This window comes from Tasmannia lanceolata, unplaced genomic scaffold (genome assembly GCF_043159265.1).
Source record: "Tasmannia lanceolata isolate RefF3 unplaced genomic scaffold, GAP_Taslan_0.1 ptg000024l, whole genome shotgun sequence".
Lineage (NCBI taxonomy): Eukaryota > Viridiplantae > Streptophyta > Magnoliopsida > Canellales > Winteraceae > Tasmannia > Tasmannia lanceolata.
Window position 1 is genome coordinate 3,591,326 of NW_027518701.1, and position 144,179 is coordinate 3,735,504.

General features: G+C 38.9%; 4 protein-coding genes and 1 non-coding gene across 10 annotated transcripts in view; 2 read left to right on the forward strand and 3 right to left on the reverse strand.

Annotated features, from left to right (window-relative positions):
* Positions 1-14,317: 14,317 nt before the first annotated feature.
* On the reverse strand, positions 14,318-15,445 carry LOC143857447 (putative F-box protein At4g22165). Its single transcript, XM_077367872.1, has 2 exons — positions 14,803-15,445; positions 14,318-14,607 (listed from the first exon to the last, which is right to left on the reverse strand). The coding sequence occupies exons 1-2, from the start codon at positions 15,443-15,445 to the stop codon at positions 14,318-14,320; spliced, it is 933 nt and encodes a 310-aa protein (XP_077223987.1).
* A 3,299-nt stretch (positions 15,446-18,744) lies between these two features.
* LOC143857295 (structural maintenance of chromosomes protein 2-1-like) lies at positions 18,745-75,053 on the reverse strand. Of its 2 annotated transcripts, XM_077367714.1 has the most exons (21): positions 74,517-75,053; positions 73,019-73,699; positions 72,716-72,859; positions 72,007-72,297; positions 71,568-71,753; positions 71,273-71,437; positions 69,899-69,958; positions 60,894-60,956; positions 54,878-54,969; positions 48,887-48,983; positions 45,477-45,593; positions 45,166-45,384; positions 41,042-41,185; positions 40,627-40,794; positions 40,341-40,525; positions 40,121-40,214; positions 39,937-40,025; positions 39,600-39,825; positions 37,583-37,657; positions 26,363-26,522; positions 18,745-19,272 (listed from the first exon to the last, which is right to left on the reverse strand). In XM_077367714.1, exons 1-20 carry the CDS (start codon positions 74,832-74,834, stop codon positions 26,406-26,408), a joined length of 3,531 nt encoding a protein of 1,176 aa, XP_077223829.1. In that variant the 5' UTR covers positions 74,835-75,053; the 3' UTR covers positions 18,745-19,272; positions 26,363-26,405. The 2 variants fall into 2 exon arrangements, with proteins under 2 accessions (XP_077223829.1, XP_077223831.1); XM_077367716.1 differs by lacking the exon at positions 60,894-60,956.
* LOC143857463 (5S ribosomal RNA) lies at positions 48,445-48,562 on the reverse strand. Its single transcript, XR_013238661.1, has one exon. It is a non-coding gene; the product is annotated as a 5S ribosomal RNA (ribosomal RNA).
* A 3,163-nt stretch (positions 75,054-78,216) lies between the features above and the next one.
* LOC143857301 (putative DEAD-box ATP-dependent RNA helicase 48) lies at positions 78,217-112,076 on the forward strand. 2 transcript variants are annotated; one of them, XR_013238585.1, is made up of 11 exons: positions 78,217-79,297; positions 81,308-81,414; positions 91,926-91,981; positions 92,067-92,291; positions 92,475-92,681; positions 92,799-92,885; positions 109,269-109,364; positions 109,441-109,656; positions 110,182-110,364; positions 111,015-111,424; positions 111,728-112,076. XR_013238585.1 is itself a non-coding variant. In XM_077367724.1 (10 exons), the coding sequence occupies exons 1-10, from the start codon at positions 78,360-78,362 to the stop codon at positions 111,243-111,245; spliced, it is 2,346 nt and encodes a 781-aa protein (XP_077223839.1). In that variant the 5' UTR covers positions 78,217-78,359; the 3' UTR covers positions 111,246-111,600. The 2 variants fall into 2 exon arrangements, 1 of the variants encoding a protein (XP_077223839.1); XM_077367724.1 differs by lacking the exon at positions 111,728-112,076 and having other exon boundaries at positions 111,015-111,600.
* Positions 112,077-131,284: 19,208 nt separating this feature from the next.
* The window catches only part of LOC143857373 (F-box/LRR-repeat protein At3g48880-like), a 15,926-nt gene continuing 3,031 nt past the window's right edge, over positions 131,285-144,179 (forward strand). The window contains exons 1-4 of one of the 4 annotated variants that reach the window (XM_077367802.1): positions 131,335-131,424; positions 131,685-131,731; positions 132,442-132,485; positions 141,280-141,351. Coding sequence is in view for 1 of the 4 variants with exons in the window: in XM_077367800.1 (XP_077223915.1) it covers positions 131,403-131,424; positions 131,685-131,731 (69 nt within the window). In the remaining 3 variants the exon portion in view is untranslated. Of the gene's footprint in view, positions 131,425-131,684; positions 131,732-132,441; positions 132,486-141,279; positions 141,352-144,179 lie in introns of all 4 variants that reach the window. The other 3 variants (XM_077367801.1, XM_077367803.1, XM_077367800.1) reach the window with 3 other exon arrangements.

A 144,179-nucleotide genomic window follows, 5' to 3' on the forward strand; every position in this document is an offset into this window, starting at 1 on the left:
TGCCACTTTTAATGGTAGCATAAACAACGGTCCAGAAAGATGTGTTATTCAAATGCCCCAATGTGAGATGCAATAGCTGAATTTCCACTTATATAGGGCCACACTCATTCAATTTTTTCACAAAGCATTAATAATACTCTCTTGCATCTTCATCATTCTCCACTAGTTACCAATATACCATCTGCCCGTAGTAACAACATTGCAATAACCAAAATTTTCCACCTCTGTACACTAAATCAGGTTTAGGCTATGGTTAATTTGTGAAGACCATTAACTATGGGATAAAATCAACATACAGCTATAAGGATTTCGGCACAAAAATAGACAAAATAGCAAAGTATTCCAGCTCGCAGATATGGCAATTTTAAGGCCAAAACCAATTCCAGTATCATCAAATTTCAACAACCAAGGGACCCAAATATGAAAGTGGTTCTAATGATGGTAGCATCTCATGTCAAAGGAAATAGCAAGGTACCATTTAAAAATAAAACATTGAAGTCGATTTTACCAAAGCAGAGTGAAACCGTGAACATAAAGATTTCATGCTTTTGTTGGGTGCTCTTTCTCAAATCCCTTGCAACTCTTCCCAACTACTTACCTAACCGAGATAGGTAGCCTTGAAATCTCCACTTAGAGAGAAGAAATTCATGCAGAGATTTTGTTATTTCCAGCAACAATCACATATCAGAGCATCAAATGAAATATCTTCAATGGACTTTGATTATTTCTCAAACAAAAGATTGGTGGACCAAGGAGTTCAAATAAAACTATTAAAACTAAGCTCCATTTTCTTCCTGGAGTTGCAAGAATTTTGGAATTCTCGCAGCTGGGTCTGATACCAATTTGTTGTAGAGCTTGATTGGTGGAAGCGTTCTTCATTCTTCGATTCAAATTTCAGAGGCGTAATAATTTTCAGATATGCTGAAACTAGAACTATAATTTTTTATTTGAATTTTTTTGTAGGGGACAAGAAGCTTGGACTTACCACAAGCGAGGGGACGCACAAGGTCGAATCAAGCTTGGGATCAGCGAATTGATAATTTTGCATTCAACAACCATAGATGGGAGAAATGGAAGAAAAGCTACATTCAATAGCTTGCTACTCCATTACCTTAAGGATGAAGATGAAGATACAAGAGGAGCCAAGCTCTCTCTCAAAAGAGAAGAATCTCTACCAAAATTCAAATCATAAAACACTACAAAATGAAAGACTAAGAGGCTTTATATAGACTAGCCCTTTACAATATGAATGACTAAACTACTCCTAAGAAGCAAAATGACCATTGAAAACATATGAAACTACATAATGACTAAAATAGGTATCAAATGAGCATGTGACCAATGAGAAAAGATAACAATATTAAGGAGCCATATATTTAGAGTCTGCTGTGAATCTAGGGGATGCTCCTGCATCACTATCTTCACACATTCATGTGAAACAACTGGAGGTTTGGGTTCCCTCGAAGCAGCCCTACCTATACTGTCTCCCTTTCTGTCATTGCATTTTCTGCAAACATCAAGATAGTTAAAGAGAAAGGGTATTACAAGCAGCCAATCTGTACCATAGTGTAGCTCATACATAGTCTTTTTTAAGTTTCTTTTACTTAATTCAAAAAATTTATCTTCTGCACTTAATATTTAAATTTTTTGCATCAAATAATTTTTATTTAATCAAATTATTCTCTATACATATTTATCATGATAAAATTGCAAATCACTTTCATGAGCTTCAAAACATGTAAATTTTTTATCACAACAAAGTAAGATATCACATTAATTACTATTCTACAAGCAAAGTAAGAACACATTAGAAAAATCAACTACAACAATGGATTTAAATTTCGGTTTCGGTTTTGCCCTTGGCTGAAAACCAAATTTTGGCCGAAATTTGGTAATAAAAAATTATTATTTTAGTAATTCAAAATTTTCAGTATAATAAAAAAAATCAATTTTCCGAAATTTCAGATTTCGCCAAAATTTTGATTTCGGTCCCAACCAACCGAAATTTCGGATTCGGACGAAATTTAAAGCCATGACTATAACAATGATCTAGACCTATCACGCTAATAAATTAAGTAAAAATAATTCAAAAACCACTCATCAGAAAAAATAACTCAGATATGCAACTTTCATCTTAAAGTTAAGAAACCTGTCAGCGATTTTTATTTCCTTTGCAAAAAAAAAAACAGGAAAAAAGAATACAATCGTTTAGAATGAGTTTGATTCTTTTTCAAACTATAGACACGTACAAAGAAGATAGAGGTTCTATAATCGAGAGTTGTTGAAGAAAAAATTAGAGTCTCATCCTAATTACAAATCAGCACTCGAACTCTTTCGTAAGAAAGTCGGACCCCTTTGAGCATAGCAAAAAAAGGAAGACAAGCTCAATTTGAATCCAGAATCTAACTCAAAAGATTAAAAAACACACATAAAATGAAGATAGAGCTTCTACAATTGAGAGTTGTTGCAGAGAAATACGAGTCGCGTAATCAGAAATCAGCAATCAAAAAATCTTTTGTCAACAATTTAAATACAAAATATTACTCAAAAGATTAAAAAAACACACATACAAAGAAGATAGAAGTTTTACAATTGAGAGTTGGTGCAACAAAATTAGTCACAGCCTAATCAGAAATCAGCAATCAAAAACTCTTTCCTGAGGAAGTATTGAAGTAGACCCTTTGAGCAAAGCAAAAAATGAATATGACAAGCTCAATTTAAATCCTAAATCACAAAAAATTAAGAAAACACATATACAAATAAGATAGAGATTCTAAATTTGAGAGTTATTGCGCCAGAATTAGAGTCTTATCCTAATCATAAGTAAGCAATCAAAAATCATTCCTGAGAAAGTCGCCCCTTTGAGCACAGAAAAAAAAAAGAATACACTAAATTTAAACCCTAAATCTTACTCAAAAGATAGAAAAAAAAAAACCAAAAGACAAGGTCAGAGTCATTACCGATTTTCCTATGGATGTAGTGCAACCAAAATGTTTGTACATATTAGCTGAGACGGATATGGATAGCTTCTAATATGTCGCTCGATCTTGTTCTTCTCTAAGTAAAACATCCGTGAAACACCATCCCAACTATCCTCGTGAATTAAACAAATGCATTTCCCTCCGAACCTCAACATGGAGCAACGCTCCCTCAAGAACAATACGGAGTCACTTACGCTTTCCATCAAAACCCACTTCGGAACACTCCAATATAGTTTGTAAACATGGTAGGTTTTAATAGCATATGTTAATGGAAAACAATATCCTAAAATCACCAACAATTCTCCACATGATTCTATCAAATAGATAGAAAAGCATTGTCGCATTAAGCTACAGTCTTTCTGTTTGATTGGCTGCATTAGTTCTGGTGGTAACTGTGACACAACACTGGCTCCCAGATTAGAAGTCTGAAGACTCTGAAGTTCCCCACTTAGAGTTATGGCATAAAAAGTTCCCTCATAGAATATGAAATCTGCATACTCACAGCCTGGTTTTCCAATGGAAGTCCATCTTTCATCTCCAATTCGAAATGAGAATAATTTTCCACCAAAACAAAGGGCCACAACTACAAATTTCTCCATGGTTTTATGATTAGAAAACGTGGGTGAAGGAAATATCATAGCCTTCATGATGGTACATGGGTTGAATTCAAATCCATGTAATGAAACCTTGCGTGGAAGCTGGATTTTGGTTCTTGAAAATGGGTTCAATAGAAAATAGCCTCTAACCTGATGCCTCATTATCATCCACTGACCAGAAGATCTATAGCATTGGAGTCCGCGAGCCTCTGGCAACTTTAGTTTGTAAACTTTACTGTCGTATGGGCTGAAAAAACTCCGAGTGTCGATATTAAGATTATCGTAGAGGAGAACCCATGGTAGTTGAGATGATGGGTGAGGATTCTCTCTTGTTACAGTTCTCCACCACATACAGACAGCACTAAAACGAATGTGATCTTTGAGGGATAGCCCATCTAGAATTAAAACCATGATGTCCATGGAAAGTTCAGACCACCCATTCTCTACAGTACCCATTCTCTACACTATCCAAAAACCTAACAACAAAAAACCCTTAAAATTACCATTGAATAGAAAGAGAGAGAAGATAGTTCGTCAAATTTTAAAAAAAAAAAAAAAAGTAGCGGCATAATCTTGTTGAAAAACATTATTGACATTAGCCTTTCACGATCATCGAAAATAGCGGTCGTGATCATTCGGAAGCCGCCTTCAAGATCTGATGCGATCCACGTTGGAAAGAAATAAGATTTTTCAATGTTGTCGGCCGAAAAAGATTTGGGATCCTGGTGGAATACATTATTTTTTCAAAATAATCCAACCTTGAGGACAAGGTTGATTTCAAGAGGGGAGGAATGTTACGTGCTTATCTGGAGGGAGAGAGAGTTACCGAACTAAGATTGCGAAAACCTGTTTTCAAGGGAGAGTACTTATTAGAAGAAAAAACTTGATTGGAAGAGGAAACTTGATTAGAAAGCAAGCTCTCTTTTTTTTTCTCCAAATCAAAGCAAAAGTTTCCTCAAGGCAAGGGATTTTGTCTTTAAGGCTCCCTTTCTTTCAACGTAAAAATGGGCGTAAAATTTGTTTTATGTTGTAAAAATGTAGATAAAACAAATTTTACGTCTATTTTTACATCGAAAGAAACGGAGCCTGACGGAAGTACCTATTTATGGAAACATAAAAAGTTCAGGAAATAAAAAAATAAGGGATTTGCTAGCATCCATTGCAGAAGGCATTTCGCAGATGGTCTGTTGCATGTTAGAGCAGCCACCTCATGAATGAAGACAAAATCTGCTGAAAAGTGAGCCTTGGTGGCAGCTCTGATATGCAACAGACCAACCGTGAAATGTCTTATGCGATGGACGCTAGCAAATCCCAAAAAATGATATTCACACTCTACGTTGTTTTGGTAACGAGTTGCGACCGGCCCTGAGTTGCGACCGACCCTGTTCGTTTAAGATTATGTGAACCGATTGCGAGTCCCAAACATATTATTGGACTCAAATTTGTACATAATTTTGAATCCAATAATCTGTTTGGGACTAACAACTATTTTTTTTCTATCCATGCTTTTGTGGGAAATGATACGATTATATTTAATTTAGAGGAATGACATTGCAATTTGAAGGTCCATCTAAATAAACTTTGCAAATTGATGGTGGATCCGAACATAAACATTGCAAATTGAAGGTACATCTAATCTAATCTGATCTGACCAGATGATGTACGGACTTAGGGTCAATGGTTAGAGAAGAGAAGAAGGTGACTAAAGAATTGAGAGATGAATGAAAAAAATACTAAAAGTAGGAATTGTTCAAAAAATGCATATAGCTTATTTTTACTAAAATACTCCTGAAATGATAATTAAAGTTAGAAGAAATTAGAGGATATTTTTGCAAAATAGTATAATAGTATCGGATTTAGGACTCTCTTACGGGCCTTTGTAAGTTGTCTGGATTCAATCGGAAATAATTTTGGATCCTATGATAGGGTTCTGAAATGTGTACATGGATCCTAGTAATGTGTAGATCTGGTCCATTTAAGTTCGGATTTGGATGGTCCTTCAGACCGTCGGCTCCATTGACACCCCCTACTGTTGATGGACCTTGTGGTTAGGGGTGTAAACGGATCGAATTCGGAGCGGATATGGCTATATCCGAATTCGATTACAGTATACACTATCCGAATTCGGATTCGGATTCGACGGATATTTAATATCTATTACCGAATTCGTATCCGTCGGATATTGTTCGAATTCGGATATTATCCGTATCCGTTTATCCGGTAAATTCGGACATTTTATTGCAGCACTTTATCTTTTTTCTCCTACTTACTCGAATGAATTTTTCAAACCCTAAAACTAGACCTCTACATTCTCTTCACAAAATTAACTTTTAAACCCTAAAATATATGAGATCCTCTTCTTCCTTTTAAAACAAAGGCAGAGAGAGAGAGAGAGAGAGAGAGAGAGAGAGAGAGAGAGGGAGGCGATGGGATGGGGATGGATGATAGTGTTGGTAGTGTGGTCTTTGGGTTTTTCCTTTTTTTTTGGTATATGATGGAATGGGTTTGGGCTATTTTTGTTTTTATTTTTATTTTTATAAAAAGAATATTCACTTTTCTTATAGAAACAAAAGATAGTGTGTCATTACTAAAAATAAATATTAATGATATTATTAATAATAAATAAAAAGGATTTACTTCTCGGATTCGGATGTTAAACGGATCGGATATACCATTTACCAGATTCGCATCCGCTAAGAGCCGGATATCTCATAAACGGATTCGGATAATATCCGCTTGAAACGGATTCGGATAATATTCGCTTTAAACGGATTCGGATGCGGACGGTAATCGAATTTCCGAATATCCATTTACACCCCTACTTGTGGTTCCATAACACTCCTACTGCATGCCTCCCATTTGTTTAAAAAGTGGAAATTAGCTGATTTGGATGACATCAGCTATGCCTGTAACAATCGATTTTGAGTCCAAAACCGATTATTGGACACAAAACCACATTTAGACCCGTTCGTTTTAGGCACTGTTTGTTTAAGATTATGCCAACCAATTATGAGGGTCAAATTGTACCCAAATTTAAATGTAAATTTAAGTCCAATAATCGGTTTTGCTCTCACAATTGGTTGGCATAATCTTAAACAAACAGGGCCTTAGAATCCGACAATCGGCTGTGGGCCACAAAGCGATTCATAGTTTTGAGTCTAATAATGGGTTTTGAAATCAGCACAATCGGTTTTCAAAAACTAAAACGAACAGGACCTTATCACCAAGCCTCAAAAAAACAGGTAAGAATCTGATTCTCCAATGCTCTTTTGACAGGATTTGGAGAATCAGGCTGTGCGGGTCATGTTTGGCGAACATAATCTTTTCGTTTTCTTGATTCCCCCACCATATAAAAAACGAAAAAATTACGGCAAAGAATGGTTGCCAAACACCTTATTGGATTTCCCGTCAAATTTGTCTCTCACCATGTAGTTTTGAGGAGAATTTATATGATGGGTGGCGTGAAAACACGTGAAGTCTAAAAAAGTAGGTACGGCCCACTCCATATGATGATCCAAACCGTTCATCTGTTGGGACACAACGTAAATAGGTTGTGCCCCAAAAATCATTTTCATAGGATGTTCCTAACCCTCCGATCTGTAGAAGATTCCATAAATGATTTTTGGGGCACTCCATATTCAGATCAGTTCAGATCAGAGAGTTAGGATCATCCTATAGAAATGATTTTTGGGGCACAACCAATTTACGTTGTGCCCAAACAGATGAACGGTTTGGATCATCATATGGAGTGGGCCGTACCTACTTTTTTAGACTTCACGGGTTTCACGGCCACCCATCATATAAATTCTCAGTTTTGTGAAATTTTGATAGAGACTTGGTTGTATGCACTATTGTTGTTATACAGAACTATTTCAGCAAGATTTTATATGGGGTGTGGGGGCGTAAAGTCCAGTGTTTTTCAAAAAGTACAGTAGGGGATAAGATTATCCAAACCGCTCATTTGTTGAGCCACGATGTAAATAGTACGTACCACGTAAATCATCTCTATTGGATGATTCTAAACTTCCGATCTGGAGGTTTCCATAATGTGCAGTCTCTATAAATCCAAGGGTTAGGATCATTCTATGGTAATTATTTTAGAAGTACAAGCTAGTTACGTCGTGGCCCAACCGAAGAACAATTCGGATTCTGAAATTCTTGATCTGAGTCCCGCATAGTAACACCTCTGCCTATGCCCAAAGATGTGCCCATATCAAATTTTCAAAACTGCAATTTTCTCACCCGGACCTGGTGTTTCAGGGCTGCCCCTACAATTTCTCAAGCCAGGACATAACCAAACAAACAATCACAAAAGGGGAATGAATTTTTTGTTCCTTCGAATGTTATTTTATCCAAGTTGTAGGAAAGGGACAATGAGGGTGGAATAATAGTTGGGGGCCCGGCAAACTGAAATGTCTTTCAGTTTTGGAGAATGATTTCAGCCCAGAAATTTAGATCAAAACTGAACTAAGTATTATTTCTTCCATATAGGTTTTGATTCAGGATCATCAGAATTGTGCAGAACTAAATCACATTTGATGGAGCTTGTAAATGTGGGGGTCGTAGGTAAAATGGCAATCCAGAACTCAAGTCAGGCAAATTTAGGAAGGGAATTTGTGGCTGAAAATGCACAGATAAGATGACAAGTCTGAACAGAAGTAATGTGGAAGTTGTGCTCCCACAGAAAGCAAGTATGAGCAGCAGAGATTAAAGACAAGCAGATAAAAAGCATATATGCGGATTCAATAGAAGGTATTTACAAAGGCTTCATTTAATGCATCATTCAGCAATAAAGAGATGCAAATGGCATTTTGTACCCAAGGTGAGCTATCTGAGCAACATGCAACAACCTCAAGTCAGTGACATTATTCGCGGGCAGTGGCCTTGTTTGGTTTCTCAAGGACTCGGCATTCATTGGAATGTCAAATGCCAATGAACTTCCAATGTTCCCTCCGCTGATCTTCTAACCAAATGCTACCAAAATGGTGTTTGTTGGGTAGAAGAAGAGTGAAAAAGGTCTTGTCTAATTCTCTTTCTTTCTCTTGCTTATCTCCCTCAACCAAACTCAATATTGGTAATGACACCCCTACTTTTTCCACTACTATCCGAGAGGATTGCTACGCAACCAAACACTACTTACCACTCTTCCACTATTCTTTTTTTTTTTTAATTGACATTTGTATTCATACCATGGAATATACTCGGGGACCGGGAGTCCCACTATATATTACACAATATGATGGTCCAGGAGCATACTCCTAGAACCCAAAAGGAAAAAAATTTAAACGATTACATGGTAACTTCTTTCAGCGGAAGCATATAAGCTTTCTCCAAAACATACAATTCAAGGACTCCTTCCACAACCAAAGGTCCTTGTATTCCTCAATCTGACAGAACTAATAATCAAGCAACCTCCAAATACACCCCTGATAATTTTCTCTCCCAACCTCCTAAGGGCAAGAATAGCCTCTGAGGAAGGATATCACCCAAAGCGAATGACCTTAAAGTCTCATAAGCCAAGAGGAATCAACTTCCAAGCAAATGTTCCACTACTTCCATTTAAAGCTTAAGGCCTAGAGCGGCCACATGTATTGAAACATAGAGAAGATCTTCATCATGTTCTTCGCTACTTTGCAACCTCCAAAATAGTAAGATTCACCTACTTTAGAAACTAACCACCTTATGAACTGTCCAACCATCTTCCTTTAGACCACTTCAAATATTATCACTTTATACAACCTCATCCTGAAACTACCACCACTTTGAGTCTATTTTTTATAAAAAAACCTAAAAGCGAAAGTTCTACTGCCACCTTCCAAAAGACTGCACCAAATTTCTATTTCCCAGCAATATCAATAACCTGAAAGATCACAAAAAGCCAGAGACTAATCACCAAAAAATAGCAAACCTAAAAGCTAACTATCTACAAGATGGGGCCGGATGATTTTCCTTTAGGGTTTACTACCCCCGGCCCCTAAATTTCAACCTGCTTTCCAGGCTCCTGTTCAGTACGGATCTCCCTTTTTTTCCTTCAAATCTATTTTCACCATTGTTATAAACATTTTTTTTATAGCTTCATGGTCATCATCATAGCCTATCCCAAAGACATCTCCTATAGCCAGCATTTCATCAAATTCCTCAAAATAGTAACCATTGTTCTCTACCCCTTCTGAGTATTCCTCTATCATTTTGCCTTTATCTTGACCATCTTCTTCCTTCCCCATCCGTTTCCGAATTTCCTGACTTACTTTCCTGTCTAACGAATCCCGAGATTCTTTGGATTCCTCTACAGAAAGACTGCCACCAGCTTTTCTAACCTTTCTATCTCAGCTGCTTTCTCCTCCTCCCACCGCCTCCTATGAATCCTCATTTCCTCTTCTAAAGCTTCCTTGAAATGAGGGAGCTGATAGATCTGAACGTATACACGTCATCCCTGGTTTGTTTTTTTTTTTTTTGAGTTCCTCCCTACTCTCCCTTGCGTCATTTTTAAATTGCTTCCACTGTTTTTCCAAATCCCCATCGAGATTTCTCTCGGAGTGGGAAATTCCTCTGAAACCATCTTCTCATTGTACTCCAACTCTTTAAGAAGTTTGAGATCCTCAACAACAAAGGAGGTGGCCTTCCTTTTCCCGATATTGGATCCTTCTTCATTCGACATGTTGGGGGAGGGCGGTTTATCAAAATCTTTCAAGAGTGTAACTTTGGAGACTAAGTCTTTCTTACTAATTTCTTCTTTCTTAAGACGACCCAGGAGTCTCCTTTTAAAGAGGGAGAGACCGCCCTTAGTGGCCAATAAATATGATTCAATCCGCGAGCCTCGTCCAGCTGGACCTACTTTTCCAACACCGTGAGGGTTACTTATCCGAGGGGTATTGACACAAATCCCTTTGTCCTAACATTTATAAGATTTCAAACCCCTTGACCTTCCTTTGTTCTTTTTATTCCCATTGAAAAAAATGATTTTTAAATTTAATAGTCTTTCCATCTACCACCGACTGCATATTAAAGTTGTCAGCAATATCTTTTTTGATGGCTTTTTCCATATGGCCACGTGTCCCAGCCTTTAAGGATTTCTGAATCGCTACTTTCCCATGACCGTCTCCCTTCCCTTTCAATGATGATTTCTTATTTTTTAATTCTAGACATACCACTCTTCCACTATTCTCTGAGTGGAAATTCTAGACATACCACTCTTCCACTATTCTTCAAGCGGAAATTCTAGACATCTTCCATACTTGTCTACTCCCTTTTGACTTCTTATTCCAGTACTCTCCAAGCAACCCCCACACAACCAAACAGATCCGTGAACTATGAACTCAACCTCACCAAGTTTTCCAAATTGAATGGTTTGGGAACTCCATTACTACCAATCCCTTCAGTGAGTTAAAAGCACGCACATGCAGAGCTACCTAAGCACACTTCGACCTTACAAGGCTACTACTTCAATCATGAATTGCTAAAGACACATAATATTTGCATTTCCAACCAGTGTTCTGTTCAAGACTCCTTTTAATGTCACATTTCTTGACCCAATGATGCCACCACAAGGCTATTACTACACTGGTCTTTGTTCCTTCCAATCGGGAAACTAGAAGATCCCACTCACTACTCGCTAGATCCTAATGGATTGTTGGACAATCCGGGTTTCGGATTAGATCGTACGTGTAGAATCAGTTGGACCCACTGTATGTGATATAGGGAGGAGGCACACCATACATAGGGTGCATACACATGTATAAAGAGGAGATACACCACAATAAAGTGGGGCACTTGTTTTAATTTATACTTAAATCATATTGGCTAGACTTAAGTGAATTAATTGTGGATGTGCTTAGTTCCTATTAGATAGGAGTTAAATGAAATCCTTTGGTTGATAATTCCTCAATTTTTATTGGTTGGTGTTAACTTACCAACTTCTCCAAAAGCTTAAGCTGTTGGAGAAAGGTGTTATTTATCTTTTATACTATAACACTCCCCTGCACGTGTGGCCCACTTGGCAAACACGTGGCACATGTGGTCCCACTTTGGGCTGACCATCGCATGTGGATTTTTTCTATCCGAGAGGTTTGAACTCGAGACCTTTGGCTTTGATACCATGTTAACTAACCAACTTCTCCAAAAGCTTAAGCTGTTGGAGAAAGGCATTATTTATCTTTTATACTGTAACAGTTGGAATTATCTTATATCCTATTGGTGGAAACTGAAAAAAGAAAGAAAGAGAATTTGAATGGGACAAGGTTGCTACTTTGGGTTTCCTTTTGAGTTTTGGAAACAATGTAAAAAAAAAAATTTATATTAATGCCAAGTTTCCAAACTTAAGAGGTCTGCTAGTAGGAAACATTTTTTAGCTTGGATCTTTATTTAAGGTGAAGAGGGCTCGACGAATTTAGTTGTTGAAATCTTTGGAAGTTCCAAAACCCAAAATCTGTCCTCCCTCCCCAAGAGAATTCTTTTCTCCCATCTATTTTCTATTTCTCTCTCGTCTAGTTCCCTTTGCTTCTAGTTCTTGTCTTGGGAGCCGTATGGAGGTTTTTGCTGGGATTTGGTCCTAGCAAAAGTATCTCTTCTTCCTCCTTCAATCTACGCGATGAGATAAGCCACTATTTTGACTTCAGGTGTGGCTTGGTTTGAGTAACGTCGAGCATCTAGCGGGGAGTAGATCAAACAGAGATTGGCGGCATTGGTCAATCAACTTGTATTGGTAAAGTTTTATTTACTCATGTATTTCAATTCATTTCTATGATTCAATCTAGTAACTAGGATCTTAGTTCGGTTGGTGGAATTGAAATTTTTTGTTTGTAATGCAATCTTGCTTCCATCACACGTACTGATTCCTACCACCGACTTTCAAATAGTCCCACATTGGAAACTCAAAAAGTTGGAGAGGGGTATACAAAGCTTTACCTACCTCTCTCTTGCTTTGTTGCACAATGATTTTTGAATTAGTAGACCAGCGGGATGCTGCAACGCACCGTCCGCACACACGCAGCGTGCGCAGTGGGCTATAGGGCACTGGTGGCACTTTTTGGCGCACTTTGCACGACACCATGAGCTCTATAATTATCGCATAAAGCACCAATTTACAGCAAGATATGAAATTCCACTTTGAGAATTCCACATTCCACTTGGGGAATTCAAAATTGAGAGAATCAAAAGTCATTTTCACTCTGTTAAAACCTTTCAAAATTCTTTCTTTATATTTTAGAAGTTTTCTATGTAGTGTTCTATTGTTCTCGAGAAACAAACACCAGTATCTTACGTACTTGTTTTTTCAAAAGATGATTCGGGGTTTGTTTCCGCTTAGTGCAAAGCGTCAACAAACAATTGGTGTAGAAAACACCTGGCTTCATAGCATCTTGGAGTCGAATTCGTGGTTCACCTTGCACATTAATCTGTCAGGGGCGTATAACTTCGTAAGGAAAGCGACAGCGCGCCTTGGAACATTTCCATTTCATTACCACCATCTCCACCGTCAATTTTCTCCAACACAGAGTACCAATCAAGCTTCTCTTTGCTCTTAAAAATTGTGGCTACTTATGAAAGCCCTACTTCTCCTTCTATAAAACTCAGGCTTTGGATTAACAAGGCCTGAGCTACAAAAATAAATCACAGCTTTCCCTCTCTCAAAAGTCAGCCAGTTGTTTAAATTACTTTTACTCGTGGCTCGAAGTTCGAAACCCCAAGACAACCTTTTCCATGAACAATGAGAACTTATGATGAAATCCCACTCCTCTTTCTAAACTTCACATCATTCTGGTACTTGGGCGCACAAAAAAGTCTCTTTCCTTCCCTAATATTGATAGAGCTTGATTCATCCCCATCATCTGTTTATTCCAAGAGAACCCGAACACCCATATGGTAAACACCCTAACTAGAACAAGTGGCTTGATAAAATCCGATTAAGTCTGCTAATACTATGTTCCTGCCTAGAGATCAAATGCTTTTCTCAGGCCTTTAATAAATGAAGGTTTGTTTGAAAGGGAGGTAAATTCTCTCGCGAGAATAGCGCAGTCAGGGCTAAGGAACAAAGGTCAGACAACATGGAAAATCCAAGTATTTCTGGATAGGTTATTGAGAGAGAGAGAGAGAGAGAGAGAGGTTGCTTCAGCCCGTAACTACTTGCGTCTGCCATTAATATTCTTTACTTTTCCGTTAAAAGAGGTGAATATGGGACTGGTTGGGAGCGAATTTATCAGCACCCTTTAAAAATTGTGCACATCTCAATTTGCACTTCTCATATTTTTTATACAAGCAAAATAAGAACCCATTAGAAAAATCACATGTTTAATAAACCGGTAGGGTCCTCGCCAAACCCAGCTTACCTAACAAAAAAAAAGTACCCATTAGAAAAATCAACTATAACAATAATCTTTCATCCTAATCAATTAAATAAAAACAATTAATAAGAGTCATCAGAAAAATATAACTCTAATAACCATCTTTCTTCCTATAAAGTTAAGAGATTTTTATTTCCTTTGCAAAAAAATATATATAACCATGTAGGATGAGTTTGATTCTTTCCCAAACAAAGCACACATACAAAGAGGATAGTGCTTCTGTAATCGAGAGTTATTGCAAAATTAGAGTTTCATCTTAGTCATAAATTACAATCGAAAAAAATTTCATGAGAAAGTTGAATCCCTTTGAGCACAGCAGAACAAGAAAACCAGCTCAATTTAACTCCTGAATCTTACTAAAAAGATAAAAAAATCCTAAAGACAAGCTCAGAGTCCTGAGTCGTTACTGTTGTTCATATGGATGTGTTGTAACCCAAAGATTTGTACAGGTAATCCATAAATCTTTAAGATGAAAACAAGATTCTAAGCTTTGAAGATCACCTAGAAAATATAGCTTGATCTCGTTATTCTCTCTGCAAAACATCTGAAAATTATCGTTGTGAATGAAAGAAACGCAATTCTCTCTGAACCCCAACAAGCCAGAAGCTTCAAGAGATATGGAGCAACTCTCCCCCACGAACAGTGCCGAATCACCCACGCTTTCCATCAAAACCCACTTCCGAACACTCCAATCTAGTTTGAAAACATGGGAGGTTTAAGTATCACAATAATATTTTCTTCCGGGAAAACAATATCCTAAAACCAACAACAACTCGCCACATGATTCTATCAAATAGGTAGAAAACCATTGGGAAAGCCTTAAGCGACTATATATGTTCCAACAAGGTGTGGGAGGTAACTGTGAGACAACACTGATCCAATTTCTACCTTTGGCTCCCAAATTGGAAGCCTCAAGTGTTCCACTTGTTGTCATGGCATACAAATTTCCTTTATAGAATATGAAATCCTCATACTCACAGCCTTCTTTCCCAATGGAAGTCCAAGATTTATCACCAACTCGACATGAATATATTCCTCTATTACGACAAAGGGCCACAACTACACAGTTCTCTATGGTTTTATGATCATCAGAAAAAGTGGGTGGAGAAAATACCATTGCCTTCTTGATGTTAAAGAGCTTGAATTCAACTCTTTGTAAAGGAACCTTATATGGAAGTTGGATTTTAATTCTCGAAAATGGGTGTAACAAAAAATAGCGTTTAACCTGATCTGTCATTATCATCCACTGACCAGAAGATCCGCAGCATTGAAATCCATGAGCCTCTGGCAAGTTTAGATTGTAAACTTTGCCTTCGTATGGGCTTAAAAATCTACGAGTTTCGCTATTTTGATTCTCCGAGAGAAGTACCAATGGTTGTTGAGATGATGGGTGAGGATTCTCTGATATTATTTTTCTCCACCAGATGCATACACCAGCACAACTGACTTGATCTTTGAGGGATAGCCAATGTAGAATTAAAATCATGATGTCCATGGGAAGTTCAGACCACCTATGCTCTACCTTACCCATTGATTTTTCTTCCACTTGGAGAAAGAAAGAAAGCTAATTTTGGTTGAGAGTATCCAAAACCTCAAGGAAAGAAAATCGGATCTCCTGCTGACCGGCGATCTACTAATGGCTATTGTACATTCATATGTGGAAATCTAGTATCTTGGAAAAGTAAGAAGCAGGACGTTGTGTCACGATCCAGTGCAGAAGCAGAATACGGGGCCATGGCTTACGCAAGCTGTGAATTAATTTGGCTACGATCGTTCATGTCAGAGATTGGATTCTCATACTCCTCACTTGCGTCCCTCTACTCAGGGGCGATGCCAGAAATTTTGCACAATGGGGGCAAATATTATAGTAATTTTTTTTCTCCAAACAGAAGAAAGCACTATTATAGTTTCCAAAAAAAACCCTCATATGTTCATTGTTATATCCCTTTTATATCCCTAAAAGGGGGCTTATTTTTTTAAAAGGGGAAAACCCTCACTTGGGAAGAGAAAAAGATATTTTTTAGAAGGAAGGGAAATAAAAATGGTAAAATTAAAGTTTTAAACTTATTTCGTACTCAGGATTCTATTGGCCATCATACTCTTTGCTGGTTTGCCCTTCTCAAACTACGATTAATACATCGGCAAAAAAAATCGGTCAAAATAGTCGGCCATGCTCCATTCTTTAATGAGCCTTTCTCATTATAGTGTTATTCTTGACGGGCATTGACTGAGTAAATATAGTTACTTGAGACTTCTATGTTATCACGTGTCAACTTGTTGGGGTTTATTTGAGTCAACAAAAACAAAAAAAACCCTCTCTCTAACGAGATTATATATGGTGGCCGCCCCACATCGTTTGGCTGATCCAAACCATTAATTTTTGGGCCTTATGTAGATGTAGATAGGGTGTATCCCAAAAAAATTTCTCCATACTATTCATCCGAACCCTCACCCTCTGTTATGTGCCAATTTCTATATTGTACCGTCAATTTTAAACCTCCATAAATAGGTGGTTAGGATCATCCAATGGAGAAGATATTTTGGGGCACTTCTTATATACATTAGGGCCCAACAAATGAACGGTTTGGATCACCAAAATAATGTGGGCCTGGGCTGAACCCTCATACATGACCGGCCATCATATAATCTCCCTCTCTGAAAGATGTCTCTCAAGGGATCTGAGACCTTTCAATTAAATGGAGTGCAAATATCAGATTCTACATGTGTCCTATTAGTACACTTTGATTTAGGAATCACAGGTGAAAAAATCATCTCCGTAGGATGATCCTAACCCTCTAATATGTAGATAAATTACATTTAGAAATATCTATAGATTGAAGAGTTAGGATCATCCAATGGAGATGATTTTATGGGCAAGGGCGCAACAAATCAACGGTTTGGATTGTGAGGGAAATGCTGACTATTTAGGATTCTATTGATGGTATTTAAGAGAAGGATTTATTTCAAAATCAATGCCAGCCTGTCAGTTTTAGCATCAAGAGGAGATGGGCGATTTTTTTGCCGATGTATTAATTGTACTTTTAGAAGGGAAAGCCAGCAAGGCACATTATGGCCAATAGAGTTCCGAATAGCTTCATATTGTCCCCCTTCCATATTGGTCAATAGAGTCCCGAAACGCTATACTTCCTCTTCTTCTTTTTTCCCAAAAAATTAAGGGGGGCAATTGTCCCCCTTCCCTTTCATGTGCCATCGCCCTTGCCTCTACTGTCACAACAAGTCAGCCATTCACATAGTTATGAATCCAATATTTCACAAACGAACTAAGCATATAGAAGTGAATTGTCACTTTATTCCTCACAAGATTCAGACAGGCCAAATTCAAACCGAGTTCACTCGAACGAATGATAAGATTGCAGACATGTTTACCAAGCCGTTGAATGGAGTTCGATTGAGTGATTTATGTAACAAGCTGGGCATGTATGACATTCATAAATCATACTCCAGCTTGAGGGGGAGTGTTAGACTAAGCTTATGTAGCCTAAGGGCATTATAGTCTTTTCATATTCTTTTCATATTAAATATATATGTGTGTTAGGGCAGAATGGCCAACACATAACATTTCATTCTCTAATATCTCTATTAACAGTTTTAAATTTCGAACGAAATTTTGAGACCGAAACGAAATTGCACCGAAACCAAAATTTCCAAAATGTACCAAATTTCAGTCGAAATTTCAGAAATTTCAGCAAAATAATAGATAAATTAATATTATTTTAATCGTTTACCAAATTTCGACTGAAATTTCTGTAATCTCAGTTTAAAAAAAGATATTTCAAGGGCTTTTACCCAATTTCAGAAAGAAAGAAAAAAATTCGGTTCCAAGAAGGACCAAAATTTTGCCCAAAACCGAAATTTAAAACCTTGTTCTAAACTAATTTAAAATGTGCTCCGTAATGAAGTTGATGACGTCGTGTGTTGTTCCATCTGCTTCAAAGGAATAGCTTCTACCCACTTTGTGAAATAATCAAACTCAGACAATCACAACCCCATGTAGCATAGATGATACAAGATTGATCATGCCAATAAGGTCCATGGTCAATCACTGAAAGGCCATGTTTTGATGTCGTGTCTAGGACGTGTTGCATGGGGGTAGTGCTATTAGCAACCTTGCCAACCTGTAGCAATACCAAGCAATCCACCCCAACGGTTGGGCAGATATAGTCATGCCTCTTTACCAGCCACCATATCATCTGTCTGGGCTGATGGGCCCCACAAATTACTTCGCATACTTCGATCACAACTTTAGGAGCCGTTTGGGATACGCTGATTTTAGAATCCGGGATTTCTCCAATATTGTAGATGGGAGACGAGAAGAAGCGGACCAGCCATCATTTTCTGATTTCTCGCCCTTCTTTCCATCAGTGAGAGAGTAACAGATCATCCCATGTTTGTAGGTTTTAGAAATTAGAAAGTCAGGATCATTTTCTGATTTCTCGCCCTTCTTTCCATCAGTGAGAGTAACAGATCATCTCATGTTTGTAGGTTTTAGAAATTAGAAACTCGGGATGTGGGAGAGATTTCTAAAACCTAGATTTCTTACTTCAAATCCATGAAACGTTGTCAAGACAGCATACAACAGCTTGATCATGAACCCTCTTTTACACTGTTTACCAAACTAAAACCAGGATTCTAAAATCCGCGTATGCAAACGGACCCTTAATAGTCTATGTGTTCAGGTGATTACAGACAGAAAATTAATAAACCAATGCTCAATTTGACTCGGACTTTGGTTTTGATAAAATCATTCTTGGTGCAAAAACCAATGAGGTTCCCCCCCAAATAAAAATTGTGCCTTCTCTACTTCTCATAAGAAGCACCATAAAACAAAGATAACATACCATCATAATATCAAGCTAAATAGTTTCAAAAGAATCAAGTAAATAGCAGGATGTAAATATAGCCTACGAAAGACAAAACTCTCGTAACATAGAAACACATGCCTAACAATCATACAATTGTAACCCAAGTTCTTTAATTAACAAAAGTGGGGGAAAAAAGCTCTGTCACCTCCTTCCTTGCGTGCTCCCCACGGTCACTGGGAATAAGTAGTGCCATTATCAAACAAAGGAAGTCCAGATATCACCTCCCTTTCAGTTTGATAACTATCACAGCATAGCATTCTATTTTCTTAGGTCATGGCGTTTAGCACCATACAGGAGTTTATAAGAAGAAAAACCAATTAAGTGAGTCAAAAGTCCAACAAGTACAACACGTTATATGCAACATTTTACAAAAGGACCATGTTAGGAATGCATACAGTTTTTGTGATCAAAGTACTCTCTATTCGAATTCTGTTCCTTAATCAATAGAGGTTAGAAAGCTCCCCAGCCAAACCTCCTGCAAGCAACAAGAAAAAGTTAGTGATGTTAATGTAAATCAAAAGTAAAGCTTCCTAATATCCAGTTCAACATTACTTGCTACACACACACCTATAGATGATATATTCGTCCCTTCTCGTGTAAAAAAAGTAGTCATAAATACACTAGAGGCGGCTGTTGCAAGTAAAAAGAAGGGTGAATATACATCACTTCACGATAACATCAATACCTTGAACGACATTTTTTCACTTTTTGTCTTTTTAGTGGGATTTTTCTTAGTTACAGTTGTATAGCTTAAATCAACATCGATAAACTAGATTCAACACACAAAACAACATTTAAAGACCAATTTAAACTGTTAAAGCCGGATTCACAAAATTTATGCTTTTTCTGTTTGAGAAAAAAATCCTATTTCTTCTCATTTTTTATGGACTAGTTATAACATAAAAAACATGCATGATTCATTAAGTTATGCCAACTCTAGGGTTTTTTCATTTCATTATTTATTTCATTGAATTTTACTATTTTTTTTTTTAACCATTTTTGCTACCACTTATGCAGTATGTTGGTGTTGCACCTATTTTTATTGCTTATTTGATCATTCCTTTTATTAAAATAATTGGTTGTGCACTTTTATTTCAACCGGCAACAAAGGGAACTTGCTAGACAAGCAAACAAACTATGGCCTATACAATATATACAGATCTAACAAATTCCATTGAAATTATCAAATTGCAGTTATCAATTCAAGTAAATATGCCAAATCATTAAAGATAAAATAAACACAAAATCACAGTCAAAACATCATATCACAATACATAAGATTTCGTTCCCTAGCAAATACAACCAACCAATAGTGATAGTTTGAACCATTATCTCAAGTAAATTCAAAATAGCTAACAAAGCCTTGAAAATAAGAAATTATAAAAAAAGAAGGAACACAAAAAATTAAGAGATCAAAGAAAACAGAAGTTTCAAATAAGATAATAAAAACAGAAAATAGATTTCTGCATATAAATCTCTAATGTGCAATTTTTTTCCCAATTAGCCATTTATTATTTTGAAACAGCCAAAAGAATTTAACCTTTTGAAGATATTTCCAAAATACCCAAAAATTCTTCAATCAACTTTTTTGACGAAAATAACACCGACCACTTATAAACTCATGATTTTTTCCCTAAAAGATTAGCCTTAGCATTCTCATTTTAAAAATAAACACAACTTTAGAGGGATACAAAATCAAAAAAATGTGGGCAAAAATCTTTTTAGAATTACTCAAAGGGATGTATGTAAACATAAAGTAGCACTTAGGGAAATATTAGAAATATTTTTTAAATAAGTTTTTGGATAAATCATGATTCTTGATGATTAATCAATATTATATTTAACGGATTAGGGATTTATAGGTGTTGAGAGAGAGTTTGAGAGAAATGAATGAGTGGAGAGGATCTACCCCTCACTAGTATATTTATATTAAAGAGCCACAGGTACAAAGTCTATTATGCCCTTAGGCATATTACATACTCTAACACTCCCCCTCAAGCTGGAATGTATATATCATACATTCCTAGCTTGTTACAAATATCACTCAATTTAGCCTTGTTTAACGACTTTGTAAACATATCAGACAACTAATCCACTGAACGAGTAAACATAGTCCTTATTTCCCCTTTATGAACTCTTTGGCAAATAAAACAACAATCCACCTCAATGTGTTTGGTGCGCTCATGGAAAACTAAATTGGTAGCAATGTGTATCGCAGCCTAGTTATCACAATACAATTGCGAAGGAGAAGAACCTCAAAACCAATCTCAGATAGCAGTGAACGCAGCCAAATGAGTTCAGTGCTTGTATGTGCCATTGCTCTGTACTCTGCTTCTGCACTAGACTTGGCTATGACATCTTGCTTCTTGCTTCTCCACGACACCAAGTTACCTCCTACAAAGGTACAATACACAATGGTTGACCTCCTATATGCAGGAGATCGAGCTCAATCTACATCAGAGAAACCCTCAATGTTCATATGACCATGCCTTTTAAACAACAGACCTCTTTCCTAGAGCCCCTTTCAGGTACATAAGAATTTGGACTATTACAGCCCAGTGAGAGGTACGTGGAGAGCTCATGTATTGACTGACTACCCCTATAGCATATATGGTATGTCTGGCCGAATAACTATAAGATATATGAGCTTACCCACCAATCTTCTATATCTACCAGGGTCCTCCAACAAGTCACCTTCTTCTGGAACAAGTTTCGCATTAGGATCCATGGGTACATACGCTGGCTTGACCCCAAGGTTGCATGTCTCTTCCAGTAAATCCAAAACATACTTCCTTTGGGATAGAGAGAGCCCTTTAGAAGAGCATGCTACCTCTATTCCAAGGAAGTACCTGAGACAACCCAGATCCTTAGTAGAAAATTCTTTCTGTAAGAAGGTTTTCAATTGATGTATCCCTCCTGAATTACTACCTGTGATGATGATGTCATCGACATACACGATCAGCAAAATGCAACAAGTTGAGTGATGACTGAACACTGAGTGGTCCACTGTACATTGCTTCATGCCAAAGCGCATGACTGCCTCACTGAACCTCCCAAACCATGCGCACGGAGACTGTTTGAGTCTATAAAGAGATTTCCGCGGGCGACACACAGAGGAGGACATCTTCCCCTGAACAACATACCCTGGATGTTGGTCCATATACACCTCCTCAGTGAGAGTGCCATGAAGAAAGGCATTCTTCACATCCAACTGATGTAGGGCCCAACCACCTGCTAGAGAAAGAAGTACTCGGACAGATGGAATCTTGGCAACTTGAGAGAACCTCTCAGTGTAGTCAACACCAACGGTCAGAGTATACCATTTCGCAACCAGGTGCGCCTTCAAGCGCTCAACAGTGCCATCTGGCAAGTATTTAATGGAGAACACCCATCTACAACTAACAGGGTGAGTACCAGATGGTAAAGGAACTAGATCCCAAGTCTCATTGGTGTGAAGAGCACCCATTTCCAGGTCCATAGCCTCACGCCAGCCAGGATGTGTTAGAGCCTCAGCCACAAACTGTTGTAAAAAGACAGAACACAAAGAAAACACAAAGCTTTTGAAAGTAGGTGGAGAGATTATCACATAAAACAAAATTAGAGATAGGGTGTGCAATAGAGTGAGAACGAGTGCGGGAAGCAATAGGAGAATCAGAAACAGCAATGGAGGACGGCTAAGTGGATACCTGAGAAGAAGAAGCGGGGATCATCGCCCGAGATGACAGATCGAGAGAAGGTGGCATGGGATCGTTCTTGTGTCGGCGTCGTTGATGCTGCTCCGAAGTGGTTGGAGGAGCTGGTGGCGCCACAGGAGTTGGCGAAGGAGCCACAAATAGGGGAGCCACAGGAGCTGGCGAAGAGATAGATGGGATCACAACTAAATCCGACAGGACCAAGAGGGGAAGGGAGACCTCTAAGTCTGGAAGAGAAGTACGAGACTCAGATCCTTGAGTGAAGAAGGGCTCTGACTCAAAAACGTAATGTCGACAAACACAAACCAGTGACAAAAACGAGGACTGTAGCAATGATATCCCTTCTGCGTACGCGAGTACCCCATGAAAACACAGCGCTCGAAACTGAGGATCCAGTTTATCACAACCCGGTCCTAGGTGACGTACAAAACAAACACAGTCAAATACGCGAGGGGTGAGAGGAAATGGACCCTTGTCAGGTGTAAAACCATGAATGGTGACTCACCACGAAGAACGGACGAGGGGAGGCGATTAGCCAAGAAAGCGGCAGTAAGAATGGCATCACTCCAATACTGCTTAGGCACTTGCATTTGAAAAGTAGGGTGTGGGTTACCTCAAGTAAGTAAGGGAGCTTCCTCTCAACAACACCGTTCTGTTGAGAGGTGTAAGCACAAGAGGACTGATGAAGGATGTCATGGGTGGACAGGTAGTCCTGAAAGCCATGTGAACCAGAGAAAAATTCCCTAAAATTATCAGTGCGCAGACATTGAATATCGCAATTATATTGATTTTGAATTTCAGCATGGAATGTGCAGACACGACCCTAGAGAGGGACCCCATTTATCTTTATTATCTTTATTGTCTTTTTTAGATAGTAAAGATAAAATGTATGGGGTCCCCTCGTCGAGATATCCTAAAAAAGACAATAAAGATAAAATGAGACAAAGCAATGAAGGCTTTTACTAATCTGACTAATAGATAGTAAACTAAAAGGAGATCAAAGTACACACAGTGTTGAAGATGAAGTGAGGCTTGGGTGAGGTAAAACAGTACCAACACCGGTGATGGGAGTAGTAGACCCATCGACAAGTGAGATGGACTGAGAACCAAAGGGAATAGACCTAAACAATGACAGGTGCGAGGCGTTACTGGGCGTGTGGTTTGAGACGAATCAATGATCCATAACCCAGAGCTCGAAAGAAGAGTCGTGGGTAGGCTACCTGGCTGAGCAAACCCTGTTGTAGGCGGACGGGCACTAAGACGAAGGCACTGAAACTCCACACAGTCAGCACGAGATGGGGTGTATGAATCATCAGCGGGTACAGGGGCAGTAGTAGAGGGTTGTGGTAGCTCAGAGCCCGACGAAGCTCGAGGTGAAGAGTGTAACAAATATCAATATGGTGGTCCTCTCTCTGGCAATGAGTAATAATAATCGGCCACGTCCACCACCAGCACAGCCACCTCCTCGGCCTCCACGGCCACGAACAAAAGATGCACCACCACGATTCTGATGAGAACCACTATCATAGGCAGCTAGAGTCGAGCCATCAACAGCGACAAATGTCGAAGAATCACTGGGAGAACACTGCTGAACACAGGAATATACCTCTGTGAGTGACAGAATGGATCCAGAGCCGATAATTTGTTGACAGAGATGAGTGTACTCCGGACCCAAACTCTCAAGATAGTGGACAACTCACATCTTGTCCCTCTAGCGAGCAGCAACAGTAAGGTCAGATGTGAGAGACATAAAGACCCGAGGCTGCTGCAGAGAGCAACAAACTAGTTGTAGCGAGAGGCAACGAAGAGATCCCCACGTAGAAATCGTATCCATTCAGAGTAAGTAGAGCAGATACAACTGATGTTGGCTACACCAGAATAAAGGAGGATAATCTGATCCCAGATTTGCTTGGCGGTAGGGAGCAGCATCAGGGGGCCAGCAATATGAGGCGCCATGCTCTCCCAAAGTAAAGTGCGAACTAGAGCATCCTCCTGTACCCACCGATCATAGGTGGAGTCCGTTTTAGGAGAGGGGGGGGGGGGGGGGGGTGTCACAACGGATGACATGGGCCTTACCACGAGGAATGAGATAGGTCTCTACTGCGGCCTTCCAAGTAACGTAGTTTGCCTCATCTAACTTGACAGTAGTCATCTGTGCGAATGAACCATCCACAGAGGTATAAGAAGAAGAAGGAGCCAAAGAGGGTGTCACACTAACGACAGGTACCACATCAGTATATGGATTCTCAATAACGGGATTCATAATGACAAAGAAAAAGAGGTAAAAGACAACCCTGAGGGCATGAGGCTCAAAAAACAAGTAGAAGCGAGAAGGGCAAACTAAGGCAAATGAGGGCGCTACATTCGGCTTCAATGAGGGCATAAATCAAAGTCACAATGCCAGATGGAATCCATGAATGACAGAGGTGGTGTCATGAAGAAGAGAAAAGAATAATCTCAAAGTAAGAGTCTAGTGCATTATGGCACTAGGATTAAGGTTAGGGTTAGGGCTAGGGTTAGGGTTAGTTTAGGGTTAGGAGGGGGGTGAGTGTTGCGAGAGGGAGGGGGGGGAAAGGGCGCGGCCGGGAGCGAGGAGCGAAGGGGTGCGAGGGGGGGGGGGGGTCAAGGGTTGAGAAGGGGGCGAGAGGGAGGGGCAGGGAGGAGGGGGTTGGGGGGTGGAGGCGGCGGCGGCGGCGAGAGAGGGGGGTGCAAGAGAGTGGAGGGGGGAAAGTGGGCCGAGAGGGAGGGAAGAGGCGAGAGGGGGGCGGAGAGAGAGAGAGAGAGTTTAGGGCATGGAGGCAAGTGGCAGCAAGGTTTAGGGCATGGAGGAGAGGAGAAGGAAAAGACAAGAGGTCTTCAATGGAGGTCCCTAGGACACCCTAACCCTAGGGCTCTAATACCATGTTGAGAGAAATGAATGAGCTGAGAGGATCTCCCCCCCCCCCAACCCCCACTCGTATATTTATATTAAAGAGCCACAAAGTCTATTACATACTCTAACAATAGGTAAAAATTCAAACATAAAAAGCAGTTAAAGGAAACAATAGGTTTTGATAATGAAAGAAAAAACTCCATTAAAAAAGAAACAGCTTTGATTAAAAAGGATAAACTTATGCCAACAAAAAATATATAAAAACAGATATCAAAATGCTTTGATATAAGGACAATGATATGAGGACGTGCAAGGAGGGTGCCATGGCTGGGACAGCCATTCCCTGCGCACTGCATGTTTAGTTAGAGTGTTAATCGAGCACATAGCACGCAGAGAGTTTTCATCTCTGCCCCGATGTCTCCCTCGGCAACCTCTTAGAACTACTGTGGATAAAAATACCATCTTTATATTCAAAAGTATAGATGAAATACCTGTCTTTAATTTTTTTTCTGTTTTCTTAATTTTTTTTGTTAGTTGGTTTTTCTAGTGTTAATACTTCAATGAAATGGAGAAGGAAAGATAAGCTCCATATCCCCACCGAACCATAGGAGGCTTAATATCAACATATCTCTCATACTAGTGTGTCTCTATGATAGTTCTACGGTTGAATGAAATATTTCCCATATTCTAGCAACGATAACAATAAAAGAAAAAATTTTACACAGCCCTCTTCTAAAACAACATGCAAATACAAAAATCCATTTTTCGATGGCGATGGCGATGGCAAAAGTGAAAACAGAGACTTCCTATCACAAAAAGAGCATTTTTGCAACAAACTTACAATTATGAACGTAAAGGGCCAAATCACCTAAACACATTGTTAAAATACATAATTTAAGGGAAAAACAACTAAATCTGTTTCCTTTTGCAAATTCTGATAACAATACCACGAGAAGTCATTAATGAGCAAATGGATGAATTGGATGTGTTGTGCTTCTTACCATTCATAGAACTTCTGTTCATATTGGAGAAACCATTAGACAATCACTTGTTTTTTGACGCGACTGTTCTCTGAACTGTGGAAACTCCATCAACAAATTTAGTCCGGAAGATGACGTTGGCATTGTTGAACATCCCTTCTTTCAACGAAACCACAATAAACTGGGCAAAAGAAAGTTTTGAGAAAGAATATACGTAAGGATTGGTAGTGGCAAGTTTTGCAAGCCAAAATTAGAAATAAAAGATATAAGAAAATGAAAGGAACTAAAAAATGCCAGAAGTAGTTGCAAGTGAGAAGTGGGAGAAAAACGCAAATATCCTTGAAGTTAAGAATATTAAATGACTACTACACAGAAAAATAAAAGATAAAAGCTAGGCACAACTTTAACTAATGGGAGTCAATATACCATTGGAAAAGCTAAGAATATGCAGACATCCAAAATATGCATATATAACAGCTGCATCTATACTATCATATAAATTGCTAACAGAACACTCCTAAAAGAACGAGGTTTAATATAAAAAATGATTCCTACACATCTTAAAAAACAAAGCTTTATTTTTTTAAAAATCATATGTACATTCATCATTAACTGACCGCTACATAGCATAGGCATAGCTCCCTCCTTCCCTCCCTTATATCTCTCCATCTTAAAATGGTGACGTATAAATGTCTTATCTTTTTCTCCCAAATGTCGAAGGTAACTCCTTAAACTACCTACTAATGGTAAGCCTCTCAATTCAATATCTAAAAACCTCTAGAATTCTTTCTAGAATTATGAAAGGAAATTTCCATTATCTGGTTCGGAACTTAATGATCCGGTGTTTCTTATTCCTCTTAGAGTGTTCTGACTCCAGATGCACCTACTTTGTCATGATGATTATTCTCATAGGGATAAAGTAGATAAAATATCTGTGCAAGTGTATATTTGATGAGGAAATGAAGGGAGAAACACAACAGTTGAGGAAATGAAGGGAGAAACACAACAGTTGAGGAAATCAATGCTCATGAAAAAAATGTACCAAGGAACTCTTTACAAAGGGTAAGCGAGTAGTAGGACGTGTCATTTTGGACTTGAAGTTCAGGCACAATATGACTATTGAATGGAATAAAACACGTTTAGTTCAAAGAAACATGTGGTGCCACTGCTAACTACATGAAAATATTTGATCCGACAACAAAACTATTTTATTCACTCAATCTTGTTGATTACTGCCAAGCAAAAGCAGTCTCTATGTCAACTCCATGCTAATAATATATTACTTCATGGAGAGCTTCAAGAAGAAGTTTATATGGAAATGCCAGCAAGTGTTTCAGCTCTAGAAACAGATAACGAACTGTGTAAATTGAGGAAAGGTAAATATGGGTCAAAAGTGTCTAGAGCTTAGTTTGAAAACTCAAGGGGTGTTATTTTGAAGTTGGATTTATAATAACTCTAACGGTCTCTCTTTAAACAGATGGAGAGAATGTATCATTGTATTTTTAGTATTTGTATTTGTATTTTTTGACTCGGTAATCAAAACTTCAATAAAACAGAACTCAACTCAACCCAACTAAGCCTTTGTCCCAAACTAGTTGGGGTCAGCTAATGAATCCTTTAGAAAATATTCATGAAGAGGGTGAAAGAATCTACCCGGCTCAAATTGACTAAGTCTAATCCTGACACTAGTTGGGTTCGTCTACTTGGATCATTTTCCTAACACTAGTTGTTGAATAAAACAGAACAAGGAAAAAAATATATGATAATCGAGTTGTGGAACCGATTTACTACTAGCAAACCTTCCATGAGAAATTGAGAATGCAAAGCAAATAGTAATGGACTTCAATTATGTTCAAGAAAAGACTCTTAATAAGGAAACGACAACTCTGTGTGTCAAGTCAAAATTTAATCTCACTAACAAGTTCACAATTGTAGAAGATAAAGAACTGTAATTGGCATGCCAGGAATGTCTGATATGTATGCTTTAGAAAGAGGGATGCAAAGTATTTCTTCCTTTGTTTATCTTTTTACATCATGTAATTCACCTTTGTTACCGCCATGGATTTAAATTTGGATTTAAATTTCTACCAAAACCTACAGTGAGGGACCGAAATGTTTCCATCTCCATTCCCACAAATAAGCGTACAACTCGAGTCAGGTTCAACCCAAAAAAAAGTCAGGTTGGGTCGGGTTGGGGTTGGATTTTCCTAACCCGGGTTGACTTCGGGTCAGGTTCGGGTTGAGGGCTTGGGCAACCCGACCCGAGTGAAACTTGAAATTTTTCTATCATTTTTGTTTTTGTTTTTAGTAAGCTTAAAAACTCGGGTATGGTCTGGTTGGAACTTGGGTCGGGTTGGATTTGGGTTGGAAAAAAGGGTTCCTCGGGTTGGGTTGGGTTGAACCTCATCAGGATGGAACTTGGGTCACGTTCGGATTTAGGAAATGTTTCCTCGGGTTGGGTTCGGGTTGGCCTCAACCTGACCCGAGTTGCACCCCTACCCACAAAAATGCGTACCGAAATCGAAATGCATACCGAAGTGCATCAGTGGTATATTATCTGAGTATATGTTACATAATTATAATTTTATAAATTGCATGTGAAATGTAGTGTATGTATTGTGTATAAATATTTATATGAATTATGTGTGAACTGTGGTACATATTGAAATACCAGACATGCACAACAGCACATGTTGCAAGCTATTCGATGTTGTTAAACCATCATTGATGGTTTTGTCTTTCTTATGTGATGGTTTCTAAGTGTATTTGTGCTTATTCTAGCATTTCTTGAAGTTTAATCTTAAAATTCTATCATTTGCAAATGTTTACATATGTTTTCGTGATTTTTTACATGATTTCAAACGTGATTCCCAACATCAACCGTGATGTTTTCATTTCTGTGGAAGCTAAATAGAAATTTAAAACCATAGCTACAGCTGACTCGTTAATTTATTAGGTGTGGTCTCGTAATCATACGACTTTAGTCACAAGTTTCAAAGTGTGTGAGGATATCAATCAACCACTCATTGCCTGTTCATTATTCCTTGCTCGTCAACACATCTAAAAAAAAAAAATTGTCCCTATCAATTGATCTAATTTAGTCCACTTGGCTGTTGCTGATATCAACTAAGCCAAATGACAGAAACAATTCGAAGAGGATGTTTGTCGGAATTGTGGAAGAGGATGACAAAGATAGGATTGGTGGGTTTTTGCCTTTTAGTGTGAGTGTTTGTGTGTGTGTGTGTGTGTGTGTTTTTTTTGTTGGGGGAGGGGGGTGTTGTTGTTGTTGTCATGGATTTGAATTTCCATAAAAATTTAGACAGAACGACCGAAAGTTTTGGTTTTCATCCCCACAGAAAAACATACCGAAATTGAAATGAGTAGAAATTGTAAGTGCATATATTACATTATATTGGACAAAAGTTGGAAACATATCGGTTTTGGTTGGAAATTTAGGTGAAAACGGTATTGTTAAGAGTGGACGTATGGTACCCACATAAGTGGGAGGGCATTTTGGTCTTTTCTGTGTAACCTAACTCCACATATACATACATATATATATATATATATATATATATATATATATATATATCAATTTAGTTTGGGAGAGAACAACTTTTCTCTCCTTCACTTTTCTCCTCTCGCCTCTCTCTCTACTCTTTCAAATGTGGACGTCTGGTACCCACATAAGTGGGACGTATGCGCTCTTGTTCAACTAAGCACCCTATTTCAAATGTGGCTTCTTATGATCGAATGTCACCTACTTTTTCTTCCTTTTTGTTATCTATCTCCTCTATTATCTCTCGTTCCGTCGCAGATGCTTTAGTTCACCCAGGTTGGCGAGCAGCGATGGATGCAGAGATGGGTGCTTTATACACTAATAATACGTGGCATTTGGTTACTCTTCCTCCTGGAGCTAAAGCTATTGGATGTAAGTGGGGGTTCACAGTTAAATATTTACCAGATGGTACAGCCGAAAGACTGAAGGCGAGACTGGTAGCCAAAGGATACACACAGACCTATGGCATTGATTAATCAGACACGTTTTCTCCTGTGGCTAAGATCCCTTCAGTTCGAGTACTGCTATCACTTGTTGTTGTTAGAATAAGCCTATATGCCAATAGGCATTTTAGTCATTGTAGTGATTGTACAGCTTTTATTATATTAATAAAAGGGTGAGGGGGGGATACCCAACTCACACACTTTCTCTCTAATCTGTTTTGCAACATGGTATCAGAGCCCTAGGGTTTTTGATCCCTAGGGATCATCCGTAGCCTCCATCTTCTTCGCCTCAAACCCTAACCCTAACCATCATCTTGTCCCTCCCTTTCATTGTCAGTCTTGTGAACTCGAGAAGCATCATAGAGTGTCTTTCCCTTCCCGAGTTCTCACTAGAGTAGATAGTTTATTTCAGCTAGTTCATTGTGATGTATGGGGACCTTCTAGGGTCGCGTCGAATAATGGATTTCAGTATTTTGCTGTTTTTATTAATGATTACTCTCGAGTGACTTGGTTGTATCTATTGAAAGACCGCTCACAGGTCTTCTCTGCATTTCAAAATTTTCATAATGAAATAAAAAACCAGTTTAGTTGTAGTCTTAAATGCCTGTGTACTGATAATGCACGTGAGCTTTTTTTCTGGTACTGGTGGCTTTCAGGATTATCTCTCCTCTCATGGCATTATCCATCAATCCTCTTGTGCATACACCTCGCAGCAAAATGGTATCGCCGAAAGGAAACTGCACTATCTACTTGAGGTGGCTCGCACTCTCCTCTTCCAGATGCATGTTCCTAAAACCTAATGGTCTGACGCCGTTCTCACTGCTTGTTTCCTCTCCAATCGTCTTCCATCTTCGGTGCTTCATGGGGATTCTCCATTTCACATAGTTTATCCACATCAGGATCCATTCCCTCTTACGCCTCGTGTCTTTGGCTGCGTTTGTTTTGTCCATCATTTGGGACCTGGCCGCGACAAGCTTGACCCTCAGTCAAAACGATGTGTTTTTCTGGGTTACTCTCGCACCCAGAAAGGATATCGTTGCTACAGTCCGCGTCTGCGCCGTTGGTATGTATCAGTTGATGTGACCTTTTTTTAATCAGAATCATTCTTTGGCTCTACCCCCATTCCTCATGTTGTCAGCACGGAACCTGATGTGACCATTTCTCTTCCCCCTCTTCCTCCTACCTCCTTAGCACCTCCTACTGCTTGCCCCACTGGACAAGTCGATTCGTGTGCTCCAAGGGTGGATCGTCCCCCTACTAAAGTCCAACATCAACGTCGTCAACAACAGGCACGGCTTTCTCACACCGACAACTCGTCTTCACAGGCAGAGATCTCTTTACCCTCTCCTCAAGTACCTTCATCTCCTGTAGTTGTTTCTGACTCTCCTATTGCTTCACGTACTCGTTCTCATTCTACTGTTCACCCAATTTCTAATTTCGTCTCTTATGATCGTCATATGACTCTTTTTATTGATTAGTTGGTTCTGCCTATCTTTCTCTCCTTTCTATTTGTTGTTGCCGTTGGTAGTGGTTTCTTTGTGCGTCTATATTCGTTGTCGTTATGGATCTTCCCGTCATTGTTGATCCCTCCATTGGCATGACCACTGACGTCAGTTCCTCTACCACAACCTCGGCCCCTTCTTCTTCTTCTTCTTCTCACTTGGCACCTGTGGAAAATTCTTACCCACAGTTGAATATTGCCAAGTTTGATGGAACCAACTATTTACCGTGGAAGGTTGCTTTTGAGACTTACCTACTTGGGCGAGGCAAAGTCTGTTTCCTTCGTGAGGATCCTACGTATACTCGCTGGGAGCAGGAAGATCCATTGATACGGAGTCTTCTACGGCAGAGTATGACTCTTGATATTTATTCTACTCTGATTCTTCTTCTGATTGTGAAGGAAATCTGGGATCATACTGCAATGACGTATTTGGGGTTGAGAACCTCACACGTATATGTTCCACTTACTCTGAGTGGATACAGCTCCGTCGTGGCGACATGTCTCTTGAGACTCGTTACGGGAAGTTCATCTCTTTATGTCAGCAGCTTGATGTCTTCCTGCCACTCACTTCTGATATTAATGTTCTCCGGCGTCAACAGGAACAGATTCGAGTGGTGCACTATCTTGAGTGCCTAGGCCCAGAGTTTACCCATCTGCGCCATCAGATTCTTGGTTCTGGGAACATTCCTTCGTTGCGCGAGACCTACTTCCGCGCTCAGCAGTGCGTTAGCGAGACTTCCTCCCGTCGTACTTCTGATAGTTTGGCTCTTGCAGCATATGATGGTGGTGGTGGTACTCGTCCTTCTCGGGGTGATGGTTCTTTTTCACGAGCTCGTGGCCGAGGTGGCCATGGTGGTGGTCGTGTTGGGAGTGGGCGTGGCCGTCCTTATTGAACCCACTGCCAGCGCAATGGCCATGTCATTGAGACTTGTTACACATTGCACCCCGAGCTCAGGCCGCCTCGATCAGCTCACCTTAGCACTTCTGTCCCATCTGACACAGTCGTCTCTGCCCCTGCCTTGCCACCTGCTGATGACTCATTCTCCTTTACGCGGGCAGACTATGAGGAGTTCCAGCGCCATAGACAGAGTGCTTCACAAGCCACTGCGGGCTTTGCCCAGCCACGGAGTTCACATACTACATTACTTTCTTGCTCCAGAACCTGGATCATTGACTCAGGAGCCTCGAACCATATGACTGGTAACTCATCACATCACTCTTCTTTTCGCACTTTTCCATCTGCTTTTCAGTCTATTACTTTAGCTGATGGTTCCACTACACATATCACTGGTATTGGTACCACATGTCCTTCACCTAATCTTCCTCTATCCTCAGTATTGTGTGTACCTAAATCTCCTTTTAGTTTATTATATGTTAGCCAAATTACGAAAAATCTTTCTTGCTCTATCTCATTCTTTCCATCTTACTGTCTTTTTCCGGATCTTTCGACTGGGAGGACAATTGGATCGAGTCGTGAGGTGGATGGCCTGTACTGTCTTGACTGCAACCCCTCTTCGTCAACCTTACACAGTTCAGTGGATGCCTTTCAGTGGCACTGTCGACTGGGTCACCCATCACTTCAGCGCCTCCGGGAGTCATCCTTAGTTCCCTCGTCTAGCTCTCCCTTTCAAAAGCTTTGTCTTGTCTGTGTCTTCTGCTGTGTTACCCCAGTCTCTGGATGGGGCTCTTCATCACCGAGGATGGTGAGCTGCTATGGATCTTGAAATGGGAGCTCTGCATTTTAATCACACATGGGATTCTATTTTTTTTACCTGTTGGTGCTCATCCTATAGGATGCCGTTGGGTGTTCTCCATTAAATATCTACCCGATGGCACCGTTGATCGACTGAAGGCTCGTCTGGTGGCAAAGGGCTACACTCAGACATTCGGTGTCGACTATCATGAGACGTTTTCCCCAGTGGCGAAGATTCCTTTCGTTCTGGTTCTCCTCTCCCTTGCAGTAAATAATGGATGGCATCTTCACCAGTTAGATGTGAAAAATGCTTTTCTGCATGGCGACCTCCTTAAAGAGTTGCTCAGGGGGAGTTGTCCTCAACAGTCTGTCGCCTCAGGAAATCAATTTATGGGTTGAAGCAATCGCCACGTGCATAGTTTGGCAGATTTAGCGAGGCAGTTATGAGGTTTGGCCTCAAGCAATGTAGTGTGGATCACTCAGTATTCGGTCATCAGTCCTTAGCTGGATGCATTATGTTGATTGTATATGTCGATGACATCATTTTTACAGGGAGTGACTCAGGGGGAATTCGGAAACTGAAAGCCTTCTTACAAAAAGAGTTCGCGACAAAGGACTTGGGACGTCTCAGATATTTTCTTGGGATAGAGGTTGCATATTCTTCTAGTGGTTTGTCTCTATCACAAAGGAAGTACGTTCTGGATTTGTCATAAGAGACAGGAAATCTTGGTGTGAAACATGTAGCTGCACCCATGGATCCAAATGTGAAGCTGGTTCCAGAAGAGGGTAAGTTGTTGAAGGATCCTAGTAGGTATAGAAGACTTGTGGGCAAACTTATATACCTTACGGTTACTCGCCCTGATATATCCTATGCTGTTGGGGTGGTTAACCAGTACATTACCTCTCCTCGTACTTCGCATTGGAATGGAGTGGTTCAAATACTCAAATATCTGAAAGGCGCACCAGGAAATGGATTATTATTCAAACGACATGGTCATACACGAATTGAGGGGTTCTCAGATGCTGATTGGGCTGGATCCCCTGCGGATAGGAGATCGACTACCGAGTATTATACCTTTGTTGGAGGTAACCTGGTTTCATGGAAAAGTAAGAAACAAGATGTCATTGCAAAATCAAGTGCAGAGGCAGAATACAGAGCCATGGCGCATACTACGACTGAGATTATTTGGTTGAGATCACTCCTAGCTGAGATTGGTATTATGTTTCCTTCGCCATCACAGTTGTATTGCGACGAATCCAGTATTCCATGAGAGAACAAATCATATTGAAGTTGACTGTCATTTCATTCGTCAGAGAATCCAGAAAGGGGAGATATGCGCTATATTTACTCGTTCTGCAGAACAGTTGGCTGACATGTTTACCAAACCATTAAATAAATCAAAACTGAGTGACATATGTAACAAGCTAGGAATGTACAATTTATACATTCCAGCTTGAGGGGGGGTGTTAGAATAAGCCTACATGCCTATGGGCATTTTAGTCATTGTAGTGATTGTACAGCTTTAATTAGATTAATAAAAGGGTGAGGGGGAGCTACCCAACTCACACACTTTCTCTCTAATCTCTTTTGCAACAGCTGTTAATATGTCCTAGCCGCTTTACCGATTGGATGTCAAAAATGCCTTCTTGCACGGTGATCTGCAGGAAGAAGTTTATATGGAGCAACCTCCTGGGTATCGTGCTCATGGGGAGATGAAGCATGTCGTTTGCAAGTTGAACAAGGCACAGTTTCCCCTGACTCAGTGTGCCGTGGACCACTCCGTGTTCAGTTCTAAGTCGAAGGATGGTCGGATTTTCCTAGTTGTCTATGTAGATGACATCATCATTACTACCAGCAATAAAGCAGGCATACAAAGGCTGAAGGATTTCCTTTAGTAAGAGTTCAGTACCAAAGATCTGGGTAGACTCAGAACTTCTTAAGGATAGAAGTAGCATACTCACGTGAAGCGTTATCTCTATCACAACGGAAATATGCTATGGATATACTGAAAGAGATAGGTCTTTTGGGTGAAAAGCAGGATGAGACACCAATGGATCCCAATCTCAAGCTTTCTCCTGATGAAGAGGAACTTTCATAGGACCCAGGTAGATACCGACGCTTGGTTAGGAAGTTAATTTATCTCACGATCACACGCTCAGATATCTCCTATGTAGTTGGAGTAGCCAGATAGTTTATGAGTGCACCACGGACATCGCACCGGTTAGCAATTGCTCAGATAGTGAGATACCTGAAGAAAGCTCCTCGTAAAGGATTGTTCATAATGAAACACAGGCATATTGGGATCGAGGGGTATTCAGATGCAAATTGTCAGGTGCAAATTGGACAGGAACCCTTGCAGATAGGAGATAAACTACATGTTACTGCACCCTTGTTGGTGGCAATCTAATTTGTTGGAAAAGTGAGAAACAGGATGTTGTTTCTAGGTCTAAAGCAGAAGCAGAATATAGGGCCATGCCCTATACAGGGTGTGAGCTGATCTAGTTGAGGTCAATTATGTCAGAGATTGGTCTCCCCTACAAATTTCCTGCATCACTGCGATTGGTTTCCACTGCGATAACAAGTCTGCCATTCATATTTATATGAGGCGCATGTCAAATGTATTGTGTGGGTGTGTCTATGTATTATATATAAGGGATTTGTTGGCGTCCATCGCAAAAGGCATTTCACAGGTGGTCTGTCGCAAGTCAAAGCAGCCACGAAGGCTCACTTTTAAGCAGATTTTGTCATCATTCACTCTGTGGCAGCTCTAACATGCGACAGACCATCTGCGAAATGCCTTCTGTGATGGACGCTAGCAAATCCCTTACATATAAACATTTATATTAATTTCATATGAAATGTGTGGCATTTACTAAATTATCGGACATGTGTCGCATATTCCTAAGTGTTCGATACTGTTAAACCATTATCGGTTGATTTTTGCTTATGCTAATTTTTTGGTTGTGTATTTATGCTTATTCTGGCATTCTAGAGGTTTCATCTTAAATGATCGTCATTTGCATATGTTAGGTTTTCGAGACTTTACGACCAACCGAAACCAATATGTTTCCATTTCTGTCATGACCAAACACAGCGAAATTGGAAACTAAAACTGGGGTTGGGGGGGAGAGAGAGGGAGAGAGAGAGAGAGAGAGAGAGAGAGAGAGAGAGAGAGGGAGAGAGAGAGAGAGGGGGCGGGGGTAGGGAAGCAAAAGCAGCTCGAAATGTAGGCAATGAAAGATGTTCAAGTTAAGAGAGAGAGAGAGAGAAGGTAGGGGGCAATGAAAGATGTTCAAGTTAACAAACTCGCTCAGAGTACCATCCCACATATTCTTCCATTCGTATATGCAGAAACCTCAATCAAATACTTGACAATCACCCATGTCTTCTTTATTAGAATATTACTTTGATTGTTCTTTTCCTTCCACTGTATAGCTCTTGGATAACTTGGGTTTGGTTTGCACTAAACAATTCTGTCATACGTTAGATAGTAGAAAACACAAATTATCAGCCATAGAACACCACTGAAACATAGGATTTGATAAGTTATGGGAGATTATACGTCAATTAGAAGATCACTTATTAAAGGGTCAAATATATGCCTGAATAAGAATTTCACAATGCATATACATCCATTAATAGATAAGTAAGATGCATGTTTACAAATGAGCAGGCATACAAACAAGCAAATATACGCATCATAATGGTAAAAGCTCACATATGAACCCCATACATTTGTTAAATCGTGGCTGTTAACAAAGAAAAATCATGTAAAACTCCTCACACATCTATGTGAAACTTAAATAACAAAAGGAAAAAAAATCTAAATCATTTTAGAAGAGCGAAGACATTTTTTCAAACATTTTAGGCTAAACTTCCAAATGCCACTATTATCCCATCTAGCTCCAGTAGTAAGCATATTTTAATATTTACATGTAAAAATACCATCCAATAAAGCCCAATGCAAAGAAGAAGAAAAAAACAAAATATATGTTTCAAAGAACCAAGGCTCTGGTCTAGCAACTGCATACAGAATGGACAAACCTGGGAATGTGGAAAATGAGTTTTGATCATTCTTCCAATGTTCTGTGTATGACTCAAATCAAGAGCGGCATCTACCTGGATTAATCAATACTAAACACAGATTAACCATAGAAGTGAAGGCAATTTCACTTCTTCAGATAAGAGCAGCACAAATGTATTTAAATGTTTAACAAGATGCGGCCTATCCAACCATCATGAAAGAACCTTTTATGAATCACAACATCAAATAACTATGACAGTATTATAAGGTATGCACTGTTAATAATACAGTAGCACCTTTAGAATTTGGAAAGGAATGTTGTGTATTTTGGAATTTTCCATTACATCAAAGTTGATCCCTTACAGCTACTCCCATATTCCCATTAAAATGCTCTGTTTTAATCAATTTCACATGAATACTTTAGTATAACATGCGCAGCCATGTCAAGCATGCCCCTCGTAAAGGAAAGGTAACAAACAATTTGGTATATTTGCACATATATTCTGAAGAAACTGGTAACGTGGACATGAGTCTGAATTGTCTGAAACCAACAACCCCTGTTACAAAATAATGTCAATACGGGAAGGCATACTTTTCGATATTCACACACGTACGCTGAAGAAACTGGTAACATGCACGAGTCTGAATTGTCTGAAACCAACAACTCCTTTTACAAAATAATTTCCATGCAAAAAAACATACACAAGCATATTACTCCCCTTAAGGAGTGTACAGCCTTGTCTCTTTGGAGGCATCAGGTAATATTGGACTAATAGGAGGAGTATACAGCCTTCCACCTGTATTTCAAGCATCTTTATACACGGTGCTCCTCTTATAGCTTAATTTTGCAGAACTGGCCAACACAAATTCTCTATGTCCATGTTTTACGCAGTACCCCTAACAAAGATTTCAAATGTTTATCAAATCATTTCAATCTCTTTAAGAGTAACAAAGAAATTTATCAATTGTTTGTTATAAGAGTCTAGAAAGCTGCAAAATTCTAGAGATTGTATGGTCGAACAGGTCAAGTTGGGTATATGAGAAGGAAATAATTACAACAAAACTTTTGAACTAGAAGAAAAAGCTCCAAACTAAGCAGTTCAATATGGCTAGATTCTTTTGCTTCCAAATTCGGCTGCCTCGCGTTTTCTCAAAAGCATTGCTGACCCATTTAAATAGAGGATAAAGATAGACTGGAAGGATGACACAATCCAATACAAAGCCAACTAACTATACTGAATTCATAAAAATGGCAGATTCACTCAGCAACTATGATGCATCAGTACGGATACGAGTGTCGGGATCCGACACGGGTATCGAGTGTCAGATTCGGCAAACCTCGAAAAGAAATATTCGTGGATTTGCCAAAATATTTTAACCAATTCTCAAATTTTATTTTTTATATAATAATATGCTTATAAGAGGGCGAGCCTTGGCGCAACGGTAAGGTTGGTCCATTGTGACCTGGTTGTCACGGGTTCAATTCACGGAAACAGCCTCTCTGCAAAGCAGGGTAAGGCTGCATATAAAACTAGCCCTCCCCAGATCCCGCAATGGCAGGAGCCTCGTGCACTGGACGCCCTTTTTTATATAATAATATGCTTATAATAAGTAATATATTGAAAAGGTTAAGTAGATATAAATCTTTATTTCAATTTAAGAAACTTACTATTAGGATGGGTAAAACTCAAAAGGCGTGGTAATTGTAAAGTTGTGGTCGTGATATTCAGAAAAAGCATATAAAAGAGATTCCGCGGTGTCTTAGGGGATCCTGAAGTATTGGAATCCGAGGTGTGTCGGACACGGATTCTCTTCCCATTTAGAAGAATCCATTTAACATAGGTCAGCAACCTTCCACACACATAATGCCACAATAAAATGCTGAGTTGAATATTGATTTTGCAGGTAAACATGACATGAAGGGGAGAACAGATCAGGAATTCTAAAATCACCGGATAACCCACAAAAACAATGGATAGAAAATTGAACATGAAACACATTAAAATATTTATGTACAGAAAGAAATAATTCTAATACCTCATCTAGTATATATAGAGGAGCTGGTTTGAAGAGAAGCAGTGCCAAGATAAGCGAAAGTGCAAGAAGAGATCGCTGACCGCCACTAAGTTCTGATAATGACTGCTTCCATACACCTCCAAATGCAACACGAACCTCAAGACCATCTAAGAAAGTGCATCCCTCGTGAGGTTCAAGCTTAGCCATCGTGCCCGGTAATAGGGTAGAAAAGATAGATCCAAAATCACTGTAAAGAAGATTTGAATAGAAAATCAAATTGAAATATGAATTACCAAACACATAAAAGTAAAATAAATAATTACATTAAAAATCGCTTGCTTTAGATCTGAGAACTCACTTGTTCACTTTAACCCACGTAACTTTTAACGTTTCCTTTTTCTTTTCATCTAGCTCTTCAATCACATTCTTGATTTTTGACTTGTCATTCTATGAAAGACGAGTTGCAATAAATAACAAACAGTATCTGACAAGAACAATTAGATAAGAAGATACTCTTTCAAGTGGTGTCGACAGAAATGTACCTCGATGATATTTTTCTTTGATATTAAGTTGTTGTATTCATCTTCCGCTTTCTCAAACATTGCCATAACTTTTTTGTTGACCCTCTTCTCAAGGCTTCAAGAAAAAAAGAAAATGACCAAAAATCATATACCTTATGAGGAAAAAGAACACATGAAAAGAGCAAAAACTCTATATACATCAAATGAATAGTGCAAGAAGCAAAATAAGAAAATCACATACCCAGATTGTTCAACTTGTAGCTTTTCCAATTCTTCCCTAAGTTTATGAGGGTCGCGAGAAGAGAAATCATAATCTGTCCCACTTTTTCCAAATAATTGTTTCTCAGTTCCAATCCAGCTATGTTTCTCAAGTAGTTTATCTACTTTGGAAGAGCAGTCTTTCTGTTCCATCTCCACCCGTTTCACCTATTAAAAAATGTGAAAAAAAATACATCTACAGATAAGAAATCATGACTTCTAGGCCAAGCATTTTACATAGAATTCCTAGGAATAACTACTCTTAGTACCTCATTTTCCAGTTTCTTCCTCCCCACATTAGCGTCACTAAGTTTATGTTGGAGCTTCTGCTGGTCCTTAACCATGCAGCTAATCTGGGAATCACATTCTTTCATCTTTGAACGACTCAAATTAAGCTCAGACTGAGCCTGATCATATTCCTTCTTTATGGAACTAACCTGGAAAAAGAAGAGTTAAAAACAGGTATGTTTTTGAACCATTGTTATAAATCTCGGTTGGGTCCGAAATCATTTAAATTTCGGATTTCGGTTACAATTTCGGCCGAAACTAGGTCATTTTGACCAAAATTGTAATAATTTCAGCCAAAATGACCGAAATTTGCAAAAAAAAAAAAATTCAGTCCGTTTTGGTAGAAACCGAAATTCAAATCAATGTTTTGAACACAGCAAAAGATATGTTGCATACCTTGCTTGTGTGGCTCTCTACATCTACAGTGAGACTGTTAATCTGTGCCTGTAAAGAGGCCAACTGGCTCCCCAAGGACGTGTTCTCTTCAATTAATGCATCTTTTTCCATAATAAGCTTTTCTCTTTCATTCTCATGTCCCCACTATCATGCCAAAACAAGTCATAATGATGTGAATAAGCATGGAATAGTCATTAAAATCATACAACCAGCATGAAATCAGTTTGTTTCTTGTCTATGAAACATTACTTCACAAAAGAAATTTAAGCCAGAAAAAAATTTGATTGAATGATGATGCAGTTCAGCGGTTGTATTCAGTTTCAATGCATGCAAGAGCTCTAGTGGTTTAGGAAATATGAAGCAGACTGTTTTAGCTAAGTGAGCAATGTTAATTGTAGCTCAACCATGTGCAAGCTCAAAGAATTGAGAAATAGAATGGGAGAAGATAGGATGGCCATTTAATTTATTAATTAAAGTAACTTAAGTGACTAATACAAGTAGCAACTATCAATTACATGTGCTTTCTTATAATTTGCGATGTTACACGAGTAATTTTTTTTCCTTGCATCAAAGTAAATTCTGTTCCTGGGGGACGGGGGGAGTTGAATTAAACGTGAACTTAAATTTGATTGATGTAGTGCCAAAAGGGGATGAAGTGATGCACTCTTTGGGTCGAATGAAATATAGATAATTGAACATTGGAAAATAAACATGTCGATTATGATCCAATATGGGGTTAAAAATAGACCAGAAATAAGAATTTCAATATAATAAATGAAGGTGATTGGACTAAAATTCGAATTCACGTGAAGATTAAAGATAGCCCATGTTCAAATAAGGTGAATAGATCTAGAGATTTAAAATGTATCGCGGAAGATAACATAAATGACTGAGAATTGTATGAAGATCCTAATGACCATGAAAATGAATGGTCCAAGGAAAATCAAGGCTTTACAAGGGACTATGACAAGCATGGGAATGAGGACAGCTTTGAATGATTTGTGGTTGAATGTGGAACAAAAGATGAGTATTATACGGATAAAGGAGTTGAGACTATAAAATGCATGATACCGGCCAGTTATAATAACTTTATTTGAAGAAGCATGTTCAAAACAATGCATGGCTGAAGGATACTATGACGGTAGACTGAGACAGAGAGAGAGGGGGCGTGGGGGTGGGGGTCGTCTACGAAATCAGAACATAAAATATTCAGCAAAATTTCACGACGGATGGAGGCAACCTCAGCACAAACTAGAAGTCGAGTGGCCTCCAACTTAAAGGATTAATCATCCATGTGCAACACCTGCCCTAGGGGGGTTTTGAAGATGGAGTGAAGATTTGAAGATCTCAACCAAGTCAGGCATCGAACGGAGCTCATTGAAGATCATGTTCAAGAGAAGACTCAAGAGGTGTAAAATCCGATTATAGGTTGTATCTCTAACACTCTTGATGTTTTCTCTATCAATGCACACGCTCTTGGACCCCTAAAATTGATGTTTTTAATGTCCACGAGAGAACCCAAAAGGATTGCAAAAGAAACCCTAAAAAATACTTGAAAAACTCAATTTTTGGAATCGACGATCGACCGACCATACGACCCTGATCGACCGACCCTACGACCCCGATCACAATGAAAATAGAAGAAGTTTCTTCTTCTTGGTTCTCTCTTCTTCTTCTTCTTCTTCCTAATATTAACATGTAAAGTCATTTAAGTAAATGTCTTTACTATTTACATGTAAAGTCTTCTTCTTCCTAATATTTATTGTCCATTTACTAAAGATTTATATGTAATTAAAGGAATACCCCCATTTGGATCTATTAAAAATAGTTTCAAGACCCAAATCTAAAAGGATAAAAAGTCAACTTTCCAATTCTAGTACAAAATTCAAAAAAAAAGGGTCGGGTCAAAATCCTAACTTCCAAACGATGGGGTATTTTTCTAATTTTAAAAATTCATAAAATCTATCATGTCCAAACATTATTAAATCCCAAAAGTCCGCCAAAAAGTCTCATAATTAGGTCTCTAAAAAAATTTCATCTTGTCAAGCACTGGTCAACGCACTGGTCAACACTGGTCAACATGCTGGTCAACATAGGCATTTTAGCTGATAGTGATTTTTTTAAAGTAAATGTTGGATCTTCTACATATTTTGTTCAATTAGTTGTTTCTTCCATTTTTCTCACAATTTCTAATTTTTATTTATTTATTTTTTCATATTTTTAACTATTAACAAAAGTTTCCCTCGTCGTAGCGGGACGAAAAGTTTAGAACGAAACGGACGAAACACCGAAACGCTTCATTCCGGTAGCCAAAACGAAACGGCGAACAAAACGGAATTTATAACTTAGATAGTAGGCTTAGGCTATGGATCTCTAAAACGGTTTCCGGGCTTGAGAAGGGTACGAACATGCAATAGTTTTTTCTAGTTTTATGGTTCAAGAACAAAGAAAATAGAAAATCTAGTTTACTAACCTTGTTTCATGGTTTTAAATTTCGGCCGAAACGTTTTGTTTCGGCCGAAATATTTCGGTTTCGGTGGAAAACGAAACGAAATTCACATTGAGTTGGAAAAATACCAAACTTCGCTGAAACGTTTTGGAAGCACTTTGGTGAAGTACAAATTTTCACCCGAAATTTCGAAAATTTCGGAAATTTCACTGAAATTTTGGTGAAATTTTTACAAGATTTCGTACCGAAACCGAGACATTTCGGTTTCACTGATAACCGAAACCGAGATTTAAAACCTTGCCTTGTTTGTGCTGATTTAATTGAAGAAATAGAAGAGAATAGATGAGAGAAGATGGGTCCAAACCACAAGAAGAAGAAGAAGAAAGCCCAAATTTCTGGCTTCAAGCAAAACGTCAATTCTATTCAATATTCAAAAAGTCCCTTACATTGCTTTCATAAGATGCATTTATAAGAAAAGAAACCCTAGAAGATAACTTTAAAAACTAATCTCAACCATTCATCTAATCCAAAATAAACTAAATAAAGTTAAAAACTAACCTAAAATTGTAATCCCGTAATAGACGTATATTATTTCCTAAAAACACTCATAACTTGTTCACATCACATCCAAATCATGTGATCTTGGGCTCATTAGATAGGCAGTTGAAAAGCCTTTCTAATAATACCAAAAACACGCCAAACGGATGAAATTTGATGCTTAAAAGTAGGGTACACATAAAATGACGAAAATAGAAAATAAATAATATAAAAAAGACACCCATGTCTGAGGCCCATGCTAAAGTCTCCACCATCAGTCTCTCCCACGTCAACGCTTGTAAACCTTGAATCCACGCCCATTGTTGATGTCCCCATCATGTTTTTCTTTATCGCTACCTCAGTTTCTTCACCTTTGAAAATATTGTTCTTATTTCTTATTTTCTTGGGTATTTATGGCTGAATTTTATTGTGAGGAGCCAAAAACCTTGTACAAAAAGGTATTGGCTTAAAGTTTTGTGATTTTATATTCCTAGAGTTGTTTCTAAATCGCTTTGTTACAAAATGTTGTATGACCGGTCATACAAAAATAGAAATTGGTAATATGTCAACAAAAAAAAAATAATGGTGCTTCCATACCATCAGATACATAGCAGTTTTAAGACCCATTAGTCACCATCCATAGTGCAAGAGCATTCACTAGGATGATCCCAATGCTGAAGATATGAAGGGGCGATTTATAACAGATTGCAGAACAGTTTTTAAAGGACCAAGATCAAAAGATGAGTGGATAAAAACTTCAAATGAGATAAGTTCTGATCAAGCCGTCAGATCAGGGCTTAAGAGTCTCATTGAAATCAGCGTGGATCAAGCCGTGAGATTGGGGTTTAAGAATCTCATTGAAATCAGCTCAATGAGCATTGCAACACGCCGAACTTGGTGAAGATGGGCTATAAAAAATTTATACTTCGGGAATTTCAACAAAATTAAATAATGGTCTTAATCATCTTCCAAATGTGGATACAGAAACCTTACTAGATGAGAAGAATGACCAGTCAATAGATTAAAAAAAAGGATGGATAGCTGAAGAATAAGCATGCTTCAAAAATAAAAAGAAATAAGCACATCTCTTAATAAAAGTTTTTTTGTACACGACCAATTTAAAAAATATATATCCTACCTTGAGATCCTTCGAAGCTGATTGCATCTGAGCTTTTACTGTTTTAATCTTTTTATCCAAGTCTTTCAGCCTGCCTTCTCGATTATTACCTTGTTCTTTGATTGATTTTTCAAGCGATGACACAGTAGATCCATAGTTTTCATACACAAGTTGCTTTTCTTTTGCTTCCAGGTTTGCTTCATCAAGCTCCTCCTCTATCTTTCTTACAAATTCAGCAAGCTACGATGCAAATGAAAAAGTAATATCTTAGTAAAAAATAGCCAGCATGAATATCCAACTCTACGAAATGAACTTTTAGTTGATGCACTAACCTTATGATGCTCATTTTGCTCAGCTCTGCTTTCAAAGAGAGAAAGTTCATAAGCTTTAAGTTCCAACTGTGATTTAAGGTTCATGAACTTTTTCTGAAGCGGCAGAAGCTGCATAATCTGCAACAAAAAAAATCAAAACCAAACACTACATTTGAAATAGAAATGGGAGTACTGATTATAGGATGTATACAGTACATAGACCTCAATACCAGAACTAAGAGAAGACTAATGTGCAAAAATAGAAAACAAAAGTACAAATAAAAGTTTATGGCAGTTGGAATCTTGACACTAATGACAAAACTGATATGTTGATAAAATGTGTACAGCTCCATCTAGGTCTCGAAAATCCATTAGCCACTATACTGCTAAAAAAAGACTACTTATCTTACGATCGAAATTCTGCCCTTATTCATTTGAAAGAACGTTTCAATTGACAAACCTTGGGGAAAAACATAAAACTTGTTCGGTAAATCTTGATAGATTTCATCGCTCTATTTTAAACTACAGGATTTTCTTGTTTTTTGTTTTCACATGATTCATCCTATACATTCAATTTGTCAAATTGATAGATATTTTTCTAGAGCTGTCTCTTTATTGAATTCCACTACTCATTTGAGTCGTTATGTGATCCTGTTGTTCTCACCCAGTTTTATCATCAGGATTGGAGAACATGGAAAAATGAGAGTTTGCAAATGAAGAGACCTAAGTCGTGGGGGTGGGCAATGGAAGCGATTCATTTGGAGGAGATGACGAGCCACGTCAATCTCTCATGTTTTAATTTCTTAGTTTTCATATAGTAGATGGAACTTTAAGTTTTTGCACTCTTTATTTCCATCCTTTGAATATGGAACTCATGTAAATGGATTATCTTAAAACTTTGGAATAAGATTCATGTGGACATGTTAGTAGTTAGCATTAAAAACATAGTGATCTCTAACAAGTTTTGTTGCTCGTAGCGACCCGTCAGATTTGGGTCGTTACATAGCCATATTTATGATGGAATGAATGACAATTAGATCATTGTAGGCATGATTGACCCTCTCTTCTTAGTGATGCTAGGAACTATTAAAGGGGCAATGCCTTGCAGATTTATAGTGTGATGTGATTTCATTGAAGATCAAAGGAGTGATTCTTTAGAAAGAAGTGCGATACTTCATATCCTCTCTAAATTTTAGCTAAGAATCAAAAAAAAAAACCCAAAATCTTCTCTCTACTATCCTTACTCCATCCCTGTTCTTTCATCCTAATTTTCTTTTTCATTATCTTCCCAATTTTCATTGGGTTTTGTACCATAAATCCAGTCCCTTTTGGTTTTCGAAATCCAAGGGTCAATGAAGTGATTCCTAGATACTCAAATTTTAAATTCTAACCGTAGACCCTTAGAAAAAATACCCTAGATATGTATCACACCAAAACCCAGTTTTCTAAAAATTTCAAAACTCAATGAAAACTTTGATTGGGCAGATCTATTTGATCGACGATCAGATCTGGTTGATTTCTAGATATAATATCTTTCACCGTCCTCTATCTCATATCCAATTTAAAGAGTCAACCAAAGATCGGATCTCTCCCTATTACCAGGGCCACTTGCTACTCTTGCAAGTTTTTCTTAATCCAAAAATTAATTTTTAGATCCTTCGACTATCATTGTTTCCTTGACCCTACTCATTTCTTCTTCTTTTTTTAATTGACATTTATTATTCCAAAGCGTGCCAAATAAGGGACAAGTCCCCTAACAGCCTACAACATTACCACCCCCTACATACAGTAGGATTAGCTTACATAATCGTTATATGCTACCCATCCCCATTCCCCATTACATTACCCAAAAGCCTAAATTGTAACGAATCCAAACAAAAAGTGCCAAAAATTGCCAAATTTGTGGGCCCCACCAAGCAAGATCCATGTCTGCCAAACCACATAGACTTATCCACCACATTCCAGCTGGCGAATTCGGTTTTCAAAAATCCCGCTCGAAGACCTAGAGCTATCGTGCGCCCTAACCGTGCAGATAGCCACCAACCCATCTTCACCACCCGATCTCCGGCGGCCTCCACCTTGCACCACCACCAAGCTCCGGCAAACCCCCATTAAATCTGGCAATATAGCTGTTTCTACCACCATCCCCTCCATTTCCTACTTCCACTAACCCCAAAAAGTCAAAACCCGGCAACCTCCATTACCGTTGGCCACCAAGCCCAACTTCAGACTCCCTCATGGTACTGAGTCCGGAACCCACAGCCTCCTACAATCAGATCCGGCAACCCATTGCCAAATTTGAAAACCCACGGGCCTTCCACAACCACCCACGGCCTTCCATGAGGCCACTACAGGAGAGTCACCCTCCAGATCCGGCTTCCATGACTCCAAATCCGGCCTCCATGGAGGAACGACTCCAGCTCCGGCCAACATCACAGCTGTGTGTCAGAGAGAGAGAGAGAGAGAGAGAGAGAGAGAGAGAGAGAGAGAGAGAGAGAGAGAGGGAGGGAGAGAGACATATCTGAGAAAAAGAGAGAGGGCGAGAGAGATCTAAAGAGAGAGTGAGAGAGAGAGTGAGAGATCTGAATAGAGAGGGACAGAGATCTGAAGAGATAGAGAGAGAGAGAGAGAGAGAGCTGGAGACAGAGAGAGAGAGAGAGAGAGAGAGAGGGAGGGAGAGAGACATATCTGAGAAAAAGAGAGAGGGCGAGAGAGATCTAAAGAGAGAGTGAGAGATCTGAATAGAGAGGGACAGAGATCTGAAGAGATAGAGAGAGAGAGAGAGAGCTGGAGACAGAGAGAGCGAGAGAGAGACCAGAAGAGAGAGGCGGCCAGCTCCCCTCCCTATGGTTTCTGTCGCCTTAGGGGAGAGCCAAAAGGGGATTTCATTTCATGTGCAGGTTCTCCCAAATATTCAAAAAACAACCAACTGTTTCTTGCAACCATTCAAAAATTTAAAAAAAAGTACGGTGACTTTCAAAAAGTGACAGCGGTGCAACACAAGGATTTCCCAGGAGGTCACCCATCTTAGTACTATCTCGCCTAAGCACACTTAACTTCGGAGTTCTGATGGGATCCAGTGCATTTGTGCCGGTATGATCGCACCCAAAAACCATTCATTGACCCTATTCTTGATTCTTGAGCCTTAGAGAAACCATTAAAAGGCCTTAACAAAATTTAAACAATTGGGACAGTCTCATTCCCTTTGTTCTTCAATCTTACCCCCAAGTTGTCCTACACCACATACTTGAGATGCACAATGACTTCATCGTTAGAAGATAACATACACAATAAAGATAACATATTTAAAATATTGATAGCAAAAATGCCATCAAATTGCCAAGTAGAGAACTGTGTAGAATATATTAACGTTTAATTAGTAATAGGCAGACTACGTAAACAAAGCGACAACCAATAATGTAAGAGCAAACCTTGTCTTCAATATCTGATAACCTCTTTTGGTGAATGCGATGTTTTGATTCAGCCTCTGCCAAGGCATGAAGTTGCCTTAATAACCCCCCACCATTTCTACAAGCACAAGATATTGAATTAGCAAATTATTTATTAAGAAAGTGAAAACACTTAAAAAATATTCAGTTCAAAATAGTAGTTTAGGCAAGAAAATAAGGAACTATCATAGAAGAAAAGTAGGAGATATGGCAAGGACAAAAGAATAAACAAGAGCAATGTTGTCATCTTTTGTATCGTTCATTTCTTTTTTAAAATGGTATCTTTTGTAACATTCTTAACTGCCATTTTATTACATGATGTAGGAAGTTTAGTTCGTAATATTTGTAACTTTATTAGCAATGTAAATAGCATGACAAGGAGGTAGTCACATGCATTTCCCCTCATAAAGCTTTATGATACAAAAGCAAGACAGATAGGGATCCTCACTGACACTTTTTTTTAGGAATTTTTCAAAAGGATATAATTTTTTGTGTGCAAAACTTATATTTCCCAATCATCTCCACCTTTTCAGCATATTAGGGTCCTAGTACGTTAAAATTCAACCTTAAATCCAAAAATTACTTGCATGCAGAGGACATAATTTTGATTCTATGTGAAACCAATACTTGATTCAAGGCAAAACTCTAGGATTTGGAAAAGAAGGAAAGCATACTTACAGTCCAACATTGAGCATTAATAGATAAATTCCTTAAATATTAAAATCTTGTGCAAATCTAATCCTAAAATGAAAAGCATCATATCCTAAGGCATTTACTTCTAACTCAAATTCAACATCAATGTCATTCCACTCTCTAAAATCACATATATGGGAATTCAAAAATCTATGTCCAATAACGATTCAATACAAAGCAAAAATCGGTGTTGAACATAGCATAGACACTTCAGATATAAAACCAAAAAACAATACAAGACAAACATCTATGCCTCCAAAACAGAGTGAGACCTTTGGAGGGTGGTGTTTATCAAGTATGAAGATCTATACAATGATTCAGCACATTTTAGTTCACCAATTAAGAAGACCCATTCAATGATTGAGCATATGTAATGGCTATGAAAATCCACTCAATGATTAAGGATATTAGTTTATAGAACTAGTGCAAGCCCATCTTCAAGCTCACAAATATATATATATATATATATATATATATATATATATATGAAGGAAGGTAATCCCCTTCCGGCAAGATCGTTATGCGCAGCGAAACAAAAATCACATAGAACTTTAAATTTTTTTTTTCGATCTTGCAATTGCCCAAGATCCTAGACTCTAGATTAGATAATTATGTTAATCAAACATAAAGAAATACCTCTTTGAAGAATAAATAATGGACCACGCTGCTTGATCTACTCCTCGAACGGTTGCGATTAGTCAGAACGTCGTGAACCCCGCAAGTTGAACCGATGGATTCTTTTTCTTTGCTCGGACTATTGTGGATGTAAATAACTCTTATTCACCTCATTAAGGTCTGATCTAATCAGTACACTTATGGTAGAGAATAGAGAAATTGATTGGAAGCCTTTCTCTTTGAAACTATTTCAATTGGAAGAGAGAGAGAGAGAGAGAGAGAGAGAGAGAGAAATGGAAAACGAGTTTCCAAGGGGTGGGGGAAGCAAGGGAGAACGAATTTGGAGTATTCCTTCTTCAAAATTTCGTTCAGCCCTCCCTCCTATATATAAAGTAGAGTTTTGGTTTGATAAATCCTTATTTCTCTCTCCCAATTCCTATCCAATTGAGAAACAAACTTGAATTGAGACTCCTCGAGCCATTGGGACTCTCCCAAACGTCCAAGGCTATGTGGGGACACCGTAGATACATGGGAGACAATGTATGAAGTCTCTCTCCAGCCCTTGTGGCCTTATCTCATAAGAATTGGTGTTGGAAACAAATTGCTTGCTTTGTAGATCCTACAATTTAGCAATTCTTATCCAACAAGGAATTTGAATGCAACTCAAAGTCTTTGAACAACTGGAACTCTTTTCCCCAGCTCTCCAACTGATTTGGGAGTGTGGTGGGCCCCACAAACCTTATCCAAATGTGTAGTCCTATCCCAATTCCCAATTCCGCAACTTTTGCAAAACCGGTTTAGGAATAACTATCCTCATTTGGATTCCACATTATTATGCTTATTATTAATCAAATTTATAATACATAATAATGTATAATAATTAAATAATAAATTAACAATTTAATTAATTAATAACTCACATCCAATGGGAGTTATTTCAACTCCAATTTGTCTTCGAAAAATTATCTTATTGTCTCTTGTTACTTACTTAACAAAGATATGCATATCAACATATATATATATATATATATAGTTAATTAATATCCATATTAATCTAACGGATCATATCCATCCGTGCAATTACATAAGATGCGGAACCCTGATCCGTTTGGATGTTATCGAGTCATTCGTGTTATGAGTGGGATCGTCGCAGGGATCCGACGGTCGATCCTGCAGAACCCTATGGTGGGCCCCAATGCAATCTTCTCAGTAGTTAAACTACACTCGCATTAAGTCAGTGGCCTCCATCGAGACGTAACCCTGAAGATAGCCGTCAGATAATGTTACCCCTAATCACATCATGTATGTGCAAGTTATTTCTTCGTAACTACATCTACTGAGTTGAGTCATACGGAAGGTGGACACCATTTACCCCCTTGGCCCACTCTTGGTATACCATTTTGGTCAAGCGGTGTTCGGTCTCCAAATGCATTTGTAAAATCCTTTGAAAACTTTTTAATGTTTCATAAAACTTTCCAATAAACATTTTATCAAATCCGCTTGGCCAAGCTGATTAATAGGCCTACCACTCTGACAAAATTGTAGATGTCAATCCCTAAATTTTAGGGCGAAGAATCCCTTGTTGAGTATGACTATTGGTCTCGAGGGTTTGCTCTAGGATATAGCTCTATCCGAATGTGACTCTAAACTAGAATCACTATGAGATAAACTAAGACCCTAGAACGGGCCGACAGACCAATAAGATCCCTCAAGTCTAAGGACATGTGAAGGGTCCTGACTGAAAGAACAACTTTATACTCCCTTGTCCACAAGTTGATCTTTATTTGATCCGGTTTGGTTGTGCGACCCAATCGTCGCACCCACTCTTCTTGCTTAGGGTCCACTACTCAGATGACCGAGATAAGTCACCTCACGACACGTGCATGTAGGCAAGACTGGTGCTAGTTGTATACAGAAAGAGATGTATAGTCTCCTTCCCAACTAGGAACTATTAAGGCTTGCATAGAACCGAGATGCCATATCTCCTTGCTCCCTTGGATCTGTGAATCATTTGTGAAAGGCATTTCTACTATGCTACCTAAGGACGAACATGTGTCAATAAACAAGCACACCACACACATTAATTATTATAATTACCCATTCATGTCATAACATAAATCTTTATTGATTAGAAAATGTCATTTTACTGGCCTTTCAGGGCATATACTCTAACAATATATATATATATATATATATATATACTAGTCCCCATTTTTCATGTTCCTTCAATGCATGATAAAAAGAAAATTTTTGTGTGCTCATGTGTAGGAGGAATTCCTTCAACATAAAATCCTCCAAAAATACAAAAGGCCAAGGTAGCTTCTCCACATCGAATCAGAAGATATTCAGGAGCTCTGACGTATATTGATGGGTATGAGTTCAAGTGTCGAAATCCAAAATTATAGTGAGTTTTCCAAAAACCCAATGAATGTATGGAGATTTCATACCACGAGCAAGAAAAGTAATCTACAAATAAATACGAGTTCAAGTGTCGAAATCCAACATTATAGTGAGTTTTCCACAAGCCCAATGAATGTATGGAAATTTCATACCACGAGCAAGAAAAGTAATCTACAAATAAATATATAACTCTTGGAAAATGCAAATAAAGGAAGGTTAAACTTCAAAATGGACAAGTTGGCAATAAGCAATATTCATGCATAAGCTTGAGGGTAGGGCTAGCAATTTCACCCGGAAAAGCGGGGATCCGCCCCGCTTGGGGTGGGGATTCCCCGATTTGAGTGGGGAAGGGGATTTAAAAAATTCCCCGGTGCGGGGAAGGGGAGGAGAAGGGGATGGAGTTCGCCCCGCCCCGCATTAATGCCATTTTTTTCTTGTATTTTTTTAAGTGTTTTTTTTTTTTGGGAAAACTACTAGAAACCCCTTAGATCAAAACATATCTACAAGATTCCCCCAAAATTTTCATAATTTCCATTAGTACAGTTTTGTCCCTGAAATAGCTTTTTATGTTTTCTTTTACCCATAATCCATTGGGCATTGTCCCTCATTATATTAGTATATTACCCTTAGAAATCCCTAAAATCTCTCCATCGAACCATCACTGTAAGGCAACATTAAATTCTTTGAAAATTTCCCTCCCCCAAATAAAGGCAACATCTCTCTGATGAGTGATGAGATTTTATATGGTGTGCGCTCCTATAGTCCATTATTTTTCAAAAAGTAATGTATGGGCTACACCATAGGATGATCCAAACCGTCCATTTGATAGGCTACAATTTAAAAGTACTTTACAGGCCACACCATAGATCATCCAAACCGTCCATTTGATGGGCCACAACGTAAATAGAGTGCGGCCCAAAAATCATTTCTATAGGATGATTGCAACCCTCTGATCTATAGAAGGTACCATAATATGCAATTCCTCTATAGATCAGAGGGTTGGGATTATCCTATGGAAATGATTTTTGGGCCACAACCTATTTACGTTGTGGCCCATCAAATGGACAGTTTGGATTATCCTACAATGTGCCCATCAAGTGGAAGGTTTGGATCATCCTATGCCTATGGTAGTATGTGTGCCCATCAAATGGACGGTTTGGATCTTCCTATGGTGTGGCACGTACAGTACTTTTTGGCAAGTGGGATTGGGAATTAGGGATCTGCTAGGGACTACTGATCAATTAAATCAATCTGAGAGCAACCACCTTTGTCCCCAAGTTAATAAAATGAATAAGACAAAATCTTAGCCTATGTGGGTTGTGTGGCTACTCTCACATGCAACAGCCAAGCCACAACATGCCTGAAATGATTGTCCCTAGCAAATCTTTAGTTTTAAACCTAACATTTAACAAAGTAAAGTGACTGTCCCCGAAGGATGCGGGGCGGGGAAGGGGAGGGGATGGGGATTAGATATTTCCCGTGGGGAGGGGAGGGGGATTCCCCACCATCCCCGCAGTGGGGAGGGGAAGGGGAGGGGGAAAATTCCCCGCAGAGGGGAAGGAGTAGGGGACCCCAACATCCGGCCCCGACCTGCCCCGTTGCCAGCCCTACTTGAGGGGACACTATTTTATAGAAATTTAAATTATCAAGGATAGTATTGCCATTTTGTGTAAGCTTTTCTAATTAGCATTTGTATAACATTGTACAAGCATTTTGGTCCGAGCTTTTTGTTAACTTAACATTAATATTGTTAAAGTTTATTTATGTTGATTTATTGTTATTTCTTATTTATTTTTTTATTAGTCATTTTATGTTTTTCTCGCTTATGAGTGGCATAGTATGTAATTTCTTGAGACTTCAAAAAAAAGTATGTAATTTCCTCATACTATAATAGTAAAGCATAAGAGAAAAGTAATGATGATGTATTGAACAGTTCTCTCAACCTCATAACCTGTCCTTCCCCTCTCATCCTTTAATTTTCTCTCTTTCTTCTATATTTTCTTATTTTCTCAACCCCTATCCTGGATTGTTTGTGTTCTTATATTCTATATAGATATAGAAACAAAAGGGATTTCCCTTAATCTAAATGCTTGCAAAGATAAATGTCGATAGATTGAATATCAATAAGAAACTATCACGTGCTGTTTGATGAAAATCCAAAATATGATTGGAAGCAATAAAAACGATGAACTACTTGACAAACATAACAAAAATGTATCAACACAAACAATGTAATCTAGAAGAAATACCACATTAATGACTTACTTGCGAGCACCGCCAGTAAGGAAACCACTTGGCTCAAAAATATCACCTTCTAGAGTTACACTTGTTGTGAAGACGTCTCTATTAAAGGCAACCTGCACCAAATAGATCAAAGATGAAAATATAAACTATGCAAATTTTAGAATAAATAGCTACTTCCATATATATGGTTTGCTAACTTAAATTCAAAACTTATTTTTCTTTCAACAAGAGTAAAAGGTTTATCCCAAAAGTACTAATTATTTAAGGAATTCCCAAAGAAAATTGATAGTGTTGCCGGAACACAACATATAATGTTGCTGGAACTGATTACAAATTCGTGTAACAAATTGAAAGAAGTAGCCTTTGAATTGTTTCTTTTTCTTTTTCTGAACTAACAAAAGCCTTGTCTAGAAAAGATCTATGAATAATCAGCAAATAAAAGAAGCAAGCAAAAATATGTAGTGTGATAGGTTTAATCCTATGATTCGTGGACACGTTGATTTTTTAGAATCAACCCATGCCGACACTTGTCAACACCAACACGTGTGTCGACACGTGTCGACACGTGAGTGAACACGTTTCTTAATGTCGCAGAGCTAGAGATAAAGATAGTAGATCTGAAGACGTTGGCTTTAGCTTTGTTGGATAGTGTATATGCCTAAGGGCATAGTTGTCATTGTACTTTTCTTCCCTTTATATAAATACATAAGTGAGGGGGAGTCTTCTTCAACTCACTTTTCTCCAATTCATCTCCTCTCCAATAAGCTTTTTTCCCATATTTCCCATCAACAAACTGACACTAAGAGGCCTGAAAAGTTTGGTGATGGATAGCTGCTTTGTATGTCTGCTTTCATACCAGTTGGAAGCAGAATGGATTTCATCAATACTGGCAGTGTCATCTTTATTAATGTTTTTTCACTGGTTGTTACAGTTCCCAAAAGAGCTATTAAGACCTTTGGAGAAAAGTAAAACAAAGAAGGGTGTTAATATCAAAGATGATTTGTTATCTATATTAAAGCTTTTTCCACTGACTGTTACAGTTCCCAACAGAGCTATTAAAACTTCAACTGCAGGAGAAAAAGCACAACAAAGATGGGACCTTGGGTCAGATTCATTCGACCAGTGTGGGACTAACATATATGGAAAGAGATTTTACAAAGGAATATGATATATTCACCCCCTTTTTACTTCAGACAGCCCCTCTAGTATAAAAGACTAGACATAAATACACTAGAGGGGGGCTGCCCTAAATAAAAAAAGGGGGGTAAATTTATCACTTCCCTTTTACAAAATAGTAAACGTGGTGCTTTCCTTTTGTAATGTATGCTGAAAAACAGCAAGATGTAGACATAAATACACTAGAGGGGGGCTGTCCTAAGTTAAAAAAAGGGGGGTAAATTTATCACTTCCCTTTTACAAAGAGTAAACATTATCCTACATTTTTTACTAAGATAATGCACATTATAAGGGAGATGATTTTTTCGCACACCCTGTAGGATAATGCGCCCCTTTTAACGTGAATTGTGGGCAGACTTCTACGCTTTTCTTTGCCAAATCTCATTAAAAGGGGGGCGCATTATCCTTCAAGGGGTGCGAAAAAATCAATGCCCCATTATAAATATAACAAAATGAACATACAATTTTATGTAGTACATTTTTTACAAAGATAATGCACATTATAAATTTTACAAAATGAATATCAAAAAAAATTATTAGATATACTGTACAAATGGATAAAATACCATAAAATGAATATAAAAAAATTTAATTAGATATATAGTATATTAGTATATTGGGATAATATATCATAAAGTATGCATTGTATAAACTCTGATATAAAAATGTATAGCAAAAATAATGGATAATATCAATATGGCAATAAATGATACTTAATCCCCTTTTCTATCCATTCGACCACTTTCATCCATATTTTAAAAACAAAACTAATGTATTTATAAACATAAAGGAAAGGTGGCATAAATTAAGGATATGGCCATGACTCTTCTTTGGACCAAGACTAAAAGGTTTATCACCATATTTACTAACGATGCTTAGTATAAGCATCCTAGTTGAGTGGGAAGCTCGCTTCCACGGAAGCATGCTTTGGAAGCTAAATTCTTCTCCCTTCCCAAATTGAGGGAAAGCTTGATTCCTAGACTCTTCCTCTTAATTAAGCGTAGGCTTCCTACTTAGGTGATTATTATTCCTAAAAGCAAGGTTTCCCCTTCTAATAATACCAAAGGAATGTATTTCGATTTTAAAAAACTCATCTTTTCAAATAAACCATATGTGGATATTTTTCCAAAAAATAATCATTAAACCTACAAGTATAAAACTTGTAAAACTATAAATCCATTAAACTTGTAATCTTAACCATCCATGAAGTCCTCTTTACCACTTGTAACCCTAACCTACGTCTGCCCTTCCTCCTGACCAATTTATAACCCAATCTCTTTCAATACAATTCATGTTTGCTTCCTATGAGGTGTAATACTTGCTTCATGTCAACTTGCAGTTTCTCATTTTCAGACCACTCCATGATTTTGCTCCTATGTCACTTCTCACACTCTCGAAACTAAGTGCTTTCAGGAACTTCCAAAGAAAAATCATAATGTTGTCGAAACTCGAAACACAACACAAAGCTTTTCTAACAAATTACAACTTTGTGTGAAAAAATGCAAAAGTAGCATTTCAATTGTCACTTTTCTTTTCAAAAGGAACAAGAACCTTTTTTATAAAAAAAAATGCCTAAGAACAATCTTCAAATAAAAGAAAACAAGCAAAAATAAGAAGTAATCTCATCCGATAACAACTTAAAGACCTATTTTACAAGAACTTTGACAATTTCAATACATGAACATATTTTAAATGGATGATGTATTTTACAGACTTAGCTAGTTCAATTTTCTATTCATGATGAAAATACAATTTGTGCTATATTTGATGTAAAATGGACATATATTTATTGTCTGTGTGCTGAAACGTCACACTGACATTTAGCATTTATGACAAAGGATTTGCAATATATGTTTTCCTAATTGTGCAATTTGGTACGATAATTTATATGAAATTAGGCTCCAAAACAAGCATCCCAAAAATGTGCTGCATTTTTTATAATCATAAGAATTTCATTTATATAATATATATAATACAAAATGCATATACGAAAATGTATTGGATTTATATTATATTGGAATCATAAAGTATGTGTTGTATAAAGTATACACTGATATATAAGTGTATAGAGAAAATATTGGATAATATCACAATAAATGATATTGAAACCTACTTTTCTATCTACTTGACCGCTTTCATGCATTTTATTTTTTTCCGAAACATCCAAAAAACCCTTTGGGGGTTTTCAAAACTCGCCATAAAAGCAGCTTAGGAAGTCCCAACTTATGGGTTGTATCTAAACAAAGAACAACAGAAGGAGAACCTCAAGTTGGGAAATCTACTACTGGTCATGGAAAACTGCATTTTCAAGGAGGTCGATCTCCATGGCCAAAGACCCAACTTGAAAATATGGAGATGCAACCAGATAAGAAAGCGGGCAATTCAAAGCCATGGACTGATGAGATAAGAGCCACGACAGGGAGATCAATTTTTTCATCTTCTTTTACTATTGTCCATGGAATCAAACCTTGATTTCTGCCTGTGAAACTACCAGTTACTCCAAAAGCTTAAGGTGTTAGAGATGGTGTTATTTAATCTTTTATACTTTAACACTCCCCCTAACGTGTGGCCCCTCTTTTTCGGTTTGGCCTACACTTGGCGCATGTGGCCCCTCTTTTGGGCTTGGCCATTGCATGTGATTGTTGCTATTGAGAAGGCTTGAACTCAGGACCTTTGGCTTTGATACCATTTGTTGGGAATTTAATGGGGTAGAACTCACCCCTAAAAGCTAGCCGTTAGAGGGAGGGGGCTCATTCCCTTATAACCCATCCCCATCCACTTCACTTATCTGATGTGGGACAATTTGCTTTTGCGTGGAACCCCAACAATCTCCCCCTCCACGTGGAAGCAACGTGGACAATCTCGCCCTTCTACGCGGCGGCAACGTGGGAACCACAAGATACTACACCGGGTTTTCCGAGATCTTCTCCGAGGGACATTTCTGCCCTCGGAGGCAAACCGGGGTTACCATGCCTTGACCTTTGATACCATGGGAAACTACCAGTTACTCCAAAAGCTTAAACTGTTAGAGATGGTGTTATTTAATCTTTTATACTTTAAACACTCCCAGACTCTAGTCCCCACGGTAGTGGAAGTACTTCATGGAAGTCTATGGAACTCCATGGAAATCTTGGAAAAATCATGGAAGTTTATGGACAAACATGGAAACAATGGAAATTTAATACGGAACTTCAGGAAATGCTAGAATAAGCACAAATACACACCTAGAAACCATCATATAAGCAAGACAACCACCCACGATGGCTTAACAAGATCAAATACTTAGTGACATCTGTTGTCGCGCATTTCTGGAATAGTAAGGTTCGTTCTAAACATAGATATTCCACATGTTTTGAAAGCTGATGATCTTGTCATTTCTTTTAACTTTCAACTTACTCATCTTATTAATGGAATTGACATTGATATTTTTTGGATATATAGGATTTTGTATGTGGGTATATAGTAAGGAATTAAACATCGAATTTCGTTCCCATAGAAGTTGACACAGGTCGGCTGAAACCCATATATGTCAGTGGAATTTTAAGACCATGTTCACCAAAAAAAATCCAACCAATGAGTCCCATCAATGTGCCTATTTTACTCAAAGAGATGGTACCACCCAAATTTGGAATTGCCTGGTTATTCCATTAAAAAATCAAACTTCTTGGCCCTGTTCCATCACCGAGGCAAGTCCATGTGGTTTCTTTGGCCTAGTTACATCATAAACTCGTAATCTAGTCTGAATACACCTCATTAGAGCACCAAGCTATTTTTTACCTATTGATTTGTCTTCATTGTTCTCTCATTTCATAAGACCAAAGAGTCAGAATGGCCATTTGGCCATTCAAGAAAAACATTTTAATACAAGTAAAAGATAGATGAAATAGGGTGGAATGGCCAATAGAAGGTTGCAACTTGCAAACATCAACTCATAATATATGTACATGTCACATAGTGTACACGCGCGAGAGCGCAAGACGTCAAAGATCTCTGACATCTATCCAATGTACCATCAAGTGTTAGAATATCTAATTAGATATATGCTTTTTTTTAAAGATAAAAAGTTCCTCAATAAATACATATAATGCCTAATTTTGTGTTAATCTATGATTTGTGGACACGGACACGAGTGTCAGACACGGCAAAACCCCAAACTTTAGAAACGGGGACACAGCTAAAATAGAAAGTATATGTAATCCTGATTTGTGGATATGGATTCATCTGTCCAGTTTCGACATGGATACGCGTTGTCCAAATGAGGTAAACACAATATTCAATAAAAAAACAGAATGCCACACTTGACACCATACAAAAACATGTCCACACACCCACATTAAGTCTAACACTTCAGCAATACAAGTAAAAGTGTCCAAAGGAGTGCCGACACGTGTGGACACACGTGTCGTGTCGGACATGGCAGGACACGTGAGTCAGCAATAAATTCGAAGTGTCGGCCAAATCATAGGTGTTAATACATATAAATGAGTGGCGTAGAACTAGCTTTGTAGGGTCAAGTAATTTATAAATCACATGCCACTATTAAGCAAGTCAATAGAAACACGAAGCATCATAAAAGACACACCTTCAAAATATGTTGAAAGGACATGGTTACCTAGCACATACTTATTAGATGAAGAATTGTAGTATCTCCTACACATCATTTCTAGAACTAGCCAATCGATAGCAACATAAAAGACGCCTCCAAAATACGTTGAAAGGAATGGGTTACCACTTACCACGCCCAAACTCATTAGATGGAGAATTGTAGTATCTCCTACAAATCGTTTCTAGAGCTGGGCAAATGAAACTCAACCTATCTATATGAGGAGTAAAGATAAATGGGCATCCGAGATAAGCATACCTCCTTTGCGGCATCAAGAGTTTTACAAACAAATGTTGACCCAAAGACATAAGCCATTGCAAGCTGCAATATACATCAACTCATAGTTAGAAAGAAGTAGCATCACGTTCAAGCATAGGTCATCCACATGTCAATCAAGTCATACACCAATTATGATCATATATGAATAAAAGATTGAAAACTGTTCATCATCATTCCAATAAGTATATGCATGTGAATGTATGTTTATATCTATGTATATATAATTCTTTCACCGTACAGACACACCAACATTAAGGACACTAACTTTGATTTCCGTTAGATGAACTTAATCTTAAGATTAAGGTCTCTCTCTCTCTCTCTCTCTCTCTCTCTCTCTCTCTCTCTCTCTCTCTCTCTCTCTCTCTCTCTCTCTCTCTCTCTCTCTCTCTCTCTCTCACACACACACACACACATTTTTTCCATGTGCATGCATCATTGCCTTCCTTTTTACTAGTATAACTCTAAATCAAGGGAATTTGATAGATATAGCTAAGAACATTTTTAATATCGTAATGGCCTCAGCCATTTTGCCCTTCTATATTTTAATATATCATATTGCATGAGTCATATTCAATATCCAGGGATTCTAACCTTACCATCAACTATTGCAGCTTACGAATCAACTAGGAGCCTTTTTTTTGGTAGAGGCTCACTGATAAAATGTACCCCATAATTATAAATCATTCTCTGTACAACTTACCTTAGCAAGATATTATTGACAAAGGTTTTCTATAGTCACTATCAGAAAGGCCTTTTCTCTAGAATTTATTAGAAATTTACTAGCAATATTAAACTAAGGAGAAGTCTTTATAATTATATGTATAAAAATTTATTAAAAAAAAGGAGATTATAATTGATAAAGGGAAATGATAATTACAATTTGCAAGTAACACACTGGTATTTTGTGGTGCCTCGATGTAACGAGCTTGAAGTCTCAAAGCTATCCTGTGAGGGAGTTAGTGATGTGAGTGAAGGTGGGTGACACCGTGACAGTTTGGTAGGAAACCTTTCAGCTATTCTAGGTTGTGGCAAATCAGAGTTACCTAACTTCTATCTTGGTTTCCCATTATGGGTTGGCAAGCCAGGTAAGGCTCTTTGGAGCTCAGTGATGGAAATATTTGAACAAAAGTTGTTAACTTGGAAAGGACAATGGCGTCTCTTTGTGTGTGTGTGTGTGTGTGTGTGTGTGTGTGTGAGAGAGAGAGAGAGAGAGAGATGTAGCATGGGAATCAGTTTGTAAACCCAACCGGGAAGGAGGTTGATGTAGTTCGTCCTCTCAAACGACTTGAAATAACAAATGCAAGGGGGGAGAGGTTTCAGTCCCATGAAAATGGACCTCACATGGTATGTCAATAGGTGATGTTTTATTTCAAAAGCTGTATTTAAATACAAGTCAAGCCACTAAGGCTAGAATGGGGCCTGACATTGTTTACAAGTCACTTAAGTTAAAAAGTGAGGTCTACTTGTAGTTGGTTGCAAAGTTTTAAAAGGGGAGGAAGTCACAAATTTGAGGGACTAAAAAATGTCTATTTTCTAGGAGCTTTTGGACATGTCCAAAAGAGGAACAGAAGTCGTAGGATTTGGAGAGAAAGATAAGTCCTTTTCTTATGTTTAGGGTTTAGTCAAAGTGTCATATATATCAATGTAACACCTCTTTTGAGTGGACGAATTGCTTTTGGGAGAAAAATAATAGGACTGGTTATTTAGCTTCTATTTTCTGCTTATTTCTTTCTCGTGTGCAGAAATTTCAGACTTGAAAATTGAAGATTTGAGGTTCAATCGATAGAGCTCCGCGTGTCCCGGTTCTTCAAGAGAGACATACAGGTGTAACTATCCATGTCTAGGGCTTTCAATGTCATTATTGTGACTGATTTTGGTTACATCAAGGATAGTAAAATCCAGAAAAAATTATTTCTACAATTTTTTTATTAAAACTGGTTTAATCTTCAAGAAGAATATTTAATCATACAGAGGGCTGAAACTGTGTTATCTTGGTATTTGTTTGGATCCAAAATTCAGCACACATATATTGTTGATTGAAAACTGGGAGAAGATTGTTCAGGACTGATAAATTTCAGATCTTGTGATCAAATTGGAGAGCACTCACATCTAAAATTTTGGTATCAGAGCATAGGAATTGCTAATGATAGATTTATTCTACATTAGAGGTCTAAGGGTAAGGAGATGAACTGAGTTCTTCGAAGGAAATGGCTTTGGAGGCCTGGGGAGGAGGAATTGAGCTTATGGAGAGCAGTCATCTCAAGGAAATATGGCATCGAAAGAAATGACTGCAATTCACGAAGGCTAGGGATAGGTCAAGGGTCTGCAATTTGCAGTCATGCTGATTGCATAACAGATACTTTCCTTAAATGGGAGAGCAGTCATCTGAAGGAAATATGGCATCGAAAGAAATAACTGCAGTTCACGAAGGCTAGGGATAGGTCAAGGGTCTGCAATTTGCAGTCATGTCGATTGCATAACAGATACTTTCCTTAAATGGGTCAGATATTGGGTAATGGAGAACAATAAGGAGTGACAGGGAGCCTAAACCCTACCAGGGAAGAGGAAGAAAGGGCCAATTATGACTTCTAAAAATACTTTCCTTAAATGGTTCAGATAATGAGTAGGGGATAACAAAAGGGTTAGTGATAAGGAGCTTAGAACCTACCAGAGAAGAGGATAAAAGGGTCAATTATGACTTCAAAATTTCCAATGGCAATTCTGTAAATTCACAGAATTGCCATATCAACAAACCAGACGGATATTTTGGGCTGAATGACAAATGGGACGTCTAAACAAGGCTAGGCGACTTTAATTGGGGAGGAGGAGAGCATCCTATGTATGCAATTTTAGAAAGTAATTACATTTTAGAAGTTTTGTTTTTTTCTAGAAATGTTTATATTAGAAGGAATGATGTTTCGAAGTTAAGTTGGTTGCTTTAGAAGGGTTTCTCTTTTACAAAGTTTTATGATTTAGGAAGTCTAGTTGTTAAGGGTGTTTCCATTTTAATAGAGTTTCTATGATTGTAGTAGGAAGAAAAATAGCAACTACTAGGTATTTCATGTCTTTAATTAGAAGGGGACAACCAAGGGACAAAGGGATCTTTATATATATAAAACAAATTATTTATTTCCCTTTGTTATCTCATATCAGTGAGTTTTGAAGGATAAATGGTGTAGCAGCACACCTCTCAAGTCTGTTTTTCTATTGATATTCAGACTTACTACTGATAAAGAGGCTTTGTTAAGTTCTCAGCTAAAACAATCAGATGAAGAGGTAAGTTGAAAAGTTGGTCTCCGACTTTTAGAAGAGACTTCCTGGACTGGGAAATAAATTCAGTTGCTTCCTTGATGGTATGTTGAGCAACTTTTTTGTGAGACAGCACAGCAAATATCATATGATAAGGAATCAAACACCAAATGATGAGTTTTACCTTTAAATATATGTATTTAGCTCTTACGGGAATGCAAGCAGAAGGTTCTAAGATGGTGAATCTGCGGTCCATTCAGGCCCCACCAAGAGATTGCATTTTGTTGGACAGCAGGGCAAGATAAAATTCTCACCATCGATCACCTAGTCAACAGAAATTAGAGGTTACAGAATATATGCAGCGTGTGCTATAATGCTGAAGAAACAATAAACCACCTCCTCATCCATTGCCCATTTGCGGCAGAGTTTTCGGCCCACATGTGTTTCATGTTTGGATGCCATTGGATGAGACTGAAATCAATCGATTCCTTCGTTCCAGCTTGGAAAGTTCAGACATGGTCAATGAGGGGAAGGTGGTTGTGGAGTCTCTGTCTTGCACCTTGTTTACAAACCATTTGGAAGGAAAGGAATGAAAGGATTTTCAGAAGAACACCTAGTGTAGAGGAGCCCAAGAGAGGGCGATAGGCAGATCAGTGGAATGGGAAAGTAGAAATATTGCAGCAAATCTATTGCTCCCAAGTTCAAGGTAATCCCTAAGTGGAGGCCTCCTCCAATGTGGATCATCAAGATGAATTTTGACAGATAAATTTGGGGAAACCTGAAGAGAAGCCGGCATTGGAGGTATCATTATTAGACACTAAAAATGGGGAGGTGAGACTCACCTTTGCTGGCCTGGTGGGAGAAAGAAATTCTACAGAGGCGGAAGCTATCGGTCTTGGGCAAGGACTGTGACCCCTTATCCCTTTCCTAAGTGAAAAACTTACATAGAAGGTGATTCATTGAACGTTATTAGGTTGAGCAAAGTAGGGATGGGCTTCTCTTGGAAGTTTGTGTTTGAGGAGTTATTAGACAAGTTAAAAGTGTTCACTTCTTCTACGTTCAAAGAGAAGTCAATACAGAAGTGGCAGGTTGGCAAATAAAGGGTGACCTCTAGGGATCATTTGACAGAATTTTAAATGTTGCTGCTGGCTTCAAAAGGTTTATGTCCTGCTGGTTTTTGTAAATGTGTAGTCGCTTGATGTCATTGTGTTTTGGACTGATCTTCGGGCCCTTCTGTTTTTTCTGATTTTCTGAATATTTTTTTATGAATCAATATTATGTGATGCTATTCAAAAAAAAAGGAAATGATATTTGTGCTCCCTTGTGTTGATAATGGCACTTCTCACTTTATTAAACACTTTTTGACTGGCAGATGATAATTTTTTGGGAATATTAAAAGCCTTCAGCATCTCATTAGAGAAGTGTAAATGGTCTATAAATAGAGGGTAGAGAGCCATTATTAGAAAACGGGAGTGTGGTCAATTCCCTTAATTCAACTCAACTCAACTCAACAAAGCCTTTGTCCCAAACTAGTTGGGGTTGGCTCAATGAATCCTTCAAAAAAAAATCATGAAGAAGGAATCTACCCGGCTCCAATCTTGGCTCTGGTTGGGTTCTTCTACGTGGATCATTTTCTTCCATTCTATCCTATCCAAGGTCATGTTTTTTGTTATGTTTCTAGCTATCAAGTCCTTCTTCACTGTTTCTACCCAAGTTGTTTTCGGCCTACCCCTCCCTCTTTTCACTCCGTCAATTTGGCACGAGTCGCCTCTTCTCACCGGAGCATCCAAAGGCCTATGTTGGATATGTCCAAACCATCTTAAGCAGTGCTCTCTCATCTTCTCCTCAATTGATGCCACCCCCACCTTTTTACGTAAGTCTTCATTTTTAATTCTATCTAATCTTGTGTGGCCGCACATCCATCTAAGCATTCGCATCTCCGCTACAATCATCTTATGCACATGCTGCTTCTTGGTGGCCCAACATTCTAAGCTGTCAGCATGGCTGGCCTCACAACTGTCTTATAAAACTTTCCCTTCAACTTGGTAGGGATTTTACGGTCGCACAGAACTCCTGAAGCAAGCTTCCACTTCAACCAACCTGCTCTTATTCTATGGTTAACATCATCTTCAATCTCTCCTTCCTTACGTAGAATTGAACCAAGATAGAGAAAGATATCCCTCTTAGGTACCTCCTGTCCAGTCATATATACTACATCCCCGTCCCGCCTCCTTACATTACTAAAGTTGCACTCCTCAGTCTAAAACCTTTGGATTCCAAAGTAGTTCTCCATAACGCTAACAAAGCATTTACTCTTGCTTTGGTTTCGTCGATTAATACTAGTCATCTGCAAATAACATACACTGCGGCACCTCATCCTGGATACCCTCCGTAAGCTGATCCATAACTAGCGTAAAAAGATAAGGGCTTAGAGCTGATCCTTGGTGCAGTCCTATTGTAATTGAAAACTCACTAGACATGCCATTCGTGGTTCTAACACTAGTTACTGCTCCATCGTACATATCCTTAATCACAACAACATATTTAGTAGGCACTTTTTTCCTTTCAAGGACCCACCACATAACACTCCTGGGAACCCTATCACACGCTTTCTCCAAATCAATGAAAACCATATGAAGGTCCTTTTTATTTTCTCTAAATCTCCATTAACCGCCTAATCAAGAAGATAGCTTCCATAGTCGATCGTCCGGGCATGAAGCCAAACTGATTCTCTGACACCTTAGTCTCTTTTCTTAGTCAATTCCCTTAATTGAAACTTATAATACATCAATAGTCTGGAATAAGGAAAAGGCACATACGACATATTGAAATAATAGTTTTATAATTTAATCTATGTGTTCATGTAAAAGCCTTTACAACCTTGGCATTTACAGTCTAATAAGGAGGAAAAATTAACTTTATTTCACGCAAAGAAGGAAGTAGGGTTTCTTACCCATATGCACATTGGAAAAAGAGTTTTAAGTATTCCAACCACTCATGCCAAGCCAACTATAGTATTTTGGATGTTAAAATTTTCCCTTGTACCCATTATTATCAGGACAACATATAATAACGGTTGAATAACATGTAAGGGTAGTTTAGGCATTACATGTAGTGTATGGGGCACTGTAGTGTTTGTACAGTGTTGCCTTATTTAGGGCCTATATATACATCATATACATGTGGAGCTCCCTAGTGGAGACTCTTCATCTCTCCGTTCCTCTTCTTCTTCCTCTCTTCTAACCCTAGCTCCACTTCTAACATGGTATTAGAGCTTTAGATGTAATCCTCAAAAAGGAAAGAAGAAAGAAGAAGAGTCTATCCATGTCTCTTCTCTCTCATTCCCATCTCTATCTCGTTGTTTTCCTTGAAACCCTCTCTCTATCTCGACGTATCTCCCTCTTTAATCATTGTGTTGTTGTCTCTCGCGCAAACCCTACACCATCGTCTATTTTCTATGTTGTTCTCTGTCCGTGCGATTACTCCACACGCTTTTCTAATCCCATGCTTTTCTCCCTAATCTCACGCTTTTCTAATCGCAGTCCTTTTTTTCTCTCTCATCTCTTGCAATTACTCTTCTTCTTGTATTTCACTTCCCACCTTGCTATTAACATGTTGCGATTAACTCAGAACTTCTCCCCATGCGATTAACTCTCCCCCTTGTGATTCCGTTATGCCTCTGCGATTAAATCCCCCCCTTGCGATTATATGTTATTGCGATTAAACAATCGCATGGAACACAAGAAAGCGTTTGATTGTCTTCATATTACTCTCTGTGTTCTTACGTTTATATAATCATCCAGCAATTACTCTCACCACCAGACGCCATAACCTCTCTCTCTCTTTCTTATGTTCCATGGCCTTTGTGCTACTCCTCACGGCGCATATCAAGTGTTTGATCAAATGTCTAAGAGAGGTGTTGAGCCTTGATTGTCTTCTTGTCGTTACAAGTTGAAGGCATTCAGCCTTCAACTTGAGGGGGAGTGTTGTCATGTATGTCTTGGTGTTGTCATCATTGTTGTCTTTCCTTGAAGGGGAGTGTTGCCTTGTTTTCTTATCTTGTTATCTCCGGGCTCATGTAGTCTCGCCCGAGGGAAAGTATTGTTGGTGATTCTGTTGTTCGTCCTTCTTCATATTGTCTTCTCTTTGATGTACTTCACCATTCTTCAATTGTTTGGTTTCTTCTTCTTCGCATTGTTAGTTGGCTCTTGGCATTATCAGTTCTTCTTCGCATTGTTCTCTCCAAGCGACGATGTCCCCGTTGACCTTGCCTCACCAGACGATGGTGTCCCCATCGTTGGTCGGTGTTCTCCTCAAGCGGCGATGTTCATGATGTTGAACTTGTCTCTAGATGATGGTTTCCCCATTGTTGGTTGGTTCTCTTCAAGCGACGGTTTTCCTGTCGACCTTATCTCCAGACAATGGTTTCTCCATCGTTGGTTGGTTATCTTCTTGTTCCTCATATGACGATGTTCATGCCGTCGACCTTGTCTCCAGACGATGGTTTCACAATCGTTGGTTGGTTCTCTCCAAGTGACAATTTCCCTGTTGATCTTGTCTCTGATAGTTTCTCCATCGTTGGTTATCTTCTTTTATTGGTGTTGTGCTGCTTAGCTGGTGTTCCAGCCAGTGCTACTTCGCCATTGTTCGCACGCACCTTTGGCAGTGTGCCCATTTTTGCTCGATAGATCGTTACCATTTCCCTGCCAAGGAGTCTCTGTTCGATCCTTCGTGGTTTGCAGATTTATTCGTCGGGCTCTCATTCATGGAGAGGCCCTGTTTTAATCGCTCTCACAGTAGTGCTGCTTCAGGTTGAGTTGTTTCGTTTTGGTGGCCGTTGATCTCGAAAATTGTACTCTCATGGTGGTCGTTGTCTTGTTTGTTATGTTTTTCATTATGTATTCACCATACCAGCTTAAGGAGGAGTGTTATACCAAGCTGGATGTTTGTATGAGATTATTGTACCTTTTTGTCATTTTTAGTTGTTTGTTGTAGTTTCTTTGTAGCAAGCTGGAGTTCTATAGTATATACACTCCAGCTTAAGGGGGAGTGTTGAATAACATGTAAAGGTAGTTTAGGCATTACATGTAGTGTAGGGGGTACTGTAGTCTCTGTACATTGTTGCCCTTTTTAGGGCCTATATATACATCGTATACATGTGGAGCTCCCTAGTGGAGACTCTCCATCTCTCCATTCATCTTCTTCTTCCTCTCTTCTAACCCTACCTCCACTTGTAACAATAACAACAATAACGTAGCAACTACTTTGTCAGGATAATATCAATTTGTGCTAAAAATTAGTTGATCATATCAGCTGACCATTCGGTTCCAATAACATCAGCATGAATACAATTTCCTTGACTAGCAACTTAGCAAAGTAATTTACATCAGGAATCAACTAAAATTCATAGCAAATCATTGTAATTGTCAAGGACCATATGCATAAGTTCCACTTTCAGTTGTGAATGCCAAACACAAGCACACATTTGCACGTGTACGCACACATACAAAGCATAGTTTCCCCAAAAAGGAAGCATTGTATAGGTAAGTAACAAGTATTGAATCTATTGGTTAAACAAGTTTACAATAATAATTTTTTATCGAATGATGATCTACAACAATAAACAAAAATGTGAAAAAAAAAAAAAGTCACACTAAAGAAAAAATGTTCTCCCTTCAGAATTGACAAAATAAATAGCAAGTGTTAACGCATTTCCTGGGCTAGTAACAGATTACCTTCACTTCCTCATCATAGCCAACCAAAGAAAGGGCCAGTTCTGCATTCCCATTGCCAACCTGCAAACAGATAAATGATTTTTAGACAAAACGCATTGGGGAAGCCTTGAAGGGGCTGAGCTTCTAGTTCAATTGGACAGTGCATTGTGTCACAAGTTCGCCATCCGCCCTCCGATCCGCGATCCGGGGTTGCACGATCCCAAACGTGGTTCACTAGCGACCCGGGTCACAAAAAATGACGAACCGCGGCGACCCGCGCGAGAGAAAGAGAGAGATGCATATAAACTGAGAGAGAGATGGAGAGAGCTACAAATTTTATATATTTTGGGTTGAATTGGAGCTAGAGCTTTATTTTTGAAAAAAAATATGTAGGGCATACATGAGGTTTTTTTTATTAAATGGATGTAGTATGGACTATGGAAGGATGTTCATATATTCCAACGGGAGCTTTCTTTTTGAAAAAATGTATGACATACACGAGGTTTTTATATTTTGTGTATTAGATGTATGTGTACAATGGAATGACATTCTTGTAAAAATATATGAAATTATATATATATATATATGAGGAAATGGTTTGTGTGCAGCTGCACAGATAAGCTATCTGTGCATGGCTGCACAAACCATGGGGGGGCCACATTTTTTGGGGGATCCAAAGCATTCATTTAGAAGGCCCTTCCATGGGTAGGGCGTGTACGAAAAATCAGCCCTTTAGGATCATCCTAACCCTACCATTTGTGGAGGGAAAAATGGGCAAAAACAACGTCTGTCCATTTTCCCCTCCAACTTTGATTGGGTTAGGATGATCCTATAGGGCTGATTTTTGGTGCACACCCTATCCATGGAAGGGCCCTCCAAATGAATACTTTGGATCCCCCAAAAAATGTGGCCCCCACCATGGTTTGTGCAGCCATGCACAGATAGCTTCTCTGTGCAGCTACACACAAACCGTTTCCTTTATATATACCCTATCGTACCGCGTACCGGGCTACCATCGTACCCCGTACCCGTACCACGTACCGGAACGAACCGCGTTCCAGGTAACATTGGTCACAACCATGGTTTTAAATTTCGGTCGAAATCCAAAATTTCGGAAATTTCTCGAAATCTGAAATTTCGGATTTCCGAAACTTCTGAAATTCCTGCCTAAATTTCGAGAAATTGAATTTTTTTTTTTTAAATATAGTATTATTCCGAAATTTCGGAAATAATAAAATAATACTTTTTCTTTTTTGGTTTACCAAATTGGCCGAAACCGAAATTTATATCCATGGTCACAACTGTGAGGCCATGGGTTTAATAGCAGCTTACCTACCAATTAGAAAAAAAACTTCCATGGTAGAACAGAAAGTCAATGTTGAGTGCAAAACTAACCAATCTAACAGCAGCCTCTTGAACCCTTCCAGGAACTGTATGGGATTGAATTTTGTTCAGAGGAATAATTGTTACTCTTCTGCGAAGATCACCATTTTGGAGCAACTGTTTTCCCGTATTTTCTGTGTCTACAACAACATTAAATAGCTTGCCTCCAGCAGCAACCTGCATGATGAATTGAAGGTAGAATCACATTAATTTGATGTTAAATTACTTTGATGTTAAAATTTAACTTGTGAGGATGATGAGTAACAAATTCCAGCTTAAAAGCAGCAAAACATTATGCAAATTTAACCTCCAATGCAGTCATTGTGGAGCTATCCTTCACTTTAATGAGCTTTGCAACCACCCCCTTAACCTTAGACTTGTCGAAATTCTGCACAGGATCACGATATGTAAACTGAACGTTCGCCAACTGTCCTGAGAGAATTCGAATTTCATCCCTCAACTTCTGTACCAGCTCTAATTCAGCCGATCGATCCTGAGAAAGAGTTCACAAAATGTTTTAACCAGCAAACCCTAATCAACATGTAAAATACAACAAGCCAACTTTATCAAAATGCTGATAAAAGTTGACAGTATATGGTTTATTTTCCACTAAGGTTTTGAAGATACATGCAGGATGATTTATAAGATAAGAACACCACGTAATTAATGTGCCACATTTTTATTCCACTTGCTCAAATGAATAAAAAACATATGATAACATAAATATCAATGTGCTAAGTGCTAACCTTTTGCAAAGCTTCCATCTGTCCTTCTTTATAAGCAACAGACTCCAGTGCCACTTTAACATCCTCCACATCTTTCTTTTTCGCTCTCAGCTCATTCTCAAAGGCAACAGCCTCTCCGTGCTTTGAAACCAACTGTTCCTTGTTTTCCTTCAGCTCTCTCTCAAAGTGCTTTATTTTTGTTGTCAACTGTTTCAATTCTGTGTCAGCATTCCCAACAGCAGCTTTGCAATCACGTAATTGATCTGCAAGGCATTTCTCCTCATTCCCGCTGCTCTTTCCAGCTAGCACACCCTACGAGAGCAAGCACTACACCACTTCAATATGGATCTCCACAGTGCATATAAATGGAACTATCAACATATCTATTGTAATCATGATTTGAATTTCAGGCCGAAATTTCAGATTTCGGCCAGAGCCGACATCAAAAGTACATGAATCCAAAATTTCAACAAAATTTCGCCAAAATTTTATTTCCACCGAAATTGCTGAAATTTCAGTTGAAATTACCAAAATTTTGGTCAAAATTACCAAAAGTTTAGCCAAAAATTCCACCGAAATCTTGTAAAATACCAAAATTGTTTTCCGAAATTTTACATGATTTCGGTCAAAATCGAAAAATTTCGGTTTCAGTTGTGGCCGAAACCAACACCGAAAGTGACATTTAAAACCTTGATTGGAACAAAAACCCAACAAATGTCAATTTGTATACCTGATATTCTTTTTCATACTCTTCCAAACTCTTAGAAAGATCTTGTACTTTTTTTTTCAAATCAGCTGCTCCATCTTCAGCTTTCTTAACAGCATCGTCCTTCTCCCCTATGGATTTTTTTATGTCTTCGATACTTTTAACAATCTGCAAAAAAAATTATTAATTTAACACCCACAATGCCGTAAACTATATGCGTACAAATTACAGATCCTATCTAGACGAAAATCAATGCCACAAATAGATAAAAAAAAGGAAACACGATAAAATAACATCAATATAATAAAGTTACTGAACCATAGTTACCTTTTCAGCAGCATTCTTGTCAGCCTTTAGAGATTCCTCTTGATTACGTAGTACAGATGTTTCTTTCACAAGATCACAAGAAAGGGCATCGACCTTTTCCGACAAAGCTTTTATCTCCCCACCCAATTCTGCTTCTTTCTCAGCTGTCAAGGTCGTTATTTTTGTCTCCATTTCCTGTATTTCTACCCGTAGTCTCTCTGTACTATCATCAAGTTCAGCAATGTTGGCCTTTATTTGTCCCACTTCATTGACTGCACTATCTCTTATCTTCTCTGCCTGAACAAATTCATAGGCTATACAGAACCTTCTAAGCCGATCTAATTCTGTACTACCATTAGCCCACTTCATGTATTGGACCCTTTCTTTCCTAAGCTTCTCTAAGGCGGGAAGTATTTCCTGGTCGAGAAGTTTATCAATCTCTTCAACCTTGCTCTGCTTCTTCTCAAGCGTCTTTAAAGCTGCCTCCTTTTTTGTTTCATACATTCTAGTCCCTGCAGCCTCTTCAAGCATGGACAATATTTCAGGGGGCTTCATGTTCAAAACCTTCGTTATTCGCCCTTGCATTATGAGAAAATGCGGGTTGTTCACATTAAGCTGCACCGAATGGAAAAGAGTTTGAACTCGAGATGGCTGGGCCAGATGGCCATTGATGAGATACTTGTTCCTTCCACCAACCACAATCTACAAAGAGAATAAATGTTACTCAGCACTGTATAAATGCAATACTGCATTGATGAAGTATAATTGATTAAATAACGCCAACTCTAACATTTTAAGCTTTTGGAATAATTAGTTGTTTAACATGGTATCGGAGTCCATTTCAAAACCAAAAAAAAAACATAGTATCAAAGCTATTAGCTCACGGCAGGTCCTGGGTCAAAACCGAACAACTCCTTGATATTAAAATACACATGTGCGGTTAAACAAAAAAAACAATAAATACACATTTAAAATGGTCAAATCAAGGGTCATTTCAGTCCCCTTTTTATTTTCCAAACGGAATCCCATTTTCAAAGTGTTCTCCAAGGATTAAATAACACCAACTCTAACAGCTTAAGCTTCTAGAGTAATTGGTTATTTCACATGGTATAAGAGCTATTGTCTCACAGCAAGTCTTGGGTTCATAACCCAACAACTCCTTGATATTAAAAATCCAAGTGTACGGTCAACCCAAAAAAAAAGATGAGCCATGTGTGACGGGGAGTGATGAATTATAAATGATTAAAAAACACCAACTCTGTCAGCTTAAGCTTTTGGAGTAATCGATTGTTTAACATGATATCAGAGCTATTGCCTCACAGTAGGTCCTGGGTTCAGAACCGAACAACTCCTTAAACATTAAAAATCCATGTGTACGGTCAACCTAACAGAGAGAGAGGGAGAGAGATGAAGTATGAATGACTAAATAACACCAACTCTAACAGCTTAAGCTTTTGAAGTAATCAGTTATGTCACATGCATTAAAGCTATATCAAACAAAGACAAGAACTCGAAATACCTGTCGTGTTACTGTAATCTCTTGACAATCTTCAAACCCTATAGGGCTCCGACTCCGATCAGCATTATTAAACACAACTGATACCGTAGCCTTAGTTACTCCCGCTTGCCCTTGCTTGTAAACCAGCTCCTGAAGATTCGAAGCGCGAACCTGCTGCAGATTTGTAATCCCCAAAACAAAGCATATTGAATCGAGTATGTTCGATTTTCCCGATCCGTTTAACCCCGTAATCGCATTGAAGAACGGGTCGAATCCCGGAACCACAGTTCTCGTCGCATAGGATTTGAACCCCTCTAAACAGATCTCTTTGATATGCATTTTTTTCTTCCTTAATCTTTTGAAACCCTAGAATAGGAGAGAGAGAAAATCCAATTCTTTAGGATGCTGAAGAAGAAAATTGGGTTAAATGGGAAGGGGTTTCGGAGTTTGAAACCCTAGAAATTGATACGTAGAGAGAAGGAGATGGAAACCCTAGAAATGGGAGTTGCAGGTTTTGAGATTTAACTTTTGGGATATAGGTGTTTGAAAAAAAAAAGAGGAAATGGGGCGGGAAGTTTTTCGGTTTTGGTTTGGGAGATTATATTTTCACCCCTCTGCAGTACGCATTCGGGCCCCTGGTAACGTGAACAGTAGGCAACTTTAACGCTTATTGATGTCAAAATCACGTTATCAGGGGGGCGAATACGTACTACAGGGGGGTGAAAATTAGGGGTGTTTATTCGGTTTAACCGAACCGAATTACGCTAAAATGAGTAACCGAATTTAATTCGGTTAGGTTATTATTTTCAAAACCGAAACCATAACCAATATTTTATGTAACTGAACCGAACCGAACCGAAACAGAATTTTTAAATCGGTTCTATGGTTATTTCAGTTATAACCGAATGAATTGAGGAAGAAATAACAAATCAGAAGTGCAGACCTTATTTCAATGGGAAAAAAAACAGAACCCTAAAATCAATGGAAAAAGAGCAAAAGACACAAAACTATATTTCAGCTTTCAGATTTTCAACAGGGAAAAAAGCATGCAGCCCTAGAAGTCTTCTGAGTTCTAAAATCAACTTGAAGTCGAACCCTATTTCAATGGAAGAAAAATCAAAGTAGAAATCACCTCTAAGTTTTGATTCTTCTCGGTTCCGACCAGATTTGAAGCCACCAAGCCGGAGATTAGAAAGACAAGAAAAAAAACCCGTCGGGCGTCGGGCGTTGATGTTGGGACCCAAATGCCAAGCAAAACCTGGTAGTCTCCTGACTTCTGTTGCAGCCAGACACTGATGGAAGACCTAATAAATCAGGGGGCTACAATCATTCCATCATGGTGTGGCTAATGGAACCAAATTTGTGTTCATCGGTCAGAGATGCAAAGAACAAATAATCAATGGTTTGAGAAAATTATTTATTACACTTTGCCAAGCAGTTAGAACTTATAACATCATGGTGGGCCTTGCGGCGATATGCAAAAACTTTTGCTTTTTTTTGGGAGGGAAATGGTGAGCTCTTATTACTAAGAACAGCCTTGACTAAGGCAGTCGAGGAGGCAAAATATATCATATGCAAAGGACGGGCGCGAAGGTGCTTTCTGCAGAGGAGGCTAGCAAATTCCTTATCGTACACTTGCAAATATAAATAGCTTCCTTTTTATACATCTAATTTCTTATATGGTAACGCACATTTAGGAAAAGTTGGTAGACATTGTTGGGACCCATGTACAACTCACCCTTAAAAGCTAATTTGTTGATCGGTAATGACAGATAAAAAAAGTTTGTAGCTTTGCTAGTTTGTTGTGTGAAAGTTAAGAGAAAAATGACAGATTCTTTTCCTTTTTTTTATCGGTAATTACAGATAAAAAAATGTCAGATTCTTTTTCTTGTGACAAGTGACAACTCACTACCACCATTAGCTATATTACATTCTTTTACTCTTTGCAACTTTAGTCTATCACTAGTGACCATGGTTTTAAAATTTCGATTTCGGGACCGGTTTCGAACTTCCGAAAAACTGAAATTTCGACCGAAATTTGGTACTCAAGTTTGAAATTCCGGACAGAAATTTCAACCAAAATCCTGTAATTTCAGCCAAAATTTTGTTACACTTTTTTTTTTTTTTTTTAAAAAAGCATTTTTCTCAAAATTTCGGACCTAAATTACCGAAATTTCGGAATGGGATCCACTTCATAAGGATGACCCAAACCCTTTGGGGCTATTTGGATATGCGGATTTTAGAATCCGGGATTTCTTCAAAATTGTAGATGAGAGACAAGAGAAGAAGCGGACCAGCCGTCGTTTTCTGATTTCTTGCCCTTCTTTCCATCGACAAGAACACATCAGATCATCTCATGTTTCCAAGTTTTAAAAATCTCAGGACGCGAGAGAGATTTCTAACAACTGAATTTCTTATTTAAAATCCAAGAAACGTTGTCAGGATAGCATACAAAAGCTTGATTATGAACCTCTTTTACACTGTTTTCAAACTAATACTTGGATTCTAAACTCCGCGTATCCAAACAGATTCTGTTGGGCAACAATGTAATTCAGTTGTAATGCATAGATCACCTCCATAGGATGGTCCTAGACCTGGCAAACGGGCGGGCCGGACCGGATTTGACCCGGCCCGTACGGGTACGGGTCAAACGGGCCGGGTCAAAGTGACCCAGAAAATTCTACGGGTCATTGACATTGGACCCGCACCCGGCCCGTACGGGCCGGGTCGACCCGCGGGTCACCCGGATTTTTGACGTATTTTTTAAGAGTTTTTTTATTTATTTAGGGATTTGCTAGCCACCTTCTCCTGGGCTATTTTTCGGCTTGTAGCCCCTCCTTTGCTGCAAAGATTGGGTGAAGTACGGTCTGGGGCAAAGGTTGCTAGCAACAAAGAGAATAAAGAGAAGTAATCATTACGGATTTTTGAAATATTCTCAGAATTTCTAAGTTTGAAATGAAAAATTACCGCAAAAAGGTCAAAAGTAAAAAAATTACATATAAAATATGCCAATTACCGAGAAAACTACGGAAAAAAAGTAAAAAAACCGTCTTTTGCACTTTTTTATGGGCACCCGCGGGCACCCGCGGGTCCACCCGGGTGGACCCGCGGGTCAATTTCTAACGGGTCAACAACAGGTGACCCGGACCCGTAAATTTACGTGCGGGCAGGGTGGACCCGCGGGTCCGGGTCACTTTTTGCCAGGTCTAGATGGTCCAAACCGTTCATATATGTTGGGCCACTTAAGAGGTGGTGTTCTGATTCCTACAAAATTGGAATGAGGATTCCGATTCCGTCTCCTTCCAGTCTTGAAGGAGATCCCGTGCATAAGGTAAAAGGCTAAAAAAACCAAATTTGCTAAGCAATTTCGCAGAAATCCATTTCGAGGCTCACTTTTGGAAGAGACAACAACCACATCCGATGAATTACAAGAATAAGACAAAATCTGCTAAAAAAATGAATGCGTGGCTGTTTTCACCTGCAAAAGTGAGCGGATTAAGGGCTAGGATCATTTTGATCATTTTACCCTGCGATCAAAGGATCTGATCATCTAAACTAGACAAAAGCTAGATCCAATATTTATCTTTCAGGAAGAACGCTAAAAGTAATTTCCTTTTAGCATTTTCCTATGGAATATATCTTATCCCGGACAATCTATCCTGTTACCAAACGGCCTCCACCGGACAAAAACAGTTATAAGCGTAGCTCCTAAAACCCTCTCTCTCTCTCTCTCTCTCCAAAACCCTAAACTCCCTCTAAAACCCTAAAACTCCGTCTAAAACCCTAAAAAACTCGGTCTATAACCGTAAAACTGCGTCAAAAACCCTAAAAACTCCATCCAAAACCCTAAGTCTTCCAAAAACCATGCCTTTATCCCTCCTCCGCGAGCCTTCTAGATCACTATCAAAGCTTCTCTGTAACCTCTCCTTCATCCGATCCATGGGCGGAGGCCCTCGAACTTTCCCAGGTGGCCTTAACAAATGGCAATGGAAACGCCTCCACGAGAAAAAAGCCAAAGAGAAAGAGAACAAGCTTCTGCATCAAGAAAAACAGATCTACGAAGCTCGAATCCGATCCCAAATCCGCAACAAACTCGCCCCAAAATCCGATCCCCCATCTTACCAATCATCACATGATTCGAAGAACGCCTCGAATTTTGCTCCTATGTCCGCGAAAAATCACATCAAAGCCCTAGCCGATCGGTTTATGAAGGAAGGAGCTGAAGATCTATGGAATCATGATGACGGGCCCTTGAAATCTCCCGCTCCACAATCTCCTTCAAAAATCAACGATCGCCATGATCGAATTCCCTGTCGTCATCAATGGCCGAGATCGCAATCTCCTCCTATTGATTTGAGAAAGATTGTTTCCAATAGGCATAATGTGGTGGATAATCAAAATCGTAGGCATTTTTCGGTTGAAGCACGGAGGAGCCCTAGGTCGAGATTTCGATCTAGTGCGAACTCCTCGAGTGATGATGATGATGATGGTGATGAATTTGGGGATTCTCGTGTTAAATCAGGAGGGAATTCTAGATGGCCAAGGTTTAGTATTGATGAAGGGGAAGGAGAGGAGGAAGAATTGAGTTCAAGAGGTAAGAGGGTGAAGAAGATGATGAGTAGTGCTGCTTTGGGGAATTATGATACAAAGGAGAAGAGACGGCCTCTTAAGCGTGTTGATGAAGAACATGATCTTTCAGAGCATGTTCGGTCGATTCGAGATGAGTTCAAGATGAGGAGTTTGATTGGGAATGCCGAGAGACGGAATGAAGAGGAGGAGGAATCACTCTTAAGTCAGAAGAGGTATAGAGTAACATCTCTATAGAATAATGCAATTCAGTATGTACATGAATGCTTGTATGATTGCCATGTTACAAATAATGGTGACTATAAATTGGATCCATACTTACGTCAAAAAAGAAAGAAAGAAAAAAAACTAGATCCACACTCAGTCCACAGTAAAACTACATTGATGAAGGCATTGTAGACTTCATAAAGTGTATTTTTTATGGATAATGTCAATCCAATTGAATTTCACCACCAGTCATTTCCAAAAAAATTCATTTTTTGATTGATCCTAATTGTGCAATTGATGGCTTGAAAATTGACAGTTAACAGTAAATATGGGCAAGACACCAAATTTAATCCGTGAAGATTTATTGATCAGATGATTATCCAATTAGTACAGTTTTTAGCTATGGCAAACCGTGGTGAGGCAATTTGGACTGTTACTATTAGCTATACATGATGTGTCGTGGATGGTAGGCAATGTTGCTTCAGTTGTCTTGAAACCACTATATGCATGTGTATTTGTATGCTTGTCATGTTATTAGTCTTGCGAATGAGAGTTAAATGCATATGATGCTTATCTGCTAGGAACAAACTTCAAAATAATTTGGGAAATGATACTTAAATGTGTTCTTGTTTGATCATTTCCCATGGATGAGGTTGTAAATGAACTTGGAATTTGGAATTTCATTTTAGACAAATTAGGCCTTGTTTGTTTGGATTTTAGCCCTATTCGTTTTGAATTTTCAATATGCATTATAGTTTAGAACAAAATAAATTATTTTCCTTGTGTTTGTAATTGTATCACAAAAATTTGCAGAACAAGTGTATTCATTATAACAAAAAAATGGTTCGTTACTATAATTTTTCTCTTTCCATTCAGCAATCTTTCTCTTTCTGAGTTGGCCGTCCTCCTGACGGTCAAGGAGGGGTCGGGAGGACGGGACCTCGAGGGTTTTGGTTGGGGTGGACGGATCTGTGAAGAGACTCGAGGGCTTTCGCCAGGGAGGCCGGGTCTGTGAAAAAACTTGAGGGTTTTGGCCACCGGGAGGCCCGATGTGGCCGGATGAGACCGGGTTTAGCCGGAGGAGACCGTAGGGAGGATGGGAGGCCGTAGGGAGGCTGGGTCAAGAGAGAATAGAGGTCGGATCTGGTTGGGAAGGCCGGATCTGTGAAGAAAATTGAGGTCTTTGGCCGTCAGGGAAGCGGGAGCTGGCCGGAGGCTCTTCTCGGCCTAAAGTTGTGGGAGGCAGTGGAGGCTGTGGGAGGCCCGTGGGTTGCCAAAAGTGGTGGCCGGTGGAGGCAATGGGTGGTCGTGGGTTGCTGGATGTTGCAATGGAGAGGAGGGGGGAAGAAACAGTTTTGTTGCTGGATTGAATGGGGATCTGCCGGAGCTCGGTGGTGGCACGAGATGGAGGTCGCCAGAGATCGGGTAGTCAAGATGGCTATCGTGCACAGTTAGGGGTGCATAATAGCTGTAGGTCCTCGAGCAGGATTTTTGAAAATCGAAATCGCCAGTTGGAATAAGGTGGAGAAATCTTTGTGGCATGGCGGACACGTATCACGACTTTGTGGGGACCACAAATATGGCACTTTTTGTTGGACTCGATACTAGTTAGGCTATTGGGTAATGTAATGGGGAATGGGGATGGGTAGCATATAACGTTTATGTAAGCTAATTCTACTGTATGTAGGGGGTGGTACTGTTGTAGCCTGTTAAGGGACATCTTGTCCCTTATTTGGCTCTTTTTGGAATAATAAATGTCAATTTAAAAAAAAATGGTTTGTTACTTTTTATTGGGAGGAATATTTCTTGGTATTTAATTACAGCCAGAACTGCTGATAAAGTGCTGCATAATGTTGAAAAAAATAATGTTGATCAAAACAATTTTTGAGTACTTGACAATCTAAGAAATTTTTTGAATGAGAAATGCCACTATCCTTTATGTGCCTTGCAAGTTTTTGGGGTTTCCTATTCTATCTATTTAGATGTTTGGGTAATATTATTTGCTTCTATTTCCCTAGGTTTGACGAGTGCAATATCTCTCCATTGACAATCAAGGCACTCTCTTTAGCTGGTTATGTGCAGATGACCAAGGTGCAAGAAGCCACACTTACTGTTTGCCTTGAGGGTATGTGAAACCTTTGGTTGTTAAACTTAAATTTATCTTAAGATCTATTTTTCTGAGGTTTTGTGCTTGGGCCCATATCTCATATGGAAAATCCTAAGTGCGTCAACCACAAGGTGGTGGGTTCAAGCCAGGTTACCGATCAAATTTTTTTTTTTGCCGAGGCTTCAGCTTTATTTGCTGCCTCATGGTATCAGCATTTTGCTTTTCTTCTAAAAATTATTCCTGCACATATACCAAGTTAATGTTATCATTTTTTTGCTGAGTTTTCTGCTTTATCTGTTTTCTCATGATATCAGCATTTTCCTTTTCTTCTAAAAATTATTCTTACATGTATACCAAGTTAATGTTGGATTGGACTGTGGTAGAATAAACTTATAGTTCTTCACAAGTGGCATGCTCGCCTTTCTGCCCATATGGACATACAACTTGGTTTGGCGAATGATCACCTTCTTTCATCATAGAATGCATGGCAATTTTCGTGCATTTGTAAATAGTCTTATTCTCTTGCAGAATAGTAGGACACCCACGTGATTAGAAATTTAGAATTAGTTGGATAACCTATTTTCCATGCAATTGCCAATCGAAACTCGTTAAGCTTGCTGTTTTACAGACCAAAACTTTTACAACTATCTTAGTGATTTTTGGTTTGTATTTGCCAAATCCTGCTGACACTAAAATGTTTATTTTTCTTTTTTCATGAAAAAGTCTTGATCTTTTCAAATAAATCTTTTGAATAAATTGCAATTAATTCAAATATCTCATCATAAGTTTGAATATCTACAACAAACACATTATAATGGAAATTGAATTCACTATCTGTAAATCAAGTGAAGGCACTTAACCACTGTATCGTGCAATTGACACCTAGAATACCTATGCATAATATTGTTCTAAATAGAACGAGAGAATCGAGTTTTTCTAACCTTTTATGAACTTTTCCCGAATCTTGGAACTCGATTCACTGCATAGTAACAGATAACTCCGACTTTTTCAGAATATCACGATTTTATCACGACATTTTGATAAAACAACGTAATCCCGAGATTTAAAAGACATGGCGATATTTTCATTTTTATCATTAACCGAGAAAAATATTGCAATCCATGTTGTTAAAATTGACGATTGGTGATTTGAATCGTACGATTCAAATTGAATTGAGGGTTGAACGATTCAAATCAGAAGAAGAATAATTTTTTAGTAAAAATTGTACGGTTCAAGTACGATTCGATTTTGAATTGTGTGATTTTTTGAGTTTTAAATTTTTTACGATTCTTTGGTATTCGGTTATTTTTTTGTGGTGAGCCCTTACGATTAGAAATAAATCGTATATCAAACCCCCGCCCCAACTTATAACCTAAAAACATGTCAATAAAATCCGAACTCTATTCTTATCCTCCTTTGTTCTTTTTTTCTCTCTTGTTCTTTCTTTCTTTTCTTCCTCATCCTTTAGGCTTCTACCAATAGCAGCTGCAAGTTTGGATTACTATTCATAGAATTTTATATTTAATTTAATAGTTTTAAATGAGAAATAGACAATTGCTCATTTTATTCTTATTTTTGAGTTTTTTAATATACTTTTAATATTTTTAATTCTTATATATAACTCTGAAAAAATCTTACGATTTATGATTCGAACCCTGTTACAATTTACAATTTGATTGTGATTTTCAGAACCTTGATCGCAATATTTTTAAGATATTTTTTAATTTTATATTTTCTTAAATTATATATTTTTAAATAATTTTTGCCACCATTTTCAAAGTCAAATATTTTTAAAAAAATTTATTTTTATCGTTTTCCCATTTTAAACTGGAAAAAATAGAAAATTTAGTATATCCCGAGATTTGTCCTTGCTGAGAAATTCTCGAGAGCAATTTTTGTGATTTAGATTCACTGAATTATGCCTGCATCCGAACTTAGTAACTATGATTTTTTTGCCTGCGTTTGCTTTGTCAATTTTAAGTATGGTTTCGTCTAGGCTTTCTTTGTCTTTTTTTTAACAAGAGTATCACATTCTCGCTCGAAACATACCCACTAGAAAATATCACTATTATACTTTCGTCATAGACACTAGCCTGTTTCCATTAATGTTGGTTTGCTTCCTCAGTTTGTGCATCCGAAGTTGCCCTTGAATGAGGTGTCTGGGGCTAGTGGAGGGGCCTACCGGCCTAGAGATTAAGCTGATTTATGATTCATGGCTCCATCTCCTTTTAACTATTTTGATTCTCTGTGTGATGGTTTTACCTATGTTGAGAAGAGAAGAGAATGAGAGAAAAGAGTGAGTTAAGAGCATAGCTCCACCCCACCCACTTATGTATTTATATAAAGATAACAAGTACAGTGAACAAAATATCCTTAGGCACAAAATGTACACCTTCTAACATCCCCCCTCAAGCTGGAATGTAAATTGTAAATATCATACATTCCTAGCTTGTTACAAATATCATTTAGCTTATCTTTACTCAAAGACTAAATATATCAGCTAGTTGATCCACTGATCGAGTGAAGGAGACGTGTATCTTGCCCTTTTGTATTCTCTAGCGTATGAAATGACAATCAACTTCTACGTGCTTGGTTCTCTCATGGAAGACAGGATTGATAACAATGTGAATAGCAGCCTTATTGTCACAATAAAGCTGGGCTGGAAAAGGTGAAGGGAAACCAATCTCTGATAGGAGAGAGCGCAGCCAGATAAGCTCTCCACTTGTATGTGATATGGCTCGATATTCTGCTTCTGAGCTCGACTTAGAAACTATGTTGTACTTCGCCATGGCACTAAGTTACCTCCAACAAAAGTGCAATAGCCAATGGTGGATCTCCTATCTGCTAGAGACCCTGCCCAATCTACATCACAAAATCCTTTTAGGCTTGCTTGCCCATGCTTCTTGAATAGGAGGCCTTTCCCTGGCGCTCCCTTTAGATAGCGAAGAATTTGAACCACTGCTGCCCAGTGGGAGGTGCGTGGAGCACTCATAAACTGGCTAACTACCCCAATTGCGTATGAGATATCTGGGCGAGTAACAATGAGATAAATGAGGTTCCCAACTAGCCGACGGTATTTGCTAGGGTCATCCATCAAGTCTCCCTCATCTGAAAGCAACTTTGTATTTAGGTCCATGGTAACAACAGTTGGTTTCATCCTCATAGAACCAGTCTCATCCAACAGATCTAGCACATATTTCCTCTGTGAGAGGGAGAGACTACTACCAGAATAAGCTTCCTCAATCCCCATAAAATATCTTAGACGCCAAGGTCTTTTGTGGAAAGTTCTTTCTGCAGGAAGGTCTTTAACCTATCTATACCAGCTGTGTCGCTGCCTGTAATGATAATGTCATCCACATAGACTATGAGAAGGACATGCGAGCATCGGATCATCGACTAAAAACAGCGTGATCAACTGTACATTGCCTCTTGGCAAATCGCATTGTAGCATCACTGAATCGCTCAAGCCATGCTCTAGGAGATTGTTTGAGCCCATATAAAGACTTGCGAAGTCTGCATACTAAGGACATCTCCCTCTGAGCAACATAGCCAGGAGGTTGCTCCATATAAACCTCCTCAGTCAAGTCGCCTTGGAGAAAGGCATTCTTGACATCAAGCTGATAAAGGGGCCATCCTTGGTTAACAACGAGGGAGATAAACACTTTGACAAAAGGAATTTTGGCAACCTGTGAGTAGGTCTCTATGTGGTCAACCCCGAAGGTTTGAGTGTAGCCCTTGGCAACTAGGTGCGCCTTAAGGCACTCAACGGTTCCATCTGGTAAATATTTGATGGTAAAGACCCAATGACAGCCAGCTGCCTGAGCCCCATGAGGAAGATGAACCAAATCTCAAGTGTGATTGGCCTGAAGAGCGGCCTCTTAGTCTCCGTAGCAGCATGCCAGCTTGGGTGAGCAAGGGCCTCGTGTACTGACTTGTGCAAAGAAACAGAAGACAAGGACGAGACAAAACTGCGAAACATAGGGGTAAGACGGTCATAAGAAACAACAAAAGATGTAGGGTGAGCGGTCGTACGGGATTGAGTACGTGATGCAATTGGAGAATGAACAGAAACACCAAGAGTGGGGAAAGAAGATGTCTGAGATGAAGATGCTAGTATCTCCAGCTGGGAGGGCTCTTGCTCGGGTGCAAGGTGGGGAACATCGGGTCTTGCACGATGCTGATAGACCTTTGGAGCAAGTATAGAAGGAGGAGGAGGTGGAGCAGGTACAAGAGGAGGAGTAGGAGGAGGAGCAGGTACAGTAGGACTCAAAGAAGAAGGGGAAGCAACGGGATCATGAACCATAGGAAGAGGAAGGGGAAGCGGAGGGTCAGAAAGAAGGGGGCTGCAGTCAGAGTACGATCAGTAAAGAAGGAAACTGACTCAAAGAAGGTGATGTCAGTGGTAACAAACAAGTGTCTGAGCTGAGCTCTATAGCAACGATAGCCCTTTTGGGTACGAGAGTAGCCCAGAAAGACACACCGCTCTGCCCAAGGATCCAATTATCCGAGCCGGGTGAGAGGTTGTGTACGACACAGACACAACCAAAGACCTGTGGAAGGAGGGGAAATGGATCCCCCTGAGGATGGAGGATCGAGAAAGGAGAAGAGCCATCCAACAACGAAGAGGGTAGGCGATTAGCTAGAAAGCAGGCTGTTAGAGCCGCATCGCTCTAATAAGGTTTGGGAATTCGCATTTGAAAGAGGAGAGTGTGGGTGACTTCAACAAGAGATCGTAGTTTCCTCTCGGCTACACCATTTTGTTGAGAGGTGTAAGCGCAAGAGGATTGATGAACAATGCCATGGGTGGAAAAGAAATCTCGAAAACCAATAGAGAAGTACTCTCGAGCATTGTCAGTGTGCAAACACTTGAGAGGATAATCATATTAGGTAGTAATCTCTGTGTGAAACGTGCGAAATGCTCGAAAGACCTCAGAGCGGTCTTTAAGAAGAAACAACCAAGTCACACGCGATAAATCATCCATAGAGACGATAAAATATCAATAACCAGAGAGAGATGTGCTTCTGGAGGGGACTGCATACATTAGAATGTTTGAGCTCAAAAGGAGTAGAGGCACGACTAACGACTCAGCAGGGGAAGGACACACAATGGTGCTTCCCAAGCTCACATGACTCGCACTGAAAGGGCTGAAGAGGGCCAGTTGCAACAGAGGATTGCTGAAGTCGCAAAAGGCATGGTTTTAAATTTCGTCCGAAATGTTTCGTTTCGGTTGAAATGTTTCGGTTTCGGCACAAACCGAAACGAAATTCACATGAATCGTTTCTTTACAAGATTTCGTCGAAATTTTATCGAAATTCCGAAATGTCGCTGAAATTTCGGTTGAAATTTTATTTTTTGACTTTTCACAAAATTTCCACCTAAATAGCCCAAATTTCAATCGAAGTCAACATGATTTCGGCCGAAATTTTGGCCCAAAACTGAAACATTGCGGTTTCGGTGGTGGCCGAAACTGACAATGAAACCGAAATTTAAAACCTTGGTGAAAGGGAGGGGTGGCCGAGACGGCAATGCCACTGGTAGGCATTAATAGAAGGGTGCAATCAAGGCTATAAAGACCATCCACCACACTACCCGAACCAATCGTCTTTCCAGTCGACAGATCTTGAAAAACACAATAAGAGGGAAAGAAAGAGACAAAACAATTAAGAGTCTTTATGATTTGACTAACAGAAAGTAAATTGAATGGGGACTGAGGAACACAAAGTACCGATGACAAGGTAAGACTAGAGTGAGGAGAAATAGTATCCATACCAGAAATAGAGGCAGTGGCCCCGTTGGCCAAAGTAACTGTATGAGAGGGAGAGGGAAAGGGCTTAAAGGAACGAGGAGAGGCAGAGTTACCCGTCATATGGTTAGAGGCCCCTGAATCAATAATCCAATAGCTGGAGGTAGTGAGGAGAGAAGTGGGAGAACCACTGGGCTGCGCGAAAGGCGTAGTCGGGGCTCGAAGGTGCGCGCTTAAGAGCAAAAACTCATCATACTCATCATACTCGGCCCTGGAGATAAGGATACAGTCATCATGTGCTGCGGGTCCAACTGAGGAGGATGTAGAGGCATAATATGTAGCCACAAAATGTCTCACTGTCGGATAAGTAGTGCAGTATGGGCTCCCACACCTTCCAGAATAACGATGATAGCTATGACGGCCATAGCCCGGACGGTCACCACCAACGTACGGGCCAAGAATAGAAGCCTTAAGCGAAGGGTCACGAGCCCCACGGCCCGGCATACAGTGCGGCGCATGAGAAAAGACCTTTGGGAGGGATGAATTGGATCCATTGAGTGTAACGTAAGGCATCTGAGGGAATGAAGTGTCCACAGAAGGAGAATAGCTAGAAGATGGAGCCGAGGGTGAAGGAGTCGAGCTAACAACGAGAATAGTGCTGATATGAGGATCCATGATGACAGGAGGTGTCATGAAGAAAGAGATAGAGGGAGACTATCAGTCACAATGGCGTAAAATAAACAAAGGAGAGAAGAAGAATCATACGACAAGCACGACCATGATATTGCGGCTCCGATGAAGGGGCATAGTAGAACAGCACATGATTACTAGCCGAGAAGTGAATAGAGGTTAGGAGATAAAATCGAAAGCATAATACGTCGCTCGGACGTTTCAGCAAACACATGGTGTGCAATAAGGAGGAGAAACAAGTAACATAGATTGGAGCAGTGGAAAGGAATAAAAGAGGTGCTAGTATAATTTAGGTCATGAAGGAGAGGGGCTAAGAGGAAAAAGAGGAGGCTGTTACAAGGGAACAAGGAGGGCGAGAAAACCAAGAAGAATGCGAGAGGAAGAGATTAAGGGGCTTTTGGAGGAGGGGGTGGGTGGGTTTTTGTGTTGAGGGGCTGGTGGGGTTTTCTGGTGAGAAGCGAGGGGGTTGGGTGGTTCGGTGAGGATGGGAAGGGGCGGGGCTGGTAGAAAAGAGAAGAGAGGACAAGGAGGGGAGGTGGTCCGACGAGGGTGGGAAGGGGCCAGACTTCTGTTCTCTGGTGAGAGGCGAGGGGGTTGGGTGGTCTGGCGAGAATGGGAAGGGGCGGGGCTGGTAGAGAAGAGAGGAGAGGAGAGGAGGGGAGGTGGTCCGGCGAGGGTGGAAAGGGGCAGGACTTGTGGAGAAGAGAGGAGAGCGAGGGGAGGTGGTCCGGCGGTGGCTGGAGAGAAGAGAGGGCTGGGAGGCGTGGAGGACGTAGCGGGGTTAGGTTAGGGTGAGGATTGGGCGAGGGATTGAGGAGGTAGAAGAAGAGGGATGTCCTCAATGGTGGTCCCTAGGGCTCTGATACCATGTTGAAAAGAGAAGAGAATGAGAGAAAAGAGTGAGTTAGAGCATAGCTCCCCCTCACTCATGTATTTATATAAAGATAACAAGTACAATGACTAAAATGCCCTTAGGCACAACATATAACCTTCTAACAACCTACGATAGTAAGAAAACTACAAAATGTCAAAAACTGATTAAGAGTTGGTGGATGCCTTATTTTTCACTAGTCATTTGAAACTGTGTTAAGTTATTATTTTAATGAACAAAGTTTTAAGTTTTAATGTCCATGTTAAGTTGGATTAGAATTTGTTACGGTGTTTTTCCCCTTGAGAGTTGCCCTATCCAGAATCATGCAAATTTCCTGCGCCATGTTTATCATTTTTATTAATGCTGACATTGGCTCACGTGTTAGTTACTTGAACTTCTTTATATTGTATGGAACTGCACTCTCACATTTTGGGGTCTTATGTATTTCCCTATGTTGTAGACAAAATCTTTCCCATTGGCATTTTGTGGCTCCAGGCTTGTAAGCCTAGAAGAAGGTTGGCTTAGTATTGGACACATTCAAGTGTTTAATAGGGCTCCCCTTATGGGGATCGAGATATATACTGGTTACAAATAGTTATAGTGGTTAATGGAAACAACTTATGGTAATAGCATGGGTGAGGATTCTACCTCCTTTTTGGTTTGCCTCGGCCTTCGACCTATGGGAGGGTTGGAAGGAGGTATGCTCTAGTGTAGAAAGGCGCCCATCGATTGTCGAAGAATGGGAGGCTCCATTGAATGGGTTGCTTAAGCTAAACTTTGATGGTTCCAACATGGGTAAGCTTGGTCCAATAGGCATAGGATGTGTTCTAAGAGACTCAAGTGGCGAGGTTATTTGGGCCTTTTCAGGTCCTATTAGGACATCCGATGCAAATGAGGCAGAGGTTAGAGCCGTCTATCAGGGAATAAAGTGTTTGAATACAAAATGCATGGATAAGGTGATAGTGAAGGGAGATTCCATGAATGTCATTAGATGCCTGAGTGGATTGGTAGTTCCCCTTAGAGATTCGCCCGGTTCTTTGATGAGATTCAAGACCGAGTTGTAGGGACTTCAGTCATTTTTAAGCACACTAGGAGGCCCGCTAACAGTGTGGCAGACAGACTAGCTAGGGACGGCGTGAGGAAGCACCCCCCCCCCCCCCCCCCCCCCCCCAATCAACCCCACCCCCATCTTTGTTTTCTTTTCCTTTTATTTCCTTCCTGTACCTTTGGTTGACCATCTCAGTCTTCCCGTTCTCTTTTGAATGAAATTGCGACCATTCCAAAAAAAATAAAAATGGAAACATATGCTACTTATGTCGGGGTTTTCTTTCTAGCTGTTTGGAATAGATTCAGTTGGGTTGGATCGAAGCAAGGTTTTAAATTTCAGTTTCGTTCTCTCGCCACAAAAACGTTTCATTTTCGGTTGAAAGCCAACAGCGCTTCACTCTTTTGTTTCTATGGACGCCTTTTTTGTGGGGCTCATATTCCCCATTAATCTCCTACTAAAATAAGGCTTAATCATGTCAATAGGAAGCGGCTTCCATCTCGAACTTGTCCTCTCTTTGATTATGTGGCTAGAAATGAACTCCATCTACCATTCAAAAAGGAAAAAGAAAACGAAAAAGAAATGAACTCCATCCGTGGCATTGAGATCCCCAAAATTATGCCCTTACTAAATCCACCTCATGTATGGCTTTAACCTCCCAAATGAACTTACTAATGGGGAGAGACTTATTCTCAGTTGTTCTCCTAATCTTTTCACTATAAATTACCCAGAACACTGCCAAACAAAGAATGCTGCTTTTATCTTCAGGATTGTGAATACTCCATTGATTGAAAAAGTCCATAACTAACTCTTGAAAGACCAAAGAGATGTCAAACTATTTAAGTCCTGTTGTTGACATCCAAAAAGACACTTCTTAATTCAAGAAAATGTGATGACCGAAATTTGTCCTCTTGTCTACACAAAATGCAAATGTTTGCCCACGAGGAGCCTTTTTTTATCTTCAAGATGTTTTAAAGAGTTCACCTTATCCATGTATCCATCCAACAAAAAAAATAGGATTCTAGCAGGAGCAGATACCTTCTAGATCTTGCCAATAGTGCTAACTCTAAATGCTGATTAATAATAATTGTCAATACTTTAAGAAATGTATTTTGTTGGGTTATTTTTTGAGGTCTGAATCAAGAAAACGGAAATTATCTAGAATTAGCCATAGGTAGATCTTGAAGATATTTCAAATAGATTGCTACAATTAATTGTTTCCTTGCTACAATTAATTGTACCAACCAATGAATAGAACCTATGTTACCCATAAATTGGTGACAATTGTTTTCAATACCTCATTTTTTAATAAATTTTCCGTTTACTTCTCAAAAAAGAAAAAAAAAAACCTCAATTTTTAGTGAAGTAGATGCCATGACTGTAGGAGACCGATCCAGTACCTGTATGTCCTTTTATTTCCAACCAATATGGCTGTTATTGTAGCTGTTGCACACATGAGGATTTCTATACTCAAGTTTCCTGATTGTTTCATGCATCTGACCATGGGCCATTCAGTGATAATATTTTTCTTTGGAGCTCAGCATGAAGAGCCTGCAATTACTTGTGTACTTAGGACTTGTTATTTCGTGGTTATGCATTTAATATTGATTTGGTACTCATTTTTTTGTCACCACAGCTTTCTTATATATATATATAGAGAGGAAAAGGATTGTACGCTCGAGCGTACCAAGCTTATGGTACGCTCGAGTGCCCAATCACATGTGTCCCACATTTTTTGTGGTGATCCAAAGCATTCATTTGCAAGGCCCTATCATAGATAGGGTGTGTACCAAAAATCAGCTCCATTGAATCATCCTAACCCCTCCGAAAGTGGAGGGCAAAAATGGGCAGATTTGTGGACAAACAGTGTTTGTCCATTTTGACCTCCACAATTGGATGGGTTAGGATGATCCTATGGAGCTGATTTTTGGTACACACCCCATCTATGTAAGGGCCTTTCAAATGAATGCTTTGGATCATCCTAACAAAGTGGGCCCACATGTGATTGGGTACTCGAGCGTACCATAAGCTTGGTACACTCGAGCGTACAGTCCTTTTCCTCATATATATATATATATATATATATATATATATATATATATATATATAATCTTGGTATTTTTATAAATAATTCTTTTGAAGTTCTTAAGTGGTGTTTCTCTGACAAAACCTGGAGCAGGAAATGATGTTCTAGTCAAAGCCAAAACAGGCACGGGCAAGAGTGTAGCATTTTTGGTACATCAATTATCTCTTTAAAGTCTGTGTAGTGTGTTGAATATCTCATCAATTTTGTTTCGATCACTATGTTGACCGCAAACAGCTCCCTGCAATTGAAGCAGTTCTTAGGGCATCAAGTAGCAGTATCAATCAACGGGTCCCACCCATACTTGTTCTCATTCTTTGTCCCACAAGGGAGCTTGCTAGTCAGATTGCTGCAGAGGCAAATGTTTTGCTAAATTACCATAATGGCATCGGTGTCCAAACATTAATTGGAGGTACCCGGTTTAAGGTTGATCAGAAACGCCTTGAATCAGATCCTTGCCAGGTTTGATTTTTTTTTTTGAATGGTGTGATTGTTAGTTTACTTAAATCTTGGATTTTGTTGATTTCTAGAGCATACTAATGTTCAACAGTATATGTGGGAATTCCTTTTCTTTCTTTCTGTACTCATCGCCCATAAATGTTTCTCATTGTTTTTTTTTTTTTTTTTTTTGTGTTACTTTTGTAGATTATAGTGGCAACCCCTGGTAGGTTATTGGATCATATTGAGAATAAATCTGGCCTCTCTGTGCGTTTAATGGGCCTCAAAGTACTTATTCTAGATGAAGCTGATCACTTACTAGACTTGGGATTCCGTAAGGATATAGAAAAAATTGTTGATTGTGTGCCACGTCAGAGGCAATCATTGCTGTTTTCTGCTACAATTCCTAAAGAGGTGATTTCTTATGATTCCCTTCACATAAAATTCATTGCATGCCATTTCTTTGTCATTTTGTTGCATAATTCTATATAAAAACTATTCCCGTGCTTAAAATCCATACAAATTCTGCAGGTTCGCCGTATTTCACAGCTTGTTTTGAAAAAGGAGCATATTTTTATTGATACAGTGGGTCTAGGAGGCATTGAAACTCATGACAAGGTACAAAATACTTTCCCTAGCTATTTATCAATTTGTAATTGCTATATGTTTCCCATTTATCAAAGAGATTCGGATCATCATATGGCTCCCATTCATGGAGCATGACCTTTCTACAATGGGGACCAAAAACGAACATCATCTATTCATGTGGCTCCACTGTACATTTTTTGCCTACACGAGAACTGCATGGTTGTGCACGATATAAAAACTTGTTTTATATTCCCTTGTGCAATACTTGAGTCATAATCTCTTATTCAATTCTTCCATGCTAGTTTATGAATAAATCCTATAAACACTAGTGCATGGTCTAAACTCTAAAGTAAGCATTTTCTTTGCAGAGTTCTTTAATGGTGGCCATTCAAATATATTTTTTTTAAAAACAGTGGGGCCCACATTATTTATTGTTGGGCCCCAACTTAAATAGGCTATTATGCAAATGCCTGGTTGTGCAGTGACAGTCGACTTTCCGCAGCTTGAGGCAGAAGTTACCGCCTCAAGGCCTATAGTGATCATTTTCTCATCTCAAGGCCGGAAAATGACCTAGGGATTTCACTCCTCACCCTTGTTAACTCCAAAAATCGTCTCTATAGGATGATTCTAACCCTTAGATCTGTAAAGGGACGACACATTATATAAACCTCTACAGATTGGAGGGTTAGGGTCATCCTATGGAGTTGATTTTCAGGTGCATGGCCTGTTTAAGTTGGGGCCCAATAAATGAATGGTTTGGATCATCGAATCGATTAATGCGGGCCCAATATATTTAAAAAAAACACTTGCGCATACTTGTGGACACCATATAAAAAAGCTCCTCATTTGCATATGTTATAATCAAATTTATTTTAATTGCAATAGAACCAAAGTTAATGCCCTAGGGACCAGTGGGACGATTTTTTTTTTTTTTTTGAATGTTAACAACTTTCATTGAACCGGGGAAGACTGAGAGAGTCCCCCCAAAAGATACAACAAGTGGGACGATATTAATATTGACATGTTATTAACTTTTCCAGGGAGGGACTTCTAAAGGTTGACGATCATCCTAGTTAATGGGTTAAAAGTCCTTTCAATTAAAACGTCTAATATCTCTTTCAATGAATCAAATTACTCTATCAGTTGTTGTTTTGTCGAGGAGTCACTCTACCAATAGTTATTTTGCCGAAGAGGTACTTTACCAATGGTTCTTTATAGGGGTGCATCTCGGGTCGGGTTGGATCGGGTTGAGGCCAACCCTAACCCAACCCGAGATAGTGTTCCCTCAACCCTAACCCAAACCAACTCGAGCCTCAGGTTGAGGATGGTCAACCCTAACCCCCCCCCCATCCCCCGCCTCTAAATTTCTCAACCCTAACCCAAACCATCTAACCAAGATCGAGTCGGGTTGTTTCGGGTTCACCTTAGGCCAAATAGAAAAATACAATAACCCATAGAAAATGAAGATAAAATTAGAGGGCAGAGGTTGGGTCGGGTTGCCAAGGCCTCAACCCTAACTACAACTCAACTAAGCCTCAACCCTAACCCAACTCGAAATTAAATTGGGTTGGCTTTTCCCAACCCCAACCCAACCCGAGGAAATGCCAACCCAACCCGAGCCAAAATCGAGTTGAACCCATCGGGTTCGGGTTGAGCCCGACTCAAGTTGCACCCCTAGTTCTTTAAGTAGTAATCCTCCTGTATGTTTTAATAAATATTATTTTATTAACAGAAAAGTGTTCCTGTGCTCGAGCGCAGCTAGCTTATCTGCGCTCGAGTGCCAGAAAATCATGTGGGCCCACATTTTTGGGGTGATCCAAAGCACTCATTTGGAAGGCCCTTCCATAGATAAGGCGTGTGCCAAAAATCAGATTCATAGGATCATCCTAATGCATCCAAAAGTGGAGGGGGGAAATGGGCAGACAGGATCATCCTAACCCATCCAAAAGTGGAGGGAAAAATGGACAGACACTTTTGTCCACAAATCTGCCCATTTCCCCCTCCACTTTTGCATGGGTTAGGATGATCCTATGAATGCTTTGGATCACCCCAAAAATGTGGGCCCACCCTGTTATCTGCGCTGGAGCTCTGATAAGCTTATTTGCGCTCGAGCGCCGGAACAATAAGCCGTTTTATTAATATAAGAAAACAATTGGACCAGCCCAATATTATTGTAGAGGCTATTAACTAGGCTTAAGTTTGTTTTCCGGATAGGTGGTTTTCTATTTAGAGGGGTTATTAATATCTTCGGTTTCGGTCATCACTGAAACATAAACATTTCGGTCATTAGTGGAACGGAGACATTTCGGTTTCGGTATGAAATTTTGGCCGAAATCTTGTAAAATCATGGAAACATTTCGGTTCAAAATTACGACCGAAATCAAGGTAAGATTCTTCACCACTGGTTTTTCATTTTATTTGTGAACTTTTTTAGAAACAACTTAATGGAATCTCGTTGTTCTCTTTTCTACCTGTTGAATTGATTTTTGTCAGAGTTTCTATTTAACTATTGACATTTTGACGTAAACTTTGTTTTTGTTTCGGACGAAATCACGAAATTTCAAACGCAATCCTGAAATTTCGGGCTAAATCTTGTATTTTTCCGAAACTAAGTGAATTTCATTTCGGTAGCAGCTGAAATCGAAATAGTTTGGCCGAAATTTAAAACCATGTTAATATTATTGTACACTATTTTTTTTAAAGATAACTAATTTTTTTAAAGAAACAGGAACAGGATCACAACATCATTGAGCAGAGGCTGCCATATAAATAACAACCATCTATATTCATGATAGGATTACAACGTCATTGAACTGATAAAGAGGTACGCTCATTGAGTGGGACTCGGTAGTGGAGAGGGTGTAGAAGAGACCGGACACTTGGAAGCGTAACCTGGTATCCTTGGGAGGAAGAATCACTCTTATAAATTCGGTGCTCGCGAATATTCTGATTTATCAATTATCCGTCTTTGAAATGCCTTATTAGGGTAATCAAGCGAATTGCACAGAACCAAAGAAGATTTCTTGTGGATGGGGAGGGGGTCAGACGAGAAGTATAAAATGCTTTTAGTAAGCTAGGAGGAGATATATAAGCCAATCAAAGCTGGGGGCCTAGGAATTAGGAGACTAAAATGTATGAATAGTGCAGTCCTAGGGAAGTGACTATGGAGGTATGAAGAGGAGAGGCGCCAACTCTAGGTTAGAGTTATTGAAGGCGTGTATGGTCCTTCACCAGGCCAGTCGATCTCGGATGATAGATTCAGCCACCATGTCAGTGGATCGCAGATGACAGATTCCTCACGTCATCGTGGACTCCCTTGAGTCAACTCCCTTTTACCTTGACTGTGTTATGCTTTTTGCCTCCATGGTTCCGCGTTTTGTCCTGCAAAGTCAGTAAAAACTCCTTTGACTTTCCTGAATTATGACCGCGTCAACCAGGTACTCGACCGCGTTGTGCCGAGTCGACTAGGATTTTCTTCGACCACGTACTTCGCCACATCCGTGTTTTTAAATTGAATGAAGGGATAAGGTTCAAAGTCTATTCAAGTGAAAGGATAAGGTTCTAGTTTCATAATTGATGTGGAGAGGTTCCCCTAAAAGACGTATTTCCCGACTTGTTTGTTATGGTAGTAGAGAAGGAAGCGAGGCAACTCTCTTTTACCTTGGCCGTGTTCTGCGTTTTGCCGCCATGTTTCCGCATTTTGTCCTACATAGTCAATAAAAACTCCTTCGACTTTCCTGAATTATGACTGTGTCAATTGGGACTCGCCCATGCTGTGCCAAGTCGACTAGGATTTTCTTCGGCCGCGTTCCACGCCTCATCTGTGTTTTTAAACACTGGATTCAGCCATGGCGAAATGACTACTTGGAGAGATATCGACTAGGATTTTCTTCAGCCGCGTTCCACACCTCATCTGTGTTTTTAAACACTGGATTCAGCCATGGCGAAATGACTACTTGGAGAGATATCCTGTATCAAAAGCATAAATTCAATGAAGGGATAAGGTTCTAGTTTCATAAGTGATGTGGAGATGTTCCCTTAAATGACGTCTTTCTTGACTTGTTTGTTATGGTGTAGAGAAGGAAGCATTTGTAAATGAGTGCTTTGTGAGAGAGGAGAACATAGTACATGGAAGATTAACTTTAGAAGGAATTTCTTTGATAGAGAGTTGGGCCAAGTGGCAAGTTTATTTGTGCTGCTAGAGGCCTATTATATTAAGAAGTATGGTGAAGACAAAAGGGTTTGGGTCAAATGTTCTTCTGGGGTCTTCAACATCAAATCATTCTACGGCATGATTGCTTCTAGCCATGTATCCTCAAATATAACCAGAGTGTGGGGCATTCCTGCACTGCCCAGGGTATGTACCTTTAGATGGATGGCCTTTCTATATAAAATCCTGACAGTGGATCACCTGCTCAATTGCCACTTGTTGATCATTGATCATTGCACCTTATACATATAAGTAGGAGAGTCAATGGATCATATGTTCCTACATTGCAGATTAGCCAAGTATGTGTGGAGTAGAATCCTTTATAAATTTGGTATAACACGGGCTTTCCCTTTCAGGCTGTCGGATTTGTTGGAGAGGGGACCCTTGCCTCTTGGAGGCAAAAAGGAAAGATACTATGGAATGTTATATTTCTAGCAACGATTTGGGTGTTATGAAAAGAGAGAAATGCTTCCATAAAAAAATAAGAAAAAGAAAAGAAAAGAAAAGAAAGAAAAATGCTCGAGTCTTTAGAGGCTTAGCTAAAAGCCCTCAATTTCATATTCTCGAAGGTATTGCGCTAACCATTTCTGGGTGAAAACCCTACTCAGCTTCAGGTTCGTATCAACTTTTAATCTTTGGAATGGACGGGGGAGGTGTATGATTACCGATCAGATGACTCCCATATCCCAACTTTGGGAGCCACCTGGCCCTCGTCAATTAAAGCTCAACTTTGATGGGTCTAGCTCGGGGAATCCTGGTCCAACAGATGTTGGTGGGGTCCTAAGAGATGATATTGGGTTGGTGAGGTGGGCCTTCTTGGGCCCCATCGGGGTTGCTGATTCCAACGGGGCCAAGGTTGGAGTGGTTCTCCAAAGCATCAAGCTCATTGAGCCTAACCTCTTAGATCGAGTGATAGTGGAGGGAGACTTGCTCAATGTTATCATATGGCTGAAGGGAAGGGTTTCCCATCCTTTGTGGTTTGTGATTGACGAGATTATGGATCGAGTGGCGGGATCATCTATCCCTTTCCAGCACGTTAGAAGATCGGCAAATAGTGAAGGCAGTGAGAGTCTTCATGTTTATGATTTCCCTCTCCCTTGATGAAGTCGTTTCATGTATAGTTCCTTGCTTTTTTTGTTCGTAGTGATGTTCTTCTTTATTCTTCCTTTGTAGTGACCATCTCGGTCTTGAGCACCACACCCCCCCTCCCTCCCCAACACACACAATAACCACCCTCCCTCTCTCTCTCTCTCTCTCTCTCTCTCTCTCTCTCTCTCTCTCCCTTTTAATGAAATTTTCTACCATTAGGCCAGACTATCAACCAAGTCATTCATACTTCTAGAGATGCATCTGATAAAAAAACTCATGGCTACTACAGTTATCTGCAATTTCCGCAATAATTAAAAATTACCTCCACAGACCTTTGCTTTCTTCTTTAGCCCAATCAATCATGTTGGAGGAGTCATCTTCAATTACAAGACAACCAGTGAATGAGTTTCGAAAAATATGCAACCCTTCAAGCAAAGTGTGAGCCTCAGGTTCGTTAGAATCGGTTTTACCGACAAAGCCAGAGAACACCACTATATCTGCCCATCAAACAGTCTTTCTATTCTGTGATATTTCAGAATCACCGTCAATACCCTAGTGTAGATCGGGGGTGCTTTATTTACAGCCTTGTATCTAAAGCAGTGTTCTACAAGTCTTATGACTGCATACTCTGCTCACCAGGTTCAACCTTCCGCTCTTCCTGTATAAGTCTCCCTTACTTGTAGTGGTTACCCGAAGATCATTCCCTCTTTTCATAGAAAGATAATTAGAAATATGGTGCCCTTGTGGCAATCTATTTGATTGTATCGAAAGGCCCAATGAATTGGGATTTCCCTATTGGGCGTGACAAGGCTTTGGTCATATAGATGTCTCTGCTGGTAAACACGGAGTCGGATCTACTCTGGCAGCTAAACTTTTTTGTATCCTTCCCATCTGGAGTAAGTCAGTATAGAGAAGGTGCTTATCTCTTCCGTCTTCGATCCCTTAATCCCCTAGATTGATCTTTCAGTATCTCCTTTCTTTTGGGGATTTTCATCTGCACATATATTTTCAGCATCTATAAACCTAGGTGGTAAAAAATGGCACAACATTCGTTTATATAGGCGTCTGACTTAGCAATCAGGATTTTGATTTTCAAGGCAATAAAAGAAGGGAAAATCATTCAAAAAAAAGAAGGGAAATGTTATCTGCATAACCATATTTTGATATTTGCACAAACTCAGCTGTTTTTTCTTCTTTAATTGGCTCGTGAGAGCTTTTTGGGAAATTTAATGACCTTTTGACAGCTCTTTGAATGCTAAAGAGAAGATGGGTTAGTGAAAATATCAAAATATGGTTATGCTGCTATCATTTCCTTAATGAAACCCCTTTCTCCTTATCAATGAAGACTCTCATTTCTTTCATTCAATAAAATCCATATGGTAGCATATGGAGCAGCAGTTCACTTTGTTTTTCCGCACTTACCCAGTCGATTAAGATTCCATCTTTCAAGGGCATTCTTGATGGAATTCGGGAACTTTATGCCACTGATTTGTGTTGAAACTACAATGAAGGAGCAGATGACTTACTGTTTCCTCATCTTTCCTTCATAGGAGGCATCTGTTCTCAAATTCTGAACTGTTTTTCTTCAAACAGTCTTGGGTATTAATCTTTTCCTTGATTGCAGTCCAAGCAAAGCCTTGATTGTTGAGAGAGTTGAATTGGGCCACTCTCCATTCATATTTTTGAAGAAAGAGCGAAGATAGAAGGTCCACTCAGGCCAAAAGCCCATGTGAGCTGATTCTACTGCGACATGCAGGAATTCTCCAAATGGCAAAAGAGATTTGTATTAATAAAGATTTTTTCCTTTTTCGAATTTCCATGGAATTCCCAACCCTAGACCACTCAAAGCAATTTGAAATCATGGCGATATTTCGTTTTGCAATTCTATACAGGGTGGAGAATTCTTTGTGTGGGGCAGATTTATTGAGCCAAATGCTTCCTAAAATTCTAACATTCTACCCATTTTCTATCGTGGATAGTCAAAGTCCTTCACTTGATCTACATCTCTACAAGCACCAGACCTGCAACATCGTCTAAATCTTTTGATATCTCACTCTCCACAATCAGTCCCATATATTTTCCGGAGATCGGCTTCCTCCAAAAATCCTCCCTTTCCGTTCCAAACCTCTAATGTCATTCTCCTCTGAGAGCTTTGTTCCTAGCAATAACATCACCTAACCGGGAGGCCTCCATTCTTTTTTAATCTTCGCTAATCTTTTTCCATTTTACTAGATGCTTGAGTTTCTTACCATTTTCTTTACCTTCCAATAGAAAGTTCCTTTGAAGTCTTGCAATTCTTTTTGAAGCACTGATTGGAATCTTGAATAAAGACATGCAATAGGTTGGTTGATTAGTCATTTTTTTTTTAAAAAAAAAAGGTTGGCTGATTGGTGAGATCAGTTTTGATTAGGGTAATTATTCCACCAAAGGAGAGAGAAGATTTTTTTTCATACAACTATGATTTTTTTTCCATATTATAACTCCATCGCCATACGATTCAAAATAGGAGTCCAAAGCGATTTGAGGAGGGGATTGGGATGCCAAATCCGAGAGGGAGACCCAAGTAGGACATCGGGAAATGCTCAAACATGCAACCATTAAATCTAATGAACTCCATCATTTGCTCACCATCGATGTTTCAACCAATGATAGAACTTGTACAAAAGTTGATTTTTGAGGCCAGAGGTTTAAGATTTTTCATCCCCTCTTCTTTGGCGCCGCAAAAAATTACATTATCATCCGCAATCTTGCTTGCTCATTGCCCCGCCTTGATTGCTTGGGTAATTCTTTCCACTCCACCAATCAGAACACCCTCAATCAGACCTTTGTCCATTGCGACTGAAATCATTTTACTCTATGTGAAGATATAAGGGGAGAAGAATACCCTTGATGGGTACCACTCGAGCTTCAAAAAACCATTGATGAAGATCAAAAAGGAATTCATAGACAAACATTCTTTCATCGACATCCTCCACTTGTTCCCAAACTCTATTCTACCCATCAAGTAATCTTCAAGTGCCCCAAATTTAGTTTTAAAACTCCCCCGCGTCATCGTGGACTCCCCCGAGTCGACTCCCTTTTCCCTTGGCCACGTTCTGTGTTTTGCCCTACAGAATCAATAAAAACTCCTTTGACACTCCCGAGGTCTGCGTCAACCGAGTACTCAACTGCGTCAATTGCGTTCTCGGCCGCTTCTGCGCCGAGTTGACAAGGATATTTCTTGAACGCATTTTGACCCGCATCCACGTTTTTCGTCGAGTTGACAAGGTTTTTTCTTGGCTGCATTTTGACTCGCATCCGGGTTTTTAAACACTTGCCCCAAATCCTCATGATGTTACACCTTCTTTTTTTTTTGAAAATTGACAATTTTATTGATACTATGAAGATTACATTGGGGACCAGGGTCCCTACTTGCATTACATAGAATCAATTAAGGGTGGCCAGGAGCATACTCCTAGGCCAATAAAAACCAAAAGGAGTGATCTTTTAGGTCAACCGCTATAGTGATGTCCACACTTCCATGCGTTGCCACCATGCCGAATAACTATTTCTCTTTCCTTTCGAATTCTTCATCTACTACCGCAACCGAGAGTGCATTCACCAGTCCCCTTCCTTTCCTTTACACTGCCCAATGTTCTCAATTGAATCGAATCCAACAAAAAGTGCCATATTTGTGAGCCCTATCAAGTCATATGTATGACTTGCTACATCACACAGACTTCTTCACCACTCTCTAGCTGGTGAATTCGATTTTAAAAAATCCCGCTCAAAGACCTGAAGCTATTGTGCACCCCTAACTGTGCACAATAGTCAACCAATCGAATCCGATCTTCGGCGACCTCCACCTTGCGCCACCGCTCGTCCCGGGGGATCCCCGTTAAACCACCATGCCAAAAACTCTAGTCTAACCCTAGAGACCACTATTGTTCACCCTAGCTTCTTCCTTTTCACCTCCACCAGAACCTTAAACCCTAACCCTTCCTTCCACCTAACCCTAGAGACCACCATTGTTCACCCTAAAATTACTCCCCTTTACTTCTACCAATCCCTAAATCCCTAACCCTACCCTACCTTCCACCTAACCCTATTCTTACCTCCTTCCTGAACCAATACCTCTCCAGCTACCGCCTTCCACCTCTCCAGCTAGCCACATACAACCCAAAACAACTATCCTAACCTAACACCCCGGCCCTTCTAGCCCCAACCTTGCACCTCGATCAAACCCATCTTTTACCTCCCAATCTCTAGACGACAACCTCAACGCTAACTCCGGCTACCCATCGCCTCCACCACTTAACACAGCCCCCAGATCCGGCGACCCACAGCTTCCCAAAGCCCCTTGCCGGTCATCCACCGCACCATTTCCGACGTCCCACTCGCCTTCGGCGTTTCATGATGGAGAGGACGGTTTGGAATAACCGGCTGTCTCAGTACCATCGTCTGCATCCTCCATCATAGTTTTTCTCCACCACCACCACCACCACATCCAACCTCCTTTTTTCCCCCGAATCCGGCCACCATTTTTCATACTCCTTCCACGCCCACCACTTCTGACGACTCACCAACCCACTTTCTCCATCCACCCTACCCAAATCCGATCCTTTCCCCATTGAATCCTGCCCACTCGGGCCTAGATCCGGCCATTCCACACCTCCAGCCACTATTGCTGCATCCCATGCGAGATCTGCCCAACTCCCGACATCATCAGGCCACCAATGCCTCCCTTGCCCATCAAGGGAGAGAGAGGGAGAGATCAGAAAGTAGGAGAGATAGATCTAAGAGAAAGAGAGACCAAAGAGATAGAAAGAGGGGGGATCAGAAAAGGCAGAAAGAGACATCAGGGAGAAATCAGAAAAATGAAAGAAAAGGAGATAGGGGGAGAAAGTGAGAGATCTGGAAACGAGAGAGGGAGAGAGGGAGAGAGGGGAGAAAAAAACACTAAAAAGGAGAGAGAGAGAGAGAGAGAGAGAGAGAGAGCGAGAGAGAGAGAGAAGAAATCGCCTCCCTCCCTAGGGTTTCCATCGACCTTGGGAAGGGGGGGGGGAGATGAAATCGCCCCAGTATCGCCACATGATGTTACACCTTTTCCTTACCAACATTCCATATAACTCCTTCAACTTTGTTTTTCTTCCATGATTCAAGGCATATATTTGCTATGAGAACGCCATTCATTATTACTTTTTGAATGGCCAAAACACCATCCCATATTTGCCTGTTTTCAACAAAGGCTGCTTGAAATTTTGAAATGATTGAGCTGATAACCCTTTTCATTCTATTTATAAGAATTTTGGCAATCACCTTGTAAAGAATACCAACAAGGTTAGTTGGTCTAAAATCTCTTACCTCTGTAGGGTCGTTGATGAGGACATCGACACCGGATTCCAGGTATACAAGTGCCATTCATCTTGCATCAATCATTCTTCTTCAAAGTGAGAGTAATAAAAAAAGCTTTCATATTTTGACTTGATCTTCCCCTTTCATGGAATTCAGAAATGAATTTTCATTAAATCATCTTTAATAACTTTCCCACATTTTAAAAAAAAATTGAAGACAAAACCATCAGGACCGGGGGCTTTATCATACTCATTGGAGAAAATAGTGGCTCTTACTTCCTCCTCGGAAAAGTGGGTTTCTAGATATCTAGCGCTACAATCCAAAAGCTTCAGCCTCATACACATTTAGGTAAAAAAAATCTATGGTGTGACTCGCAATAAGATCTATCTCAGTGAACGCGCGCGCGCGTGCACACACACACACACACCACACACACACACACACACACACACACACACTCTCTCTAAGCTGAAGTGCCTTGGATTTCTGTCTCAGCTGGTCTCCTCCATTTGAAGGATATTCTATACTATTGCTATTTTCCGGTCTTTGTAAATTCTGATGCTCACTATGATTGCCCTTTTCTGATGTCTTTTCCAGCTCTTAGAATTAATAATACTTTTCTTCGTGGCTTTGAGCCCTTTAATTGTCACCATATTTCAATCTTTCATTCTCGTTTCAATCATTTTCAACTTGTTCTGAACTTTGAACCCTGCCCATATAGTGCTGTCTCCCTCTTTCCTCCATTTTTTATTAGTGCTGCTAAGGAAACCGGTTGCCTAACCGAGAGTGGAACCGAGCAAATCACTACACGCCACATGGCATAGGGAGTAGTTTTGCCATTTTAAGAAAGAGCAAAAAAAAAAAAGAAAAAAGAAAAAACAGGAACAAACATAAAGCCAAGTACTTGCCATTTTAAGAAAAAGCAAAAAAAAAGAAAAATAAAAAAGAAAAAACGGGAACAAACGTAAAGCTAAGTACTCGTCCATTATCTAGAGAGAGAGATACTTCCCCCCCTAGAAATTGGAGCTATTATAGATACTTTCGGCTCTTCTCTGGCGGCTAGAAGAAAAAATATACTTTCTGCTCTTCTCAGGCGGCTTTAGGGCCCAAGCCCTTCTCGTCCCTTTCTCATTATTCTCTATAGAAGCCCTTCGGGGGATCGGAAAAAATGGGGGAAAACTTTGCCCGGCGAAGGAATTGGGGTTGTTTGAGATGCAGATACCAGAACTTCAAATGGCGGAAAATTTGCAGGGTTTGTTTTGGTGGAAGGGACGGATGGACAGTAGTGACATCTCAGCCTCAAACCAAATCCCTTTAAAGCCAACACTTAGAGAGGAGAAGGTCTGGCCAGATTCCGGCACTACCCGTACTGCCAAGGAGAATGGAATACCGACGATCCTAATTTCTGGACAAGAGATTGCTAAGAGACAACTGATCCTAAAATTATGCCTCATAGGTCGTATTAAAGACCCTGGAGTAAGGCTGGAAGACTTATGGACTTGGGCAAAAGGGTTTTGGGACTTCCCGAGTTTACCCAAACCCTCTGATCTAGCACCTCATGAAGTTCTCTTCCTGTTTCTAGAAGAGCACACCCTAAGAAGTAGGGGGGACAAGGCACTAGGCGATTATTTATCCTCTATCACGGAGTGGAACCCTAGCTATAAGAAGTAGGGGGGACAAGGCACTAGGCGATTATTTATCCTCTATCACGGAGTGGAACCCTAGCTATCAACAAGCTGCTGAAGCCATGTGGGTTAGATTCACAGGAATCCCCCTCCATGTCTGGGCCACTTCAACTGTACAAGCCTTGGGCTCGTTATTTGGAATCGTCCTTGACATAGACATGAAGGGACACCATGAAGACTGTATGAGTTTTGCATCAGCAAGAATCATCGTCCCAGCATGGAAACTACAGAAGTCAATGGTGCTTCTCCGGGTCATTGTCACACCCTTTCCGATAGGGGTTGATCCGATTGTAGAAGACCAGTCTGGGACGTGGAGAGAGGGGGAACCTGTCTTAAAAACGGGGTATACAAAGTGCGGTCGATCTTTTGGAAAAAAAATGGGAGAATAGATCTCCGGTGTGGGATTCCGCCGGACTAGTTCAGGAACAGGTATCAGCGACTTTTTCGAATCTCTTCGGTACCCGTACCAATATCAGAGAGAAGGCCGTTGTTACGCTCCCCACGTGGCAACCTTGCTTACCAACTACTGACAAGTTCCACATATTGGCCCCCACGTGGAATCCTCAAAACTGTGTATCGGTAGTTTCTAGTGAACCCTCAGAGTCGCAGAAAGCGATTTCAAATTTCAACTACCCCTGATTGGGACGTCTGGAAAAGTGACTAGACCAGGTGTTATGGCAGCAATGCATTCTGGGCTCAGACAATAAAAGACCTTACTGCCCTCGGTTCACCCTAGATTAGCTCAAAAAGTTAATCGAGCTTTGTGCATTTTAAGGAAAGTTAATCGAGCTTTGGGCATTTTAAGGCAAGCTCTGATACATAAGAAAAGAAAATCAACGGCCAACTCACCCAAACGGAGGCTAAACGAGGGTCTGTAAAAGGAAGAAAGCAAAGCAGTGGGGATGTGCTAACGCAAAAATCAAATCATCAAGCCAATTTCACCTTTGGAATCGCCTCCAAATCGATATTGGAAGCTCCGACAAACTTGCTGCGCCGTGGAGATAAGGGTCCTGTGCGGATCCTAGGCCAGCAAGGGGTTTCTACTTGAAGAATTTCGAAGCCTTAGGAGTACGTTCCCGCTCCCAATGAAAATAGGCTTCTGGAATATTAGGGGACTAAGAGAAGACATAAAATTTAGGGTGGTGAGGGCCTTTATTGTAAAAAACCAATTACATTTGGTGGCAGTAATCGAATCTAAATTAATGGGGATCACAGATATTACAATTAACAATGTCTGGGGAAGAAATCAGCGAGAATGGGTTGCAAAGGGTGCGATTGGCATAGCAGGGGGAATCATTGTCATATGGAAGGAGAGCAGATTTCATCGCAACGAAGTCAGAGAAGGGAGATTTCTGATATCCATAATTTTCTCCTCATCTGATTGCAATGAGGAATGGATGCTCTCAACTGTTTACGGACCTCCTCTTTACTCTGATAGAAGGGAATTATGGCAAGAGTTGAACTCCCTTAGAGAATCATGGCAGGGTCCCTGGATTCTGGGGGGTGATTTCAACACAATACGATATCCATCTGAAAAGAACACATTGTCGAGAAGCACCACCAGCATGCGAAACTTTTCCAACTTTATTCAGAGCCATGAACTACTGGATATCCCACTCAACGGAGCAAAGTTTTCTTGGTCTAATAATCAGGCTCACCTTGTTATGACAAGGATTGACCGTGTCCTCCTTACTCGTGAATGGGAGGAGCGCTTCCCTCTCATCTCCCAAAAAGCGATCCCCGAACGGAATCGGATCACAACCCGATCGTTCTGGAAATTTCAAATTTCTCTGGCGGTCCTCGTCCGTTCAGATTTGATTTGGACCTTTTGGAAGTATCAGGCTTTGCGGAAAAGGTAGAGCACTTGTGGGAGGAACTGCAGATCAGGGGTTGGAAAGGATATGCTCTCCGTAAAAAATTAAAAAGGCCTAAATTCAAGATCAAAGAATGGCAAAAAACCTTTGATGAAGAGTCGAATCAGAGAAGAGAAGCTATCTCAAATAGGCTGGCCTTCTTAGAAATCAAAGAGGAGGAAGGAACAATGTCAGAGGAGGATCAGATAACTCGGTTGGACCTACTTGTTGAAAACGAGATGATCCAACGCAGAGAAGAAATTCGATGGAGACAGAAATCTCGCGCGTTGTGGCTCAAGGCTGGGGATAAAAATTCCAAATTCTTTCACCGAACAGCCAATTCTAGGAGAAGGATAAACCTGATCAACTGCATAAAGCAGGGTGAGACAATTGTTGAGGACCCCAATCTTCTCAAATCTTTAATTGTGGAATTCTACTCTAGCCTCTATTCAAAATCTGTGGAGTGGCGGCCGAAGATGGAGGGTCTTAACTTCAAGAAAATCACGGGTGATCAGAGACTTACTTTGGACCACTCTTCACAGAAGAAGAGGTCGAACATGCTATTTTCTCCATGGCTGGGGACAAAGCCCCAGGGCCGGATGGCTATCCTATGGCTTTTTTCCGGTCCTTTTGGAGGATTTTGAAGGACATTATGGCCTTCTTTCTGAAATTTGCTGAGAGGGGAATCATTAGTGAAGCAACGAAGGCGACTTTCATCTCCCTAATCCCAAAGAAGGTGTGATTGGGACAAGAGATTTCCTCATTAGCCTGATGCACAGTGTCCCCAAGATAGTTGCCAAGTTACTACCACGAAGAGTGAAAAACTACATGGGGGAGATCATTTCACAATTTCAGGGAGCCTTTGTTGACTCGAGGCAGGTCCTTGATGGTGTTTTAATAGCTACCGAACTTATTGATTCGGCAAAGAGAAGCGACTATCCGGGTCTCCTATTCAAAATTGATATAGAAAAAGCTTATGATCATGTTGATTGGGATGTTCTTGATTTCATTCAAGAAAAAATGGGCTTCGGGCCCTCCTGGAGGAACTGGGTCAGAGCTTTGATATTAGAAAACTTGTTCCCAGTCATCATTAATGGTTTGGAGAAGGGTTTCTTTAAAGCATCAAGTTGGATTCGGCAGGGGGATCCACTGGCACCCTATCTGTTTATTATGGTAGTGGAGGCACTTAGTCTACAGCGGAAATACTGGATCTAATGCGGGTACTTAACCCGCGCCTTGAACATCGAAGACGACCAGCAAATGAAATGGCCGACACTTTGGCTAAAGCGGGGGCTGAACGGGAGGATTTTGAAATTCTATCATATTTGTAATGTGCTCTTTTCTTTATGAGAAGGATACTTGTATCCTTTCTTCTGGAAGTAGGTCTTTTGTAAACCATCGGCTGTGTCCGATGCCTTATATTTAATATTTGTACAGGCAGGCTAGGACCCCTGGTCCTGATTGCACCTCAAATATTAATGAAATTTGTCATCTTTCAAAAAAAAAATAAAGCCAAGTACTTGTTAATGTGTGAAGACTGAAGAGGCTATTCCCTGGTTTCATGCTCAGTTCCCAACTTGGTTACCGTATCATTACTCTTTTTTTATTCATATTTTGAAGCCTGGGATTGAGAACCACATGTTCTCGAATCTAAAAGGTCTTGAGCATAATCGGCCAAAGAAACAAGATCATAATTGAGGGAAGTTATAATCTCTCTCTCTCTGTCTCTCTCTCTCTCTCTCGGACCACTTTTATATGGGATATCACCTAAAATAGCAAGAGAAGAAAAATATCTGACAGTTCTATATCAGTGTTTCTTCCCCCCCCTGTTACATTTCCAGGAATTTCTGGTATCTTATTAAATTCATCTTGAATGATTAGAAGTCTCTGCTTTATTTCATTAGTACTTCAGTCATCTGTGGGAGGTTTCAAATTGGTCCTCAGTCACTTCATCTGAAGAAATTTAGGGGACCTATGAAAAAACAAGGGGCCCACACCACGCTATATAAGCCCCATAATTTGCCAAATGGAACACTTTTTCCTGTCATTGTTATTCTTCTATTGATTTGGGCATGTACTTAGTTCGTTAACTACTGGCTTAGTGTCGTCTGATCGACTCTGACCACTTCTGCTTAGTCTTAAACAATATGTAATTTATGTACGTCTCATCATCACTGATTCACTGGAAGGAATATACTGTTGAGTGCCAAACTCACGTGCCCTTTTTCTCTTGTTAATGCAGGTTCTGCAGTCATATCTAGTTGCACCGCATGAACAACATTTTCAAATAGTTCACCACCTCTTGAAGGAGCATATCATGCGAGTGCTTGATTACAAGGTTTGCGTTTTTGTTTTTGGTAAATTTTTGTTCCACTAATAAATGCTCGATTTCTTATAGTTGTACTTGCTTTCAGGTCATTGTTTTCTGTACGACTGCAATGGTAACGTCACTTATGTTCCAACTTCTCCGCGAGTTAAAACTGAATGTCAGGGAAATTCATTCGAGAAAATCTCAACTTTATCGCACTCGTATATCTGATGAGTTTCGGGAATCTAAGAGATTGATTCTTATTACATCCGATGTCTCTGCTCGTGGAATGAATTATCCTGATGTTACTCTTGTAATTCAGGTACTTTTGGAACTTGCCAATGCTGTCTATTCAGTCAACTTGTATTAACCATTAAACTGTCTTTTGATCCCATGTTCTCCACCGAAGTCCATGCATATGATGGCCCCCAGCATTTTACACCTCGTGTATTGATTGGTGGGGCACACTATCTCCACCAGAGTCATGAATAGGGCAGGGCCCACATTTATATTTAGAGAGAGATACTCCTCTACCCAAAATAGAGGAGATTATATATGGTGGAGAGACTTTTCAAGGATTAGAGTTTTTAATACTATCAATGCAGGGAGAAATTCTAGGGATTTGTCTATTGTTTTCTTTAATCTTTCAATCAAAATTAAACTTTATCTAAAATTAAGTGTAAAATTGGTAAAGAAAAATTTAAAAGTTATTTAAGGCATTGGACGATAGTATTGGTAAATAAGAAAATTTTACAGGGATTCTTGTAGATAAGTTTTGATGGTTGCATGCCTGTGTTGCATACACTTGAATTATGTGATGGTAATGATAGAAATTGGCAATCTTTAGGTGGGCATTCCTCCTGACAGGGAGCAATACATACACCGTCTAGGAAGGACTGGGCGCGAGGGCAAAGAAGGAGAAGGCATTCTGATGCTTGCACCATGGGAACAATATTTCTTAGATGAAATAAAAGATTTGCCCATTAAGAAGTCTCCCTTACCTCAACTAGATTCAGATATGGAAATGAAGGTTCATCCCTAACTATTTTTCTTTGCTTTTTTTGCTTTTGGCTTGAGTTTGTGGGAATTTTAAGTGACTTTTTGTTTTTTGCTACTTTTTAGGGAAATGATATTTTCCCCCACTCAGACGGATAAAACCCCCCCCCTTTAACGTTATTCGTTAAGTTTTAGAGGCAGAGAAAAACGTTAAAGGGGTGAATTTATCCTCAAGCAGTGAACCATTCTCACAGAAACCGTTTGTGTGTGTGTGTGTGTGTGTGTGTGTGTGTGTGAGAGAGAGAGAGAGAGAGAGAGAGAGAGAGAGAGAGAGAGAGAGAGAGAGAGATCATTTCCCTTTTTTTAATGGTATCAATGATCTAAAAAAGGATTTTTTAAAATATGCTTTAATTGCAATGATAATAGGTGGGTGAGCATTCTATTTTGTTTCAGTAAACTGGATTTGAATTTTAGACATTAATTTTAGATTCACGCTTACCAATTGGCTATAGTGATTGAACCTGACGTATCTTATTTCTTTGTGATGTAAAATTTCTTCGTGATGTAAAAGAGAAAGACACTGTATTACAGTGACCCTGCTGAAATGTAAAGTAATTTTCCATCTTTTTTGCCTGGAAATATTATATGATGGCAAGTAAATCTCCGAATGCATTGTACACACAGGTGGAAGATTCAATGGCAAGGATTGATATTAGTGTCAAGGAAGCAGCATATCATGCTTGGCTTGGTTACTACAATTCAATCAAGGAAATTGGAAGAGATAAAACCATGTTAGTAGAACTTGCTAATAGGTTCTGTGATTCAATTGGGTTGCAGAAGCCTCCTGCACTTTATAGAAAAACAGTAAACAAGATGGGTTTGAGGGACATTCCTGGCATTCGAATCAGAAAGTGAACGAACCTTAAAGTCGAATTTAATTCTTTCTTGGTGACTGAGCAATGCCGATTGTTTGTAAATTTTTGTTGCTCATGGTGGTGCTGATGTAAGAAACAACTTACCAACAGGTTTTCTCCATCTTGCTCAGTGCAGTAGCAGGCCTTCCAGCAGCAAGCCATGAAACCAGGCACAAACAGGTCTGGATAAAGTCCATGTGATCTTGACATTGTGTTATGTTTTTTTACCATGATTTTTGTTGACTGTTCCTGCATTGTTACATCTAGGATTGTTTTAGAGAAGAAAAGTAGGATATTACATTTATTATGTTATTAATGTCTATCATTATTATAAAATATTATCATCATTTGCAAAAGTGGGTTTGAATCTAGTATGATAAAAGTGGCTTAGGACCTAGAGGCATCCAAGGCCACTTTGGAAGGCATTTACTATAGTATTTTTAGAGCTATTATAATCATCATTTGCAAAATCTATTTTTGTAGGTATTCAAAGAGTCCCTTAGGCGGCAATGATGTAGGCCCGCTACAGCACTGTGGATCCAACCTTTGACTGATCTGAACCATCCATCTGATAGGCCTTGCTTTGGATCTCACTTTGGGTAAAAATCATTCTAATCAACTGCTGGATATATATAGTTTTTGACTCTGCATGTTTAACAACAAAACTACACTATTTATGTAGCAATTGGATGCATGACTATTTTTGGGCTATAGGGGATCCAAAGCAAGCCCTATAAAATAGGCAGTTTTGATCAACCAAGGGTGGAACCCACTGCACCATAGTGGGTTCCTCTAATTGCAATGTCTCTTGCAGTGAGAATTGAATTAATGGCATCTCTGTATTCAGACGTGAAACTTACTATTTTAATAAGAGGAGTTCTAGATTGAAGGGAGCCCTTGCCAAAAAGAGGTGAAAGGGCTCTCCTATTGGCTACACATCACCATCATGCATTAATAACGGATCACCATCATGCATCAATATCGGCTGAAACGTCAAACATGATGGTGATGTGCAGCCAAATGCGAGAGCCCTTTCACCTCCCTTCTGTCTAGAATTCCTCTTTGAATAGATATACCTACTATTTCTTCTTCTTGTTTTTATAATGGCAAATCCTCTCCTCACCACTTTTCTAAAGACTCACAATTATAATAAAACAAGTGACTGATAAAGTGGGTGCCATTATTCTCTTCACATCGATTTTTTTTTCTATTGGTCATAATAAAACCAGTAAAAATGGGGTACCTTCATTTATCATCCCCAATTTTTTTTTTTTCTGCCATAAAAATTTAATTGCGAGCTCTAAAAGCATGAATAGTTTACATGTGGGTAGAGAGTTGATATATGCACTCTCTCTAATTTGATAATGTCACCTCTTTGTTTTTTTTTTTTTTTTTTCTAATTAGTTGTAAATGTTGGATAAAATTGCTACGGAAAAAAATCAATAGACAATTGAAAGTGTGTTTAGTGAGGGATGCCATTATTTAAAAAAGGGAGTGTGGATGTCCTTCATCCACTACTTAATTTATTAAGAAGTAATTTGATTGGCTGATGCTAGTTTAGAGGCAAATGCAACAATATTTAAGAGCTAATTAGAACCTATAAATAAAGTACAGTGCCTTTATTAAAAAAAAGAGTTCCATTATCAAGCTTTAAGGTGCATCCGAGAACATGTTTCTAAATGGAAATGGTTATGGTTTTTTGAATAGTTTTTAACTTTAAAAACAGAAGTACTGTGAAGATGAGTTCACATGTTTAGGGCATGTTTGGTAACCGAGAAAAAAAAAAATCATAGAATCTTTGTTTACTCAGCATGAGGGAGAGGGAGAGAGGGCTGAAGAGAGACTTGAGAGGGCAAGAGTGGGGAGAGCATGAGACGAGGCTGTAAAACAGGAAAAAAGTAGGTTTTCGCCCCTGTTTTATCCTCCTCTTAAGCTCTCCTCAGGGCTTTGAAACAGGAAAAAACGTAGGTTTTTTTTTCCACTTTTCAGCCCTCAAGTTTCTTTCTTTCTCTTACTATGCCCCTCAAGTTCTATGAACAAACATTCCGTAAACATCTTTTTTCATGCTTGCCAAACATGCTCTTAGGCCCTGTTTGAATTGCAGAATATTTTTGTAAAAAAGTTTGAAATTTCAACCAAAATTTCCTACTTTTTAACTATTTACTTACACATAAAAAATTAACTTGAACGTGTGCAGTCCAAGCTTAGACTTGCTATCCCTCTAAACAATCTCTAATCATATCATTGAAAGGAAAAATTTCCTCCTAAAATGTATTTCCCGCAAACAGGGCCTTAGAGTGCATCTGTAGACAGGTCTGCATCCCGCAAGTGCATCTGTAGCCTGGTCTCTCTCTCTCTCTCTCTCTCTCTCTCTCTCTCTCTCTCTCAGTAGTTGCAGTATTGTGTCAATTGACATGGGATGGCAATCCTGGTTTATTTTATCCTTGGATAGACTTACTATCCTACATTCACGTCAACCTTTGTTCCTAGATTAAATGTCACCTTTAAAAAAATTGGTGAACTATGGGGTCAATACCCATATTTTAATTCCAACCTCAATTTATCTAACTGCCCAATATTCTCCAACCGTGATTTTCACCCATTGCAAAATCTATCTAATTTCCCATCATTGTTCTTGACACCAAGAACCTTTGCTTCTTCAACCACCTATTAACTTCCCTCTTTAACCACAATCAAGAACTGCAACCACCCTGTATCCACCAAAAATCAGCTCCATTGGATCATTTGAGGGTGTCCATTTGTGGGGTGAAAGAAGTATCTGTCCATTTTACTCCTACAAATGGACACCCAATGATGATCCATTGAAGTTGATTTTTGGTACACACCCCATCCATGATGGGGCCTTTTAAATGAATGCTTAGGATCACCCAAACAATGTGGCCTCACCCTTGTTTCTTAGACTCGAGCGCATATATATATATATATATATATATATATATATATATATATATAGTTGATGTTTGTAGTCGGCGGACTAGAAAAGTGGTTAGGTCAAGTGGATTGATCCGTTAGTCTCCGCCGAATCCCGACCTAGTCTTAGCACCCACGTGAGGGGATCTTTCCGACACTAAGCGGGCAAAAAGGACATATTCGAGGTGTGCAATATCGGTCAGCCATAGACCCCCTGTTACAGGGTCTAATCCTCCACGAAAAGTAAGAAATTCTGTGTATTTTGACCAATTCTCCGGTTACCTCAGCTTCTGAATCCAATATTTTTTTTGCAGGAATCACAATCCAACAACATGAGCATTCATTACACTTTGCGTCCGCCAAAAAATCAGTGTGGGCCCACATTTTTTGTGTGATCCAAAGCATTCACTTAATAGGCCCTGACATGGATAGGGTGTGCCAAAAAAATCAGCTCCATAGGATCATCCCAACCCTACGATTTGTGGAGGTTAAAATGGACGGGTATAAAACTTCACTAATTTGTCCAATTTTTAGCTCCACAAATTGAAGGGTTAAGATGATCCTACGGAACTGATTTTTTGGGCACACCCTATCTATGTCAGGGCCTATCAAATGAATGCTTTGTATCATCCAAACAATGTGGGCCCATTGTGTTTTGGGTCGGCGGACTAGAGAAGGTATATATATATATATATATATATATATATATATATATATATATAGAGAGAGAGAGAGAGAGAGAGAGAGAGAGAGAGAGAGAGAGAGAGAAGGGTTTCTGCGCTCGAGCGCTGATAGCTTATATGCGCTCGAGTGCAGGAAACAAGGGTGGGGCTACATTGATGGGGTGATCCTAAGCATTCATTTGAAAGGCCCCATCATGGATGGGGTGTGTACCAAAAATCCGCTTCATTAGATCATCATAAGGTGTCCATTTGTGGGGGTGAAAATGAACAGATATTATTTGTCCATTAATCTGCCCATTTTTTCACCCCACAAATGGAAACCTAAGATGATCCAATGGAGCTGATTTTTGGTGGACACTCTATCCATGAAAGGGCCTTCCAAATGAATGCTTTGGATCCCCCCAACAATGTGGGCCCACCCTTGTTTCTGCACTATCTGCGCTCGAGCGCAGAAACCCTTTACTATATATATATATATATATATATATATATATGAGAAACGGTTCATACACATATGTGTAGAGAGTTCTCTACACACTAGCTTAAAATACAGTGGGGGCCCACATTGTTTGGGTGATCCAAGCCATCATTTTAAAGGCCCTCACATAGATAGGGTGTCTACCAAAAATCAGATCCATAGGATCATCCCAACCCTACGATTTGTGGAGGTAAAATGGATGTCTTTAAACCTTCACAAATTAGTCCATTTTTTGCCTCCATAGTTCGAATGGTTAGGATGATCCTACGGATCTGATTTTTTATGGACACCCTATCTATGTGAGGGCCTTAAAAATGAATGGTTTGGATCACCCAAATAATGTGGCCCCCACTGTATTTTAAGCTAGTGTGTAGATAACTTACCTACACATATGTGTATGAACCGTTTTCTCTATATATATTTTAAGCTAGTGTGGAGGTCAAAATGGACAGACACTGTTTGTCCACAAATCTGCCCATTTTGCACTCCAGTTTTGGAGGGATTAGGATGATTCAATGGTGCTGATTTTTTGTACACACCCTATCTATGACGGGGCCTTGCAAATGAATGGGTTAGATGACAAAAAAAAATGTGGGACCCATGTGATTTGGCACTCGAGCGTACCTAAGGTTAGGTACACTCGAGCGTTCAATCATTTTCCTCTGTATATATATATATATATATATATATATATATATATATATATATATATAGAGAGAGAGAGAGAGAGAGAGAGAGAGAGAGAGAGAGAGAGAGAGAGAGAGAACAGTTCCTACACATGTGTAGAGAGTTCTCTACACACTAGCTTAAAATACAGTGGGGGCCCACATTTTTTGGGTGATCCAAGCCATCCATTTTAAAGGCCCTCACATAGATAGGGTGTCTACAAAAAATCAGATCCATAGGATCATCCCAACCCTGCGATTTGTGGAGGTAAAATGGATATCTTTAAACCTTCACAAATTAGTCCATTTTTTCCCTCCACAGTTCGAATGGTTAGGATGATCCTATGGATCTGATTTTTTGTGGACACCCTATCTATGTGAGGGCCTTAAAAATGAATTGTTTGGATTACCCAAATAATGTGCCCCCCACTGTATTTTAAGCTAGTGTGTAGATAACTTATCTACACATATGTGTAGGAACCGTTTTCTCATATATATATATATATATATATATATATATATATATATATATATATATATATATATATATATATATATATATATTGCACGCGATAGGCCTAAAATCTCGGCCCGAGATTCTGGGAAATTTTCTCACTCTCTCTCTCTCTCTCTCTCTCGGTTTATCATCGTTTTTGACATCACCCTCCCTCGCTTAAAATACGCCTTTCAATTATATCTTTCTACGCTTTTTGTTTAATTCTAGCCCTAGCATTTTTGTAATTTCCAGTCGAGATGATGTTTTTTTTCTCTCAATCTGATGCATCGGGAGGAAGTTTTGAATGTATGTTGACTTATGATGAGGATGATGATGAATCCCTTGAACTGCTTCTGCAATTTCATTCGATTCCGTTTTATTTGTATGCTCTTAATCACGGTTTTGCGACATTTTCTCTTTCTTTCTATTGAGATTTTTGTTACACTGGTTGTCGCCACGTGGCACTGCTACTTCAAAATTTTAAAAACGCTTAAATACCGAGATTTACCGACATTTTTTCCTGAACATTTCGTATTCTACACCATTGAATAAATATACATGGACACGACTTCTATGTATAGCCTTTTTTTTAAGAGAAAGGAAATATACATTTAACTTCCGTGTATAGGCAGGAATCGTAATTAATACTTTAACAAAATGATGATGTTTATCTCTCTCAACAATTCCTCTCCATCACGTCAAACAACGCCCTTTCAGATTCCTCCATGCAAAAAATACACTGCAGATTACCCAGTACCCACTTTCTTCTCCCCACCGAACCCCCTCTCTTCCATCCAAAATCTCTCCATTCTAAGGGCTCTCCTTCTTCAGTTGCATCATGGGGTTTTGGTTTCTTTTGATATAATATAAACAATTCTTAATAGTTTGATTTTTCCTTTAAGAATTCGGGTTTTCCTCTTCTTCTTTTTTTTTCCCTTTGATGCTTTAAGAATTCGGGTTTTTTCTAAGATCAGTTCCTTACAAATTTATAAATTCTAACTTTCAAATATGAATTTTATTTTTCCCTTTTACTTCAAAGTTAGTTGATTTGTTAATTTCTAGAACCACATCGAATGCATATCCGTGTCTCCCTACGAATTGTTGTTCTTCATGTTGGTTTCTTTTTTAATATTTTGTTGAAATTTATCTTCTTTAGTGTTTGATCTTTGCCATTGTGACTAATTAAGACTTTTTCACCCCGTGCAGTAATCTGCATTTGGCTCCTCCTAATCAAGCATTCAATATTTTGAGCTAAACCGTTGGTAGCTCATGCTTAGGATAACCAAAACTATAAAGGTTTAAGTGATCCAAGGCTCGAAAGGACACCTTCGCGTATTTATGTTGCTAGGACATGCTTTGGAACAAGATGCCTTCTTGATATTTATGTTTAGATATTTGATAGCTCAGTGGTAAAATTTATCAGTGGTTAATGTTTTCTTTGTTAAATTTTTTGTTTGGATGGTGGTAGTAATCTTGCAGATGAAACTTGGAAGAAAAGAACATGGATAATGAATTTTTCTTTTATATGCATTTTAATTTTGAGCTAAACATGATCCATTCTTCCTGAAGATTTGAATAGTCCAAACTTCACATGTGAAAGTTGACACCCCCCCCCCCCCCCCCCGAAATGGCTTGATTTCTTATTTGGATGAATTTTAGGCTACGTTGACATTGGAATAGGCCCTATTAGTGATCTACTTTGCACAATGTATTGGCTATTGGCAATGGCATCATATTGTTGATAGTATAACTCAGTCTCTTATTAAACTTTATTTATTATTGTTCATCACATTGTTGATATTATAAGTCAGTCTCTTATTAAACTTTGTTTCTTATTGTTTATTGACTCAACAACTAACTATATCTATGGCTTATAATTACAATGTCCTAAATAATCTTTTGTTGTCTTTGTCATGGACATGACTGTCTTTGGCTGGTCTTGCCCATGATGCTTCTTAATTTGAACTTCATCGATCTTAGTGTTGATTTTAATTACTTCAATTGGCTTATGCATTGGTTGGGTTTCCTTTTACTTGAAATCAATACTGTGTTGACTTATATTTATCAAAAACAAAATACATGTTGATGCATCTTACTCCTTTAGTCTTTTATTTTTCCATGGTTTGTATCTTATGATATGCTTTCTATGAGAATTCAGAAGAAGTTCTGGGAATTTCAGGCTGTCTTGGGTCATATTTATCCAAAACACAATAAATGTCGAAGCATCTTTTTCCTTTTCTCTTTCTTCTATGGTTTGTATGTTATGATATGTTTTCTATGTATTGCAGAATGGGGAAGAAGTATAGGAATTTCAGGTTGTTTGGGAGCCTCTAAAATGGGGAAGTTAAAGAGATGTTCGATGGAAGGAGATGCATTGTCAAGCTATGAAATTATCTATCTGTAGCGACATTGGAAACTGATTTAATTGAGCAGAACATTAGAAGATGCCCTAGCAAGATCAGGTAGCTTTGAGGGTTTGAGTTCATTTCCTCTTGATCCTTGGATCATATATCAAGGGGGGTTGTCGTTGACAATGCATGCACGCCCGCTCACCTTATAAAATCTCTGTAAAGAAACAGATGTCTACATTCATATGACATATTTTTGTAAGAACAAAGCTCATTAACTAGATGATCATTGTAGATTTTTTCCTCACTCTTGAACGATTTCAAATTGCTCGTTTCATGTTACCATATTTTTGTATTTACTTATTTATAGAGAGAGATATGGATAAGGAGAGCATCCAAAGTTATTATGACAACCTTCACCCTTTTAGGATACAAACTCTGTATTGATAATGCTTAAATCAACGCACGCAAGTTGGGTTTCCATGTTTCATTATGGTATTGATTAAGCAATTTGTTCATTTTCTTCTTGCATAAGGGAAAATTTCACCAATGATTCCTGTAAGCTTCTAACAAATTTTATTAATCATTTATGTTTTTTGGTCACCCCGTGCATCGCACGGGTTTCCCACTAGTCTACTATAATAAGCTGGGAGGAAAAGCCCATGCTTTTTTGATTTTTTTGAAAATTCTGTGGAATTAACACCTCACTTTTTTTACTTTTTCTAACAAAGGCATCCATTCAACCCACATATTTTCAATCCTACCCTCTCCTCTATGCTTTTTAACAAAGGCAACATTAAAGCCACATAATTTCAATCCTACCCCCCTCTTTTGTTAAAAAGTATTAGAAAATATTTTTAGAAAATATAAAAAGCATATATTTTTAGAAAAAGTATATGATACTTTTTGATTTATTTTAGCTACTTTTTTACTTATTTTTTCTAGAGATTTTTTAAATAACGTTTTTTTTTTTTGTATCATATACTCTTTTTTTGGCCTTGTCATGCATATTTTTATTTTTTTACACAAAAATTAATTAGAAAATTTTGTATCATATACTTTTTTTTCGCCGTATCGTGCATCTTTTTTTTTTACACAAAAAGTAATTAGAAAACTCTTTCTTTTGTATTTTTTCATTACTTGGCACGTGGTTATGCATACTTTTTTGCTTATTGTTTCTACATATTTTTAACTAATTTTTTTTAATATATCATAGTCCTTTTATTGGCAGTGTCGTGCATCGCACGTCGGGTATTACTAGTATATCTATATAGCAGAAGAGAAAAGGAGAGAATTATTTGAATTATTTGAAAATTCTATGAAAATTACAGATCAATTTTTTTTGACTTTTTTTAACAAAGGCACCCATTCAACCCACATATTTTCAATCCTACCCCCTCCTTTATACTTTTTAACAAAGACACCCCTTAAAGCCACATAATTTCAATCTTACCCCTCCTCCTTTATGCTTTTCTAATAAAAAATCTATAGGGTGATCTTAACCATCCGATTTAAGAGGAACAACATATTATGGAAACCTCTATAGATTGGAGGGCTAGGATCAGCCTATGGAAATGATTTTTGGGGCACAACCTATTTATGTTGTGTTCCATCACATGGACGGTTTGGATCAACCTATGATGTGGTCCGTACAGTTCTTTGTCAGCCCTATTTTTTACTAGTATATTCTATTATATTAAGCAGATAGGAAAAGTCCCGATTTTTTTTTATTTGTTTGAAAAATCTAATAGATTGATGAGTGTACTTTGACCCTTTTTTACCAAGTCTTCTCTTGCTTCAAACTATGAAATTCCCACTCACCCTTATTTGTCTTATGTACGAGTGTTTTTTCCTCCCTCTAAACGACAAAAAAAATTTACTTCCAGTCTTGAGAAATCAAAACACATCCCGTGGGGCCCACTCCATCCACCCACGCAAGTCTCTATCGATATTCCAAAAGCCCAAGTCTCTCTCTCTCTCTGAAAAAGAAAAAAAATTGAAAAAAACTTTTTATATGACGTAAGCCCTTTTAGATAATTTTTCCCCCAAACTTTTCCAGTGCTGTTTGGATTGCAAGAAAAACATTTCTGATTGCAAAATTTTCTTAAAAATTATAATTGCTGTAAAATGCTAAAGCAAAAATGGTTAAATTAGTTTTCCTTTGGATTGCAAGAAAAACATTTTTTACGAAATTTTTTTTTGGGAAATTATTTTCTTTCCAAAATTCAAAGGAAAATGATAAAATTATGATTAATTTGGAATGAAATTTTCCTCAATTGAATGCCTCTCTATCTATTATGTAAATAGGGGTGGTTAAGTTATTATTATTATTTTTGTATAAAAAGGGATTTCTGAGACAATTTCACGGCTAGCTTTTGCATGTGAGAACAGCCACACAAGTTGACCTTTTGGCAAATTTTGTCATATTTATTCAATTCATCTCAGGCGGCTGTTCTCACATGCAAAAGCCAACCACGAAATAGCTTTTCGAGAAATTGTTTCAAAACTTTTTTTCCTTTTCCAAACTTTTCCAGCCCTATTTGGATTGCAAGAAAAACATTTCTGATGGAAAAAATTTCATGGGGAAATTTTTTTTTTCAAAGATTTAGAGGGATATTTCCAATCCCACTCATTTTCTTAGTTTTGTATTACCATTTTAGAGGCTTTATTATGTTGTAATCATGTGCCTATGCATTACTCTTTTTTTTTTTGTTAAATAACTATTAAGGTGTTCTTTTAAAGCTATTAAGTTTTTTTTTCTCGCCCGCACATCGCGCGGGGTGCTTTACTAGTGTGTGTGTGTCTCTCTCTCTCTCTCTCTATATATATATATATATATATATATATATATATATATATATATATATATATATATATATATATATATATATATATATATATATATATATGAGGAAAGTGAAGCTACACCGCCGGTGTAGCTAACTTAGCTACACCGCCGGCTTAAAATACAATGGGCCCACATTGTTTTGGTGATCCAAACCATTCATTTGATTGGCCCTCACATAGATAGGGTGTCCACCAAAAATCAGCTCCATAGGATCATCCCAACCTTACGATTTGTGGAGGCAAAAATGGACAAATTTGTGAAGGTTTTTACACGTTCATTTTTGCCTCCACAAATCGTAGGGTTGGGATGATCCTATGGAGCTGATTTTTGGTGGACACCCTATCTATGTGAGGGCCAATCAAATGAATGGTTTGGACCACCAAAACAATGTGGGCCCATTGTATTTTAAGCCGGCGGTGTAGCTTCACTTTCCTCTCTCTCTCTCTCTCTCTCTATATATATATATATATATATATATATATATATATATATATATATATATATATATATATATAGGGGCGCGGTTCGTGATCTAGAGCTCAGCCTGCGCTACAGCTTAGAATACCCCATCTCCAATAGTTGTTTGACTCATCCAACCCATTCATTTTATAGCACCTCACATAGATAGGATGTTCCTAAGAAACCATCTTCATACCATAATCCTAACCATTCGATTTATAGGAGCATAATTTCTAGCCATCAATTTTAAACCTCGACAAATCATAACCATAACTTATAAAACTAATGGGTTGGATGACTCAACCAATTATGGCATATATGGTTTGTGAGCTCCAGCTCAGGCTGAGCTCTAGCTAACAAACCATATATCCTATATAAGGAAAATGATTGTACGCTCGAGCGCATATAAGCTTATATGCGCTCGAGGGCCAAATCATTTGCAAGGCCCCATCATGGATAGGGTGTGTATAAAAAATCAAGTCCATTGGATCATCCTAACCCCTCCAAAAGTAGAGGACAAAAGTGGGCAGATTTGTGGCAAACGGTGTCTGTCCATTTTGCCCTCCACTTTTGGATGGGTTAGGATGATCTTGTTGGATATTTTAATATTTAAAGCATTAAAGACTTTTGACTTTTTTGAATCAAATTTCAAATGTTTTGCAAGTTTTTAATATTCTTTAATATTTTATACGTTTTATAGTTTGTCTTTATTCTTTGCAATGACTTGTTTTTTGGCTTAAATGAGAGAGACGTTGAGTGTTGTAGGATATATACACCTCTTTGGTGTATACAAATGTGAAACTCTTCCTCTTATGATACATGCACTGTCTCTTCTCATTCTAAAAAATAATGTTCATTTCTTCTTGTTTATTGATTTTACAAGTTTTAAGCTTTCAAGGCAAGCTTTGTTTTCTTTGGGCAAATTTTCTAGGCATAGTTCGTGTTTGCAATGTCCGAGCCGTTGCATGCATACCGTCAACGACAAGAAAAGTGGCGTTATATCCTGCAGATAGGTTGCAAGAGAACCTAATTGCATACCAAGCGTGGTGGAGGCGATAATCTATCTTAAGAGTAGCGTTATTCCGTAACGTGCCTATACCACTAAACTCTTCTAAATTTCTCACATATATGCTTTGATCTTTGGTTATAGATTTGCGGTTTACATTCGGAATCATCAAAGGTAACCCTTTATTTATTCCATTTCAATTACATATATCACTAGTTTTGTTGAACTAATCTATTTGACCCCAAACTTTTATCCAACAATCTTAAGATAGATTATTTGGATTAGTTCAACATGGCCGGTGAAGATTACACCCGTTTCGAGAAGTTTGACGGATTGAACTTCAACCGTTGGTAACAACGTTTATTCTTTTGGCTTTCAACTCTTAAAGTTGCATATGTCTTGAGCACACCAAAACCTAGTCCCGAAGAACATGAACCCGCTCAATCCGAGGTTACACAAAAATGGGAAAATAATGACTTTTTGTGTTGTGGTTACATTCTTAGTGCCATGACGAATTCATTGTATGATGTGTATTGTGGAATGAAGACCGCAAAAGAAATGTGGGAAGCTTTAGATAAAAAGTACAAGACCGAGGATGCTGGAGTGAAAAAATACGTAGTTGGAAACTATCTTAGGTTTGAGATGGTAGATGGAAAATCCGTCTTAGGGCAAGTTCATGAATTCCAACTCCTTTTAAATGAAATCCTAGCGGAAGGAATCAAAATGGATGACCGTTTCCATTCGGCGGCCATTATTGATAAACTTCCACCTTCAAAGAAGGAATTTGGAAAAAGTCTTAAACATCGGAAAGAGGAAATACCTTTAGAAGATCTCCTAGTGACACTCCGAATTGAAGAAGAACATAGGAATCATGATCAAAAGGACAAAGAATCGGAACTCCTTTCTAAGGCCAATCTCAGTTGAAACTAGTGAGAAGAAAACAAAAAGAAATCATGGGACTCATCAAAACAAGAGAAGATGGAGGGCCAAAACCACTTTAAAAGTAACAAAAAGATAGACAAAAATAAGAAGAAAAAGGGTTGTTTCAATTGCGAAAAACCTGGACACTATGCTAGACAATGTCAACATCGAAAGGGGAACCGCTCCGCAAGCCAATATGGTGGAATCCAGAACTATTATTCACGGAACCGAAGTGAAGAAGCTTATAACCATAGACTCTGAAGTGAACATGGTGTTCAATGTGAGTGATTAGTGGGTAGACATTGGAGCCACTGTACATGTCTGTTGTGACAGAAGTGCGTTCGTCACCTATCATCAAGTAGATGAAAGCGAAATATTTTTCATGGTTAACTCCTCAACGGCTAAGGTCATGGGGAAAGGGAAGGTTGATCTCAAACTCACTTCCGGCAAGGTTCTCACACTGCACCAAGTTCTCTATATTCCAGAAGTCAGGAAGAACTTAATTTCTGGCTACTTGTTGAACAAGCACGATTACAAGCTCGTCTTCGAATCTGATAAGTTTATTCTCACCAAGGGTGGGATGTTTGTGGGAAAGGGTTATGCATGTGGGGGTTTATTCAAGCTCAATGTATCCATGAATGAAATCAATAAAATTTCTAATTTTTCTGCTTATATTGTTGAATCTTATGATATGTGGCATGGTAGATTAGGACATGTAAATTCACAATCTATAAAAAGAATGGTGAACTTAGGTATGATTCCAAATGTTTCTATTGAACAAAAACCAAAGTGTCAAATATGTGTTCAATCAAAATTTAGCAAAAAACCATTTAAATCAATAGAAAGAAATTTAGAAATCCTAGGACTAGTACATAGTGATGTATGTGACCTGAAGAACACTATTACTAGAGGAGAAAATAAATATTTTATTACCTTCATAGATGATAAATCAAAATTTGCAATGGTATATCTTCTTAAATCTAAAGATGAAGCTTTAGAAAAATTTATAACTTATAAAACTGAAGTGGAAAATCAGTTAGAAAAAATGATTAAAATACTTAGATCAGATCGAGGTGGTGAATACACCTCAAATAAATTTTTTGAATATTGTAGAAAATATGGAATTATTCATGAGGTGACGACACCTTATTCTCCACAACAAAATGGAGTTGCAGAAAGAAAAAATAGAACTCTAATTGACATGGTAAATGCCATGCTAACTAGTTCAGTGCTACCACTCAACATGTGGTGGGAAGCCTTGTTATCGGCTTGTCATATACTAAACAAAATACCCTATAAAAATGAAAATGGAACTCCATTCGAGTTATGGAAAGGTAGAAAACCAAGTCTTAGATACCTTAAAGTGTGGGGATGTTTAGCTAAAGTGAGCTTACCTCCCCATAAGAAAACAAAGTTAGGATCTAAATCAGTAGATTGTGTGTTCATAGGGTATGCACAAAACAGTGCAGCTTATAGATTTCTAGTGGTGAAATCTGAACATAATTCCATAGATGAAAATACTATATTAGAGTCCAGAGATGCAGAATTTTTTGAGGATGTATTTCCTCTTAAACAAAGAAGTGTAACTAAAACTGTAATACCTCCAACAGAAGTTGCATCTAGTAGTCGTGGTATTCCTCAAATGGAAAACCAAGAACCTAAAGGAAGAAAAAGAGGTAGAGAAAAAGGTAACCAAGAAGTAGAACCTAGAAGAAGTCTAAGAGCAAAGAAAGCTACTGACTTTGGTGCTGATTTTTATACCTTCTTGGTAGACGATGATCCACTTTCTTTTAAGGAAGCTATGTCTTATTTAGATGCAAACTTCTGGAAAGAAGCTATAAACAGTGACATAGAATCCATTATGTCAAACAACACATGGGAGTTAACTGATTTACCTCAAGGGTGTAAACCAATAGGTTGTAAATGGATTTTTAAAAAGAAACTTAGAACCGATGGATCCATAGAAAAATTTAAGGCTAGATTAGTAGCCAAAGATTTTAAACAGAAAGAAGGGATAGACTTTTGACAACTATTCTCTTGTAACTAGGATTACAACAATAAGAATGTTGATAGCTATAGCGGCTATTTATAACTTAGAAATCCATCAAATGCATGTTAAAACCGCTTTCTTAAATGGAGAATTAGAAGAAAAAATTTACATGGAACAACCTGAGGGTTTTGTTGTCCATGGTCAAGAACAGAAAGTATGTAAACTTATAAAATCCCTTTATGGTTTAAAACAAACGCCAAAACAATGGCATGAGAAATTTGATAAGGTAGTGTTATCAAATGGTTTCTCCATAAATGATTCTGATAAATGTGTATACAGTAGATTTGAAGATAATTCTGAAGTTTTAATCTGCCTGTATGTCGATGATATGTTAATCATCGGTACGAGTCTAGATATTATAAATGACACTAAGAATCTTTTGTCAAAGAATTTTGACATGACAGATCTTGGATTGGCAGAGGTAAAATTAGGGATTAAGATAATTAGAAATTCAGAAGGGATTGTTTTGACACAATCTCATTATGTTGAAAAGATCCTTAGAAAATTTAACAAATTTGATAGTACTCCCTTGAGTGTACCATATGATCCTAGTTCAAAACTTAAGAAAAATAAAGGAAAAAGTATATCCCAATTAGAATACTCTAGAATTATAGGCAGTTTAATGTATCTAATAAACTGCACTAGACCAGATATAGCTTACGTAGTTGGTAGGCTAAGTAGATACACTAGTAACCCTAGTCAAGAACACCAGGATGCACTTATCAAAATTTTAAGATATTTGAAAGGCACAATGGAGTTTGGACTCCACTATGGTTGTTATCCCGCTGTATTAGAAGGATATAGAGATGCAAACTGGATTTCAGATTCAGAAGAAACTAAATCCACAAGTGGATATGTTTTCACAATGGGTGGTGGTGCTGTCGCTTGGAAATCTACCAAGCAGACCTGTAGAGCACGTTCCACCATGGAATCAGAATTTATTGCTTTAGATAAAGCAAATGAAGAAGTGGAATGGCTTAGGAATATGTTAGCAGATATTTCTCTGCGGTGCAAGCCAATTCCAGCTATCTCTATTCACTGTGATAGCGAAGCTACAATAGCAAGGGCTAAGAGTAGAACATATAATGGTAATTCCAGACATATAAGTTTGAGGCACAATAATGTGAGGCAATTACTTTCAGATGGGGTAATTGCAATTGACTTTATAAGGTCAGAGAGAAACTTGGCAGATCTACTGACCAAAGGACTAGCTAAAAAGCTAGTGGCTGAAACATCAAGAGGGATGGGGCTAAAGCCTATCAAATAGAATCAGCAATAACGGCAACCCAACCTATATGACTGGAGATCCCAAGAACTAGGTTCAATGGAAAAAACAAGTTATTCGAGTGATCGGTGAAAGCACTATACTTAAATTTCAAGAGAATGAAAAACTTCTCTTGGCCTATCTATCCCTAAGATGTAAATAGTGCTAACTGTAACGATATGGAGGAAGAGCTTTGCTCTGAATGGGTCTATAGTTGTTTATAAGTGGGGTGCGTAGTTACAGGTACCCTTGATGGACTCACCTATATGAGTATGGAAGTGAGGCCGCTTCCTATGAGAATTAAGGCTTATTCTCAAAAGTGCTCCTGAAATAGGATCAGCGCATGACCGAAATGTGCTACCCCGATAGAACACAGTCACATTGCCGGTATCATGTGTGTAATATGTGAAGGTCTATTACTCAAGGTTCTTTATAGACAGGAATATATGAACACTAGGTGAAGGTTCAAGTCCACAAGACACCTTCGCCCATTGCATAATATTACAAATCTGCCCATACTTGATTTGATTTATTGGATTTGAATTTTGATTCATGTGGGGGATTGTTGGATATTTTAATACTTAAAGCATTAAAGACTTTTGACTTTTTTGAATCAAATTTCAAACGTTTTGCAAGTTTTTAATATTCTTTAATATTTTATACGTTTTATTGTTTGTCTTTATTCTTTGCAATGAATTATTTTTTGGCTTAAAAGAGAGAGACGTTGAGTGTTGTAGGATATATACACCTCTTTGGTGTATACAAATGTGCAACTCTTCCTCTTATGATAAATGCACTGTCTCTTCTCATTCTAAAAACTAGTGTTCATTTCTTCTTGTTTATTGATTTTAGAAGTTTTAAGCTTTCAAGCCTTTGCAAGCTTTGTTTTCATTTGGGCAAATTTTCTCGGCATAGTTCGTGTTCGCAAGGTCTGAGCCGGTGCATGCACACCGTCAATGACAAGAAAAGTGGTGTTGTATCCTGCAGATAGGTCGCAAGAGAACCTAATTGCATACCAAGCGTGGTGGGGGCGATAATCTATCTTAAGGGTAGCGTTATTCCGTAACGTGCCTCCACCATTAAACTCTTCTCAATTTCTCAGATATATGCTTTGATCTTTGGTTACGGATTTACAGTTTACATTCGGGATCATCAAATGTAACCCTTTCTTTATTCCATTTCAATTACATATATCACTAGTAGGGGTGTAAACGGATCGAATTCGGAGCGGATATGGCTATATCCGAATTCGATTACAGTATACACTATCCGAATTCGGATTCGGATTCGGATTCGACGGATATTTAATATCTATTACCGAATTCGTATCCGTCGGATATTGTTCGAATTCGGATATTATCCGTATCTGTTTATCCGGTAAATTCGAACATTTTATTGCAGCACTTTATCTTTTTTCTCCTACTTACTTGAATGAATTTTCCAAACCTTAAAACTAGACCTCTACATTCTCTTCACAAAATTAACTCTCAAACCCTAAAATATATGAGATCCTCTTCTTCCTTTTAAAACAAAGGCAAGAGAGAGAGGGAGGGAGGCGATGGGGATGGATGATAGTGTTGGTAGTGGTCTTTGGGTTTTTTCTTTTTTTTTGTATATGATGGAATGAGTTTGGGCTATTTTGATGGAATGAGTTTGGGCTATTTTTGTTTTTATATTTCTTTTCTAAAAAGAATATTCACTTTTCTTATAGAAACAAAAGATATTGTGTCATTACTAAAAATAAATATTAATGATATTATTAATAATAAATAAAAAGGATTTACTTCTCGGATTCAGATGTTAAACGGATCGGATATACCATTACCAGATTCGCATCCGCTAAGAGCCGGATATCTCATAAACGGATTCGGATAATATCTGCTTGAAACGGATTCGGATAATATTCGCTTTAAACGGATTCGGATGCGGACGGTAATCGAATTTCCGAATATCCATTTACACCCCTAATCACTAGTTTTGTTGAACTAATCTATTTGACCCCAAACTTTTATCCAATAGATCTTATGGAGCTGATTTTTTGTACACATCCTATCTATGTAAGGGCCTTTCAAATGAATGCTTTGGATCATCCTAACAAAGTGGGCCAACATGAGTTTTGGGCTCTCGAGCGTGCTAAATGCGCTCAGGCTCACAATAATTTTCCTCTATATATGTTTTTGGGGCATTGCCCCAAAAAAGATCTCCCTATATAAGATGATCCTAACCCTTCGATCAGTGGAGATTCATATACAATGTCGTTGTATTATATAGGAGGGTTAGGATGGTCTAGATAATTTTTGGGGCACAACCTATTTACTTTGAAGCTCAGCAAATGAACAGTTTGGATCTTTGAACAAAGTGGCCTAGTGGATTTTCTAAAAAAATAAAAAAATAAAAATACGGGTTACATGATATTGCACGTAGGTCAGGTGGGTTCAATATATATTGCGTATGTTCGTAGGTGAGCATGTATTTCGAAAAATACAATGAAGCCCATCTTGTTTGAAGATCCAAACCATTCAGTTGTTGGGCCTTGATGCTACTAGAGTCTGCCCCAAAAATCAGCTCCTTTGGATGATCCTAACCCTCAACTACAGATAAATTGCACCATATAGAAATCTCTATTGATCGAAGAGGTTGGATCATGCAATGGAGATGATTTTCGTGGTACGATGTATATACATTGGGGCCTGAATGGTTTAGATCTTTGAATAAGGTTGGCTCCACTCTAGCTAAAAAAAAAAAAAAAAAAACTTGCACCTCGTGCATGCACCATAGTGGCCCTTACTTTAATATTCAGACCATTCATTTGATGGGCCCAATGGCTTTTCCCCCAAAATCATCTGGATACGATGATCTTAATGCTCTGATCCATCGACGCAGATAAGAAGGTTTGGATCATTTTATGGGCAAGTCATATTTACGTTGGGGTCCATCAGATGAACGATTTGATCTTCCAATCATGTGTGCAGTGATTTTCTTAAAAAAATAGACATGCTTTTTATGATGTAAGGTGAACCCACAGATAGATATGGTTGTACACTTGTACATGTGTTGTAAGGCTTCTGACAAACAGAGGGATGAATTTATCCTACGGGGGGTGAGTTTTTCCTTACGGGGGGTGAGTTTTTCATCACTCTACACTTTTTGCAAAACAAAGTACGCAGACACGCACTAACAATCGGTTCTCAAAATCCAAAACAAGGCCTTAGATCTCGTGTCATAAACATATCTTACATCGTTTCACTAGTTACATGAGGAAAGATAATTTTTTTTAGGGAAAATTACATTTACACCCCCTCTAGTTTCTGACACATCCACTTCCACCCCTATAGTTTAAAACGTGACAAATACACTCCTGTAGTTTCAATTTGTTTAAGGTAGGTCCCCTCAGCTGAAGGTTCGTCCATAGATTAAAGGGTTAGGATGATCCGATGGAGCTGATTTTTTGGGCACACCCTATCTATGTCAGGGCCCATCAAATGAACGCTTTGGATCATCCAAACAATGTGGGCCCACATTATTTGGATGATTTTTTGGTAGTGTTTGGATTCGGGTATGGGCCCACATTATTTGGATGATCCAAAGCGTTCATTTGATGGGTCCTGATATAGATAGGGTGTGCCCAAAAAATTAGCTCCATCGGATCATCCTAACCCTTCAATCTATGGATGAACCTTGAGCCGATGGGGGCAAACCTTAAACAAATTGAAACTACAGGGGCGTATTTGTCACGTTTTAAACTATAGGGGTGGAAGTGGATATGTCAGAGATTAGAGGGGATGTAAATGTAATTATCCCTTTTTTTAAAATCTTTATTCCCGTGTAAAATTTCGAACATGTAAAAAACAGACATAATTATGGCGTTTCCCGTAATTACAGATGGTGAGATCATTTTCGTTCTCTCTTTACCAGGAATAAGAAGGGTAGGGGAAGAAAAAGAGAAAGGCCAAAAACACAGAAGGAAGACGAAGCAAAGAAAGAAGGGAGATGGAGAGCGAAAAAGGGCATGAATCTTTCTTTTGACTCAAGTATGTTGGTTTTCTTTCTCAAATCTTCTTCTCATTTATGGAATGCTTTTTCTTATTGGTTGTTTAAAACAGTGAAGGAAAGGGAAGGAGAAACAGTCCCTTTTTTTTTCTTTTCCCATTAGTTCATATTTTACCCCAGTAGTTCATATTTCTCTCTGTTTTTAGCAAATGGGTATCTGGATTTTCGAGTATTTTTTAGTGAGAAGTGATTTTTCGATTCTTTTTGTCTCTCATAAAATTGGGTAACTGAATTTTTTCAGGAAAGAGACAGAGAGACAGAAATAAGGTAGAAGCAGCAGCGGAAAAGGTAAGTTTTTTTTTTTTTTTTGGGTATGTTGATATTTTTTTTCTCTCTCTTTGCATGCGTTTTTGGGCATTGGGAATTTTCTTTCCTCACTCTCATTATTTTTTTAAATAGAAATCCAGACCCACCCAATAATCTATAATGAATAGATTTTGAAGAAAAGAGAAGATATGTGACAAAAATTGAGAAAACACGAGTAGAATATTTTGTTTGGTAATGAAGTAGTTTAGTCCAAATGGGCGCTTAACTATTGATGATTAATGCCCAGCATCCTGAGGCAAAGTGGAAACATAATTTATGTAAACGGTTTTATAGGAAAAAAACAACTCTCACATTTCTCTTGGTAGGCCTGCCTTGTTGGATTCAATTAAGAGATATGGGGCAGTTTAGCAGTTCTCTTCTAAATTTGTAGGTATATACACTATTTTAGGCCGCAAAATATGCTATCATATGACCCGCTGTTCTATTGATTCGAGCAAAATTTTCAATCTAATGGAAAAATTGAGACCATTGATAGTCTTACTTGTCCATTCACAGTATTTATAACTGGGGTAAAATTACTTCCTTCAATGTTCTTTGAAATTTTGTTGTTTGAATAATGTTTGTTCTTTCCAAATGGCAGCAAATTTAGCATAGTTAAATTTGACTCAAGTATGTTGGTTTTCTATCTTCTCATTTATCAAATGGTTTTTTTTATTGGTTGTTTAAAACAGTGAAGGAAAGGAAAGGAGAAGGAGAAACGGTCCTTTTTTTCCCCGTTAGTTCTCTCTCTCTCTCTCTCTCTCTCTCTCTCTCTCTCTGTTTTTAGGTCTTTTTTTTTGCCAGTAGTTCATACTTTCTCTCTTTTTTTAGCAAATAGGTATCCGATATGTGAATCTTCTTCTTACGAGGAATTTTGAATAGATTGGTTTTCTTCGAGGGAAACCAGAACCTCCAAAGTCTTTTGTGCATAGTTACCAGGGTGGGAAACGGAAACGAGAAACGAAACGTGAAACGGAAACGGGAAACACATGAAAAAAAATACAGGGGAAACGAGAAACGAGAAACAATAGAAAATCGTACGAGAAACGTCTTAGGAAATGATGTGTTTTTTCCAAAATGATTTTCATAAGTTCCACACATGTTTCCTACACGTTTCATATGTGTTTTCTACGAGTGTTGCATACATTTATCACGCGTTTATACATTATTTACATAAGTTTTCCATATTTCCCATGTGTTTCAGAAATATTTCTCCAATTTTGTATCATATTTTGGAAACGTTTCCGAAACGTGTTTCCCTCATTTTAGGGGAAACGAGTTTCCCAACCGCGAGAAACACCTTTTAGGGGAAACGAGTTTCCCACCCGCCCAAGGAGTTTCCGGCAACTATGCTTTTTTAGCCTTTCTTTCCATTCAAGATTATAAATGTTACAGAACATAACAGACACACAAGCAGTTGAGTTACATGATCCCACTACTCATAGCTCCTACCACTATTTACAACACACTTGTTAACTTCTCCCACTACAGACATAACTCCTACAACAGATTAACTACAACAGCAAATTAACCACACCCACTGCATAACAGATGTACATACATGACACCTATGCATAACTACCACCCATGATCACATCATCCCTTTGCATGTAGCACACATGGACACGTAACATTCCCTCTCCCTTAAGGAACCTGGTCCTCCAGGTTAGCATCGGGAAGTCGAGCGAGGATTGTTTGATATACTTCCCACGTAGCGCTTTTTTCATCAACACCTTGCCACTTGATTAAAACCTCGGTGATAGCACGGTTGCTACGTCGCACAATCCGTCGATCAAGAATCTTCTCAGGTTGGGGCTGCAAAACTCCTTCGTCATTAACGTGTGGAAGAGATATTTGAGTTTTAACGTGTTGCCCAATCATCCTCTTGAGGAATGATACGTGAAATATAGGATGAATTCGCGATCCTTCTGGGAGCTTTAACTTATATGCAACTTGCGATGTAGATCAGCATTCCTCTTCATACGTTCTCGGGCAGTGGATAAGTTTTCTTTGAGAAGCTGTATCATTTGATCCCGACTCTTGAGTACATCTTCTACTGCTTGGACATGTGTACTGCAGGGTACATAAGAGAGAAGATGGGGTGGTGCCAAACCATAGACATCTATGTTGTGAAATTTTCCTCCAAATATAAATAATCTGGCGTACCTAATTACTGGTTTCTGTGAAAAACAGAAAGAATAGATGATTAGTATAACCTTTTCGATGCGGCGAGATGAGGCACGGACTAGGTCGCTCTCTTTAAGGTGAACTTGCGCCTCTGCGGAAAAACCTCTGGTGCAACAGATCCGAATGCAATCACCCCCAGGATACAACAGCCCGACGCACCGTCGATATTTATCTGAGCTGCACGATCAGATAAATCTGAACCACACGGACACACGGTGAACATTCCGATTGCCCAACTAAGATAGAAAATAGAAGAAGAGAAGATAGTTTGAAATACAGAAAGTAAAAATATTGTTCTGTTGATGGAAAACAATGCTCTGTTATTAACAGTAAGAAAACAGTGCTCTGTTATGAACAGAGAGAGAAGACAGAGAATGGTTGTTTTTTTTAAAATGTTGGTTAAGGCTGTATTTAGAAGCAAAACGTGTCTATTAAAGACACCCATTAAAAAATAATAAACGTATCCTTTAAAAACATATGGACGCATCCCTCAAACGTTAAATACGTTTTTAAATGTTATTAAGAAGGTATCTAACTGTCAGATTTGGAAAGAATTGAAGGGACACGACTGTTGGGTTTAAAAATAAATTTCGTTTAGAAAATAAACTAAACGACACGACCCTTCGGGTTTAAAAAAGATAATTACGTTTAGGAAAAACCCAAACCCAACCCACACCCACACCCACACGCACCCGCGCCCACGCCCACGCCCAGTCTCGACACGGCACGGCTCGGCTCGGCGCGCGCTCGCGTGTCTGTGTTTTTATTTGTTCCATTTGTTCTTTGTAAAAGAACCAAGGCAAACAAATTGAATGCCCTTGAAAGGCCCAAGCCTTTGTCTCAACACTCCCTCTTATATGGATGGGAGAATTTTTCTCACTTTCCCATCTTGGACTAAACTTCACAAGTGAAAAGAGAGCATACTCCAAAGGCTTTAGATTTTTAGTGGGAAAAGTACAAAAGAAAGAATCAATTTGAAAACTTCAAATTTTGGGTGGGAAGTTCAAAAGATAAAAGGAATCTTTTCAAAAAGCAAAAGGCTCTTTTTAATTTTAGCATTAAAATACTAACAATCCCCCACTTATTTTAATAGATAAATTACTAGTAAAACTTAACGTTGGGCTATCAGCAAAGCAACACGTATAATAAAGGTGACTATGTCTTGAACCTTTACTTAGTGTTAGTGCATTCTAACTGTAAGGAATTGATAGTGACTATGTCTTGAACTACAATCCTTGGGTACAGAAAGACGTGCACCACACACATGATACTAAAGTGTTCAATTTGTTCCAAAAAGCTCGCACATTACGGCCATGTGCTACATCCCAGTATCCATGTATGCATAAGAGAATAATCCTTTATTCTCTTTGGAAGCGGCCCACTTCCGCGCATACATGTAGGTGAGTCTATCAAGGATGCTCCTGTAGCCTAGACATCCCACTCATACGAGCTATAGATTTCATTAAGAGGAATAACTCAACCTTACAAACGCTTCAGGATATCATGCTTAGGTTACAATGTTACATCATAAGGATGGGCATTGAGATAAACTCAAAATCAACATGATCGTCAACTAATTACACTATGACTCGTTTTTCCCATTGAAAACCTAGTTCTTGGGATCTTCAGTCCCTAGGTTGGGTATCCATCATAGGTAACTATTTACAAATGGGCTTTAGTCCCACCCCCCTCAATGTATTGTAGATTTTCTCCCTTGACAAGGCCTTAGTTAAGGGATCTACCAAATTATCACCAGATCTCACAAAGTCAATGGTGACCGATCCATTAGAGATCAACTCTCTCACAGTACTGTGCTTCTGGCTTATCTGTCGCGACTTTCCATTATAGCACTTATTATGTACTCTTCCAATAGCAGCTGTGCTGTCACAGTGAATCAAAACAGCAGGAACAGGTCTTTCCCAAATGGGTATATCAGATAAAAAGTTTCTTAACCAACTAAGCTCTTCACATGCAGAGGTTAGTGCTATCAGCTAAGATTCCATGGTGGATTGAGCAATAATAGTCTGTTTTTTAGATCTCCAAGAAACTGCACCACTACCAATAGTAAAAACGTAACCAGTGGTGGCCTTGGAATCTTCTGATAAAGTATTCCAATCGGCATCACTGAAACCCTCTAAAATGGCAGGAAACCTATGGTAGTGAATCCCATTATTAATGGTTCGTTTAAGGTATCTCATGACTCGTGATATACCATTCCAATGTTCTATACTTGGATTACTAGTATATCTACATAATATATCTACCGCATATGCTATATCAGGTGTGGTGCAGTCTGTAACATACCTTAAACTACCAATAATACTAGCATACTCTTTTTGATTAACACTATCGCCTTCATTAGAATACAATCTAATACTAGGATCAAAAGGAGTACATACTGGATTACAATCAAAGTACTTATACTTTTGAAGTATCTTTTCTATATAATGGGACCGGTCTAAAGATATACCACTATCAGTTCTTGTAATTTTAATCCCTAAAATTACATTTGCTTCTAGATCTTTCATATCAAAGTTTTACATTAATAGATTTCTGGTTTCTTTAACTACTTCTAAGTTAGAACCAAAAATTAAAAGATCGTCAACATACAAGCAAATAATAATACAATAAGTATTAATATACTTATAGTATATACACTTATCACTTTCATTGATTTTAAAACCATTTGATATGATTACTCTATCAAATTTCTCATCCCATTGTTTTGGTGTTTGTTTAAGTCCATACAGGGACTTCATTAACTTACATACTTTATTCTCTTGACTTGGAGTTATGAAATCACTAGGCTGGTCCATATAAATCTCCTCTTCTAGACTACCATTTAAAAATGCAGTCTTTACGTCAATTTGAGGAATTACCAGATTATGGATTGCAGCCACTGCAATCAAAACTCCAATGGATGTAATCCTAGTAACTGGAGAGTACGTATCAAAGAAATCTACATTTTCTTTTTGTCTAAAGCCTTTAGCAACAAGCTTAGCTTTATATTTGTCTATGGATCCATCTGGTTTCAATTTTCTTCTAAGAATCTATTTACATCCTATGGTCTTAAATCCTGGTGGTAAATCTATTAGTTTCCAAGTCTGGTTTGACATCAAAGACTCCATCTCGTCATTGATGGCTTCTCTGTAAAAATCGGCATCTGACGAGGACAAACCTTCCTCTAAAGAGGAAGGATCTCCCTCCAAACTAAAGACATAGAAATCAGAGCCAAAATCCTTGGTTATTTTAGCTATTTTACTTCGTCTAGGTTCAATCTCGACTTTAGGGTTTGCCTCTAACCTAGGCACGGTACCCCCACTATCCCCAATAGGCACGGTATCCCCACTATGTCTAGACTTAAAAGGAAATTTATCTTCAAAGAATTCAGCATCTGGGACTCTACTATGACATTGTTATTAAGGTCTAAAAACCTATATGTCTTACTTGTAAGAGAGTATCCCATAAAAGCACACTTTATGGCTCTACTTCTTAGCTGGGGTCTCTTAATATCAGGAAGCCTTACATAGGCTAAACATCCCCAAACCCTAAAGTAATTTACATTGGGTTTTCTATTCTTCCATACTTCGAAAGGTGAGACTTTAGTTTTGTAATTAGGAATTCTATTAAGAACATAGCAGGAAGTTAGAATTGATTCTCCCCATATGTTAGAGGGGGCTCCTGAACATAGGAGTAAAGCATTCGTAAGTTCCACTAATGTTCTAATTTTCCTTTCTGCAACTCCATTTGAGGTGGGGGAGTAAGGAGCGGTTGTTTCATGTATAATTCCAAATGACTTAACAAATTTAGTAAATTCTAATAACTCATATTCACCTCCTCTATCACTTCTTAGTCCCTTAATCTTCCTATTGAATTGGTTCTCTACTTCTAATAGGTATTCCTTAAACATTTTTAAGGCTTCACTCTTATGTCTAATTAAATAGATAATTGTATACTTAGAGAAGTCATCTATAAAAGTTATAAAGTATCTTTTACCACTACGGGTTAAGATATCATCTAACTCACATATGTCACTATGGACTAAGTCTAAAAGCTCTGAATTTCTTTCAACACTTTTGAAAGGTTTTCTAGAAATTTTAGCCCTACTACAAGTTTCACATTTCTTAAAGTCTTCTAAGACTACTTTAGGAATCATTCCTATTACACTCATATTATGTACATATTTTCTATTTATATGACACAACCTAGCATGCCATGAACTAACACAAGAAAGCATGTAAACAGAAGAATCACTTGCATTCATTATTTCAATATTCAGTTTGAACATTCCATCATATGCATATCCTTTTCCAACAAAGGATCCAAACTTGGTTACAACATACTGGTTAGACTCTATGGTTTGTTTAAAACCAGCCTTATTAAGAAGAAAACCAGAAACTAAGTTCTTCCTCATATCTGGTGTGTGAAGAACATCCTTCAGCATCACTTTCCACCCTGAAGTGAAGCAAAGCTCAACGTTCCCTACACCGAGTACCTTTGTAGTATGTGAGGCTCCTAGAAGCACCTTCTTCTCCTTGTCTGCAGGCGCATACGTCTTGAACCACTTCCTGTCAAAACACACATGATGGGACGCACCAGTGTCGACCCACCACCCTTCAGATCCTCCAACGATATTAAGTTCAGTGATCATAGCCACAAGTGGCTCTTCTATCACGTTGGCTTGAGGAATTGACGCATTTTTCTTACGTCGACACATCCGTGCAATATGATCTTTAAGACCTCTGGAGGTTCCACTCATTGTTGAAGACCTAAGAAGCACGAACAGGTACGGGGTGCGGATACTACACGACACGGGTACGTGATTTTCCAAAAAAAAACCTGGTGCGGGTACGTTCGGGTACGCCCAATACAATAATATATTTTAATATTCTATTATAAATTTATAAAAATTAAAAAAACAATTGGAGAATCCAACAGATTATTGCACCCAAAAATCAAACAGATAATCAGTTTTGAATCCAACAAATGTAATTTTGACTCTCAACAGTTTTGGACTCAATCCAATAATCAATTTTGAATCTAATAGATTATTGCACCCAAAATTGCATTTAGGCCCTGTTTGTTTTGGATTTTGAGAACAGATTGTGAGTCCGAAGCTGATTCTTGGACTCAAAATTAGACTCAACAGATTGTGAGTCCAATAATCAGGCTTTGGACTCATAATCTGTTCTCAAAATCCAAAACAAACAGGGCCCAATGTAATTTTGAGTCCAATAATCTGTTATGGACTCAAAATCCACTGTAAAAAAAAACAGGGCCTTAGACAGATGAGAGGGAGAGAGAGTAGAGAGAGTGAGAGGCAGAGAGAGAGAGAGAGAGAGAGAGAGAGAGAGAGAGAGAGAGAGAGAGAGAGAGAGCCCGTGACCTAGTTAGGGTTTTATGTTAAAAGTCTTTTTTTTTAAAAGTTATCAACCCCTCCCCCCCTTTTATAACAACACCCCCTTTTAACCCTTTATGTTTTAAAAAAAACGTACCCTAAGTGTCGGGTGCGCACCCTTTTCTTTTTATAAGGTAGCTGTGACGGGTGCGTACCCGACATGCACCCACCACGCACCCGGATGCACCCGCACCCCACACGCACCTGACACGGGTGCGGGGGGTTCAGTAGAGTACCCGTGCTTCCAAGGTGAAGACTTTTGCGGATGCGTATCTCATATCCATCTCATGATCTCCTTCCATTTTAAATTATAAGACTGATCCGTAGATGTTGCCCAATGCTTCAACTGCGAGGTTGCCCATGCATGAAGGGGAATCCCATAAAAGTTGATACAAAAAGCTTGAGCCCCTTGTTGGAAATCAGGATTCCATTCGGCAAGGGAAAGGAGGTATTCACCATAGGCTTGTCCGCCAAGGTTAAAAAATTTCCTTGCCAGATCTTGTGATTCGAACATAAAGACTACCTCTTTCTTACTCAAGATACATGGACAAGGAAGGGAGGGGATATCCTAGAGCCATTTCGCCCAGAGCCAGAGCTCTTTTAATTCCCATTCTTCAACCTTCAGTCTTCCAATAAGGTAGGCTTTAAGGAGTTGGTGCCTCTCTGCCACTTCTTTTCCGGTAATGGAAATCACTGGTGTATCTCCAGAATCCAATTTTTTGATCGAACCAGCATCCTGCCATAATTCAAGCTTATTGTTTTCTTCTCTGGCTCGAGCTTGGTTGATCTTTTCGTTTTTTTTTTTTTTGAAAGATAACAAAAGATCCATTCGGATAAGAAGAAAGATTACGAGGGGGACGAGTAGTCCCAACAACCAGAGCATACTCTGGGACCTATTTACATAGGGAGACAATCTAAGATAACATGCCGACACCTTCTGAACAAATTATCGATGCAGAGATTAAATTAACGCCCTCATTCGCTAGGGTATCTGCTTCTGAATTCGCAGAACGATGACGGTGATTAATTAGAGGACGTAGAATAGAAACCAAGTCCCTAATTTAATTAAGAGATCTTTTCATTTTTTGACAATGACGGCAATTCATTCTTCTTCTGAAGTTGTAATAGTCACAACTTTGACAGAACCAATCCCCTGGGAGGACAGAAGAGAGGCTAGTAGGGCTTGGGCCCCTATCCATTACGAAAATCCGCGATTATCAATATGAAAGGAAGATGGGATGACAAGCAACCCCGATTGATCAACAGGAGAGGGGATCAGGAAGGGCTTGGGCCCTTAGCACCCTCCGGTCGATTGTGGTTTTCGACCACCACCGATGGATACCTCCTAGACCATGGATAAAAGACCAGTCTCCACGCCGAGTCCGAAGGATCTTGAAGGGCTTGGGTCCTAGCGCCTCTGAAAAGGAAAAAGAGGGGCTAGAAGGGCTTGGGCCCTCGAGATCCGCCAAGAGAGAGGTTATCTTGCCGGAAAATTATCTAACAAAGAAAGAGAGAGAAGAGAGCTTCGACATCTGAATCATCTCTTAAAAACATATTGAGAACCAATTTACCACTAAAAAAGAGCGGCCCAGTGCACGAGGCTCCGCCATTGCGGGGTATGGGGAGGGCTAGATGTACGCAACCTTACCCCTGCTTTGCAGAGAGGTTGTTTCCGTGACTCGAACCTGTGACCACCAGGTCACAATGGAGCAACCTTACCGTTGTGCTAAGGCTCGCCCTCTAAGAACCAATTTACCACTACACCAGAAAAACATTTTTGTCTTATAACACACTCAACTCAACTAAGCCTTTGTCCCAAACTAATTGGGGTCGGCTAATGAATCCTTTAGAACATTTTTGTCTTATAACATTAGAAAAAAACATTTTCTCTGATGTGGTGGTACTTTTGTCCTTAACATCTTGTTTTTTTATTGTCTTCGACCAGGGGCACTGGTCTTTGCAGCTGGGCCAGTCCGATGACCAGATATGGATGCATATAAATTGCACACCACTCTAGGTCAGAGCAGAATGTTGATCTAATGCAGCCCTGAAAGATATATATTTCATCTAAAAGAATCTTTCTCCTTCCAACAATTATTTTCTTGAAGAGTTGAATTTTCTCTAGTGACTCATCTACAGAAAGGACAGTTGAACAATTTATCTGTGCAAGAATGTTAGCCACTTTTCTTCGATTTTGTTGTTATTGTTTCTTCCATATTTGATAGCTAAGGATGGGCTTTGAACTTCTGATCTCAATTCTATATGCTTAAGAGCAGAACCATAGGCCCTTTTTTTTATGGTAAGCTTGATTAACAGGATAGAGTTGTGTTGCATGCTTTACTGGTGTATAATTCTTTCTCTTCCTTTCCCTTTTGTCATTTTGGGTGTGAAACAATTTCCCACATTCGTCTCTTGGGTGCAATGATTCCAGGGTAAAGCATTATAGATGCTTGACAGAGTTGTTTATCTTCTTTCTATCGGTTGCTGAGATAGGTGAAGAAATCTCTGATTTACTTTATGAAGGGGTTTGTAACAGTCTACTCACATCTATGGATGCAAATCTTGAAAGATATATAGGATAGCTTGCATTAGTGTTTTTTTTTTTTTTTTTTTTGGGGGTGGTGGTGGTGGTGTTTCAACATTTTGGCTAATCCTTTGGATAAAATCCAATTGATAAAAGAAAATCAACAAATGATTGATTGAATATTCTTTCTATTAATTACTTTTTCTAGTGTTAGCATGCACAAATACACTCATATATATATATGAGGAAAATGATTGTGAGCTTGAAGCTCATATAGCTTATATGAGCTTGAGGGCCCAAACACATGGGTCCCACATTTTTTGTGCTGATCCAAACCATTCATTTGCAAGGCCCCATCATAGATAGGGTGTGTACCAAAAATCAGCTCCATTGGATCTTCCTAACCCCTCCAAAAGCGGAGGGCAAAAATGGGCAGATTTGTGGCAAACGGTGTCTGTCTATTTTGCCCTCCACTTTTGGATGGGTTAGGAGGATCCTATGGAGCTGATTTTTTGTACACACCCTATCTATGTAAGGGCCTTTCAAATGAATGCTTCGGATCATCCTAACAATGTGGGCCCACATGTGTTTGGGCCCTCAAGCTCATATATGCTATATGAGCTTCAAGCTCACAATCATTTTCCTCTCTCTCTCTATATATATATATATATAGAGGAAAAGGATTGTACGCTCGACCGTACCTAAAGTGAGGTACGGTAGAGTGCCAAATCACATGGGTCCCCCATTTTTGGTGGGCATCTAAACCATTCATTTACAAGGCCCCATCATAGATAGGGTGCATACCAAAAATCAGCACCATTGAATCATCCTAACCCCTCCAAAACTGGAGGCCAAAATGGGCAGATTTGTGGACAAACACTGTCTGTCCATTTTGGCCTCCACAAATGGATGGGTTAGGATGATCCTATGGAGCTGAATTTTGGTATGCACCCTATCTATGATGGGGCCTTGCAAATGAATGGTTTAGATGCCCACCAAAAATGGGGGACCCATGTGATTTGGCACTCTACCGTATCTAACTTTAGGTACGGTCGAGCGTACAATCTTATTCCTCATATATATATATATATATATATATAACATGCATATGCAAAAATAGGCCCTTTTCCTTATCTTAGGTGGTGATGAACCGATGTTGAGACCCTTTGGTCCATATGAGCACTCCATAGCACTTTTCCATAGCACTTTTAAGTCTTAAATCATTTAACCTTTTATATGTTATTTTTAGTTAGTGCCGACCCCGACTAGTTTTGGACAAAGGCTTAGTTGAGTTGAGTTGAGTTGTGTTATTTAGTTAGTAAAATATGATGATGAATGGATGAATCATCCGTTATTATTTTAGGTTTTAGAATTTGATATCCATCGACAAATATTTTGGAACTCTGGGTGTCTATAAACAAGTTTTTGGATCTTGTTATAGTAACAAAGCAGTGTCATTTTACACCTGTTCTTTTTTCCTGTCCACCCTTTATTTATTGTGCTCTTTATTTTTGGACATTTTTTCTATCCGGTTTTTGAGCTAGACAGTTTATACTCGTCATTTTAACTTGGAATTTGTCTGCCATTATACGTTTTGCTAACCAATGGTCATGAGAACAGCTTCACGTCTTCCATTAGATGTTCTGGGTCATGCTAAACTCCATTTGTAGTTTTGAGGGAACATCAGACAAACCAATGGTTGCTCTTTACATGGTTGTACCTGCTAGTTTCAAGCTACATCTCTATGATGTTGGACCCTCATCTCATCATGTCCTTGATCATTGAGTTTAATATATTCATTTCATCATGTTCTTGATCATTGAGTTTAATATATTTGAATTCTTATTTCTTTTCAATTTTTCATCATGGGGCATAATGTTGCTTAGGATTGTTATAAGGTTCTGCTGGACAATGGGCATCCACAGTTTTTACTGGTATTCCCTTGTCCAAGGCTATCTTGATTTTCTTGGAGGAAACTTTTATGCATGTAGTAGGTTTACTTCGGGGTGGTGAGTCTAAAGAAGGGGTGATTTTGTGATTTTCTATTCTAGAAAACCCAGAAATACCTTCTCAAATAGGATCAAACACGATTTGCAACAAACGTAAAAAGGAATGTGAGAAACATAATCACACAATGCAAGGAGACAAAATTTATGTGATCAGCAATGTGCCTACGTCCATGGGAGAAGGGTTTCACTATTTTGGCTTAGGGTTACAAAACTCTCCTTCTTCTTGGCCAAGAAAACTCAAAGAAAACCTAAAACTCATAACCATAATATGTGGCTTATATATCAACGCCACTGCATCAAGAATATGACCAA

What these genes read in the sequence shown, in the direction of transcription:
- LOC143857447 (XM_077367872.1), bottom strand. Translation starts at nt 15,445, where the DNA reads ATGGGTAAGGTAGAGCATAGGTGGTCTGAACTTCCCATGGACATCATG. An exon ending in TTCCAATTTGGGAGCCAAAG is followed by an intron (nt 14,608 to 14,802) that starts GTAGAAATTGGA and finishes TTTTCAAACTAG; the next exon opens with ATTGGAGTGTTCGGAAGTGG.
- LOC143857295 (XM_077367714.1), bottom strand. Translation starts at nt 74,834, where the DNA reads ATGCATATCAAAGAGATCTGTTTAGAGGGGTTCAAATCCTATGCGACG. An exon ending in CTCTTGATGCCGCAAAGGAG is followed by an intron (nt 54,970 to 60,893) that starts GTATGCTTATCT and finishes TATTTGGTGCAG; the next exon opens with GTTGCCTTTAATAGAGACGT. An exon ending in CAAAGAAAAATATCATCGAG is followed by an intron (nt 40,026 to 40,120) that starts GTACATTTCTGT and finishes CGTCTTTCATAG; the next exon opens with AATGACAAGTCAAAAATCAA.
- LOC143857301 (XM_077367724.1), top strand. Translation starts at nt 78,360, where the DNA reads ATGCCTTTATCCCTCCTCCGCGAGCCTTCTAGATCACTATCAAAGCTT. An exon ending in CTGCTACAATTCCTAAAGAG is followed by an intron (nt 92,682 to 92,798) that starts GTGATTTCTTAT and finishes CAAATTCTGCAG; the next exon opens with GTTCGCCGTATTTCACAGCT. An exon ending in TGCGAGTGCTTGATTACAAG is followed by an intron (nt 109,365 to 109,440) that starts GTTTGCGTTTTT and finishes ACTTGCTTTCAG; the next exon opens with GTCATTGTTTTCTGTACGAC.